Below are 144,179 nucleotides of genomic sequence, written 5' to 3' on the forward strand. Positions count from 1 at the left end.
GATAGATAGATAGATAGATAGATAGATGTGCATGTATGCTTATGCCTGCACAGAAATAATAAACAAAGCAAATGTAAGGTGCTGGTGCTGACACTAAAATATTCAAAGCTATAAAATGAAAATGTCACATACATGTTAATACTGTTCTAAAAAAATATCTATCCTTTATTAATCAGATATGTTGCTTTCTTTTTAAATGCAGTAGTTAATTGGACCACAAACATCCATCGCCTTTAAGCAGACCTGGTTGCCCTTAGCTAAAGAAAAGGTAGTTAAATATGTAATGTTTAAAAAAACAAAAAACAAATCCAGTTCTTGTTGCTGAAAATAGGCAAAGAAGATTAAAATTGTTAAAACCTCTACACATATTGAATTTGTTTGCCTTTTATTAAATACGGGAAACCAAAAAAACCTTGTTTTAAAAAACTGCTGTTTTAGTTTAATGTTGAGCACTTAAAAGATAAAAAAGCTTTACATCTTTTAATAATGAAAAAAAAATCTAATTCTTGTGGTTGTGAGCGCTTAAGACTTGATGATTTGATCAAGATGCAGAACATTACCAAACTGGAGTTGTTTAGGAAAAAAACTAAACGACTGCACCACACCACAGGATGAATCTATTGTCTCTTGTCGCTAAAAGGTTTATGCATAAGGCAACTAAAAGTGTGAGTAGTATTACTGTCCATTACAGCATTAGTTTTATCTGTAGGTTTGGCTCTGATAACTCATTCAGTATCAAAGTGATGTTGAATTATGAGTGGCGGGGCGGCTTCTCGATCTTCCTGTCTCATTCACTAAGGCCCGCCCTTACCTGGTTCGTAAATTCGGCAGCAAAGGAAGAAAACAATTATCAGAGAGAAACACTTGGAATACACATCTATTTAATTACAATTGGAATTTTAAGAAGAGACTCGCACTTACAACTTTATCCTAAAGCCCCATGTAGTAGAACACAAAGTCCACCCTCCTGTGTCGGCTGCATGCGCGTGTCTGTGGAACCGCCCTAGCGCTCATCTATTCATAGGCCGGCCCCTCACTGAGTGATGTCGGTGGGGCTGCATACACACTCATTTCTATCTATGCTTATCTTCTCACAAGCAAAACAGATCCACATTCCAGTGTCAAATAAGGAGTTGGCTTCTTGATACATTTTACCAGATGTTTCTAGGAGTCTCCTAACATTGAAGAACATTGAAGAACAATAAAAAAAACTTTTAAACCATAAACCTTCTTGAAGGTTACCCACCATAAAACCTCCTGTGACTCTTACTTGCCCTGTATCCCACAAGAAGGTTGAGTGAATTTATAGCCTTGAGTGACCCTGCAGACTCCATACTATGTAGACTCCAGGCCACAAAGTTTAACAGTAATTAAATCTTAGTTAACTCTTGCTGCATTAAGAAAAATAAATGATTAATACAAATACAATAACTGATCATATATTTCCATAACATGAGCCTCACAGTAACCATGTCCAAATTTTAGGCTTCCCCCTCATAAAGTGGTCACCTGATCAGAGAGTAAATGCTCTGCGCGACAAAGGGCTTTATGAATTATGCAGAAGAAGCGAGGCAGATGCATGGCTTTGACAAGAAGCTCAGACAAGGCTGCAGCAAGCGCAAGACATCCACATTCCTCATTGCTCTGCATTAAGTCTCAAACTGACTGCTACTTTATCTGGAAATAGAACAAGCAACAGAATGAAGCCGGAGGATTTCTGACTCCGTTGTGCCCATCACGAAGCAGCTATATGGTCAGCAACTCACAGCTCGTTGCACACTCCGTGCCTGTATTAATAAGTCAGATTTTCAGCGTGTCAGCCCACATCTCCAGAAACTGCTGTAAGCCACATGATGGACATCGGCAGTCTGTGTATTAAGACTAGGAGTGCATTTAGGTTCAACGCTTGATTCAAAGGAGAGTGATTCATCAGTGTGTCAGTGCGAGGTGAAGTGTGTTTCTTTTAACAAGGACCAACTCTGTGTTTTTCCTCCAGTGTCAAAACCACAGCCTATTAAAGCTGGGAGATACTTCCTGAAATATTATTTGATGCTATTTTTGCATTTGCCTCCATTTGCCTTTTACTATGCTGCTGACCAATGGTACCGCCAGGAATTGTGTGCCCCATGACAAAAACTCTGTTGCTCTTATTTTACTGACTGACTGCAACTAAACACCTTCACTGTCAGGAGCATGAAAACCAGAACAAACCATTTCATGCAGATACAGGGGGGTGTTTGGTAGCTACAGACGTTTACTTTGCCCCAGTGCCTCTGCTGCTGGTACATAAGAGTTCCCTAACTGAGGAAAAACAAAGTATATTTCTATTCTCTTCAATTCTATTCACGTATACATTCCTTTTTGTCCAGTCCAGAGGTGACACTGATGTGTTCAAGTCAATGTGAGTTGACATCTATAGTCAGTGTTGTCCCTGTTTTAAACCAAGTTCACGACTAGGGCTGTCAAAATAATCAAGATTTAAAAATTGTAACTATAAAAACATACTGATTTGCGTCAATATCGGCATAAACTGACCCGTTCATTTCCTCAACTTGACACACTGACTTCGACTGCAATGCTGCAACAATTGAGGCACCTTGCAGCCACTCATCTCAACAATGACCTGCTGAGTCTTAACCTCTAAAAGGTCGAGTACAGCCAGAAAAACACGAGACCCTCTTTAGTGACAAGACAGCACAAAAGTGTTGCTCAGAGAAGGAGGAAGTGTTTTTCAGAGAGCCCTTTTTAAGGGCATGCTTACCAGCGCTACATGCTACGCTAACGGTAGCATGTAACCTGTCGCTGCAACAGTGAATAAACTTCCTAAACAACAAGCTAACGCTAGCTGTTATTAGCTTGGTGGACAGCTTGGTGGCGGGGTTCTGTCGGTCTATCAGCGACGCCTTCAACCTGCGCAGCGGCACCACACAACGCAGGAAAATATCAATCTGACGGCTCATTCAGCTAATAAACTGTCAAGTAATGAAACAAACAAGTGCAACTCCCTCCATTACTCCTCCATCTAACGGTAAAGACATTGGTTGCATGTTTCTGTTCCTGCATAGAATTGACCCCCTACTTCTTTGCTCTAAAAAAGCAATAATGTTCAGTTTGTCATTTATAAATATATATATTTTTTGCACTTAACCATAAAACACTCTTTGCCTTCAAAAAATTTCTCCACGGCATTGGGCCTAGGTCTTGCGATAAGGGGGAGTAGGTGGGCGTGAGTAAAACTTCAGTGAATAAAAGATCCAAACTAAAGCAAAAGAAAGAGAAAACTTCCAACTCCAACTCATCATGACCCACAGTGTGTCTGTGTTGACCTTTCATGGTCAGGATTTGTATAGCCCGAGGTTCAGGACACACATTCATGTTACATCCTGCAAATGTTTGTCAGTCGTATTAAATCTTTGCCAAAAAGCACAGAATGTGTCATCCAGGCCAAAATCTTGTTTCCCTGGATACGTTATTTTCTGCTTTCTAAAATAAAATCTGAAGTGTAAAATAAATCCTGATTTTTCCTTTTTCTTCTAGCCCAGCAACAATTCCAAACATACAGCCAAGGCCACAATAGATCGGTCTAGATCAAAGCATATTGATGTATTAGAATGGCCCAGACAAACTCCAGATATAAAGCCAATAGTTCACACACTCCATCCAATGTCACTGTGCTTGTTCAATTTCCCACTACTTTTGTGTTGGTCTGTCCCAATAAATTACATTTAAGTCTGTGGCTGTAATGTGAAAAAAACATCTCAATGGGGTATGATTATTTTTGCAAGGGTCTGCACATATAAACATACCAATGTTCATTTGCCTTCTATAAACACAAAAGACATTGTATTTATTACCTTAGCAGTAAAAGATAAACACATAGGCAGTTTTAAAGAAAATCTGGAATGATCCCTTATCCTTGACAAGAATTTGATACATCTAAAAGCTGAAGAGGTATCACATGTACCTTTTTGCAGAATTATTTTTGTATCTTATTAAAATGTGTAAAGGATTTCTTGGTGTCTTCCAGTCCTCTATCTGCCTTTTGAGTATTGAATAATTTGAACTCTCAGTGCAACATATATTGACTGTGAGGAAAACATGTTTTTTAAGATGTGATCCATGTGAAACTTTAATTTCCCTTATTACTCACATCCTCCCACCTCCTTCGTTAAGTGTCCTACCATCCTACCAAGTGAGGTGTTCTACTTCACCATGTGGGCGTTTTACAGATAGTCTCAGCGGCTCTGGGTGCTAATCTTGATCTGTCTATTACAGAAACTGTGCCCCTTGGCTCTAATTGCTCACTAATTCTAATTCAAATGCCTTTTGTAGTTTTGCTTCTGAAGATTCTTTGTGAATTGTGTGCCATTTGTGTTACATTAGTTGTTTGCATGATCATATAAATAGTATATAGAAATAATGTATTCTAGGTTTTTGTTATGCTTCAAAAGAGACATGAAAAGTGTTTTAAAGTTAGCCACTTAAAAGCAAAAGCATAAAATATACTTAGCCTGATAGACGTAAATTAAAAAACAATTGTACTAACTTGATTTTATTTGCAACATATTGAAAAAAACAACAACATCCAATGTGTTTGACATTTTCCTTCCAACTGACATGAGTTGTGACACTGAGGATAAATAGCATACAGTCATTCAACAGCGATGCAATGGTGAGTGGACAGGTTCAACATGATTGAGTGCGTTGCAATTAAATGTTTGAACCAGCCCAAAAATACCACAGGAATTTCATTTTTCAATTTCCCAAGAGAAAAAAGACAAGCTTTGGCTGACTTGGATATGTAAGCTTCAATTTGAGAATTATCACTCAACTTAAGCGTCCGCCTGTGCAGCCGCCCAAGCAGGTCGATTGTTTACATGCCAAATAGGCAGACAGTTTTGCCTGGAGTTGTCTCGACTAGTTTTATTTTTCAAAGACAAGCAAATGGAGAGGGAAAAACATGAGGTAGAAACAACGAGCATACATCAGGCGAGAACACGCTTGTGTCATACAGGTATGAACTTACATGTTGACAGATATGAAGATTTTGTTATTTTCGCACAACACAGCAGTTGTACAACACTGGACATATATTACACGAGTCAGCTATGCAAGTATGCATTATGAGCGCAATATATAAGTAACTGAGCAAGAGAAACATGGCCCCTCAACCTGAACATATTCATAAACATTTCAGCTGCGCCATGCTAATGGGCTGTATGCTAATTGATGACAAATAATAGTGTGCCTGTTAAAACTCAAGAATACAAATTCCGATTAATGCACTAAATCCACACATTGTACAAGGGTTTGGACGTAATGGGTTATCACCATTCCATAGTCCCAACTCAGTCATCAGGCGCGTCGTCTTGTCGGCCATGCTGGTGCTCAGAATCAGAATCCAAGTCTCAAGAGTTTTCACTTGATTCTGGAGATCCAGCTCTCGATTCAGGTTTGTAGTAATAATGCGAAATAACCATTACTCCCACTAAATCGTCCAGAATTTCTTTGTATTCAAAAAAGGTTTCTTCTTTCATTTATTCAAATTAACAGCTGGAAAGTTATGGAGTTTTTGGTTCTTCAGCGTGCCGTTGTAGCTGTGTCCCGCTCAATAGACGTCATGTAGCTATGCCTACCAAAATCAGCCCACTTCGACAGTTATTGGCAAAAACTCTTAAAATAAGTCATTTAAGTTTGAGATTAGAGAAATTGTTCCATGGCTTCCCTTTGGCTTGTTTTAGGTACTGCAAAGCCAATACTGCAGATCACTTATTACATCACAGGTACTTCACAAATATTATAGTGCAGTGGACCAATTATCATTATTATGAAACCAATTTGAGATGATCTAAGACATGGTCTAATATCCTGCTTGGAGGAGCCATCAGAACATGAGTACACTGTGATCACTGAGGAATGGACATGGCTAGCAACAATGCTCATGTAGGTTGTGGTGTTAAAATGATTCTCAACTAAAGGTCCCAAAGTGTGCCAAGAAAAATCTCCTCCACATCATTAACTACTGTTTGTTACCATTTGTCAAATTGGTGATGCGAGTCGAGATGGATCCATGCTTTCATGTTGAATATTTCAAACCATCCAAATGGTGTGGTACAAACCAGAATTAATATCCCCTTTGAAGGTCTGTTATAGCTGATTTCAAGTTTTGTTGACCATGTTAGACTCTTTTCCCTTTACCTTTCACATTCCTTCTGAGGCTGTTCTTGTGATGAAAGTGCACCCTATTTCTGCTATATATGTTTTATTGCAGGAGTGACATGGTATCTCATATATAATGTTGCATTTTTTGCTTGGTGGACTTGGTCTTTGTGCTGTACCCGAAGTTGTCTGAGCTTCATGTGTGGTTTGATGATTACGTTGATGTGATTTTCATAGTCCTTTGAATTCTCTCAGTGATACCCCTCATGTATGACAATGTGTCTGTCCCTTTGCTTTCTGTTCTCCCCGGTTTCCTTTTGAATGTTTGTTTAGCTCTTCTCGGTTCTACTTGTTGTCTCTTTTTTATTGCCCATAGTGGGTAGTGGCATCTGGTTAGTGTGTTGTGTATGTAATTTCCTTCTACTTTCTTGTACTTTTTATCTGTTACAAATTATGCTCGTTCATAGAGAGAGAGACTGTTGAGAGTGTATTGGGGTGCTCTGATGTCCAGAGTAGTTGATATTTTTTGTCTAGGAAAACTATGGATTAGTTTATTTCTTCTTGATGTGTGAATTTAATTTGTACTGTATCATCTAAGGTATTGAGATGATCGGCGATCAACTGCGTATGTTCTTAATTTAACTTTTTCCAGGATGTCTTTAGCTTTTCACTTCCATAAGGTTGATCGTCAGTGCTCAGGTGTAGATTTAATCGCTTCTTTTCCAGACCTTCCATGAAAAAACTCCCCATGATGGCCAATGCTGAAACTTCCCTTTTGTCCAGATACGGTGTTTTGGAATTGGAAGTAGGTGGATGTCATGACAAATTGTTGTAATAGGACATCTTTGACGAGTATGGAAGCCTGCTGTCGAAACATGACAGGTATATCTTTAGAGACGGAAAATGTGTGTCTAATAACAAAATCAATTTAAGGATATATATATGTATATATATATATATATATATATATATATATATATATATATATATATATATATATATATATATATATATATATATATATATATATATATATACATATATACATTTTTATTATTATATATACATTTTTATTATTATATATATTTTTTTACAAGTCTTACAAGAGAATGTAGATCTAAATGCTCTCTGCAGATCTAAATGCTCTTTGTAGTTTGTACCTGTGCTGTTTTGTGGATGAGACCAACCACACAGTGCTGGATGCACACAAGACAGACTAAATAATTGGAATTAATAATGGTGTTGTGTATATCCTAGAGAGATTGAAATTGATCACAGAGACCAGAAAGCCCCAAAGCAGCCCTGGAGACAGTGAGATATGCATCTTTTAAAGGGGTCATGACAACAAATCAAGTTTTTTTTGTGGTTTTGGGGCCATAATATGCTCTGTTGTGCACTGATGAGGCCATGTGATATCAGGAGTGGGTGCCCGAAACTCTGCTCATGGGCGGTCAGCTTTGTTTCTTTCAAAAACGGTCAAATGAAGAGTTTATCTTTCAGCGTAATTCATGTTCTCCAATTAGAGCACACCATCAAGCAAAGAGCCTTCAACCCACTTCAGTTTCACCATCTGGATGATGAATCGTACCATCAGGTCAAAGCTTTGGGTCAGCTTGGCCTGGCCTGTCCGACATCGTGCAACACCAATACTTCCACCAGTCACAATACATTGTATGGGCTTGTGACCGAGCGTTGCACCGAGAAGAGAGGTGTGGATGGAGGGGGCAAAGGCGTGTGGGGTCACGCTTGACCAGTTTCCCAAATATGGTTGTGGCCAATCAGAGTGAAGTCAACTAGGTAGAGCCACATATCGTTACCCTATGCAAGCCGTTTACAGAGTGTCGTTATTTTTTCAGGAAATTCTTTGGAGAATGTACATATACCAGCTACATGAAATACAATTTTTTTTGACTATAAGGTGCACTTAAAATCCTTAAATTTTCTCAAAAATTAAAGGTGCACCTTTTAATTTGGTGTGCCTTATATATGATTACCGTTGTGCTTACTGACTGATTTTATGTGGTATAATGCACTCAAAAATCTGTTAAAATGTGTAAATGCGACATTGGTAAGGAACGAAGCTGCTCCACTCAATGGATATTCAGAGCATTACGGTACACTGTGTCACTACCTAATCGGACCCCTGAGCTGTCCATAAGACTGCCTGACTGTAATGTTGCTCACACCTGGAGTAAGTTTTTGTCCATTATGAGTGTTTTAAAAATACATTTATTTTCAAGATGATTTCAAAACTGTTATAGTCAAAATCGCTAAATCTATGCACTGCACGTTCAACTAGATGGGAGAAAGGCGAGGGGAGGCATTGAGGAGCTGTGCGTCCTCTCTGATGGGCCTGTGTCACACACACACTGACTGTTATAGTCAGTGTGTGTGTTTTCTGACAGGTAAAAAGACACAACAATGACTTCTGGAGTAACACACAAAATTAAAAAGAACCATACTTTCGAAAAAGAGAATTTAGGAAAGTTCTCTCGACTTGACTTTAACTGTATAGGTTGACCATCATGCAGAGATGGGTAGTCTCACAACACGTAGGTAACAAGATTACATTGAAGTGTGCATTCTGTAACTACTGGCTACACTTTCCAGCAAAGGAGATAATCTTTAGATAATCTTTTAGATATCTTTGCACCTATTATTTGTTATATATATATATATATATATATATATATATATATATATATATATATATATATATACTTATATATATATACTCTATATATAGATATATATATATATATATATATATATATATATATATATATATATATATATATATATATATATATATCAACATCAGCTAGCTTGTGCTGGATGTTGTTTCACAAATACAGTTTATTTCCCAGCAGGTTTTCAACCTGTCACTCACATTACTTTGCACTGTCATCCTTTATTAGGAGCTTGCCACCACCCCCTTGATTGGTGTCGCCTCCATTTACATCTAATTATAGAGAGATTGGGGTTTTACCTCCAATGCTCCTAGGCTTTAGGACCCCATCTGGTGTGATCCCAATAACATGCATCATTTCCCTTTGTGCCTTGGGGGTTTATTGTTCATAAACAAAGGACCACTCCGCTGGATCCTGAATAAATGGGTGTGAGCAATCACAGCCAACCACAGTTCGGGAAATTCAAATACATGAGATGGAATTTATTTTTCAATCTCCATAAAGGAAGGGAATACCAGCTGTAGCCGTCTCTTGGTATTTGTGGAACCTTGGCCTGATGTGTTTATGTTAATTATTTTTCAGTAATGGCATTTTCGCTCTGGATGCAGGAAGCTGTGCAAACAGAAAGTAAATATGTAAGGCTCTCAATAAAGCAGTGCAAGATCGCCCTTTTGTTTACATTTTACACTGTGTTACAGAGGAGGAATAACAACTATCTTATCTGGTTTAATAAGTACTAACCAATATTAATCAAAATTATGTAGCAATTCTGAGTAACAGCCTCTTCATTTTCTCCGCCAAACCAGAAACTACAACTTTGGTATGATGTTTAGGCTCAATTTGTTTTTATTTCGGTATGATTACTGGCTTTTCATAAAAGGTTTATGTACCTACTAGGTGCCTTCTTCCTGAACCCAATCTTAATATTTTTTATGGATATCTATTATCATTCATATTATTGTCCTGCACAGCTCCCCAAACACCCACTTCCCAGCACAGACACAAAAGCACCCCGCTGTATCATTATGTCCAGAGTTTCAGCCGTGCTGTGAAGGACTAATTCCTTCATCAGTTTCATAGCAAAGGACCACATACCTACACTATGATTGTTCCTTTTATCTGTAGCACCCACAAGAAACTGAGCTAAGTCAGCCATACAATCACACAAACAAACCTAAATACCCTTAATCCATTGTACTGACAGGGGTGGTCAGTACATAATAAAAGTGGCATGGTTAATTATTGAAATTTTAGGTTTAATTCAAATAAGTTTATTTACATGGCTTATATATCATAGGGAAACACATCTAATTATACTTAATTAGGAGCAGCTTGTTGTAGAGATGCACAGCGAATTGGTCTGATGACCAGAATCATATGGTTCTTTTTAGCTTGATTGGCTCTAACCATTCACCAGCATGTCGTAAACTGTTTTTTTCTCTTTTATCAGTAAATACACTAACCGCGCTAAGTGTGATTGTGTCACACTAACAACACCCATCTTCAGTGTGGAGGTTATCACTAAGGAGATTCACAAATATAATTTTTTTCAGTGTGAATGAGGTGTTTGGAATGAAGTCAGAGGAAGAGCAGCTATGTAAGGAACTATTTAAAAATAAACATTTTCTACAACATATATGTATTGATAATTCATTCAGGATGAAGGAAAGCGTGAGAGCAACACCTAGTGCAGATAACTAGAAGGTTAAACAGAGTACAGGAAGATTGTTCTGTTTTATTCTTGAGGCGTTTCAGCTTCTGTCTCTTATGTATCATCCTGGATTTTAAAATCCAGAAATATACCACTGCTTCTTCTTTAAGAGTTTTATTTCAACTGTGCCCAAGGTTACAAAATTCAGATCAGTGCACTGGTCCTGAGAAATCTTAGACAAATTGTAAGAGAATTCCTATAGAACTATAGCTCTTTTTCTAGGCAGTTAATATCATAAATCCTTCATCTGCTTCTTGTTATCACCTTGAAGACAGCACTGAAGCAGAGTTATGCCTTGGCTGATGTGGAACTCACAATGTTATTGTTTTCCCACCGGACCATATTCTCCCTGAGATGGTGAGATCTTCCTCATTAGTTTGGACATACCATATCTGTGCTACGGAGCCTAAGAGCAGCCAGACATCTCCTTCTCTGAGTAACACATCATCCCTTTCACCTAGTTCAAGTTGAACTGGTAATGAACAAAAGAGGGATGAAAACAAGTCCATCCATCATTTTATATAACCTTCAGTTACTACGATAGCTAAAATGACTGGTTAAACTTATGAAGGAACCAATACCTTGGAAATGCAAGAATTTAGTGAAGATTATTTGTTTTTAAAAGGCTAATAAATTGTTATTTCTGGCACAGTGTTGTTGATAAATGCATGTAATTGCTGGTTGTTAAGTACTGCTTCAAAATATTTCAGTCTGTATTTTTGCTCTTTTTGGGTCTTGTCCCGGAGACTGAATGGCCAGTCTTTCTGCATGGTTGAATGATTGATATGCATCTGACCTTGAACTAATTGGATAAATTATTTAAATGAAGCAGGCGCTCTTCAGTTTAACCAACGAAAGGCAACTGAGTCTACCTTACACCCCAGTCTTTTGGTGCTATGATGGCTTGTATTTAAAGCTCAAATATGTAGCAGATGCAGAAAAATAAAAGGAAGTTTCATTGCCTCTGCAAAAAAATGCTGTCTTTTTTCTGTTTTGTGTGTCTATATTTGAATGTGGTCAGGAAAAGGTTTTATATTTTAATCCCTATCCACTGGCAGTAAGATTCTTCTTCCATCCATCAGGGATGGAGGTTGAAGTGATTTCTTGTGGTGCATGCAGAGACTGTAGGAGGGGGATGGACATCACCATGATGCGGGGTATACAGCCAGGGGGAGAGTAGACCCAAGGGACAGGCATCCACTGTGCTGTAAACCATAATGGCTCGATAACTGCCGGATTTCTCATTTTCACTCTTCTCAGGCAATATCTCATCTACTACTATGACAGTCCCACTGGGACCCACACGGTGCAGGACAGCCAACTCAGCACTGGGGGAGGGGATGGAGAGTCCAGTTAGGTGGTAATTTGGAGGGAGTTACAGAGAGTAGTAATGAATTTAATTGACAGATTACTTAAAAAAAATATGGTCCAACCTATTGTCCATTTGGAGGAATTTCTCTCATTGATCCTTATATCTCCACATCTTTCACTTTGATTCTTTCCTCACAACCAGCTTTAGTTTAACAGCCAAGCGTCTCAAAGCCTTTCCACTTCCATGGAGGTCTGCTTAATCCAAACCAGATCACTGCCTGCAGCAGATTGACTTTACCTGATACAGAATAAATCAAATATTTCCAATTGCAAACTTTATCCTAAACAGAACTGCAGTAAAACACAGCACTTGGAAGATAGCTTTCCTCCAATTGAATACTAAAGTTTGTTTTATTCTAAAATTAGAAGAACCATAATTGTACTTTTTTTTGGTTTGTGAATTCTGTGAAGGGCTGAGCATTTTCCTGGCAGACAGAACAATATTAAACTGGCGGATATGTTTATGCTTTAACGGTGATGGCATGAATCATTTGTTTTCAGGTTTGCTATGTTTTGTACATGTGCATCCTCACCGACAACCTAGATAGACATAGCAGTAAACTTCAACTTAGCTGGTCCATTTGTAAGGAGGTCATTTCAGTTCATTCTGGCCCAAAGTGAAGAGGGCACTGGACCCTTCCCCAAATTTCTCAGCGGTCACTATGGCATCACATCTACCCTCTGGCATGTTTTATAATAGCACAAAGTGGCCTCAGCAGTTTCACTGTGTAAGAGGATGTATGGTTTTGTTAATAATCAGCAAGTCTACCCAATCTGTATGTGATTGGGAACTGCCAATCAAAGACCCAGTATCTTGGTATAGTATTCCTTCCCCTCAACAGCTTCTGCATTACGATGTCCAGCATTTCATCCTTGCCCTTGTTTGATCTCCTCGTTGCAACCATGTTTCTGTGCCCTGAATTCTTCCATCTTGACTTGCCCAAATTGAACGGCCACCTTGGTTCTGATCTCTGGACACCAATCTATTTCTGCATCCGGTCCGCTGAGTTTTGCCTAGTGCTTTATTAAGTTCTCTTTCTGCTTTACAGTGTATGGCCCCTCCCTGTCATCTGTCTAAGCCTCTGGATTCTGCATTTGCCAGCTTCCCTACATCCCAGTGACATCTATTCCCAGGCCGGACCCTTCCCAGTTTCCTTCATGTACATTGTGGAGGCTGAAGTGCAGAAGTTCACTCACCCTAAAAATGATTTAATTCTGAAAGGATTCCTGAGGAGGACGAACACCTGGAGGAGCACTTCTCTCGGATCAACAGCCTGTTACTGATCCAGAAACAGTTACACTGCAAGAAGGGAACTAAAAGTAAGTAAAATCTTAAGATTTAAAAATTCAGATTTAAAATAGATTTAAATAACACTATTTGCCAATGGAATGAATATTTTCACCCCTAAAATAAGATAATTAGATATCCTCCACTTGAAATAAGATAGAGAAGAATTGTTCCTTTTTTGAGTGCAAAAATATTATTCCGATGACAAATAGTCTTATTTACCTGCAGCATATAACACAGTTCATCACTCTATTCCATTAGAGCGCCTGGAAAAACTGAGTCGGCCTCTCTGGTACAGCACTCCACTGGTTTAAATCCTACTTAAAGGACAGGGACTTTTTTGTATCAGTAGGTAACTTTACATCAAAGACAACAAAAATCACATGTGGGGTTCCCCAAGGCTCCATCCTGGGTCCCCTCCTCTTCAATATCTACATGCTCCCTCTAGCTCATATAATAAAAAATAACAACATCAGCTACCATAACTATGCAGACGACACACAGCTTTACATCACCATGTCACCAGGTGACTATGAACCAGTTCAAGCACTGAGTAAATGCCTAGAAGAAATCAATGCCTGGATGTGTCAAAACTTTCTTCAATTGAATAAAAACAAAACTGAAGTAATAATATTTGGACAAGATTATTTTCAAGAGTTAGCACACAGCTTCAGCTGCTTCAGCTAAAAACCACTGATCAGGCCCGAAATCTGGGTGTAGTGATGGACTCAGACCTGAACCTTCAAAAGCACCTAAAGACAATTACAAGGTTGGCTTTCTATCACCTGAAGAACATTTCCAGGATTAAAGGACTAATGCCTCAGTAAGATCTGGAAAAACTAATCCATGCATTTATTTTTAGTCAAATAGATTACTGCAACGGTGTTTTCACAGGTCTGCCTAAAAAGTGGATCAGACAGCTGCAGCTGATCCAGAACGCTGCTGCCCGCGTCCTCACTAAGACTAAGAAAGTAGAGCACATCACACCAGTTCTAAAGTCCTTACACTGGCTCCCTGTATATCAGAGAATAGACTTTAAAATATTTCTGTTAGTCTATAAATCCCTAAATGGCTTAGCACCTAAATACATCACAGACTTGTTATCAGTGTATCAACCCTCCAGACCACTCAGGTCTTCAGGCTCCAGCCTAATCTGAATACCTAGAACCAGAACTAAACACGGAGAAGTAGCATTGAGTTCCTATGCTCCACGGATCTCGAGTAAACTCCCAGAAGACTGTAAATGTGCAGAAACCCTGAGTTCCTTTAAATCAAGGTTAACACCTATGTGTTTAGAGCAACTTATCACTGTTAATGCTCAAATCAAACTGTTGTAGATAACTGAAACTTGATCCGATTAAGTTTGTAGTCCAACTTATCTTGACCTGCTGCTATTATTCCACTCCAATGTACTTCCCTCTGTTTCTTTTCTTTTTTATGTCCTGTTTATGTACAACACTTTAAATTGTCTTGTTACTGAAATTAACTTGCCTTCCCTTGTTACTCATTTTCTCTCTCCTCTCTCTTTTAGTGGTTCTTCAAACACCATGAGTTTTAAAATATTGGATACAGTAATGTTTGTGAAGTATTGGGCTCCGCTGCTGTGAGACTCCGTACAATCTTATTGACAAACAGAGTATGAACTCACGGTAATTTGATTACATTAGCAAACAGTTATTGTATCCCATATAGTCCTTTGTGCTAATGATATTGAATGCACTGATATTGCAATAATATTGTATTCAGAATATTTTATGCTGACCAAATGTGAGAGAGTTCAGTGGCTGTGAAAACTGCAGCAAGAGAATCTATCTTACCGAGATCTTACATCAGAACATTTTATTTCCTAACGGAACAGCTCGGTGAGCTTTGATTTACCTTCAGAGGCATATTTCTAGTAAAACAACTCATGTGTAGTCCCCCTCTGCTGTGGCCAAGCTTTGTCTTTGTCTGCTGTGTGATATTACATGTGCTCCTGTATCAGTAGCCATGTGTCATTGACTCTCTTGCTTTTCTTCCACCCTCTGTGTCCTTAGTCGGCAAAATTCTTTCATCACTCTTTTCTCCCTTGCCTGGGTCAGGTTTATGGCTAAGAAACGCTAAGGAATGGGAATGGATGGAGAGATGAACTGTAGATAAAGGTAGAAGATGGATAGAGGGATGGAGAAAGGAAGGATTCAAGAGGCAAAACAAGCATTGAATACAAATGAGCTGACACACATAATGCTCGCCCTCCCTCCCTCGGTTTCCCTCTCTCTCTCTCTCTGCTCTCAGCCACTGTCTCCCTCGCACGCTGTTTCTTCCCTCTCACACACGTTCTTGCACTCTCTGCTTCTGCCTGGCGTCCTCTCGCCGGATCAATGGAGCACAGGGGGTGATTTCAGTCCCTTGATTTATTAGTCATCCCTGGTTGTTGGAACAAGCCAATTAGGAGCATTCTGAGTGTCTGCAAGCGCGCGTGGACGATCCTGAGACAGGAACGATACTGCTGCTGCTGTCTCTGGCTGCTCCCTTACGCGTTACTGTGGACCAGGAGGAGGCAGGGAGAAGAAGGTTGCAGGGTGGTGGGGGGCTTGGAAGAAGAGGAGAAGGAAGTACCGAGGGACAGACTACCGGGTGGACAATTTGACGCTACTTTGGCATCATTTGTTCTGTCATGGCCAGGACATAGGAATCCACAGCAGACATCAGCTTTGCTGCAAGCTATCCAAGGTAAGTAGGCAGGGTATGATGAATGAAATGACAGATGGCAGGTTTTCCTCTCCTCTGATTGCAGAGATGGGTTGAGGAATCTGCCTGCCTGAGGTGCTGTGAGAAAACAGTTTTGGTTCTTTTTTTTTTTTTTTTTTCTCATAAAAGGTCTTCGTCTGCACAGTAAAGGATCTCTTGCTTGCATTTTTCCCAGAGTCTCTCCAAGTGTGCCCCTCAGTGTGTCTTAGGGTTGCCTCCCGGGGGTATTCTGTGGTATTCCCCAAAGAGAAACCCCAATTATACAGTGTTGGATTAATCCTGTTATGGTTTATAATCCCTGCTCTGTTCTTTTCATAGGAATATCAGTTTGTCACATAGCCAGAGGGGGAACTATGTTTGTGCTGGGTTTTTGTGACTCAACTTTACAGTCAGGATAGGTGTGTTGCACACCTTCCTAGCTTCAGTGTCCCCATCTGCCCAACAGTATGGCCACAACAATAGAGCCAACACCGACAGGTATGGGACTACAATAACCACAGTGTATGGAATTTGTTTTAACCACAAAAAAACTCAAAAGTAGTCCCATTTGAAGTTTGCCTTAAGCCGTTCAGATGACACAGCCAAGGTATTGAAGAGGAGACTCCAGTCAGATGAGACATTAACTAACGTTATTGGCCTACACACCAAACACCATGAAGCAGAAAAACATATTTTCCTGAAACATCAACCTGAAGACATCCTCTCTATAGTGACTCGTAGTTCCTTAGCATCATGTTTTAGGAATGCTTTTCTTCAGAAAGGATGGGGAAGTTTCAACTAATGCTGAACATCATGCTGGTCTCACCAGCCCCCGCCATGAAACATGGTGGTGGAAACATGATGCTGTGGGTATGCCTTGCCTTTGCAGGGACATTGCGCTCATGAGTAAGCAACATTGATTTGCTTGTTGACCAAGTTTTCCATTGCTTTAATGCATATGCAGTCAATGGTGAGAGCCCCCTGCTTTCTGCTGACAACAGGCAAGACTAGGTTTTGCAATTTCTGCTGAAACGCATTGCATCCCACCCCAGAATCACAGAGGATTTCCTGTTATTTGATTGGCTGGGGTGTGGTTGGAGGAGGAACTTGCCCAGGGATTCGTCATGCAAGAACCACCATTGCTGGGGAATTCTGGGAGAAAAACTGATGAGGCTGTAAAAGACCTGGTACTGGGATCGAACTACACCTTCCACTAAAACAGCGGCGCTAAACCTAAACCCAGAGCTACAGTGGAATGGTTTGCATCAGAGGATATTTGTATGTTAGACCTTAATCTATTCAGAAGTTTGTGGCAAGATTTGGAAATTGTTAAACTCTTCATCCACCCTGAATAAGCATGAGCTATCTTATACAGATGAATGGAACAAATTGCCCCAAATTACATAGTTCTGGATTCATCTTATCACGATTTCTAAAATTAATTTTGTCCTATAAATAGTAATAGATGGCTTCCACGCAGCCACCAATGTAGCGCGATTAAAAATAACCAGTGTACAAAATTAGAAAAATAATATTGACATCATCCTTAGTACAAAAGGCAATTGAAAGGAGGAGATTGGTTCTGAATAGGTGGAATGGTTAAAACCCCTATTTTCATTTGTTTCTTAATAATAATAATAATAATTAGCTTTACACAAAAGAGAACAGCTGAGTAACACTATATTTACCACTGCTGAATCTTTATAAATGCAATTGCAGCACAAATGCATATTGAAGCAGAAAAGGCCACATGATATGCAAGGCCATTTTTTTTTTTTTTTGCAAGGACAAAACTGAGCACGACCCAGACTGTTGTGTCCAATTAGTCAGTGTGTGTGTATATTTCTGCACACATGCATATTTCTGTGTTTTCAATGTCCTGGAGCATGGTGGCAGAGTAGAGGACAGATGGCTGCCCAGGTCTCTACCCTTTGACCGGAGTCCTCGGAGCAGCAGGGCATTCAAATGTCCTGCTAACCCTGATGTTTGGATTTGTGTGTATGTTTGTGAGACAGTCAGCCTCCCCCTCTGTTGTTCCTCTCTCTTCTCACCACCACCATTTTGATTTTCGTTATTGTGATGCTGTGGTTTGTGGAGTGTCTTTGGTTTGGCTCTATTTAATATCTGCCTCTGCTGACAGCTAAACTTAATTTTCTCTGAATGATAGATGGATTATCAGAATAGGCTCTTTGTCACATTTCTCTGCTAATCTAATCAACCCCAGCTGAACTCTTTCCTTTCTTCACATAGTCATTCACATTAACAGAGACCAATCACTTGATTTTATTCTCTGTTATATAGATGCATGTTGGAAAATAAGTGCTGCCATGGAAGCAATGCTTTCCTGCTACCTGGGCATGCTGTGTTTTTTTTTTCCAAACAAGGTTTTAACATTAACAGTTATTCTGTATGCATCCTGTGGGACTTTAAGAGTTACAATTTAAAAGGACAGTGCAGATTTTTTTATGTGGTGAAAAGCTGAAGAGTATTATAATCAATTTGCATCTTATACAAGGTAGATACATTTTGTAAAATCAGTATTGTAGACATTATTTCTTTCAGTTTCAATATTTTTAATTGAGCCGCTGACTTAGAATTCACACCAGATGTCACCAACAACCGAATCAATCCAAGCAAATTGAAAACATGAAGAAAAGGATGTGCAAAATTACATAGAAAGCCAAGGAAGCAGGTAAAATCTATTGATATTTAACAAGCATTCCTGCTGCTCTGTGTGCATCAACATCATTTGATTTTAATTTTAAACAATAAAAAGGTCTCTTGTTGCCAAATACTGCACAGAGTGGTACAACTGGACAGCTTTACAAAGTCTTGATGCAAAACACACTAAATGCAATTTTTCAGTAGATGTCAAAACTACTGGATGATGCAGTAACCAATATTGAAGCAATAATCCATAAATGGAAAGAACATAACTTCACCCTAAGCCAGCCATAGCCGGGTGCCCATCATACAATTTTTGATAGAGCAGTCAAATAAATTAAAGACCCAAGTAGTAGTCACTTTACTTTTTTTTTTTTTTTCACTGTAATTCACTGCAACACACTGCACAACACTCCATGGCTGAACAGAAACTGCAAGCTTAAAATGTGCTGCAGAAGATTTGGACCAGTCTAATGCTAGTTTAGTTCGATGAGGCCAAAACTAACTTCTATGGAGGTAATTTCACACACCGTGTTTGGAGAAAGAATGGTTCTGCACTCCATCCCAAAACTACCATGCCAAATCTGAAGGTTGCAGGGAGGAACACCATGATGCGGGCAGTGTCTTACAGTATGGTACTGACAGACTTACTGTAGCTGAAGGGAGGGTAAATGGAGGAATGGTCCGGGACATTCATGATAAGAAGATAAAACAAGTGTGGATTTCCAAGAGTGACAATTAACCAAAACAAGCAGCCAAGGAAACTCTTAATTGGTTTTAGAAAAAGACAATAAAACTGTTAGAGTGGTCTAGTCAATCACCTGCCATCTAATTCAATTTATTCATATAGTCAATTCACCCCAAATATGGATTCAAAGAGCTTTACAAAAAGAAGTCAATCAGTCCGATTGAACAAACAGATTTCAAGTCAATTACACACTTTCAAAATCTAGATTCCAAATTCCTGAATTATTTATTTTATATTTAGTTTTTAACACATTTTCATGACTGAAGTAGAGTTTGTCAATAATAAGTAGGTTCTATCAGCAATACCTTGACAGGGAGGCATTTAAGAGGCATCCTGATCAGATGCCCAAACCATTTCCTGGAGAGGAAGCGAAACGTCTTCAACTACGGAAATCAAGTCCAGTTGCTTTGTTTTTTACTACTTTTTTTTAACTGACTCCTTTAAATGAGGAGGAGCAGCAACTTCCCTGGCTGAACTCGGAAATCTGTCTTTAATAATGAGCCCTGTCCAGGGAACTCGTTTCAGTTTCTTGTACCTGAGATCTTGTTCTTTTGGTCATTAACAATAGCTCATGGCTAGATATAAGGCTTGAATTTCAGATGAACGGGTAATCTTCGCATGTTTTGCTTAGCTGTTTATTCAGTATGAAAGACTGAAGCAGGGCTTGCGTTACTGTATCCCCCTCTCCATCCTACCGTCGCCTGTAAGGAAGAGCCCAACATACATGAACTCCTCAGCTTGAGGCTGATACTGACCCCTGACCCGAATCGTAATCTTCTGAGCTAATTCTTCAAATAAGGTTGTCAGGATGCGACACGAGGAGGGAGGATCTGCGCCAGCCTCCAGCGTTTTTCCTGTGCTTTGCATTGAAAGCAGTGAACAGATTTTTCCATACTAATTGAGCTGCACACATGCAAAATTAGCCCTTTGGGAGTGCCACCAAAAATACTTCATTCATATCAGCCAAGTTATGTCAGCAGCCTGCATATACATCAGAGGAGTATAACATAAACTTTGATAATCATTTTAGAGAAGTAATGGCAAAATGGCAAATGGCTTGTACTTGTATAGCGCTTTATCAAGTCCAACGCTCCCAAAGTGCTTTACACTACAGTCAGTCATTCATCCATTCACACACACATACACACCCTGAGTATAATCTATAGGCTTAGTGTTCTGCTTATCAGAAATTAATCACTAGGCTCTTTTCTGCTTCATTTAAGGCCACTCGAGCCTTTTCCTCAAGATATAATTACACCTTTGGGAAACCTGCCAACTCATGCTCTCTGATGGGCCAAAGTGTGGGAGAGTTCCTCTGTGCTGCCTCACACCGGGCCAGTGAAATGCAAAGGAACATCTCAATTGTTCTCTTGAGGTGATGAGACAGCAGCCATTTTCCCCTCTGTTTCATCATCTCTTCTACTGTCTCTGTTGGTTTCCTTCACTTGCAGCTTCTGCTTGCTCGCAGTGACAGCTGCGCCCTTCTTTTCTTTTACTTTGGAGGGGGACAAGTATCACAAACACGGCTGTGTCCACAACAGGGCTTAACTCCAACCAGTTAACCATTAAAGCAGTCTTGGTTGGCATGTTGCGATGTTCTGAAAGCTGCTAAGAGCCTGGATTTATGTTTTATTTATCCCCCAGGCTCTTTTTTCCCCCCGGCAGAGAGGGTTTTTAGGAGAAAAGCTCTCCAGCACATAACAGATAGTATTTGTAGTGGTTAGCCTTACAAATTCTGGCAAACAAAAGTGTGACAGCCACGATCACACGGCGCTTGTTGTTGGCAGCCTGTGCTGGTCTTTAATGTGTTTGCATGTGGGATCTTCCGCCTTGCTGAATGTCTAATTTTCTGCAAGTATGAATCAAACACAAAGCACCGAGATATTTGGCAAAACAATTGTCATAGTCATGTGAACTCATTAAAGCTGTTAACATTTGGAAACCTGCATTCACATTTAGCACTGAAGCAACTGAATGTACAGTATCTGCCCGTGCTACATCAGACTGTAATATAGATCTAAAAAGTTTACATTTGAAAAAATATCATCTTTCAATTGGAAATTTATTCAGGCCACTTAATTTGAAGCGCCTTTTGGTTCAATAGCATCATTGAGTCCTCATGAACAGTGTTTGAGCAAACAACCTCTTGATTTTGATAAATCATAACCAAGATAAATGTCATCAACTATCATAGATGGGACGCAGTTATTGAACTGTCACTGTTGGTTTCGGTATGACTGATCACATATGAAATATAACATGAAAACAAGATTTACAGTAATGTGCAATGGGTTAAAATAACCGTTTTTTTTCCTTTGCTAGACATGTTTGAAGTCTGTCCAAGGTTCTCTATAGTTTCTTTCTTTTATTCCAGTCTCATTAAGTCAAACCTCGGCATTATAGACCATGGTGTGCAGCTGGTCTGTAAAAAGACGTGTTGAGGTCAAAAGTATAAGTATGACTACTAAATAATCAATATCTGAAAGACATAACTGGACCTGGGAGATGATTTATCTTTCAGTTGATCATCTACTGTGTATTTACCATGTTTTTTATATTTATTTTGTTTTTTGAATGAGCAAACCATTTATTAATATTGCTGTAATAGTAACATAAAAAAATAAAAATTGGTGAGTTTAAAAAGTGATCGAAGCACAAACTATAAAACTGTAACCTTGATTAGTGTATCTCTGTGAGATTTTTGTTCAATTAAAATTTTTAAGCAAGTATTTTGTTGGATAGTATAATTTTGTAACTTTGTGTGAAATTCTGAATAACGTTAATTTATTTGTGAAGGCCCTTAGAGTTTTTGGTTCCTACTTTCCGTTCCTGAGTAAGCAGTGTTAGAGTAAGACAGAGTGGGTTGACCTGAATGAGCTATATTTGCTGCTGTTTGATGTATGGTGTCCAGCAGTTTGGGTAAAAATAAAGAAGTTGGTAAGAAGCACAACTGTAGCCCACACATGCAACCTCAGAGACTGGAGAAGCTGTAAGACAACAAATAAGGGTTTCAATGGATTTTCATGAAAATGCATTAGGTACACTAAACCTCCTACAGAGTTTAAAATTAAAATGTTAGGAAGAAAAATTATTTTAAAAAAATTATCAGTCTAAAGAAATTAAGGAAAAAGGAATACTAGGCTTTTTAAAAACATATCTGTATCAGCAGGATTGTTTAAAACTCAGTCACTACATAAACCAACAAAAGTGCTTTAAAGGGGACACATCATGCAAAATCCTCATTTTTATATAACTTTTCAAAAGCCTGACAAAACGTACGTACAGGAATACAATTTCTCTTCTTCTCTTTTTAACATTTTATGAACTTAAATGAACAGCTGCCCTCTCCCCTTCTCATAGATAGATAGATAGATAGATAGATAGATAGATAGATAGATAGATAGATAGATAGATAGATGTGCATGTATGCTTATGCCTGCAAAGAAATCATAAGCAAATAGCAGCAATTTCATACAAAACCACACAGTGAGACTTTACTGTGAGACATCCCAAGCTGGTAGTCTGTCTACGTACAATGTTAAATAACAGTCTCCAATGCTTATAGAACCTGTCAGATGAACCTCTAAGTGTGCAAATTTGATATTATCCAGTTTCAGAAGACCTAAAATGTAGCCAGACTTGAATAGATGGTGGTTGAGGAGACTTCTATAGTAAAATAATTAGCTTACAAGCAATAAGGGAAGCAAAAGTAATGTTTTGAAGAGCTGTGGTCCAAAAGTCGTCTGGGGGCTTGCCAAAGATGACAATATGTGGGGTTGGAATTAGAATTTAGTCTAGTACGTCTAAAATTGTTTTAAATAATGTTTGCCAAAATTCTGACTACTTGGGACATGCCCAAAACACGTTGGTAAGATTGCATAGGGTCTGCAAGCATCTACTACATTTCTCATGAAATTTATCTGGATAGAACTTTGAGAGTTTTTCCTTACTATAGGGCAATCTGTGGAAGACTTTAAATTGTATTAGTGGCAAGGCAAAGGCAAGGCAAGGCAAATTTATTTATATATCACAATTCAGTACAGAGACAATGCAAAGTGCTTTACATGATTAAGATATAGGAAAATAAAACAGAATAAAAGCAAGAAGGAATAGAATGTAGAAACAAAAACAAGCATTAAAAACAGTAAAACAGTTTAACTAGAACAGCCAAAGGCAATTCTAAACAAATGTGTTTTTAATCTTGATTTAAAGGAACTCAAGCTATCCGCACTTTTACAGTTTTCTGGAAGTGTGTTCCAGATGAGCGGAGCATAGGAACTAAATGCTGCTTCACCGTGTTTGGTTCGTGTTCCAGTTATGCAGAGCGGGCTGGAGCCAGAAGAAGTTCAGAAGTGAAAGTCTGGCACGAGATGATTGTAGCAAAATTGTTTTTATAGGTTAAAGCATATCGCGCTGCACTGATTCGTCTCCTCCTCCGCTTTCTCTACAGCTGCAGAGAACCTGCTTTGCTACACACACACACACACACACACACACACACACACACACACACACACACACACACACACACACACACACACACACACACACACACACACACACACACACACACACACACACACACACACGCACACTGGTTCAATCAGCAGCCAGTGCACTCCAGAGAGACAATATCAGTGTGTAAAATGCAAAAAAAAACCTAGTCAGTAGATCTGAACTAAATACAGCACCTCCGTCTGCATCTAAAAAGCTGAAATGTCCTTTATCTTTTATTTTTTCCCCCCTTTGGACGTGATTCATGGTTTGTAAATAGTAAAAGAGTTCACAGTCCACCAACTTAGGATTACATGATAAGTCAGTCTTAGGGAAATGTGTGTTTTCTGTGTAAAAGGAAAATGAATGGCTCTGTTTCTAACCTGACCCTAGCCAGATGGATTTCGCTCCGCCTAGCTCCACTCATCCATCTGGAACTGATCCATAGGAATGGTGTTTCAGAAGGCTGAGCCTTATCAAAAATCCTTGCATATGATTGGATAAGCCACCTGTCTGTCATCTTTATCGACGTGCTATTTCAACCACTCACACTGAAGCTAACCCGTGACGCTGATGAGATCGACGCAGGAAAAAAACAAAACTTTTTTTTTTCAAATGTGTTTGCGGCTCTAGTGGCACGCGTTTTATTGACAGTGAGCTGACAGGAAGAGGGTGGAAGACAGGCAGCAATGCGCCGCAGGTCAGAGTCGATTCCGGGCCGACCGTGTCGAGGACTGAAGACCTCCAAATATGGTTTGCGCTAACCGCTAACCGCTCCGCCGCGGGCACGCCCCGGAAAACAAAACTTGCCAAATCCGGTCGGGATTTGGGACTATCAGCTGTTTCCACCAACAAAAGCCTTCAGAGGCGTTCTCTGATGTTCTTTTAATGAAACAATATTAGGTTGATTGGACAACACGGAAGAAATAGCAGCATCAATGTTAACGCTTGCTTCCTGGATGCTAGCCGCCATTGTTGAATCAAAACAGTCTCACGTCACGGTCGCTTCTCCACTACGTCATATCTATGAAACTCCAGCCCTGCGTCTTGATTGGCTGGACAATAAAATTGATTGGAGAAATCACTCTCTATGGGAGATGTCCCAGATGGATGTGAGTGAAGCTAGGCGGAGCTAAGCGGAATGAAATTCAGCAGGCTATGGTCAGGTTACTCTGTTTCATCATTAGTACCAAAATATCAGTCTTTCGGAGCTGTGGCAAAAAAAGTTTATAATTAACTTAAAATGCTGAAAATATCCAGTAAAGATTTTTACATTTGATATCTGGTACTTACAGATATTCCACACAAACATAGTAAACATTTTATAATCACTTTTCAGCCACGACAAACAGATCCCGTTCCGGGTTTCCCACCTCCCTGGAGAGACCTGCCTTTCAGTGGAGGACTGGCACTCCCTACAAGTCTGAATACAGAATCAAAATCAACTCATAGCCTTTATGAACTGACTGCACAGATGAAGTTTGGAGGTGTACTTTCTTGACTAAAAACATTTTAAGCTACTTTTTATGATAAATTGAAGCAGGGGCGATTCTAGGATCTGACCTTTAGGGGTGCTCAGCCCCCAGTGTTGACTGTGATCCCTGGCATTAACAACTGGCTTTCCATTTTTAGTCCAGATGTAAGATTCTTAGAGTTGACTCATTTTTGAGCTAAAGGTCGTCAAACAAGCTACATTATACAGCCATCTAAAAAAGTGACAAAAAGATTGAAATGTTTTCACGCAATAAAACCTTGTGCATTTGTAAAACCTGCATGATGGCAATAGTTAGACTATCTATATTGATAAAAGTGAGAAATAATTTCCCTAAAAACAAAAAACTAACTTAGCTTTCTTAAAATGTAATTTTCTCTGGCTTAACAGAGCAAAACATGGTAGCCCACAAAAACCTTTTGCTGCACAGTGTTTGTCAGCTGGCTGAAAAAAGGGCTGATACTACTACACTTTACTTATTGTCATATTGCTTTGCTTACAAGAGAGACAAATTTAGCAGTTTGGATATATATACCCAGTTGTGGAGAAGCATATATATATATATATGTATATATATATATATATATATATATATATATATATATATATATATATATATATATATATATATATATATATATATATATATATATATATATATATATGCCATTTGATATGCAGTCTCATAAATGACATAAGCCTGCCATATATTATGGCGGTCTCATGTCTTCTATTAAGCAAATTACAGAGCTGCGTTCTGCTTTTTTTATAGCAGAAAATATCTGTGGTCCCATCATGGTCTGACTGTGAAACAAAGATGCATGGGCGTAGGTTTGATTTGAACTTTGGTAGGGACACCTACAAACAAACCTTCCCTGACGTCATTGGTCCAACGCAATATGCATGCTCCTATTTTTTTATGCTTGACTTGAGCGTCAGGGCGCGTTTCGTCTGTCTAAAGAGAAAAGTAGTATATCTTGCTACATTTATACAAATTTTATAACCACGACACACACTAGATGCTGTTTGTTAATGTTTAAAGCATCACAAGATTTGATGAATGTCGAATTGGGACTTTTTTCCATTTGAACTAACAGCATCAGAGACAAACGGTAAATATGTGCCTATTTAACCAAATATAGTCACAATATGTCTGTTGTCTATCCTGTATTTTCTTTTGAAGATATAGAAATGCGCAGATAAACCCCACCCTTATTTTTTTATCTAAGATACTCATCATCATAAAACACAGCAAAATTATTCATTCAAGGGACTGCAAATACATTTTTTGTATTTACTCTGCACTGGAAGTAGAAGTGTCACTGACACTGACAGCATTTCAAATATTAAATTCAAGCAACAAATGTACAACTTGGCTGTAGTTACTTTGTGTAACCCATTTCATGTAATTTATCTTAACATTCCAAACACATTTCTTACATCATATATCTGAAGGGTAGATAACAGCTTCTCCTTACCTACATCTTCTCAGAAAACAAATTATTTCCCTAACAATAGTGAGTTGTCAATGTTTAAATGTGCAGTAAATCTTAATACATAAGGAGCATGGAGGACCCAATACTGTACTTTGAGTAAGTTTGGTGACACCAAAACTGAATTGTTGCATGTCGTTTCATCATTGAGAACAAATTAATATACTAGTACGACTATTAAAGAACAGCAGATTAAAATTTAAGATATGTAAAGGCCTATATTAAATTAAATTTTGCAACCACATCAACAGATTAAATAATTTCTTACTTTTTTGGTGTACCAAATTACCCTCGTAATGATGTAATATTTTATGGGCTAAGCCCCTGATGATGAGAATATCTAGCTCCGCCCCTGGTTTGTACTAATTTACTAATGGACAGTGTGGAAATCTTTGAACAATAAAACCAATGTAAAAAGTGTTTCTCTGTTTTATTTGTCTTTATCCTAATTCTAGACGTAGAAATAGTCCAATGAATAGCACTATTATTTTGTGGAATCCTAATCATGCTATTATAACTAAGCAAAAGTCTAAACAAAAAATAGTAGTTGTTTAGGCGGCATCTTGTGTTTTTATACTGTATATTGCGTAAATTAAATTACACCTGCTATTTATACCTGAACTGCCTCGAAGAGTCGACAATAAATGAAAGCAATAATAGCAACGAAATATTGGTAAAGGGGAAACCCTCACCTTTTCTTTTTCAGACGGCTGTGGCTAACAATCAGAATTTTTAATAGCCTTCAGTCTTTGTTTTTCCATCTTTCCAGCAGTCTTCAGAACTCCTGCCTGGCACAGAATATTAAGTTTTATAAAAGAGATTAGGTTTTTGTTGATAAAATGTATTATACTTCAGAATTAAAGGCTATTTTGAAATGCTAACGTTGGTTACTTACATTCTCAAGTTCAACAAATTAAAAACACTCTCTCCTGCTTCTGTTCAGAACTGCACTCAGCAGCTTTCCCCTATTTTAGTGCAGATAATATTTAGTTTCTGAACTGGGACTAGTTTCGTAGCCTAGTGTTAATTGTGGTAACGGCAGTATCCCAGTATGAATCAAAACTTAAATCTCGCGCTCCAAGCACGCACGAACATGCACGCATACACACGCACTAGAAAACAGCCAATCAGGAAGAGTGAAGGTGGAATTTAAGGCAGCAAAACCAATGAGAGTGGAGTTAAAGAGCACACAGCACAGTCTGGTGTGCTACAGATTTAAAGGGACAGGAAAGAAAAAGCAGGCGCACAGCAGCGTTGAAATGACACCGCGGGAACGCCGAGCGCTTCAAATGGAGGAGCTCTGGGCGAACCTGTGCATGTACGCACGTCTGGCAGAGCCGAACCGACACGTAGGGATACTCTGAATCAGTCATTTTTTAGGGGTGCTGAGCTAAGATTTAGGGGGGCTTGACCACCCCTAAAAATGGCCTAAATATGCCATTAACTGAAGGTATAAAATCAATAGGTTTGTAAACTCACCATTTCCCTACTGCTCTATACTCCCCCGTGTGGTGGTCAGTTTAGCCTTGCTGCACACAACCCCCGCCCCTTAAGCAAAATCCCGGACTTGTTGAAAAGTCCTTACCTCAGACCAGGACCTTTTTTCAATGAAAGTAAAGCCTGAGGAAAGTGAAATCCCCCATGGTGGGCTTTTGAAATCCCAAGACTTTTGACGTCTCATTGAAAAGAACCCAAAGACAATCTTCCCTTTGTCACTGCATTAAACAGGGCAAAGCTTCTCTTTTGAACACTTCTTTGGCATTGTAATCTCTACAGTCCCTGTTTTTCTTCTTGTAAAGACTTGCATTTCAAATAGGTATCAACCAATTATTAAGCTACTTACATGTGACAAGCTCATTTGATCCCCCTTGAGCTGTTTTAGTTATTGTTTGATACAATCTTTAAGTAGTTTTCAGTTTTCTTCAAAGTCATTCTGGGATTGTTTTCCATTGTATAACATTTGAGATAATTTTGCTTTTATAGTTAAAGTATGATTGATTTTACTTCTTCAGAGATTAATGCCCTATAACCAGCAGATACAGCACTTCTGCCATAGTTCTTTAATATGGGAGAACTGTTCATCAATTGTTCTTTTCACAGAGTGAACAATTTCACTGCAAACACACTAGTTTTATTATAATGATTCAGTTGCACAGAAACAGCAGCATGTCGTAACTGTTTGACATTGGTTTTCTATTGCTCTGCAAAACCTACTGGTACTTAATTTCCCATATAGAAGTAGAATTTCTACCAAAAATAGTCACCGCAAAACAAATTAAGTAGGTCCTCTGGACAGGTTCTTCTTTGTTGAAACGTTCCATGTCTTCTCCAAGAAACTTCTTCTGTCTGAGAAGTTTAAGGTAAACTCATCAGTGCCTTTGCATAGTGGCTCAACGAGTTAATTGTGACAATCAAATAGGACCATCAGGCTGTAATCATAAGTGCTCTGGTGGTCACTTGTTGTTCCCAGAGGAACTCTGTGTCCTGTTCTCATCTTTCACCTGATTTCCCCTTTGGAGAGAGAGCTCTGATTGGCTTGTACATTCACCTGAACTACTCTTTTTGCTTTAGTTTAAGGAAACTGAAGGCTGGGCTTGGTCAAAGGAACAGAAAGGGATGGCGCTGGAGGAGAAGCCCGGTGTGAAGAGCAGCAGCTCTATTGTTCCCTGCTTCTTGTTTGTAGAGGTAAGCAGCATTATGTATTTTTCATACCAGAACGGATGAAATCCTGAATATGTACCATGCAGATCATCTTAACGTTATCATATCAATTGTCCATCACCTGTTTCTATGGGCTCTCACCTATTCCCAGCAGGAGTGTTTCTTCAGTGAGAATCTGAGATTTTACACTCTTTCTGACCGTGCAGCTTCTTCTTTTTTACAGCCATTTCCTCCTTCCACATTTTGTGCCATATCTTCTGTGGTGAATATTTCAGGCTGAAGAGAGGAGTTCAAAGACAGCTTGGTAAACCTTTGTGTCATTGCTGACGTTCTCACTAGTGGATCACACATCCTACACTGTTCCCGCACCAGCAGCATCTCAGGATGTGTAAAAGGGCTACAGTTGTTCCACGCCATGTTGAGAGCTTTTCATCTCATTTGCAAACTGAATGATTCATTCAGCTAATAGGTAAACAACAGACCCAGTAGCATTCAAATTTTGTTCTTGGTTGAATATGGCCTCTTGATTTGGAGGCTTGTCATATGGACAACCCCAAAAGTCAGTGTATGTGGTAGACTGAGCGTGTTCGGACTCAAGCACCACTGCATCCCTCTTCTATTTTGCTCTTTGTCATACAGATGATTCAGAGGCCAGATAAAGTCCCTGAGCGCTCTCTATCTGAGATGAAATGAGGCCTGAGTTTTTTTTGGAATAGGGCAGAGGGAACAATCCAAAACTCTTCTAGTCTCAATGTGCTAACTATCAGCTGTGTAGCCAAGATGCATCATCCATTCAATGTGGACATGCAATACACAGAGATTTGTGTCATATTTACCAATCTGTGATTTTTCTTAAGGTTTCTGTCAAAACAAATTTCAGTTAATCTAATTTCTCTGTAAGATCAGTGGTTAGGCATTTAAATTACATTTTCACAAGCGTTCTTGCAATAAGTGATTATATTAGAAAAGAAGGGATGTTACCTCAATGTATGTGAGAGGAATTGCTGTGAAATAGGGTTTCGCTGTTTTAATTATTTAATTAGTTAACTTTTCAAACTGTCCTTAGCATCATATATAAGAGATTTGCATATTTAGTAGTATGGAAAGATCAGGCTCTGGTGTCGGCCTTGTCTAAATGACAGTGGGTGTGTTGAAGCAAGTGTATGATGGCATTTTCAACTCTAACTCCATGGCAATAAGCAAACTGCAGGGGGGTCCTGATAGCTGCTTGTTTGCTCACTCTGGTGGGACAATAGGAGTCTCTCTAGGACCTTCATGATATGCAATGTCAAGGCAATAGTTCTAAAATCACTGGAGACTGTTGGCCTTCAAGCAGCTGGGGTAGACATTCAACCTTATTCCGGTTCAGTCTCTCCACTTGCCCCTTCACTTGACTTTTGGAGACAGAAAAGTGGAAGAGGGAGGCAAAGGGAACAGCACCATCTTCTGATTTGGTCACGAGCAAACATGCAGGAGGGTCCTGGCTGAGGTGGAAGATAAAACATCTGGGGTGTGACATGGAAGTCAAAGTGGGTGTGATATCTGTTTGGCTGTGGGCCGAAGAGGAGGATGTTGAGCCTTTTCTGAACAGAACTCGTTAAATAATACGTTCAGGTCTTTTTCTCTGTTCAGACTTCCATCTGTCTGATCCTCCTTTTTCTTGAAGCCTGTGATCTTCTTCATCTCTGACCAAAACAATTGTTCTGCTGGAGCTTGCTCTCAAGCATCTTCTTGTACACTTCCTTGCTGTATCTTATCTTGACTTTAAGTTGCGTATGTATACTCCTCAGTAATTCCCTGTCTTCCCTCCTGAAAGTTTTTTTTCATTGAGCAGTTCCTTCAGGTCACTGGTGATCCAGGATTTATTGTTGGGGAAGTATCTCACTGTTCTGGTAGGGATAGTTATCGACATAGAAGTTTATATAGTCAGTCACACACTCAGTTATGGCCACACTACATGTGGGTGGCACAGTGCATGCCCTTAAGGGCTTCTTAGACTTCTTCTGACCATCTTCTCACAGTTCACTGAAGGTTGCCTTTTAAAAAAGGCTTGTATTCTGAGCAGATAAAATAAAGATTGTGATCTGATTTGCCAAGAGGAGATCTTGCTTTTGATGTGTATGAGTCATTTCCATTTGCATAAAACAAATCCAGAGTTTTATTTTCTCTAGTAGAGCAGGTGACAAACGTTGGAAGTATAAAGTTGCATTCACATTGGCACCACAATGTCACCACTTTTGTTTGCTGTTGATTGCCTGACATTATCACCGGCCAGTTGCACAGCAGGCAACAGCAATTGCACAGTGGGGGACAAGTCAGAAACACAGTAGTACAATGGCGCTATCCAGTGACGCTTTCACTAAACTGCCTCTCCAGTCTCCTCACTCACTTTTTTGCAGACTTGTCTGAGTAGTAATAATTGGTTGAGTCATACAGCTCAGGCCGACCGCAGACCACCACTCTCAGTTTTTCTTCCATTTTGAATGAAAACTGCTTTGTCTTCGCTGCAGTCCTTTAACCTGACAACAGCCAGATGCATGTCTCGCTCCACCTAGCTCCACTCACATACATCTGGGACATCGCCCGTTGAAAGTGATTTTCTCCAACCAAAAACCATCACTTTGCATCACGTCGCTTTGCATTACATCACTCCTGTGTGGCACCTGTGCATAGGGATATCATGTAAATATGTTGTTCGGCTTGCCACATTCATGCTCAATGTGAATGCACCTTAACAGAAACTGAGGCATGATTTATATCACCAGATATTGCCACAAACACATTAGGACGTTGCATCTGTCTCTTAGTTGATGACGTTACATGCAGGCATGTTGGCAAAAGCTGATGGCGGAAAGTAGACTGTGACATGTCCTGGATGACACCATCTGTTGTTCATAAGCACCATCATTCCACCACCTTTACTATTGCCACTCTTCTTCAAATCTGTCTGGTCAGAAAGCCTGACAGAGAGACACTGGAGTCGGCGTGCAGCCATGTCAACTTTCCTCCTTGTAACAATTTAGTATTTGTTAGAAGCATAAATTCTGCAAATCAGGCAAAAAAATTTAATAAAAAAATGGAAAGTACAAACATATATTTAAATAAAACTGAATTTCAGCAATATTTGATTCAAAGTTAGAAGGTTTAAGACCTATTTGTAGCCTCCTTCTATATAGATATTGTGTTTTGTACTTAAAGTGAACAAATCTTTCAAAATCCACTTTCTTATCCCTTAAAATATTTTGTTGTGTACTTTGGGTCTTTAGGAGTGAAGAAAAGCTGATGTTTTGTCTGTCCAGGTATTATGTGTAAACTTATATTCTGTTTTGGGTCATATAGTTCAAGCCATTGTGTTCTCCTTACTCTCTATTACATTTTGAACAATTATATCAAAGTTTTTGCTGTGGAATGGCTGAACAAGGTCATGGACTTTCGATTTACTAATTTTGTGGCACCGTCACTTTTGTTTTTTTGCTGCAATTTTGTAGTCCAAGCTCAAGGATGCCAAAGCTACAAGTAAGTGGTAGGCGTAATTAACCCACTCAATTCATTACACCGTCCCCCAGCACACTACAAAAACGGCCGAACAGGTTGAAGTGGAGCTCCTCTTTAGATTTGAAAAGACAGCACCAATATGAGTTGGTCTCAGATGTTTCACAGTACACGAGGAAAATATGGGCCGTGGGGCTACAATAAGCAGGTATTCAGACAAAAGCATTGCAGTTCTACTTTATAAAGAACACAATTTACCATTAAAAACAGCAGCAGATGCAGTGTGAACAACATTGCAATAGATTTGGGCTAAGGCACAGAAAAAAGTTAGTGATGGCCTCTCAAAACAACGAGCTAACAAGCTAATGGTGGTTAACCTCAACAGAACGCAGAACAGAGGGGCAAGATGGCGGACTGAGTGAGACAATAGGCTAGTACAGGACTCTCAACTCTCACGCATTGACTGTGTGACACACACATTTCATTGACTTCACACGCAACACATGACATTTCTTACGCATAAAAATAACAAAGCCCATATGGGCTGTGGATGATCCGTTCACAACTCTGTCCATCCAGAACTCAGTCTAATCCCCGCCTTCTGTGGAGCTGTTTCAGCTTCTTTCACAGCTTGTGGCCACCAGTAATTCCTACTGCAGTTTGTGTTAACAGAGCAGCAGGAAGAGCGATCAGAGTTATAAATAATTTTGGTCTTAACCAGTGGTGAAAGTCAGCTGGTACCGTCTGGTACTGTGTACGCAGGAAGGAAAGGGGGAGAGTGGCTGCCAGATGAAGCCTTCATTCAGAACCAAGGCAGGAGTCAGTCATGGCTGCACGTTGGATCAGAAAATAGTTATGCTAACCAGATGCAGTCTAAAATGCCATTTAGTCTGTTTTATAAGTTTTGTTTTTATTAATTCAGCATTTTTTAAATACCATATTTTCCCGACTATAAGTCGCTCCGGAGTACAAGTCGCACCAGCCATTAACTGCATAATAAAGAAGAAAAAAACATATATAAGTCACATTGGAGTATAAGTCGCATTGTTGGGGGAAATTTATTTGATAATATACAACATCAAGAACAGACATGTCATCTTGAAAGGCAATTTTAAATAAAAATAGAACAGAGGCAACAACAGGCTGAATAATTGTACCAGTGTTTCCCACAGCGCTATCTTGGCGAGGCAGCCGCTTGGCCAAACTCACGCTACCGCCTCGCCAACATTCCAAAAAAAAAAAACTAAGTCGATATGCTTGCATGTTTATTTGATGGTAACAGCCGTTTTTTTGTTGTTGATTTCGCGTGTGCATAACAGGCGCTCCGCCAAGCTCCTTACTGCTCCTCTCCTCTCCCTTCCCTCAGACACAGGTGCATTTAAAAAAAAATCTGCCCACCTCACCGCTTTAAACTGGTATCATCACATATAAATTATGCTGATACCAGACGTTACCAAAAAAAGTGTTGTTTTTTTCTACAGTCACTTAGGAACCAGTGAGACGCAGAGCTTGAAAAGCTGCACCTATACTCATCAATTCCGGGGTTGCAATGCATAAAAAGTGCTATATTTCCTATAGAATTCCCCATTTAAGACTATTAGTGGGCTAAAGGCGAGGCAGAAAGTCATTATTCCGTCCACTCCGACCACAAACAAAACGCGCTCAAAGAACAACTTCAACCTCAGCCTTCGGCTTGCGTAATTATGCACCAGAGCGCCCTGCGCCATAAAGGAGATCTGTCTGGTCAGCGCGGAGACTGAGATGAGAAACCTGTCGCTGTGAAAGGTAATGATGATGGTTATAAACTGTGACAGGGTGTAAGTGTATGGAGCTGAAAAGAGGGAAACATAAGCAGCAGGATCATGCATAAAGACGCAGCATGAACCCCTGTGTGCTTTAAGTGTTGCAGCTGAGGGGAAAATGTCAGACCATATAGGCTTGATGAAACTCAGCCTGTTTCACCAATGAGGATATAGATCTGCACTGATAAACAAACCCATAGATTAAAGTGTAACAGTGTAATAATACAGCCAATAACTTAAAACTACTTTATTCAATTCAGTATTATTTGAACAATTGTGTTTTTTTTCTGTTTTAACCCACTACTGAACAATAGCGTGTTAACACTTCCCTTTCACTTTTTAAAAAAAGTAATACATGTCTACTTCCATGTCTGGTCGGATAAAAACTAGACTGAGTTGACTGGACCGGCTCTTCCAGGGTCCAGTCAGCTCTGCCCCCAACCACGCCCCCCAGCCATGCCCTGAGCTCCGCCCCGCCCCCGAAAATGAGCATAATCTCACTCTTAACTTTTGATAAAAGTGGAGAGGACAGAATAAGCAGCTTATCACATAAATTCAGTCACACAATGTAAACATCCAACAGAAGGTTTGACAAACTCCTTCTGGCGTAAAATATCAGTATTAAACCTACTTCTAATGAACTTTTTAGGCTACAGTATAGATTTTCTAGATCTAGAAAAGGATGGCAGTTTTTGCTACTTTTTGTTGCTCCCTCCTGTGGGTAATTGGTCTGGGCCGGTCCTCGCAGGACACGTTGGAGCACTTGAGATGTGAAGCTGGAAAAGTCCTCATTGTGTCCCACCCAGGCTTCAGGCCTTTGGCTTGTCCGGTCTGCACAGAGGGATCTAACAGGTATGGAGTCAAAGCTGAGTGGCATGCTGGGAGCCGTAGTAAGAGCTGTGTTGCATGCTGGAAGCTGTGATCAGGCTGCCATGATGCCATAACAATATTATTTATTGTAAAAATAATTAAATACAACTGTTATACACAACTGAGTCAAACATAGCTGAGCCAAAAGGCGAAGCTCTCGATTTACCGGTCGATCTACGTTCCTACCCTCATCTATGGTCACGAGCTTTGGGTCGTGACCGAAAGAACGAGATCCCGGATACAAGCGACTGAAATGAGTTTTCTCCGTAGTGTGTCTGGGCTCTCCCTTAGAGATAGGGTGAGGAGCTCAGTCATCAGGGGAGGACTCAGAGTAGAGCTGCTGCTCCTCCACGTCGAGAGGAGCCAGTTGAGGTGGCTCGGGCATCTGGTCAGGATGCCTCCTAGACGCCTCCCTGGTGAGGTGTTCCGGGCACGTCCCACCGGGAGGAGGCCCAGAGGGAGACCCAGGACACGCTGGAGGGACTATGTCTCCCGGCTGGCCTGGGAACGCCTTGGGATTCCTCCTGAGGAGCTGGCCCAAGTGGCCGGGGGGAGGGACGTCTGGGCCTCCCTACTGAAGCTGCTACCCCCGCGACCCGACCCCGGATAGGCGGAAGAAGACGGACGGACGGACGGACTGTTATACACAACTGTTCTTGTGCTTATAGTGGCACCATTACAGCCGTTTGTTTGGTTAACGCAGGAAATTAAGAGTTTGACTTTTTAATTCAGGGGTGTCAAACTCATTTTGGTTGAGGGGCCGCATTCAGCTTAATCTGATCTCAAGAGGGCCACACGAGTAAACTCATTGCAAGATTAAATAGAACTAATAAAAGTGGACTTGTTGTTAATTTTTATATTAAATGAATTTCACTTTTACACAATATATTACAGGGATGGGCAACTTCCATGAAAAAAAGGGCCACTTTTTTTTCAGCACGACCATTGGAGGGCCATATGACCACGCACTTCAAATAATTGGATATGAAAGACGCTACAAATTATTCTCAATAAGAACAAATTTTAGATGAATTTATATCTGTATGTTTACTGCACCAACATATAACTATTTTCTGCATATAAATGCATTTTAATATGTCCTTAAGCAAAAGACAAACCGTTTTGTTTAAAAAAAAATTGCAAAAAAGGAATTTAAACTCCATATCAATGCATTCAGGAGCATTGGTGATTTCAAATTTACAAGGAAAGAGGCATAAAACGGCACATAACTTAACTCAAACAATAATGTGTCTATCCAGAAACAGTGTGGGCTTTCTTACAGTACTGAATGCTCTATAATTGTATTTCTGTTACTTTTTGATTATGCACATCTGTTAGCTTTTTATTCTGAAAAATCTAATGTCCCATGCTCCTGAATACACCATAGCTTTCTGACGCTCACGAATGCATTACACTGGTCGGTGAACGCAGTGCTGCACATCTTCTGCTTAAGACAAAGCTTTGCAGTTTCAAAACTCGGCTCTCACGGTTTATGTTGTGTGTGAATGACAATAGACCAAAAAAAAAATTCCACATGTCTATACTTCTTCCCATTTAGTCTGAAAAATGTGACTTTCTTGGTCAAGTTTTCCCTTTATTCCACTGCTAGTGGCCAGGGCTCTTGACTTTCTTCCTCGCTGTTGCAAAGCGGCCCATGCCCGCTATTGTTTGGGTACGGCCCCCTATCGGTCAAAAGTATAATTAAATTTTTTAATTTTATTAATTATTAAATTATTATTGATCTATTCGCGGGCCGCACTGAGTGATGATGAGGGCCGTGTGCGGCCCCCGGGCCGCCAGTTGCCCATCCCTGATATATTATGAATAACCTCAGCGTTTTTAAGAAAAGTATGTGCAATTTCAACAATACTTTTACTCAGTTAAACATTTACTTGTGCATTATGCATAAGAACTGATAACAGTGATTGTACAATGTTGAAAAATATTTATTCACATTTTTTAAAAACAGTCCTGCATGACAAAATACATCAAACAGATAAAAATTAAGAAATTATTTAAATTTTTCCACACCTGAAGCTTAATCTGCTAATTAAAACACAGGCCCCTCGTGGACAATATAGGAACTGCATATTTTCAAATGAATGAAGTACATGTTTTTTTCAATAATTGTTTTATCATTCTCTTCCTTTTATCTTGTCCACTTGTGAAAGTCAAATCTGATGAGCTCTTTGTGGCATCTTATTGCCACATTGCCAGACAGGACACTGTCACTTTTTTTTTTTTTTTAATAATGATAATGCATTTAGACACAGGGCCGGACTAAATTGTTCGGCGGGCCGGATGCGGCCCGCGGGCCGTATCTTTGACACCCCTGTTTTAATTAATCCTGTTTTTATGTAGACATAAGATGTCTTAAACTCAACTTGCATTTCTAACCAACTTTGAGTTTTAAACAAATTTGATCTGACTTACGTCATTTTAAAGTACTTAACCCAATTTCTGTGTTCCATATGGAGCAGCTGAGAACAGATAGTTGCACCACCCGAGTCAGTACACACCTCTGAAAACACTGGTTGCTTTGGTTACAATGTAAAAATTGTAAAAGTTCTTTTATTAGGCTACTTTGCCAAATGCCACCCACACATCAGTGCTCAGGTCTTAGCCAGTTCATCTTTTTACTCTACATAGATGTGTGTGTTTGTATGTGTTTGAGAGACAGAGTATTCCTGTCTGTATGCACAAGGTTAAAAAAGTAGTGAGCAACCAGGGCCAAAGAAAGAAAAGCAGCTGCTGTAACCTATAATGTAGAACTGTAAACAAGGAAATGTTTTCTTTAAAGCCAGTAAAAGACTCACGTCAGTAACTGCATTTACTATCTAAAGGCTATTTATCAGCTAAATTACATAAGTTGTGAAGGCAATTTATTAACGGCGGGAGAGTGAGACAGTCCTGTGTAATGTGTTGAATTTCTGACCATGTATAAGTAGATTTGAATGTACATTTGTAGTTAAAGGATTACCTTTTGTTTAGATTTTTATTTTTTATTTTTGAACAGTGTCAGTGTAATGTCACAGCCTGTGGCTGTTTGTGTATTTCTGCTCTGCTGCATTGTGGATGACGTCACGCTGCTTTCTCAGCTCAGCCCCTGTAATCAGGTCTGAGTTTCTACACCTGCAGCAGCGCTAATTACTAAGAGTTGCTGCACCTGCTGAGGTCATTCTTTATACCAGTGTCTCACTGTTTGTAGCTGTCAGATTTTCCAAAGCCACCAGGTTGAATAGACCTTCCAGTGTTCTTTTACTGCCTTCCTGAGATTGACCCAGATTGCTCTGCGGACTTCTGCCTGTTTGCTAGTGATGGTGAGATGAGGCCTCATGAGGCATTGAACCACTGGAGCCAATTGCCTCAGGAATCGGTTCATTACTCTATGCTTCATTTGCACATGAAACCACCTACTGCCCAAATGCACAATCACAGTCAGAAAAAAATGATGAAGATTGCCTATATTTTTATCCTTTAGAGCCCTTTGGAATTACCATTAATAATTTATACCCATTAATGTATCTTATTATTATCGCGTGTATATTAAAATATCGCACAATGACTGACACGATGAGGTCGAACAAGCAACACGCTAATTGCAAGACAAACTCCCTAACTCCCGGACCACTGTCGCCCCTTGAGAAGACAGCATGTCAAAAATGAATCTTGCACACATCCAACTGCTGCTGTAGTTGTTAAAATGGCAATGTGTTTGGTTAGATGGAGAAAACAGGGCTGCGGATGTTCAATTAAGAAATTGAAACTGTAAGAAATTGAAATTTGTTACCTAATGAGGATTTTCTTTTCCGCATTATAAGGGAATACTAATAGGATAGACATCAGCCATTATCTGTGTTGTATTGTGTTCCCATCACACTATTGTGTGTCTTCTTTTCATTTCATTGGCATAGGAAGACATGAACCACAGGAAAACAACAAATATCATACACAGTTTGATCACTGCAGAAACCAGGCTGCCACTGATCTTTCTTTGAACAAGCTAAAAAGAGTTGCTGCATGAGCACAGCAGCTCACATCGCAGGCGCAGCTTGCACCGCAGCTTGTGCACGCCATGTATACTAGACGTGCAGGGCCAACACAGAATCAATGCAACTGCTACACAAATGTCAGAGTGATGTCACAAAGGTGTCAAACTTCTGTCCTCCAGGACTTATGTCCTGCAACCTTTAGAAATTCCCAAAGTCCAGTACAGCTGAAACATGTAATTAGGCCATTAGCAGCAATCAGTAGAAGCTGTGTGTATGAGAAGGTGATTAAATCATGTGATCAGGTGTGTTGGAGTTTGGACACATTCAAAAGTTGCAGGACACCAGACCTTGAGGACTTGAGTTCGATATATCTGCCTTATGCTATGCGATTCCTCTACACTGTTAAAGATAATCATCTAGCAGAGCTTGAAAATTAAAGTGAAACTGATGACTTGTCTTGCTTTATGAATTTGTTTCACTATTAATCATGCAACCAATCAATAAAATTCAAAAACACTTGTTGGTGTAACTCATGTCATGGGGTTTCGTCAGTTGCTATAGATAGTGAATGGCTGCAGGCAAGAAGGATCTCCTGTACTGGTTTGTCTTACAGTTGATCTGGAGAAGTCTCTGACTGAAGACAACAGAGTGTTGTCCATGATGTTCTTGATTTTATGAAGAATCCTTTGCAAAGTAATGTCGAGAGGTTCTAGAAGGGCCACCAAAACAGAGCCGGCCTTCTTGTTGAATGTCTTAAAGACGGTTGCTCTGATGCTGCAACCCCAACAGACCAGAGATCACGCTCTCCACGACAGACTTATAGAAGATCTGCATTATGTTGCCACAAACCCTGAAGGACCTAAGCTTCCTCAGGAAGTATAATCTGCTCTGTCCCTTCTTCTAGGTAGCTTCACAGTCCCATTACTTGTCTGGGTAAACACTGAGGTATTTATACTCCTCCACCACCTCCACTTCTTTTCCCAGTATGGTAATCGTGTTGGTCCTTTTCCTATTTTTCCTGACATCTACAACCTTCTCCTTTGTTTTATCCACATTCAGAATGAGATGTTTGTTTCCACACAATGTCACAAAGCAGTCCACCAGCTCCCTGCACTAAGCTTCGCGTCCATCCAACGACTGCAGAATCATCTGAGTATTTCTACAGATGACAGTAGTCTGTCTTGTATTGGACGTATGAGATGTAAAGAGTGAAAAGGAACGGTGAGAGTACAGTACCCTGTGGTGCTCCTGTGCTGCTGACTACCTGGTTAGACACACAACCATTCAATTTCACAAACTGGGGTCTGTTTGTCAGGTAGTCTCTGATTCAGGCGACTGTTGAGGTCTCCACCTGAGGGTCCTGCAGTGTATGACAAGCAAATCAGGTTGAATTGTAATTTATGCACCCGAGAAATCAAAGAACATGATACTCGCTGTGCTCTCTACATTGTCTGAATGAAATCGGGTTTGTTGAAGCAGGTGTATGATGACATCTTCAACTCCAACTCCATGGCGATAAGCAAGCTACAGGGGATCCTGATAGCTGCTTGATTGCTTACTCAGTTGAGCCAACAGGAGTCAACCCTGGAACCTTCTACTTGGTCAGACTAAGGTTGAAGAGATGCTGTAGAACCCCAGAGAGCTGTTCTACACAGGCCTTCAGAACTCTGGGGCAGACACACTTCTAGACCTGGAGTTTTATTTCAGTTCAGTGACTCCAGCTGCCCCTTCACTTGCCTTCTAGAAACAGAAAAGTGGAAGTGGGATGCAAAGGGAGAAGCCCCGGCTTCTGCTGAGAACAAACATGTAGAAGCAGAAGGGTCCATGGCTGAGGCAGAAGATAAAACTTGCCTCCATAACATAGTGCAGCAAGTGTAGAGCGCGCTGTCTCCGCTTCTTTAACCAACGTCTTTTCTTTTTGTTATGTTTTATCTCGGTTAAAATCAGTCCACAAACTGTTGTCATTATTCTCCCCAATCATTCATGTTTATTTACTCTGAACTCACGTTTGACCTTGAGAGGATTTGCAAGATTTCTCGTCTGATATCTGAATGATCTTAAGCGAAATCTGTTCATATGTGCTGTTTTGTGCTTGTCGTCTGACCGGACCCCACACACTGTACAGACAAACATTTATTTTCTAAAATTTTTTATAGTTACGCGTGGTGTCTCTAGGGCTTTGAAAATTGTCTGACAATTTTAAAATCCTGCCCTGTGAACCTGCCTTAGGGGCTTCCTCGGCTTCCTATGACCATTTTCTCATAGTTCTCTTTAATGCAGGTAGCCGTTGAAAAAGAAGGTTGTATTCTGAGCAGAGAAAAACCAGACTGTGATCTGATTTGCCAAGAGGAGATCTTGCCTTAGAGATGCATGAGTCTTTGACATTTGTATAAAACAAATCCAGAGTTTTGTGTTCTCTTGTGGAGCAGGTGACAAACTGTTGAAAAGTTAGAAGTGTAGCAGAGAGTGAGACATGTTTAAAATCACCAGATATTGCCAGAAGCATTTGGATGTTGTGTCTGTAGCTTATCCTCAACTGAGCTGATGACATCACATGCGGTGTCAGCAACAGTTGATGGTGGAATGAAGACTGTTGCCAAAACAAGACTGGTGAACTCTCTGGATAAATAATACAGGTAAACTCACTGCTAACACTTAAATATCCAGGCTGCAAAGACAAAACTTCACAGTGACATGTCCTGGGTGACACCATCTGTTGTTCACCAGCACCGCCAATCCACCGTCTTCTCTCTTTCCGCTCTTCTTTAAATCTATGTCTGCTCGTATGGTCAGAAAGCCTGGCTGAGAGATGCTGGAGTCGGGAATATGATTCTGCAGCCGTGTTTCAGTGAAACACATAATACTGCATTCCAAATATTCTGGCTGGGTCTGGCTTAGAGTTTCTCATTGATCTCACATTGCCGATGATAATCGATGAAAGAGCTGGCTTAAATTTTCTCCTTCTCTCTCTTCTTCTGGCTCCTGTTCTGCATCCTCGGCACCTCCTTTTCAGCTCATCTGGGATTTGGGGATATAGTTGAAGTATTATTTTAGCTTTTGAGATATTAATCAGCTGCTGCCGGTTGTAGTAATCCATCTAGTTTCTATGGTTATGCATCATTACAAAACCCTAACAAAAGTCCTTCAAGCTGCACAGCATCCAACACCAGTCTAGAGAAAACATCTAAAAGAATCCCATTTTGATCCACAAAAAATGAGGAATGGAAGTTTCTTAAAAGATTCGCAAAATAAAAACAACAGAGCTACTCCAACGTGCAGCCACCTTGAGCAGCGTAATTCTAGAATTCAGAGTCAATGCCCTATGGACAGGGGTACTTTTATTAGTTTCTCCTCTCAGACAATCACTAGATTCTCAAATACAAAAAGAAAAGATGGCAGAGAATTCAGGAGTATCTGGTCGTAAAGCAGAAGGCAAGGCAAGTTTATTTATATAGCACTTTTCAGTAACAAGACAATTCTAAGTGCTGTACATTAACATAAAACATTACAGGGGGAAATATTACATAGGAAATGAAAAACATTACAATAACAAAGGAATAAGCTAAGTAAATCTTTGACTAGAATTGTTTCATACATAACAAATATATACAAATCATAGAATCACAGTACTTAATTGTTCCAATTCATAAGAAAAAAACATAAAATTCTGTCCAACTTGTCCAAAGCTACAACTAGAATAACTTATTTTGTTTTATCGTTTTGCTGGAACAAGCCTTGTCACTAACATTTCAAAGCTTAATTATCTCTATTCATATATTACCAAAAGAAAAGCATTGCATTATGCCAAGTAAATCCTTGAATAAGCTTCTTTAGTTTCACTTGAACAAGTTTCATCAATAAAAATTCAAAGCTCAATTGTTTCTATTCATAGAACTTAGGGTCTCTGATCTGATCTTTCTGAGCTACAACTGATGTAGGATGCAAGCAGAGTAAAGGAAAAAAGCACAGCTTTTTTTGTTTTAGCATAATCATGTGGGTTTGCAGATGTTAGTGTAGGTCTGTGAACTGTGGCAGATAGCCCTCACAGCCATAGTCATTGAGGATGATGGGACGTTATCAGGCAGTTTACATAAAACATCCAGAAAAAAATAAGATAATCTGCCTTTCAAGGGCGATGGGCAGGCCAGATTCTGATAAAAACATTAGTTTTGGGCAGGCAGACTCTTGTTTTGCTGTCTCCCTTAGAGTCTCACTAGTTCTTCTCAATAGTGATTCCAAAGAGTAAAACTTGTGGTCATTCTGCCAAAGCCAGGGTTCTAACTTCTCCGAGATCTATTCCATTCTGCCAGCAAGTTCAGAAATCGCAGTTGACCTGCAGTTCTGCTCTCACAACATTTCAGTCTGAGTGTTGGTAGCAGACGTATCCCTCACATAGTTCAGGCAGCCATAACCTGGGCCACAACAGTTGCTGATGTTTTCAGAATTTTTCGATACTACAGGTAACCGAAATCATAAAACATAAATCATCATAAATCCAATTTTGAAAACATTTTCAAAATCCTCGACCGACAAAATTGACAGACACATGATCCTCCTCCAAGGAGTCCACCGTGTGTCCAGCTGCAAATATCCCACCGGGGCACAGGGGCTCCCCTTCACCCAATCTTCTCATTGAGAAAATTTGATCATTTGCGTTGAGAGTCCAACTGACCAGATCCATAATTTACAATTTGGAGAATATGTAAAAAGAGGCTCCAAAAAGACTGATAGAAGCAAAAGCAGGGCATATACGGGGGATGATAGGGGAAAGGAGAGGAGAGGAGATAGAAAAGTGTCCGCCCTCACTGAGAAGAGACAGATTTCAAGGTTCAATCAATTATGGTAAACTGTTCAGGTTGTGAGGCACCGAAGAAACCCCAGGCCATCAGTCTACCAGCACTATGTTTGACTGTGAGGTTCTTTGTCATGCTGCGACAGTTTTACATCAGATGTAGTGAGACACAAACCTGCCAAAAACTTTGTCTTCACAGATCACATTATACTATACCAAATGTCTTGGGGAATAATTTTGTTTTTGTTTTGTGTCCAAGTGTGAGATGTATTCTGTGTTCATGTTGATCAGCTTTAGATATTGTTCTTTTTGTAACCTCTTGGATGAGTTAGGATCACGCTCTTGCAGTTATTTTGGCAGCCCTCGCAAAGACACTTGCTAAGATCCATTACTGTCCATGTTTGATCCAGTAGTGCTTAATGGCTCTCACGGTCATTCACCAGAGCCAACATTTGATAGACATGGCTTTTTAAACCCTTTCCAGCGTGATAGATATCAATTACTTTGTCTTTCCTCTGTTTTTAAATTTCTTTAGATTGGGACATGATGCTTTTGTTTTAGAGCTTGGTTAGCCTACTTCATGTTGTCAGACAGGTTATGTTTTAATTTCTTAACTTGGCCGGTCTAGTATTGATGAGGTCTGGGTGTGGCTTGTGTAACTGAATTAAAAATGTGGTGAATCAAAATTCAGCAATTAATTAAAAAGGGGGACAATTATGTTTTCACACAGAGCCAGGATGGTTTCGATAGTTTTTTTTTCCACTTAGTATATAAAATTATGATTTGAAAACAGTTTCTTTATGTTTACATAATTTTTGTATGATATTAAGATTTTGCTTGATCTGAAAGAGACGAGCGACGAATGCATTATTAAGGAGTGGAGCTGAGTTATGACAGGCCTGCAGCGAGTAAAGGTGTGACTCTGCCGATTAAACACGTCCCTCCACACTCTGAGCTCTCAGCAAGTGCGGGGTGACAGGGATCCATAACAAGAAAGAAGGATACAGGCTCTTTTATTCAGCCCAGCACTTCTCATCAGCAGTTACCATGGAAACCAATCAGCCAGACTCTCTTTCTTCTGACTCCTTTCATCCTCTCTGCCCTAATCACAAGTCACAACCTTTTCTGTCGGTTCAACCCACTCAGCCATCTTGTTGTAGTGGTCCGCTCTGTCCTCTCCATTTTGCTGTGTCGTAACCAATTTTTCAGCGGGAGTCCCTCCCTGCGAGCATTTCTGTTTAAGCTGGAATTTTAGGATATATTCCAGTTATTCACCACCTCATCAATATTCTCTATCAAATTGTATTCATGTTGCTTCAACACTTGTCTTTAACTATGTATAAATCTGAATCATATTCCAAATCTATAAAAAACATTATATGAATAAAATCTAATGTAATCGGATATGTTTAATTCGAGATATATAGAGAATGACTCTCGTATACACACCCCTGTTAAATTGTCACACTTTCTGATGTAACAAATGAGACCATGGTAAATCTTTTCGAAAAATGTTCCGTATGATGTGACACCTATCCTAACCTGGTTGCACTAGAGTGTACATCTTTAAACTAAAACTTTCTCTAACCACCATTTGCTTAAGCTTGAGCATTCAGTCCATTTTTAGAAGCAGTCTATTGGCATCAAACAGTCTGACCGAGCAAAATTTGCCTACATCTGGTCCGTGGGAGAATCTCTTGTGTAGAGCCCTCTTCAGGCAAACCTGCAGCTTGTCTAGTAGTTTTAGTTCTGGACTTTGCTAGCGCATTCAAAAATTTTTGTTTTTCCAATGAAGTCATTGTGATGTGGATTTGATTTTCACTATGCTTGAACTCACTGGGATGCAGAAAAATCCAACTAATCTTCCCTTTTAGCTTTCTAGCAGACATCTGAAGGTTTAGCTTGTCTAAACTGACTGGTATTTGGGACTCTACAGAACCTCATCCAACTTGATCAGAACATCAGTTCTAGCTTAAGAAAAGCAAAAGCAGATATGATTGTGTGTTGATGACTTGTTAACAGAATGTTGTTCTGTACTTGTAATTTTCAAGAAAGGGTTTGAAGAAAGAAAAAGATGGCAGCTAACTTTGAAACAGCCTTAACACAAGGGTCAGGGTAAAAGTTAAGGAAACTACTAAATGAAATCTTGTCTACACGGACATTAAAATATTATGTATGTATTATACATACTTTTGCTAGAAATGTCATCAAAATGCATATAAATGTAGATGCTTTCTTTGAATGTTGAGTTTTCAATATAAATTATAGGGAATGGCAGCTATGATCTTTTTTTTTTTTACTGTGAGAAACTTGATAGTCATGTGACCATGTTGCAAATCAAACTACATAAATAGGTAAAATAAAAAGTAGGACTGACAAATATTGAGGAGCCAAATTGTGAAAATAATGTTTCCCATTGTGGACCAATGTGGCTATTACATGGTGTTCACTGAGACTGGGTTGACAAAAAAAAAATCACATTTCGGGTTCCCCAAGTTTCCATCTTGGGGCCCCTCCTATTTCTAGCATATACATGCTCCCACCAGCTCTGATTATAACAAACAACCAAAACTACACAGTCCGGCCAGTCAGGCTTAAAATCGGGGTTTAGTGATGGACTCAGACCTGAAACTTCAGAGACACATAAATACAACTACAAAGTCTACCTTCTATCACCTGAAGAGCATTTCCGGGATTTAAGGACTAATGTCCCAGCGGGATCTCGAAAAATTCATCAATGCATAGACCACTAAGGTTTTCTGGTTGAAATTTACTCCGTATCCCCAAACATGGCGAAGTAGCATCAGTTTTATGCTCCACAAATCTGGAACAAACTTCCACAGAAATGCAATCACTATCATCATCATTATCAAACATCTGTAGTACTGTAGAAATATTTTTTTTTCGCTTTATCACGCCATGTAGTCTTTAAATCTGTTTTTTATGTGTTTTCTTTTCTAATGGTTTTATCATGTAAAGCACTTTGAATTATTTTGTTCCTGAACAGTGCTATACTGTCTTGTCTTGTAAGCTAGGTATTTATGCAAAGGATGCAAATGAAAAAATGGCAGAAAAATCCTTCTGGGAGAGCTGAACTTTATTTCAGGTTCATTAGATTGACCCATTCATATGTGAGGTTAACCAGATTGAATGCTAAATGAAACCAAGCATGTTTCTACAAATGTTTTTACTTTAACGGTGTACACTCTTTTGCAGCATGATTTTAGGACCTTTTAATTTTCTTTTTTTTCAAACTAATAATTCTTAGTTGAATTGCGCAGTTGTAAGGCTGAGTCTGGCCCTGGCCCTGGCAGAGAAAGCTAATTTCAGCTGCTTCTAGCAAAGATGGTATTCTTTTGAGCTTCATCTATCTCTCATGGTCATAGCTGAGGGTCAGGATGTAGAAGGACAAGTTAAATGAGTGTTTGGGCTCATGTATTCACCACATTTCACCTGAAGCAGAAACACGGCAGTCACTCCTTCTACAGAATAACTTCAGAGGTACCCCAGAGGGTTTACTGAAGACTCTGGAGAGAGGGCCTGGGTGAAGGGAACTTGCCGGCAAGCACGTAGTGGTAAAGCCTTAGCGTCTGAGGCTCAGAATTAAAAAGCAGTAGGAATCATGATCCACTTGGGCCCAGAACATTCATGGAGTGGAGGCCTAAGTATACCCCTGTCTACTGTTAGAAGTCATGATCTGTTGGTATTTAGGTGTTGATATTCATCGGTCTTTATTTTGATAATTTCTTTTGAGGTCTTGCCCTACTTAGCTTTTACCTCTGTTTATTATAATTAGTAAGGTGTTGCCATATAGGTTAATTTCTTTAGGCTCTTTATTGTTTGTTGTACTCCATTAGTGCTTTATTTTGTGCTACCTGTGATCCATTTTTGATTGTTCCCTGTTAGATTTGTGCTTGACATTTTCCCTAGGGTTTCTTGTTCAGCTCTGATTCATGTTTGTCTTTTCTATCCTCTGCTTTGCTCTCAGCTCTCCATATCTCTCCTATTTATTGCTCTTCCTTCTCTTCCTCTGTTGAATTTCATTCCCTCTTATTGGTTCCTCTGTTCGACTCCCCCCCCCCCCCCCGTGCTTCAGTATATATTCTTACCAGTTTCTGTTACTCTTCGCTGTATCCTCCTGTTACTGTGCCTGTTGTCTTCTCATGTTGTTGTTCAGTTCTCAGTCCATGCTCTAATCACTATTTTTCTTGTGCCAGCCAGTTGGCTTTTTTTCAGTACATCACTTCTGAATTACCATGCTGCTCCCAAGAGCCTTTCTGCATATGGGCCCAACTCTATCGTCACAAATTGTGATACTAAGCATTTATTTGACTTTCTGGACATGGTCCCAGTCCTCCCTGAATGGAAAAGAAGATGCCCAACTGCCTTTCCTTTAGTAATTTGTAATTTGTATGATTTAAATACAAATTAAACCCTTAGGTTATGATTCCAGCAAAGACTGAACATAATGCAAGCTTTGATGTGTGTCACCCTTCACATAAACTAACTGTCTCATAACTCTCATTGTTAAAGCATTATACAGTCTGCGCCCCCAAGCATAATAATTTGGCAATGGAAAAATACATAAACACAAAACAGAAACATTTAGGCACAACAAGGTTAAAAAGGAGGGATACTGGAGACATGTTTGAAAATGATTGAATGATTCATCAAGACTGTTTATTATCTAGGGCTGGATGCATTACCTGATCAAATTCAGATGCAGATTTTGGTTTGGTTTTTGAAAAATTCTCTACACACATAAATATTCTCTTGGTGCAGATCACTCATCCATCTCCGTTGGGTTAGCTTGGGTGCAAACATCTCTTTTCCTGTTTAAACCACCAGTGGGCAACCATTATTCCTCCCTCATTTCACTAGAGGGTCTGTCCTTAAAAAGCAACAAAAGAAAGAGAAGTTGTATTTTTTTGGCATTACTCTAATCTCATCAAAAGAAAGCTTTAACATGTTTTAGGTTATGAATGCTCTTTCTAGCAGGGGAAAATTGTTCATCAGTATGATGTTGCTTTTGTTTTCTTTCCTTATAATATTACTGGCATTTGTACAGGTTTTCCTGAAACCTTAACTGGGGAAAAAATTGTAAATCTCCACTGAGTGGCGCTGTTGTAACATGGCAGAAAAACCACAGTGCTGCAAATTACATTCAAAGCTCTGGAAATTGTGAACTTTAAACGTGTGTGTGTGTGTGTGTGTGTGTGTGTGTGTGTGTGTGTGTGTGTGTGTGTGTGTGTTCTTGTACTTGCAGCTAAGTGAGAAAACGTTTTACTCATTTCACTAGTAAAATGAGAACTTTACTTTAAGTGAGGACTGGAGATCTTTAACAAGGATGTGTGTGTGTTTGTGTTTTCCAAAAATATTTGTTTCTTTTGGACATTTCACATTTTGTCACGTTACAATTGCGAACTTCAAGTATTACCTGATTTAAAGTGAGAAGGAATTGCTACATGGTTTCCACAACTTCTTAATCAGAAAATCAGAAAAGTGTGACGTGTTTGTGTTTTCAGACCCCCTGAAATCCACACTGTGTAGAAACACGTGTTGCAGCAATTACAGCTACAAAGATTTTTGTACCATGCCTCAATCAGCTTTTTAGACTGAGAGACGGATATTTTTTACTATATTTTCCGCCTCTGAAAATGTAACATTTTGAAACATGAACATGCTTTGATCTAGACATTTCTGTTGTGGCTCTGGTTGTATGTTTAAGGTTGCTGTCCAAATTATAGACTAACTTCCTCCATGGACTTTTACAGTCTTTGGTGTTTTTCAACATCTGCCTGTATTTTACTCCGTCCATCTTCCCATCAACTCTGACCAGCTTCCCAGTCTCTTGTGAAAAGTAGAATCCCTGCAGCATGATGTTACTGTTGTAAAATGCACTACTGGAACCCAATCAATATCGTATACAGTTTATCGAATAGTTGGCAATTAACGTGGTTGAAATAGAATGGCTATATGTTTCAATAACCCTCAGAGTGAAAGAAAAAAAACATGTGAGTAGTAATCATATTATTATTACAACAGTGTCTTGTATCAGTTTAGATCCCATATGTAAAGGTTTTTAATGTGTTCCAAGATGCAAGACCAATAATCACTAGTAAGTGATTGATGAGAATCAAATGTGGGTGTATATGACATCAAAAGATATTTTTCAGTGCAGCAAAATACCAACTAGAGGGGATATTATGAAAGATAATTTTATAAAGTTTTCCAAAACAGGGTCTATAGTGCTTCTGGGCTAATTTTTGTCATGGTGTTTTTAGACAAAGCAACAGAGAACATTTGGATGCAGAGAGGTAGAGACAGGCAGACAGCGACAAGGAGGAAAATAAGTTGATGTTAATCAGAATCCACTTTATTCACCAAGTTTGTGGGCGCAAAAAAGGAATTTGACCTCTGATTCTAACCCATGCGTTGTGTTAAAAACTGAGCTACAATCTATGACAGAAACAATACACAATTCAGGGAAAAATGGTAAGAACAGGGGCAGTAGGTACAGGAGAGTTTTATCTATTTAATACATATTTTTAATAAACAATAAAAATACATAAATAAATAATAATAATACAAATTTTCCCCAGCAGACTAGCTACTTACCCTGACTATAAAATGTAAATGTAAATAGAGACTGGCTCTGTGTCAGCTCTATTTAGCCATAAGCACTCTGTAGCGCCGACCTGAAAGTAGAAGTCTGAATAACCTCTAGCTAGGATGAAATGAGTGGACAGCTATTTTAGCTACCCTTTTACAGGCCCTGGACCTCTACAGGTCGTGAATGGATGGAAGGTCAGTTCTGATGACCCCCACCCCAGCTTTAACTGTTCATAGCAGTTTGGACCTGTCAAGCTTTGTGGATGAACTGAACCACACAGAGATGGATGAACACAAGACAGAATGCATGATGGCAGTGTAGAAGATGATCAGTAGCTCCTGAGGAAGGTTGCGCTTCTTAAATTGGAAGTACAATATCTGCTGGGCCTTCTTTCGGATTGTGTCAGTCAGTCAGAAAGTGGTTCCTAGGAACTGGAGGTGATCCACACTAGAAACAGTGTCATTGAGGATAGCGAGGGGGGTTCTCCTGAAGTCTACTGTCATCTCCGCTGCCTTCAAGGGTTTTGGTCCATGTGGTTCTGGTTCTTAAGCTGGGTGAGCTTCTGGTGGAGGATGTCAGGGTTGATTGTGTTAAAGACCGAGCTGAAGTCTGCAAACAGGATTCCAGTGAATGTACCTCGATGGTTAAGGGGTGGCGCAGGAACAACATGCATGGGAAAACCCAACATATTCAGTAAATATCTGTTAAAACAATTGTGTGCAATTCTTTAATTTTGGTTGTGCAAATTAGTCAATGACTTGAAAGTGCAGTATGCTATAAAAAGATCCATGTGCATGTTCCAAGTGGTTCAGGTAAGGTGCATGTGTACTTGTCCAGTAATGAACCGGGACTTCATTACATTTTCACAATCCAAACCACAGGTTTGGATGTTTTCAACTTCTGCTTGTAGGTTAGAATAAGGTGGAGCAGACAATGGTCGGAGGGTCCAAGCCCTGCATGAGGGGCAGCACATATGTGTCTAAAACAGTGTAACAGTGTTCCTGTGTGGTTCTTTTTTTTCCCTCTGGTCGGCAATTAGCATGCTATTTGTATCTGGGTAGCTCATTGGATAGGTTTGCGCCGTTAAAATCATCCAGAATGATTATGAGAGTCAGGATGTTTTTTTATCCATGTCTGTTATCAGGTCAGCAAGCTCTCTTTCTGCCTCAGTTGGGCAGGTGGGGGGGATAGGCTCTGACCGGAATAGACGAGGAGAGCTCCCTCAGTGAATAAAAGGGTTTAGAGGTAATAGAGAGTGACTCTAGGTGAGGACAGCATGATTTCTGTAGCAGTGTAACATATGAGCACCAGTCTTCGTTGACATGAAGAAAATCTCACATCCTTTTGTCCCCCCACCCCACCCCGAGAGCTCCATGCCGAGCTCAGCACAACACAGCTGGAACCCCGGCAGGGGTGGATCACTGTCTGGGAGATGACCGCCCAGCCAAGTCTGGGTGAAGCAGAATGTGGCAGATCTGCAGAATTCTGAGCTTTTTTTGTAAGTAGAAACAACTGTTACTCCATTTGGATCACCAGGGAGCGAACATTTGCCATGTGTATGGATGGAAGCGGAGCACATAGGGTTCCCAACTGTCTCACCTTTAAATGGTTTATATGGTTTGACCTAGTATACCACGATAGTCTAAGTTTTCATATTGTAATAATCATATTTTTTGCTCTTAACCAAAAATAACCCTATGCCTTCTTAATATGTTGCAGCAGCATCAAAAATGGCATCAAGTGTATTGATTAGAAATTTTAGTATCGGCTGTCCTCCATCTCCTGGCCAGTGACCATTGGAGATAGATATGGGCATCCAACCAAAAGGAGTAATCAGGGATGTAGTGCCATGGACAGACAAGTGATTAAGAACCTAATGATCCCTTAGGCAGAGCTCCATTGCCCCCTGGGGAAGATGGGCAGACCATCCAAAAAGTCTACCAGTGCTTACGCACTCTGCCAACCTGGCCTTTTTGATAGAGGGGACAGACAGACATGGCAGCCCACTTGAATTTTGGGCACTGCTTATCATCCAGCTGACACCATCGCTGCAGCGGAGCATGGTCATAACAGCATCATGCTGTGGGGATGTTTTTCTGTGGCAAGGACTTTGCAAAGGTGCGGCGAGTTTTTATTTCTAGCTAATTTTCTAACATGTCAAACATCCCTCCATCCATCCATTTTCCTACATTCTTATCCCTGTTGGGGTCATGAGGGGTGCTGGTGCCTATCTCAAGCTGTCAATGGGCGAGAGGTGGGGTACACCCTTTAATTTATTTTTTAATTCTTATAAATATAAATACTTTCCAGATGCACTTGATATGCTTCCTGAGAGATCTTTCCGGGAAGTGAATTCTTCTTCCTAATGCCGTTCACTCATTCCAACTCAGTTGCCTTAAACACCTCTCTTTTCACTGTCTTCTCCTCCTGGTACAGGCACCATTAGCCCTTCACTTCCTGCTCCCACCTTCCTACCATTCACTTCTCAGTTTCACAGTCTACAGCTCCTCCGAATGGAGAACAATAAATCACTAATGATGCTTTACAGATGATTTGTTCATTTTTAATTTGTAAGCGCAAGGCAATTTAGAAGAGTATTCTCTAATAGAGCGGTTTGCTATCATTCGAGCAAGACAGAAGTGAATCTGTAAAGAGTGAGACCACCAACACTCCATCATCATTAATCCCACTTCAGTGTGGTCTATGAGCTCGCTTTGATTACATTAGACAGGATCGGGGTTGAGGGAACAGTGTTTGCACATTGCTAGAAGTTGCTGAATGACTTCAAAGCTGTAACACATGTAAAAAGAATCGGTGCACCGGTTTGACTGAAAGTTTGAATCATTAGTGAGAAATTCGCAAGACAACCTTTACATATAAAAAAATCTGTTTTGTATAGCTTTTCATAAATCTGCAGGACAATTGCTAATAGCTTTTGAATAATTCTATGGGAACAACATGCCTGTAGTCAGACATGCGCACGGTTACATGGGAAAAAGAAAACACCCCTTTTGCTTCCATACTAACTGACCATCAGCTGGTGGGACCACCACTATAACAACAGGGGTTTCCACTCTGGAGCATATAGGTGTGTATTAACACAGCATCATGAAAGAAAGCTATCAGCAACGACCATACCCGAGCAGCCGTTGTTGCCTGTCAGTCTGCAACGTGTTAAAAGCCCACTTCCTGAAAATGTGGAGTTTTTTTGATTCTGCTGACAGAATTCTAACAAGTGGAGACCGTTTAGGACAGCTGCCAGTTTTCCCAGTGCTTGACGTTCAGCAGTTTCAACACAAGGCGAACGTACGCGACGCTAAGAGACAAAAACACAACCGCTCCGCCTCGGACTCTAGGGGCCTCAACATGTTTAATGTTGAAGGTCATAACAGTGCAGGGAGAAAAAGACCAAACAAGTATGGCTGGTTTAGAGTTGAGGCAGAAGGCCTTTTCCTCGAATGTGCTACAGCTTAGAAAACTTTCATCTGAATGAGTCCCAAAACTCCTGGAGCAATTTCTTCCAGAAAGACAAGACCAAGGTGAAGCTGTTCGCTGATAATTGAAAGCGTGATCTATCGTAGAACCTAAGCGAAGCACGTCAGCGCAAACACTTTCACACCATCGGTCAAACGTGGTGGAGGAAGGCTGATGGTAAGGGTTTGTTTTTCAGCCATAAGGGCTTGGGCAGGCATAAAGTCAACTTCTCTTCTTCTCTGCATGCAAAAGTAATCAAAAAGAGTCAAATGCATGGCACGTAGTCTGACAGTTAAAGCTTGGCACACATCAGGTAATCAATGCAAGAGTGAACTCATACCCAGGAGCAACTAGCTCAGCCGATTCCTTGTTCCCCCTGAAGCAAAGTGTACCCACAGCATGACGCGCCACCACTATACCAATAAATACATAACATGAAGTTTGAGCTCATTTGTAAAAAAAGGCTGGTTACAAGCTTAATTAGCGTCCTAATCATAGTTGTAATGGCCATCTTGTTTCCTTGGAGGTGAATCTGTAATCAATGCAATGTCTGTTAATAATTTTACTTTCATGCCTATCAAGAAGCATTTCCTGTGTTTTAAAAAAATAAAAGTAAACATACTAAAAATGGGCAAAACCGGCACTGACAACCTTTGATATTTAAGCCTTTAAACAAAATACCCCAATCACAGAATCTGTCACAACACATGTGGGTTTCTGTTTTATTCCTGATTGTTGGTCGTTTTCTAACAAAAGCGGAGGACAAAAAGCAGAGACATGCGAGTAGGAGTTTTCAGTGTGGGTGGTGGCGGTGGTTGTAGAGCTCCTGGTGAAGTGCTGGGCGGTGGGATGTTTGTGGCTTTAAAGCTGGTTAGGGAAACAGACTCAAACTCACACCAACCCTTAGAAGATCATGGTTTCCCAATCTCTACTGTGATTTTATTTGCAGCTTGTAGGAGCGGAGGCTTGACAAGCCGGTTCAAAGATTTATTGTGTTTTAGTGTGTAGAAGATCTACCCTAACGATAAGTTTGTTATGGCAGAACAGAAACGCCAGCTCATGGTTCTTGCAAATTTACATTTATTTAATACTCTTTTGTTTTCTGTTTTTTTTTTACTCACCTTTCAACCTTACCTCTTGGTTTTCCTTCCTTTACAACCCTCCACCCTGCTCCATCAACTTAGTTACATCCCGCTGCAGTATTGCCATGCAGGCCAGGTGCAGTGTAGCATGTGTTGAAAGCGGGCTCCTTAATGGAGAGCGAGTTTCTGACGGAGGACCCCTGAGCTTTTCCGTCCTTCCGCCCCAGACCTTTCATCCATAAAACACAAAAGCACTCTTTCAGGCAACGTGGTTCTAACAGCGCCCTGGGAAATCAGCAGATGACCAGAGTAGTTGCAGACTGATATTTTCAGTTTAAGATTTGGATGCAGCTTTTAATGCTTAAATATTCTAAATGGATCTACAGCACAGAGTGGGAAGAGGGTGCTGTGTTCCCAGCTGGAAAAGTGAAAAACCTCCTTTTTGAGTTATGATAAGATCTTTGCAGTTCACATTTCTCACTATTCTTAGTGTGAGTGTGTATTTTTGGTAGCAAGGTAACATGGCACACACATACTCACACACCATGAAAAGGAAGCATAGGAACAAATTAGCTGGTGTTCAAAACTAAAATTAATCATTCTTCTGACCTCTAATTCACAAGCTTTAGTTAATCTGTTGTTAACGAGACTTTGTTATAATAAAAACAAAATGACAGACTATCATCGGTCAGTATTTTCTGTCACGATCCCAGTAAATATGATTTATTGTGGCTAAGGGAGAGACATGCTTTTGTTATTATGAATAATATCCAGCTTGGTCACAAAGCAGAGATCACAAAGCTTATGCTGCAACGTGCTTATTTTCGGCGCAGCTTGACCAGTTGAAGGTTTTATTTGTGGCTGTGCCATATTTTGAGTCTTTTTCAAAATGAGCAAGTCTTTGTAGCTCCAAACCTCAACAGAGTCATTTGTTTTTTTCTAAATAAGAAGTGATTTAAAGTGGAAGCAGAGAAAGTCAGAAGAAAGCCACACGATTATCTACTGTATGGCCTATAACTTTGTTATAGGTCATACAGTAGAAAATTTCAGCTCTTTCATTTGGTAGCTTTATGTAAATGTTACAGTTAAGGTTTGCCATTTCTTAATTTTGACTATTTTTATTTGTTTGTGTAAAATAAGATAAATTAAGATAAATAATATAACTATCTAGTAGGGGTGTATGGTCCATTTTTTTTCTTGAAATCCAAAAACAGGCCTATGTCACTACACATTGATAAAAAAAAGATGCACTGATGCCTTGATTTTCTGGGTATCATGTTGATCTTCACAGGTTGGATGTGAGGAGGGCGTCTCAGACACAGACAATAACATTCTGACAAGTGTGAGACTAGAAGACAGTCCTCAGTCTTCTTTGTGTTTGGCGTCGGCTTTTGACAGCTCCCAACTTAAGCTGCCCCACTGTGACCTATCATCTTGACAAGTTTCCCTTTTTTTATTGATCTGCCCCTCCTTCTCTGTCCTTAAATATGTTGTAGAGATATGAGATCCCGAGAATGAATTTTCTATTCTCTCAGTGGATGCTCCTTTTTTTAATGCAGTGGAGTGAGAAATGTTGGAAAATGCTTGGTGCAGAGGGAAGGAGAGCGTGAAGGCATGCTTATTGATGGGCAGGGTAGAGCGCTGGCAGGCGTGTGAACAAACTGCTGTCACCTGCGACTTAGGTAACAAGTACTGGAGGATGTGAACAATCCCCACTGGAGAATCTGAAAAATGTGTGCTTTTACTGCATAAGCTCCTTCTAACTCATCGTTTTTCCACACTTCTGAAGCACAAAAAATGAAACGGAGGGCCTTTCAGTTTCAAAAGTACTCTGCTTAAACCTTTTCATAGTTTAACATTGTACAGTCATAATATTCAGAGCATTTTATTAATGACTATACGTCAGAGACTAGCAATTTTTTTTACATACATTTAAAGTAGAAAGAAAATAATGCTTAGTCTCCATAAACTGTTACAAAAAATATCTTAAAAGTGTGATGTAAATTTCTATTCAATATCCACTGGTCAGTACTTTTATTTTTGCAGGACTGTATTTAGCTCTATCCATCTTACTGTCAATTTGACCAGCTTCACTGTCCCTGCCGAAGAAAAGCATCCCTAAAGCATGATGCTACCACCACTGTGTGTTACAATGGGAATGGTGAGTTCAGGGTGATGTCTGACGCTAGTTTTCCAAAACATTCGGCGTAATTGCATGCAAGCCACTATGTGCAAGTTTGTTTTCATCTGTGCAGAGAGCCTTCTTCTGAATGTTTGTTGTGGTCCCTACATGCCTTGTGGCAAACTGAGAGCAGGAGATCTTGTCGCTCTCTTTTAACAAAGGCTTTCTTTCAACAATGATGAGACGGACAAATTGAAAACTGGGGGACATATTGGATTTTAAGTTGGATAATGTGCTTTTCTTAAGAAAATAGATCCTATATTTCATTTGTGCCAAATTCGGTTCTCTGAAATTATTCTGAGATTGAATTACAACCTGAGAAAACTACGTAGGTGACATCTGGGGGCAATTGGTGACCCTGGATATATGGGAGATTGATACAAATGCATACCATACTTCTCAAGATTTTATTTTTTAAAAAATGGGACTTGATAAAGAGTCTAACTTTGCTTCCACTTTTCAGCTATGGGCTGCTTTTTGTACATCTAACACATCAACTTTCCAGACATACAAATTGACTTACTTTCACATCTTAATGCTTTAGTGTAAACAACAATAAAGTGAAAAGACAAAGACACAATTTCGATGACGACTCTAAAGAAAAAGCGATTGTTCCATTGCCTAGTTGCAGATCAGTTGATCAAGAGGGAAGAAATGTGAACTTTGCAGGATCACCATTTGAGACCTCCTGCAGAAGCACATTCTTGGCTCTTCGTCCTCATCCCGGCAGTGGGAGGCCATAGTAACCACAGCCAAGCCTTGGGCAGATTTTGAAGTGTCGCCATGAGGATTAGGGGTGTTTTCTTGTTTAAGCAAATCACAACGGTGACTCAGAGGCCATCACAATATGCTGGGTGAATGCAGGGGAGGAGCACCGCTCTGTCTCACAGGAAAACAAGGGAAAGCTTTATGAGTCACAAAACGAATACTCCTCATCGCTCGCAGAGCAAGCCCACCAAAAAGCTTCTACAAGGCACAGGAACGTGTACGTAAACTGAATGATAAGGCAAACTGCAGTTAGAATTTGTTGTCTAGAAAGCATACAGTGAGGTAAACACTAACCCTGCAAAAAATACTCCAGAGGTAAACATGAATGGATTTATGCAGGGATGCTTAAACACAGAAGCTCCTCAGTCATTTCTTCACCATGACAACCACGGATTTCAAAGCACATCCCTCTCAAGGGAAGCAATGATGAGGGAGGGTTTGATGCTAATATAAAAAAAAAAAACAATAAGGAATAGAAGTTAATAATAAACACACCAGTCCCCATGTGTGCAAGCATCTACACTGGTTAATATTTGTCCAGACATGCAGGAAATGTGTAAATGAATGTCTGTTGCAGCCATCTGTAAAACAACACGCATACATATGATCTTAAGAAAGCACGAAGGGCTCAGATCTTTTATTTACTCGTTCAATATCAAGTTTCTAAGAAAGTGGTCATGCTTTTATAAATTTGACTCAGGGAAGGTTTAAATCTGAGCTAAAAAAAAAAAAAAGATTAAAACTTCCCTGAAAATATTTTTCTGATTTGAACTCAAGAGGAAAAGGCTACAGCTTGTTCTGCCAGAGTGTGTGGCATAACATCTTTGCTTAGTAGATTAAATATTGATCAAAATGCCAATCACACATTTTTGACGAGTCTTTCTTTTCACCAAGCTGGAATGGTGAAAAAATGGTTGCTGGAGGTTTTGCCTCTGTATGGACCAGATTAGATATACTTGGTTTTTTTAGTCGTTTTTTCATGAAAATACACCATTAAAACTCAAGTCCAATGGCAAAATCTGTTCATATTAAATGAGCCAATTAGAACTTTAGTCTGCCATATATGACTACTTTATTGCTAATTCATTGGCTTATGGACCCGTTTTTACTTCAGAACATTAACTCATACCATACACTAAAAATATGGCTAACATCTATATTATAGTATATTTTATACTGAGCTGTAGTATATTGTATTTTGGTAGACTTTAATTGGTATTTCTTATTAGAAAATATGTAAGTTCAACTGCTAAAATACTTAAATAAATGACTCGAATTCCAACCAGTTTTTGAAACATACTAAATCAGATAATTTCTAAAATTCTAATTAATTAAGATAATTTTTGCCCGTTTAGTCCCAAATAGACGCAAACAAACCAAAAAAAAAAGAATACTTGTGTTTAAGTGACCTCATGTCCAGTAAGGTGGCCTATAAATAGTTTCCCTGGCCACCACAGTGTAAGGACCGGCTCAGGATTAAGATGCTCTGACTGGCCCCAGCACTAGCATTGTAAGCGAGTTAAACTCGATACAAACTTACATCCTCACTCCAACACCAAAATTTTGTCAAGTAAAGGTTTTCTGGAAGTTCTTGATATTTACAGAGTTCATATATTGATTCACAATTATTCACATTAACAAATCAGCCTTTTCAAGCCTGTTGTCTGCTGAAAACCAGATGAACAACGAAGCTAACAGCTGACTGAGTCAACATCTTCAGTCAAATTCTATTTAAAATGCTGAGGTAGAGTTTGTTACCAAAGTAATGTAGTTAATGTTTTTAGAACTGAAATATTATTGATCATTTGAGTACAAACTAATATGCTTGATTACGCTTTTTAGGATTTTAATGGCTAATATTTGTTAACATTCAAAATGTGTTTTGTGGTCGATTTGGAATTTTATTTTAATTTCCCTTTCTGTAGTTTTTCAGTTTTCAATGCAATTTGGAATTCCAAGATATTCCCCTCTTCTTCCCCAATAAAATCCAGGATGGCCTCCAGCTCCGCCTCAACCCCTAACAGGACGAATGCGCTGTTGAAAGTGGATGCAATTTGAAGTTTGGTTTGGTTTAGGCTGGTGTTGTCAAAAGTTACTCTTCACGGGCTAATCTAGTAAATGGCTAATTTGCATGTTTGTGCAGAGCTTGAGTCCACACTGATGAGCTCATGTAGTCGTTTGAATCTGATGTGTATAAAAGCGGAAACACATCTAAAATATGCAGGACAGCAGACAGCCCTTGATGACTGGAGTTGGGGCCTTAAAACTACTTGTTTAGGTTTCTTCAAAGTCCTTCTTTTGTCTCCGAAGATCATGACTGGAAAAGTATTACGGAGCCTTGTTCGTCTTACTTTTTGCAATATTGCAGATAATATTTTTAAGAAGTTAAATCTGAAACCTTGTTTTTTTTTTTGTCCAATTCCAACAGTTCTGGAGTTGCTTTGTAAGCTTTAGAACCTATTTTCACTATTTGTTTGGCTTAATTTAGATAGAGGGTTTTCCATGTTTGCTGTATACTCTACATGGTTTGTGTCACTGTGGAATTTGACTTCTACAAACTGCTGCGCTGGATTTTATCTGGGGTGGGGGGGTTCAACGAAAAGGCGACGTTGTGGCTGTTTGTGGTTGTTATTTGACAGAAGGTGAAAAATTGAAAGAAGTGCAACCACTTTATCCCTGCACTGCGTGTCCTTATTGAAATAGTGGGAAAGTTATATTTTGAGCAAATAGTTTTTAATATTGTGTGATTGGTATAGAGCGCTGGTAGTTTTCTGATGCCAAATTTTGGGCATTGTGTCGTTTACCACGTTTTCAAAAGCAAACGTGCCTCACACTGCATGCTCTACCCAGAAACTCAGTCGTGCCGATGGAAGTATTTTAGGAACACTTTAGCAGAGACATCAGCGGATGGTTTGAAGCACGTGTCTGCGGAAACATACTTCGCTTCCCGGCGCACATGCTCATGCCACACATATTTATGTGTTCAGCGCACACAAACACACACACTGTTTCTCCAAATACACCCACAGCTCAACTGTAGTAGGTTCCATGAGTGCCAGCAGCATAAAGGCTGCTCCCCCTTCCTCTCTCTCCCACCTCCCTTCTTCTCTGTCCATATCACTCCATCGCTGTCTTGTTTTCCTGCTTGTGCTGTTTGCAGGGCTTTTTCTGCAGCTGAGCCCCCTTTTTTGATGTTTTCTTCTGGTCAGCTTTCTTTCATTCCATGGAGAGAAAGGACATCCTTCTTTTTCTCCCTTTCTGTCTCGGATCCAAGCACAGAACCTCTCACTCCGCCTCTCTCTGGGTCCGTTTTTCCTATGCATCTTCTCCCCGTAACTGAGGGAACCAGGGACTCGGTTCTCCCCTCCTCTGATCCCAATCCTCCTCCTCCTCCTCTGCCTCTTCTGCTTCGCCTCTCATTCTCTCACTTCCTAACGCCGGGATAATGTTCTATTTCCAGCTGGTGATCATGGCTGGGACAGTGCTGCTGGCTTACTACTTTGAATACACGGACACCTTCCCCGTGCACATCCAGGGCTTCTTCTGCTATGACAAGAGCTTCTCCAAACCCTACCCTGGTCCGGAGGAGAGCAGCAAAATCCCTCCGGTGCTCATCTACTCGCTCATCACAGCCATCCCTACCCTCACGGTAAGAGTTGGATCTATTAACTTAAACAGGGGGTTGCAAAAGTGTATGCTAAGTAGCAAAGTATGCCAAAAAAAAGAATTTTTTAAAAGCAAAGTTAAAGTTGCAGGAATATAAGAGATTGCCCGTCTGTATTTTATTAGATTTTTTTTTTCCTGTGTTGTGAGTCACGGAACAAATTATTTCCTGCTCTGTGGATACTCGGAGCAGATCGGCGGGATGCGAGGAGGTCACCCTCTCCATCCTTGAGAGGGAAGCGTGTGTGTCGACGAGTGTGTGTGTGCGCGCGCAGAGGAGGAACTAAAACAACAGTCAGCGCTGACCACACAGAGATGTAATGAGAAGAGGCAGACAGGTCATTAGAGGAAGACACGGAGGAACTAACATTAGAGGAAGCAAGTGAGAGAACGAGCGCAGAAGTGTGAGTGAAGATGGAGTGAAAGTGACAGCGAGCAGATGCTGGCTAAAAAAAAAACTGTGTTGGAAGGGGAAAAAAAGACCCAAAAATAACAAAGTACCCGAGTTATAATAAAAAGAGAATAGCTGTTACTTGCAGTGCCTTCTGAAACTATTTACATCTCCTTGACTTTCTGATGTTTCACCACAAACTTCAACGTATTTTATTAGCATATAATGTGACAGACCAACATAAATTAGCACATACTTATAATGTGAATGGAAAGTGACATGTTTTTCTACATGTTTCATAAATAATTATCAAGCATGATGAGCTTTTGTTTACAGCCCTCATGAGTTAATACTTTGTAACGTCATCTCTTGCTACAGCTGGATGTTTTGGGACGTGTCTCTGCTGGCTATTCACAGAAATTCTCGTCCATCTTTTTGGACTAAATAACTGAAGCTCAGGCAGATTGGATAGAGAGTATCCGTGAACAGCAATTTTCAAGTCTTGCCACAGATTATTTACTGACTTTAGATCAGGGCTTTATCTGATCCATTCAAACATACGATCATGATATCATAAACACTTTGTTTGGAGTTCCTGCTGTACATCTAGAGGTTGTTGTCTTCCTGGAAGGTAAACTTCCACACAAGTCCCAAGTCCTTTGTAGCCTTTTCCATGTTTTCTTCCAGGATTGTCCTGTATTTAAGCTCTATCCATCACATCTGTCCAGTCTCTCTTTACCTCCTGAAGAAAAGTCCCACAGCTCAATGCTGCCATCATCAGAGCACCTTCTTCCACATGTTGCCTGTGTCCCCTCTAAGGCTTGCAGCAAACTTTTAACAGGACTTTTTGGCTTTTTTCTCCCCCAAGCTATAGCTTCTTTGGCACTTTTTCATTAAAAAGTCAAATTTGGGGAGTGCACAACTATAGTTGTCCTCTTGAGCTGTGGCTGCTTGCAGCCCCTCTCAAGTTTCTAGAGGCCTATTGAATACTTCTCTAAATGAATGCTCTCCTTTACTGACCTGTCAAATGATTCTACCTGCATCTTGTTCTTCCACTGCTCTGACCTCTGAAGCCTTCACAGAACAGGGAGACATACAAAAAGATTCAATTGCACAAAAGGGAGATTATTCATTAATAGTGTATTTTCTGAAGGCAATGAAATGCTCTGGATTTCATGTGAGGCTACCAGAATAAAGACGACTGGACAAAAATGCAATCCACACTTTTTAGACATTAGACATCTAAATTTGTTTATAACAATATAGGATTTTTTTTACGTTGTGTTGGTTGAACAAATTATTCCCCAACAAATACGTACAAAATTGCAGTTGCAAAGAGGCAAAATGTGGAAGACTCAATGGGATATAAATACTTTTGCAGGGCACTGCCTGTGCTTGCTCTGTCCCTGTCTTGCATGTGTGCGTTGCTGCGTGTTCAGCTGCTAAACCCCTTATGAGACGGTAAGCAGTGATCCTGAATTGCAGATCACCTTGCTCCGAGCACAGACCCCGAGCTGAACCGCTTACATCCTGTGTGCTGCGAACAACACAAAACACCACAGACAGACACGGCCTCAATACAAAGCAGAGAGATAACCGGATTACACATAAACACAGCGTGGACTTATTGCAAAGGAAACAATACCTTAGAGCTGGATCACAGAACAAACACTGTTGATGCTCGTAAGCAATGTGCATTAAAAGCCCCCTTGTGAGGGAAAAGCTACTATTTGTGATATAACAGTGTTTACGAGTGTGGAGAGAAAAGAACTCTTCTTTAATGGGTGAAGTAGAGAGGGAGGTGAGGAGACTTGGAATGTCCCAATCAGGATTTTATGTCTCTGATAATAACCCAAGCTATCTCAGAATAGGTATTTGAAGATATAGAGACCTAGCCTGGTACCTGGGTCGACTTTCATCTTGCAATCGGAAGGTTCTGGGTTCGACTCCATACTGTATATTGATTTGCCCCTGAGCAAGACACGGTACAAAAACAACAGGCATCAAGAGTTGACTGAGTGGTACAGGTTCAGAGCCATACCAAGAAAGTCTGGGTTTTTGTGATTGTTAAACTTCACGTCAGTTATCAACCAAAATTAATTAGAATTGAAAAAAAATCTAACTAAGATAGATTATTTACAATTTGGTTCCTAGTCAAATTATCATGTCAATATATGGGGATTGGGAACTGAACCATACATACGTAAAAACACATTTAAAAAAAACATAAAAATTAGCAGTATTAGCCCAGTCTTATTCCAGGCATGCAAAAGGTGCAAAAAAATCAAAATGAAAAAAAAGTATATTAATGCCTAAAATCTGTGAGATGAAAACTTTTTGTGTTGCCTACTGTTTTGTAATGAGCAGTATACACATGATGACAAACCCCAGTCATGTATTTTTAATTTCCAGATTTAGCAACGTATTTTTAATGCTTAGGTCTAATTGGCTGTAGGTACAGTGAAGCAGAAAAATTATAAATAACTAAATATAAAACAAAATAAATAACAAAATAAATAAAAAATGTAGTATAAAAGCCAGATTCAGGACTAACTTATTACACTAAGTACTTTTCATCCCCAATTATCACTTACCATCTTTCTGCAAGATTTGATTAGCAAAAATGCCAAATTTTAAAATGTTGTTTTTGTGACAAATGTCCTAATATTTCCAGAATTATACATTATGTAATTATTTATTTTAAGACATCAGACTTCTTTGACACATCTATCTCTTTCATCTCAGTAAAAACTTAGAAATTATAGCACAGAGTGGCCATTTTGCAGATGCCCACTCTTGCTTTCTAAAATAGGAACCACAACAGTAGAGACATTCTTTTTACCTGCATCACTTTGTGCTGACTCTTTCCGATAAACTTCAAACACAAACTAGCAACGAAGAGAACAATATCTAAGGTAATGAACCATCTACATGATATTTGAGCTGATAAAGGTATACTTTTACCAAAAGCCTGACAAGGTCTCTCTTGGGGGCTTCAGTGAAAGCCTTTGGCCATAATTAGGGATTTGTTTGGTACATAGTGGTCCATCAGGTTCTCACAGCAGGAAATAGCTTTGATAACCCGGTAAGATGTGCTTTACTGTGGCCTCTTGTCTTATTACCTCTCAATGAACCAGACTGGATACTTGGACCTGCAGCATTTACCGTCCTGTTTCTCTGTTCAACAGACCGAAGGGTCTCTACACAAAAGCTGTTTTTATCTGCTGCAGCTGGGGGGTGTTCAGTTGCTCCTCGCTTGTAATTTGTAATGGAACTGTTAGCAGTAAAAGGAGTACTTTGGTTGAACAAGACAGAGTTTCGTTTCGATCGCAAGTTTGTGAAGGAAAACAAAAACATACTGTTGAAACTCTTAAACTAATTATGCTGGGTGATCAAGTCTGAAATGGAGCTTCTACCTGCACCTCTCTCTTTTTTTTCTTTTTGCTTATCTGTGTCAGAATTAAGGGTCTACCTAAAGACATGCTTCTACCCGCTAATACATATATAATCCTTTTCCTAACATTCCTGTATATTCTGTATAATCTGTGCATATAGGGCCCATATTTATTATATTCTGTATAATCTGTGCATATAGCTCCCATATTTATATTTATACACAACATTTTACAGTCACCTACTATTACTTTTTACTTATACATACTTATAAATAACATTTATATCCTGTATAGCACTTCTGGATAGATGCAAACCACATTTCGTTGCTTAGTACTTGTGACAGTGCAATGACAATAAAGTTGAATTCTATTCTATTGTATTCTGGAAAAGAATCGCAATTAAAAGGCTGATCACAAATCAGCCGTTTATTCCACATCTCATCGGACACCAAATAGGAAAAAAAGGTACTTGTTTTTAAGCTGTATCTTTAAGATTTATTCCTTCTACACACATAGATGGGTTTTTATAACAAATATCTTTCCCACATTGTTTTTAAAAATATCGTACACAGGGGACTTTTTTAGGTTTTCATCCACACGAACCTGGACAAATATGCGGACAAATATATATATATTTTTTTTTAAACATGCAAGATGTGTGCTGCAAGACTAAAACCTTTGTCATCAAATCATCATCTTTCAAAACAACCATGACATCCTGTCAGGAAGATGTGATTAACAGTGATATTTAATGGCATTGTGCCTCTGTAATGGATATGAGAGTTTATGTGAAACAGTTGACCTCCAAGTGCTCTTTCTCCTTTGCACATCAACGTGTTGGAGCAGTTTGGTTTGTAAAAACAAACAAGCAAAAAACCATCTGAACCGACATAAAACTCAACACATCTGATAGCATTAATTTTTCCACAACTGCATGGCCAAGTCAATAACAATGGTTGCATATGTGACATCAGCGCTGCACCACTTCCTGCAGACTGTGATGCACGAGACCCCGCAAATTATTTTTTTTTTACCATGTGAACACCAATATTTTGTTTTCCTACATATCTGGCTACGCGTGGACAAAGCCTCGGGGAAGTGTTTTAAAACAAATCAATGGTTAATTAAATCTTTGACTGGAAGCAGTCTTCTCAAGTGTGAAATCTGACTGTGTGCATTCAGATTTCACATACATTTAAAGGTTCTAACTAATCATCATGTAGTTCAAACGCTTCTTAACAGGTAATATAAGATTCGCTTATTTGACATTATTTGAAACATGGCCACAGACAAAACTAGTTCAGGGTCATAAAGAATACATATTTTGAGACACTTAAGAACATCATCCGTAGTAGTAAAGGCTCTTTTTAACTTCATCTAATGTTAGTCTGAAGGTCTTTTCCAAAGGGGTGATCAGGGGTGGTGAAATGTGTTGCTTGGCTGTAAAGGCTCAGATTCCACAAGGGTCATGTCACTACACTGCTGTTTTCATATTCTCAATAAATAAACTTTGTAAGTGTGTAATTCATTATATTTGAGAAAGAAAACTCACATTAACATGTCCATAATTGTTATGGTTTGTAGCATAGAAACCAGTGGTGGACCTTTACTTTGTTTATGAGGTGCAAACAGAGGAGAAAATCTTAGCATCTAAAAATCCAAGAATCTGAGGAGAGTAGGATTCCTGAATGAGTGATAGGGTTGAAGACTGCCAATGAATGGCAGGTGAGAGAAGCTGGAATGTATTAAGTCAGTTCCATTGCAGTTGTTTTGTTGAGTAGGGAAAAATGGGCGTGTTAATAAGGTCTGCATTCAATTTATGGATCTGTGCATGTTGGTTGGCAGCAGAAATGGGTGTCAAATCTAAATTTCATCTGAATGGAATGCTGTACTTATTAACACAGTGGTGTCTTTTGTGCTCTTTAAAGTCAAAATGTCTTCTGTAACATTTTGACTTTAAAGGGTACCTAGTGGAAGGAAAATAGATATAATATGAAAAAAAAAAACATTTATTATACTTTAAATAAACTAAATAGGGGTGGCAGGTTGACATGGCTTTGTGCATCATTTTCTTAACTCAAAATGCTCTTGGGTTTGAACCCTAGCTGAGACCTATATCAGGGAAGTTTGCATAATCTCCCCAAACTTGTGTTGCTTCTCTCCAGGTGCTCTAGTATTCTCCACAGTTCAAAAACATACATTTTAGGTTAGGTGGTCTAACTAAACTGTGTTTACGCCTGAGTGTGCATGGTTGTTCATCCTGTGTTACCCTGTGTTGGACTAATGACCTGTCCAGGGTCCTGAGCACCAAGGATTAAACGGGTAGAAATAATAGATGGGAACCATAAAGGAAAACACAAAATTATCTGAAGAAAATTTCATGACAGTAAAGGAAAACTAAACAGTAATAGCGATGTTTTTCCCTTACTTATACCTCCAGCAATCGGTGACTCTCACATGATCTTGATCCTCTACTACTACTTGACACCACTACTGATCTGTAATTTAACTTCATAAGCCTGAACCCTGCCCGATAATCCAAGACGAACAGACCCTTAAATCCACCAGAGGCTAATTTACTTGGGACGTTGAACTGGGTCAGAGCACATTGGATGCAGTAGTTTGTCTGCTATAACCAGCGCTGACAGGTACTGTGGTGTGTAGCAGCAGCAAAGTGAATCAGAGGTGTAACTCCTGGCAATGGAGCAATATGCTTTGCCATTTGCTGCTGGTTCCAGATGAGCTTTATCTCTTCTGTATGTGGAAGCTGCTAATCTGTTCCTTGTGTTGGGAGCTAAAGTGGCTGCACACAAAAAATAATGATAGTAATACAGAGCTTTGACCTTTTATCTGAGTTCAGGTAAGAGGTTTGGGTGTATTTGTTGCCAAGCAACATGGCTACTGCAAAAGTACCATTGTGTAGAATTTTTTTTATGATCTTCTAAATTTATATAGGACTGAATTTAAGAAGGGGAACACAGTTATTAAAGGGGACATTGTGTTGTTGCTGTTTCATGATTTTGAAATATTTCATAAGTGTTTGCAGAGTCCTCAGGGTCTAACACAGGTCAGTCAGGCAACTCGGGATCCAAACATTTAATTAAAACCATCAGTCACATTTTAAAGCTTCCTCGCGTAGAGCTTGTCACCGTGTTACTACTGAAACAGAGAAGGAGGCTGGTCTTGTCTTTTTACTCAGGTTTTTTTAGGCACAGTCTTTGTTATGGATGCATATAAAGAGAAAGAGTAAAATGTCTGTGGCAGCTCCTATCACAATAATTATATTTCATGAATGAAAGAACAAAAGAACAATTTTATCCATTGATGTTGCTTTGTTCGAAGTAAAAACATATCCAAGTTTGGAAAATAACTATAGTGATCCTATGAAGTTTGAATTTCATGAGGGAAATGCGGAGGTTTCCCACCAACCCCAGCTGCAAAATCCAATGTGGCTGCCGTGACTTTAAAACATTGTGTTAGCTGCAGTCATAAACAATTATATTTGCAATTCTGGCAGTTTGTGTCCTATTGAATCTTTCACACACATAGGTGCAGCGTCAATCTGTAAACAGGTTCCTTTCATATTTGAATGCATAAAATGCAGAGACAAACATTGCTATTAGCTTCTAGCGTTAATATTAGTTAGGCTGATCATTAATATCAGCAAATTCCAACATCTACTAGTTTCCTACCCAGCACTAGTCTTAATGTTTGGGTTTGATGGTCTTCAAAAATCCAAGTTATGACTTCAGAAGTAAAAGGAATATGGTTAAAGTAGCTACTTGTCATGAACGGAACTGGTGGACCCAGAATTCGAACCAGACAATGGTGTTTAAGATTAAAGACGGCTTATTAAAGAACAGTTTGTGGTTGTTTAAACCGAGATGACAGACAGGCAGTAATATGAACAGGGCAAGACAGAGCTCATGGTCGATAAACAGTCCTAAGTCAAAACTGGGCAATCAAAAATCCAGAACAGATTCCAAGAGCAGAGTAGGGACAAAGATCCAAGTTCGATACAAGGGCAAGCAAGGTAAACTAACTAGACGAGATCAGGCAGGCTCGGTGGTCAGACAGCAGGTCTGGTTCAGTACACAAGTTAGCAGTCAGAAACAGGCAGGAAGAACAGGTATACAGGTGTCAGGCTGGCTCAGATATCCGGAGGCAAATCGGGTCGGTATCAACAGGGCTATCAGTAAACAAGAACGCTGGATAAAGCCTCCAGAATTGATAAAGACTCCTGAATAGGTATCGGGACGTATTTACTAAAACTGTGTGAAAGTCTATTTTTTTTTTTATTTAACCCTGTGGTAAGCCATGACTAGGATAAGTGTGAATGTGGATGAGTAAATAGGGAATGTTTTTGTTCGCTGCTCTTGTCTCCAACTCAATCAGTTAATTTCAAAGTCCTGATATGATGAGAGTTTTTTAGATAGGAAGATCTATAAAATAATGTGGGTCTAATTCCTGCTCCCTCCTGTTACCTATTGGTAGGCGCAAGTTGCCTACAGATCTGATACTGAATTGCTGTATGAAAGCATGATTGGGTGAATGTATCTTTAATCTGAGGAACTTTTAGTGGTCAGTAGGATTCCAAAAAAGCACTATAAAAATTACCATAATGCTTTTTAATATAAAACGCTTAATAAATATGTTTACTAATGAATAAGAAAGCTTCAAATAATATACAAATTCTAACATAATATGAAAAGTTTTTTAAAAGCCAGTGACTCTCACAAGTCTCAAAAAAACAACTTTAATGTGTATTGACGAACTGAAACTGTTTCTCATAGGGATGCTATTCATCCACCTCAGAAGAAGAGATGGTGCATAAAATTGAGTAAAATGAGAACTAAATCAGATTTTAGCAATATTTTGGTTTCCTCATCAAATTCTAAATAATTTTTTGGCTTTATTGCCAAAATAGCGTGAAAAGGTCCATTTTAATAAAAAAAAAAAAGGTCTCTGTTAGAGATACGAATGGCAGGTTCTACCCTTTGGAACGACGTGCAGTCCGTTTCTCTTCAGCACCACGCCCAAGAACATGCAGAGGAGAAGCCCAGCTTGGCAGAAGTTGTGTCACAGGCCTTTTATGAAAGTAATTGTCTCTATAGCATACCAGATTCGGCTAAGGCTAAGGATGTGGTCGACAGCTTAAGATGATTGCTTGCTGAGGGAGAATTTGATATCAGACAATGGGAGAGCAATTTGCCATGAGTCATAGAGCACCTCCCAAAGGTCCACCTGCAGTGAACTTTGGTTGTCACGAAACAGTACTGACCTCCAGGAACCCACTCTTGGCATGCAGTGGAACTGCCTTACTGACATGCTGGGTTACAAGCACCGCACTACTGACACCCAGATTCCAGCGCTGAGAAACCTTTACAGGATCCTGGCCAGCCAGTATGACCTATAAGGGTTCATTGTGCCATTCACTACCAGAGCTGATATCCTTATACAGGATCTATGGAAACAACATATGGCATGGGATGAACCTATCGGCCCTCAGCATATACGAGATCAACGGGCTGCATGGGAGGCAGAGCTCCCCATCCTTCAGCAGGTGCAGTTTTCCAGACCCTTTGTGCCAGCCAGTGCAGACACCCCTTCAGTGACCAAGGAGCTTCATGTTCTCTGTGATGCGTCAGAGAGGGCATATGGGTCGGTTGCCTATCTGCGGACCATGACTCATGATGGGAAGGTCCATGTGGCTCTCATCCTAGCCAGGTCCCATGTAGCACCAAAGAAATGCCTCTCAATGCCTCGTCTAGAGCTCAGTGCTGCATTGACTGGATCCCAGCTGGTCAAACTTATACAGGATGAACTGAGCCTCCCAATCTGTCAAGTTGTCTGCTGGTCAGATTCTACCACAGTGCTGCATTGGCTAAACTCAGAATCCTGCCGCTACAAGGTCTTTGTTGGGACACGTGTGGCTGAAATCCAGAATCTCACTGAAGGGGCTACCTGGAGGTATACTGACTCACATCATAACCCAGATGATCACATCACTAGAGGTCTGACACTAACTGCATTAGTTCACCTAAGCCAGTGGAGGTTAGGACCTGATTTCTTGATTGAAGCTCCCGACCATTGGCCAGTCATGCCAAGTACTGGAGCAGAGTTAAGGAAAGGAGCATTTATTGGCTCAGCTTCTGTAGTATTAAACACACGGCTACCAGACCCAAAGCAATTCCACACCTGGAAGGAGCTCATCAAGGCTGCTGTGCAGTCCCTTCATGGGGCGGCTGCCCCTAATTCAAACATTGGGTTGGATGCTTCAGACTATGCGGTTGCTGAGAGAGTACTTATAGCCCAGGCTCAGCTCGACTCATTCGCACGAGCGGTAAAGGCACTTAGAACTAAACACTCCCTTCCATCTGACAGTTGCCTATGTTCCCTGGCTCCTGAGTATGAAGAGGCCACGGGACTCCTTAGAGTTGGAGGGCGGCTTCGGTGAGCTGTGGATTTGGAGGAGGGGACAATTCATCCAATTGTTCTTGATCTCGAGACTGTGACGAGAGGCTTCATCACCTTGGTGCAGAGTGAGTTCTGGCTAAACTTCACAGACTTTACTGGATTCTTCGGGGTCACGAAGCTATCCGTAAACATCAGCACAAGTGTCATGAGAGCCAGTTTTGGCGAGCCAAGCCACAAGCGCCACAGATGGCTGACCTTCCTCCTTCCCGACTGCCTGTATATAAGCCTCCCTTTTACTCCACAAGAACAGACTGCTTTGGTCCATTCTCAGTCAAGGTCCGACGGACTCAAGAGAAGAGATGGGGCATCCTTTATAAGTGCATGACCACCAGATGTGTGCATTTAGAACTCCTCGAAAGCCTGGACACAGATTCCTTCTTGCTCTCCCTGCGCCACTTAATAGCACGTAGGGGTAGATCATTTGAGGTTCTCTGTGATAATGGAACAAACTTCACAGGAGGAAATCGAGAATTAGCAGAGGCCTTTGAAGCTATAGTTTCTTGCCTGCAGGAGCAATTAGCAGAGCAGAGGATCAGATTGCAACTTAATCCACCTTCTGCTCCACATTTTGGAGGCACCTGAGAAAGAGAAGTCAAGTCAGTGAAAACAGCTCTTAGAGTAGTCCTACGAGAGCAGTCAGTGACAGAGCCAGTCCTGCGGACTCTACTGATTGAGGTGGAAGGAATTCTTAATTCCTAGCCATTGGGCTATGTGCCAACAGATGTCTCAGGTCCCGATCCCATAACACCCAATATGCTACTCATGGGACGCAGGGATTCATCTCTTCCACAGGCCTTATATGGCAGAGAGGAATTGCTTGGGAAGCGACGGTGAAGACACAGCCAGGTGTTGGCCGACAACTTTTGGGATTCCTTCATCAGACACTACTTTCCAGGAATTGGGGATAAATATTTATGTATTTCCTGCTGTTTTCGTAAGATATTATGATTGCTAGCGCCTTTTAGCATTATATGCTAATGCTAATTTGGTTAATACTGCAGCTGCTTATAATTGCTGTAGTTGAAGTTGTGTGACTTGTGTTGTTGCTACTGATCCAGCAGTGATTGTATGGAGCTTGCTGGGGTTCTGATTGATTGTTTGTTTGTTTGCTATTGTTTAGTGAAAGTCCTAATTAGGCTTATAGGCACTTTGCTATGTTTGTTTCTTTCACAGACCACACTCATACCATGAGCCCCAACATAACAACGTAACATGTGTTTCACATGTAATTCTGCCACTCAGCCTGTTATGGACCCTGTTCCATGTTTGGACTTATATTAAAGTTACCGTTGTTGATCTCCAGTCTCCTGATTCTCTAATCGGAATCTACCATTCATGGTGTCACTTCAACCAGCATCCCTATACTAATTCAGATGTAGGAGTGTTTGCTACAGTCTCATATATTTCAATCTGGGTTTTGAATCTAAAATGTCTGATGTATCAAATAAAGACATGGAATGGAGTTCACCATTTAAAAAAAGGTGTAGTGAACAATAGATTTACATTTTTAAACCTGCATCTCTGTAAACAACGCGATATTTGAGACAGTGCCTTTGTCAGGATCCTGTGTTGTGTTTCTGTTGATTGGACTCACCTGTGTTTAATTATCCCCGTTGTGTGTGCACGTATATAAGTTGCCTCTGTTTGTTTCCCCATCGTCGGGTCATTCTGTGATCACCCTCTGCGTCCTCCTGAGTTTTCCCGCGCTGTTACTGCCGCCAGAGATCTTGTGAGTTTTGCTTTCATTAAATATCTTTTGTTTAACCCCATGCGCCTGCCGCTGCCTCGTTGCCGCCTAGGTCCTCGCCTCCGCAATCCTGACAGTAATGACCCGACCAAGAGAGGGCCAGGCAACGGGGCTGGAAATAATCGGGCTGTTTAATCAGCTCTGGAGACAGAAGGAGAAGGTCTCCGCGCCGTGCTGGGCTAACGCCTCGCAAACTTCCCGCGGGGGTCAGCCACCGGCGCGGGGCAGGCATGAAGGACGGCGAAGAAGAGGAAATCCCGCGTCGTGTCAGGCTGACGCCCCGCATTCCTCCCGCGAGGGTCAGCCACCGTCGCCGACTCATCTTTTTGCTTCCCTTCACTGCCGCCCAACAACCTTCACCCCGGCTCCGAGGAATCCGACCGCACCTCCTCCGCCCGGCAAGCAGCAGCCTCTCATCGGCTGGTCTGCGGGGAAAGCAGGGGCGTATAAAGGAAATTTCAGGATGGTGCCCAGGCCCCTGCAACAGCCCCAGTCCAGCCACTCTGAAATGGATAATTGGGATGACCAGCCTCCTCTAGTTCCACGCTGTCCTAGAGCGCCTCACGTGGAGGAATCCAGTCTGTGGGACTTCTTCTATGGAGACAGAGATGATCTGTTCCCCAGCTGGACCGTTCCTGCTGCGCACGCCACGGCCAAAGCCTGCGTGGGTGCGCACATGCCTTCACCGGCCAGACCTAGGACTCCTGCTGCGCACGCCACGGCCAAAGCCTGCTTGGGTGCGCATTTACCTTCATCGACCTTCGCCTCTGCTGCTGTCTCCACCGCTGCCTCACCACCAGCAGCGGTCTCCGCATCGCAGTTTGGTTTCCCCCGGCGCAGATGCCGGGCTCGCCGGCACAGAACCTCCCTCGAGGCCCAGCCAGACATGTTCGTCTCCAAGTTCTCTGCTCCGCCGGCCGCAGAAGACAGCCCAGTCCCGCCGGCTGCCAAAGTAAGCGCAAACCCTCTGGCTGACGCTGAAGATCCCGCTGCACACGCCACGGCCCAAGCCTGCGTGGGTGTGCACGTACCAGTACAGCCGGCCGAAGAAAGCTCAGTACAGCCGGCCATCCAAGGTCCTGCTCCGCCCGCCACGGCCAAAGCCTGCAAGGGTGTGCATGTTCCCCCGCCGCCGGCCTTCGCTGACGTCCCGCCGCCGCCGGCCTTCGCTGACGTCCCGCCGCCGCCGGCCTTCGCTGACGTCCCGCCGCCGCCGGCCTTCGCTGACGTCCCGCCGCCGCCGGCCTTCGCTGACGTCCCGCCGCCGCCGGCCTGTGCTGTTTTCCCGCCACAGTCCGAGGCCGACGCTCTCAAGTCCCGGGAGGGGTTCCAGGGGGATCCGCCTCCCTTCCACGACGCTCCCGAGTTCTGCGAGGCGGTCCAGGGGGACCCGCCTCCCTTCCACGACGCTCCCGAGTTCTGCGAGGCGGTCCAGGGGGACCCGCCTCCCTTCCACGACGCTCCCGAGTTCTGCGAGGCGGTCCAGGGGGACCCGCCTCCCTTCCACGACGCTCCCCAGTTCTGCGAGGCGGTCCAGGGGGACCCGCCTCCCTTCCACGACGCTCCCCAGTTCTGCGAGGCGGTCCAGGGGGACCCGCCTCCCTTCCACGACGCTCCCCAGTTCTGCGAGGCGGTCCAGGGGGACCCGCCTCCCTTCCACGACGCTCCCCAGTCCGGCGAGGCGGTCCAGGGGGACCCGCCTCCAGTCATCGCTCCCCAGTCCGGCGAGGCGGTCCAGGGGGACCCGCCTCCAGTCATCGCTCCCCAGTCCGGCGAGGCGGTCCAGGGGGACCCGCCTCCAGTCATCGCTCCCCAGTCCGGCGAGGCGGTCCAGGGGGACCCGCCTCCAGTCATCGCTCCCCAGTCCGGCGAGGCGGTCCAGGGGGACCCGCCTCCAGTCATCGCTCCCCAGTCCGGCGAGGCGGTCCAGGGGGACCCGCCTCCAGTCATCGCTCCCCAGTCCGGCGAGGCGGTCCAGGGGGACCCGCCTCCAGTCATCGCTCCCCAGTCCGGCGAGGCGGTCCAGGGGGACCCGCCTCCAGTCATCGCTCCCCAGTCCGGCGAGGCGGTCCAGGGGGACCCGCCTCCAGTCATCGCTCCCCAGTCCGGCGAGGCGGTCCAGGGGGACCCGCCTCCAGTCATCGCTCCCCAGTCCGGCGAGGCGGTCCAGGGGGACCCGCCTCCAGTCATCGCTCCCCAGTCCGGCGAGGCGGTCCAGGGGGACCCGCCTCCAGTCATCGCTCCCCAGTCCGGCGAGGCGGTCCAGGGGGACCCGCCTCCAGTCATCGCTCCCCAGTCCGGCGAGGCGGTCCAGGGGGACCCGCCTCCAGTCATCGCTCCCCAGTCCGGCGAGGCGGTCCAGGGGGACCCGCCTCCAGTCATCGCTCCCCAGTCCGGCGAGGCGGTCCAGGGGGACCCGCCTCCAGTCATCGCTCCCCAGTCCGGCGAGGCGGTCCAGGGGGACCCGCCTCCAGTCATCGCTCCCCAGTCCGGCGAGGCGGTCCAGGGGGACCCGCCTCCAGTCATCGCTCCCCAGTCCGGCGAGGCGGTCCAGGGGGACCCGCCTCCAGTCATCGCTCCCCAGTCCGGCGAGGCGGTCCAGGGGGACCCGCCTCCAGTCATCGCTCCCCAGTCCGGCGAGGCGGTCCAGGGGGACCCGCCTCCAGTCATCGCTCCCCAGTCCGGCGAGGGTCCTGCTCTGGAACTCCACGTCTGGCAGACCGGGATGAAGCTCCGTCACCAACCGCCTGAGACCCTGCTTCGCCGAGGTCGCCCTCCGCGACGCCCGCCGAGGACCCTGCTGCTTCGCCGCCGCCGAGGTCGCCCTCCGCGACGCCCGCCGAGGACCCTGCTGCTCCCAAGCTACCGTTTTGAGCCACCTGAACTCTTTATTGGACTCTAGCCCGCCGTCCTAGACCCCCTCCACCCGCCCTGGCCGGGTTGTTTTCCCTTTTCTGATTGGACACTAGTGGGCGTCTGGGATCCGCCCTTAAGGGGGGGGGTAATGTCAGGATCCTGTGTTGTGTTTCTGTTGATTGGACTCACCTGTGTTTAATTATCCCCGTTGTGTGTGCACGTATATAAGTTGCCTCTGTTTGTTTCCCCATCGTCGGGTCATTCTGTGATCACCCTCTGCGTCCTCCTGAGTTTTCCCGCGCTGTTACTGCCGCCAGAGATCTTGTGAGTTTTGCTTTCATTAAATATCTTTTGTTTAACCCCATGCGCCTGCCGCTGCCTCGTTGCCGCCTAGGTCCTCGCCTCCGCAATCCTGACAGCCTTTTTGACACCACAATAGTAAAGATGAAGATATCAGCCATGACCAGGAGAATCAAACACATAATATCACCACAAACTTATCAATACAACTGTCAAACATGGTAATTTGAATTTGTTTAGCATTCACTGGGCAATGGCACTGCCCTGTCATTCGTTTGGCCAAAAAGTATTCTGGAAGCGAAAGCAATCATGCGATCAACAAATGTAATCAGTTTTTGCTGGGTTTTGTTTTTCTAACATAGGTTTAATCTTTGTTCTCCATTATCTATCTTATGATTCCCATGCCTACTCTTTGTTTAATTTAAAACCAGCACTGTCTCTTTCTGTTGCAGACAGATGGTAGGGTACGCTTTATGGCTGAGGAAAGGTAGAACAAAAGGCTCTGTGACACCAGCAGTCGTGGAATCATGGGGGAAACATTTGCAGGTTGAACTTACTGTGTGAATGGTTTGAAGCATCCAGAAAAGAGAAAGGACAATTTAATGGCAAGTAAACGTGCAGGGAGAGGAGAGGTGACATTAATGGATGGCAAAATTAGCTATATTAAAGTAATATGAAAAGTTGAATTCATAGAAAAAATCCTGTTATTATCCTGCACATTAAAGAGGCTCTATCTTTGCAGCTAATATCCATAAAATTGATAAGTTTCCACTGCCTGCGATGTTTCTCAGCCTGCTACATAGTAAGAGCTCCCATAAAACTGCTCATGAAGATAATGAAGATGGCATTGGATTACATTCCTGCTGACACCTTCTCTGCCACCTTAACCAGCATATCCCTTCTTCTGTGGTGTAGAGGACGGGAAATACAATAGAGTTAGTCTACAAAGTAGGCAGCTGGCATTAGGGTGGTTCTGAAATCATATCTGAATCCAGGCTCAATACCCCTACACCTTAAGTTACATGTTCTCACAGGCACACCCAGCCAAATCTGTTGGATTTGAACCAATTCACTCATGCAAGTTCTATGTAATCAATTATGAAGCTAGGATGACAGCCAAAATAAAAGGAGATAAACATAGCAAGTGAGTAATAAACTAGATAAACTGAAAACGTGTTCTGTGACATCTCATCAGGATTAGCTTTATTGGCCAAGGTTGTGCATTATATATAAATATATAGACTTTAGAGGAAATAAAATAAAAGATGAAGGAAACAATTGTTTTTTTTTATTTAAAAAATGAGGGGAAAAAGGCTGTTTGTGATGGTGCAGATATACTTATTTTGTTTCACGACTGTACAAGAGAAGGGTGTCCCTGTTCTCATTTATGGTTTAGGATTTTAAAGCAATTTTAAAGCATAAATAAAAAGACTGGAAGTACTTTCTAAGTATGGTGAGTCAGTGCTTAGAGGAACTGACCTTATTTACTAAAAGAATAGTGAGCCTGCATGGTTCGAGGTTTGATGGTTACGTACTGAACCTGCACTCACCTGCACTTTAGGGGGGTTACACAGTGTGACAGGAGACCTGCTGTAAGAACACGTTAGTAGTTAATACAGAATGCAACCATGGCTTATTCAAAAGGTTGGATAGGATATTGGGTCTGATATGGCCTTATTTTCTTCTCATGGTGTAAAGTGAAGTGCTGCAACACATCGAACGAATGACAGATGGTGATAAAGGTGATTTATTTGTTAATATGGTGATGGTGGAACTAATTGAGTTTACATTTTAGTAGAGAGAGTGTAATTCTTGCTCCAGCCCCACTTGCTGCTACACTTTGTTGCTCCAATGGTTGATTAAAGGTACTACACTTTGCCCTCAGCTACAAGGCAGACAACTTGAAAATATTTGCAGTTGTGACAGGCATTGATTATTTAGGTCATGTGACCTAAAGCTACAGTTGACAAGCAGCCAAATGCAGGCTCGCCAGATTACTTTATGAGCTAACTCCAACTCAATATAGGAGAACAGCAAAAAGGAAAAAATATTCTATTCAATAGGCACCTAAAAAGTACTATGAAATGTCACAGGTTTTTATTTATTATTTTTGGTTTTATTCTTTATATCAGGTGTAAGAATAATGAGTTGCTGTCTTACGGTTTTAAATAAAGGCAATCAGATCATATTACATTTTATGCTGTATTTCTGTATTATCCTGTTTTTATATCTGGCCAGAGGTCAGTCACTCGACGTTTTAAGTCAAAGTATCACTGTAAAACGTTGACTACAAACAATATACCACGACAGAATTTAAGGAAAACTGAAAAAGAACTGCAAAAAAGTAGCGATGGAACCAGCCTCAAAAGTCCATCCAATTTAACCGGTTAAATATAGTGAGAGAAAGAGAAGGGCATGTGCAACCTACTTTCCCCTTGCAGTACTGAACAAACACTGGAGGGTAAGGAAGGAAAAAAAAGACAATAATTGGAAAAGGAGAGATCAGTGATGCTGCAGCACAATAATGAGGAGGCTGTATTTCTGCAATGTGGAATAGAGATCAGGGTTAAGATACAAACATGTGTTTGGTGTCTGGGCGGATTTTCAATGATAACAGCTGTTGGGATGTACTGTTTCACCTTGTTCAATGGAACAAAGGCTTCACTTCATCTCTATGTGATAGTGTGATATCTTGTCAAGTCTGGGTTTCTTTGTGCCTTAGATGCAGCTCTAATGTGTGAAAATATTATATAACAAAGGTAATGCTGTTTGGATATCTGCATTGAGTGCTCTTTTATTCATAAATGAGATCCCTCAGTATTTTTTAGTAATCTTGTTTTATCTTTTTGTTCCATCCTTTATCAGCAGCACCTCCTCTGTAGAACTGCTTTTCTCTTGTCTGTATCCACTCTGCTTAGCTAACAGGCTCCTCTTAGCACACATTAAAAATCTTGGTGAAAGGTCCAACTGGGTCCAAGTAAGTGATGATTAAGAATCAATAATCTTTATTGTCGCTATGTGTTACCATGATTAAAGTTTTGATGGGCCAGACACCGATTCAGGATGCATACAGATTACATATAACACGCAGACACAACAAGACATAATGTTTCCACACCTTTGTTTTTCTTTTCTATGAAATCAGTTAGTTGCACTGACCAACAACGCTTCCTGAAAAGCTTGAGTGATATACTCAGACCAGCGCATTAGCTCCATATTTGTGCAACATTCTGCATTGCAGAGAATGAGGCCACTGTAGATGATGAAAAATAATGGAATGTTAGTGACAGCGAGGCATCTCTGTGTACTTTACACATGAATAAGCTCCCCAATCTTCCCCAAGCGTGCAGAGCAGTGCTACTTTGAAATGGGTCTAAAGACAACAGCGCAGATTAGTTTCATTAGATTAAATACTCTAAGTATGTCACCAAAATGGTTTTCTGCTTAATCAGGCAATGATTTTTGGAAGGAGCTCTGATTTCAAAATGTTTGATCCTTTTTGTGCTCGTTTGCAGGATTATCCAAAATCTGCCAGAATGAAATATATGAAATTCAAGGGAAAAATTAAAAGGATCACTGTTTAAAGTGTCAACATCTGTTGTTGGAGTTAGTAGGTTTAAGTTCGCCCACTGCAAAATATGATCAAACTGATGACTCTCTGTAATCAGCCTTAAGGCTTGGGGTCAGCTTGATCTGCTTCTGCATTATAGCTTAGCTCTAGTTCAATAAATAATGACTCAGGGTGAGACGTCATGTGTCGTTGTTGTTCATCCGTAAACCCTTGGAGCTGAAAGCCGTGCTTACATCATAACTATGCTCTGTTTTATTTATGTGGGTGCTTGGAAATAATCAACGACAAACAACAGCCTTGTTCCCAAAATGGCTGCACAAACCCCACTACTGGCAGGTTTTTAGAACCCTCTAAGGATTCACCCCAAAACAACAAAAACCTCTCTAAAACCTACACACAAATGAAGTCAGACAAAAGTCAACAAAATGTTTTTCCATGGTTGTTTTGTAAAATACTCCAAAAGTCACTGGAGTCATGCTATATGCGCAATTATGACATCAATGGTGCAGAAATTAAGTGTTTATGCTTGTGTTTTTAGAAGCTGGTTCCCCGTCAGGCTCAACAAGCTGTACATTGTTATGAAAGCAATTTCAAAGGGGAATCGCCGGAAGTGCCAGAATCAGCATCAGAGCTGATAAAGTTGAGCTTTATGCATGAGAAGGTGGGACATCCGGGATATGATTGGATCTGGAGAGAGCATGGGTTGACAAAATTTATCAAAATAGGTGTCAGTCAAAACAAGCTAACACTAAAATAGCTAACGCTATTGAGATGGAAGCCATTTTGGCTAAATTGTGTTAATATTTTTAAAGGGATTCACGATTAGTTGTAACAATAAACTTTTGTTGAGAAATATCTATTTTATATGTAAAAACGATACAGTAAAAGACAGTAGTTTTTATAAATTCAAATAACAAACTGTCACACAGACATCGCCATGTTGTTCACGCAACAATGCATTCTGAGTAAATGACATATAACAGGTCCTTTAACGCTAGCTCTGTCCAGCCAAAACAGGAATGAGTAACATTAATCCTTTCCAGTTTGAACTGGAGCACGTTGAAATTGATGCCAATAATAATAATAATATTAATAATAATTATACAATGAATGTCATGTACCGCTCATAGGACTGGGTGATCCCGGCGAGTCGTGCTCTGTGTCCAGTATCAGGTTCAATAACACTTGCTTAGGATCTGGTCTTCGATCTTGTGTCGGGTGTGTGATTTCACATTCAGTACCGGCAGCGGTGGCGGTACCTTCGTATTCAGCAGTACTTCCAGCGCTGCCTGTCTCTGATGTTTCTTCCAGTGTCTTTCGCTCACAAGGCGGTGGGTTTAGGCGCTTTATGGATAAAAATAGTTGTCTCGGCAGCTAGTTTTAGCTTGTGAGGGTAACGTCCACCTGTTAGCTCCTTTATCAATTTTGTTTGTAGAAATGACTCAAAGTCTTCCCATTGCACTTTTTTTCATGAGCGAAGCGATGAAAACTCACCTCTGCTTTTTCTGTTGTTTTTTTTTTTTTTTTAAATTACAGCAACAGTGTCTAAATCTATACCAGTCAAACACAATACAATAAACAATACGGATCACTCTGTAGGTTCCGGTCCAGTAGAACCCATAGATATTATAAACATAGACACCTCACTACATACTGGAGCAAATCCTGGACTGCTGCCATCTTGGATGGGTCTCCTAGTCTAGGCTGTCATAGAAGCTGATGGGAATAAATGTAGAGGGAGCTACTTTGCCTGTGTTTTCTGCAGTTTACGATTGCATTAACCTGTTAATTACTGAAAGTAAATCATGCGGTGCAGGTCAACGTTTTGGGCCGAGATTGGTTCTGAAGATGTATTTTTATGCAATGAGAACATTGCAGATCCCCAACCCATGGACCATAATATCTTGCTTATTAATTTGTTATCTCTGTATTTCACAAACTAAGGCTGAATCACATTGCCAAATTAAGAAACCTGGACTTAACTAGTGCCATTACATTTGAGAAACTGTGGAAATTCTTATTTTTCAAGGGTCTTAAACTCCAGCTCTACTTGCAAGCAGGGTGTAAGACATTGGAATAACCTGGAAAGTTTAATGAACACTTTTCCAGGCCTTTAAAAAAAACTGTGTGTATGCATGTGTGCATTCAAAGCGGGCAAAAATTGAAGACATTATTGCTGGTGTGTAGAGAAGGCTCAAGATTATATGTGAGTGAGAAAAAATCTAAATGAAAAATCAAACCTGTTTCTTTATTAAAATGTATTAATTTATTAATATGTAATAAAACATTTTTTTTGTTTAAGGGCTTAAAACAAAGTATACCAGCATGAAATCATGTATTTATTTATATATAATATACCATATCTGTTTTTGTAAAAGAGCATAAAACAACATATTTCAACATGAAATTTTTTTCTATGTTTGACAGCGTCTCATAACCACATCTCTGCTTTTTGTAACAAACCCGTTAGGTAAAGTTGTGCTGAAATAAATTAGTATTCCAAAACTACCAAGGTGGGTCAGACATCTAAGGGAAGAAAATCAGTTCAAATAAGTATTGTTTGATCAAATTGTCACAGATCCCTGACCTGTACATCCCTGCTGTAGTCACAGATGTATTAGATAATGCTGTCATCTGTCCTTTTCCTTTATGCATTTAGATTTTGATTGTTTCTTCCATGCCTAAACTAGAATGACCAGAGTCAAATATTGGTGAAGAGTCACACAGAAACAGTCATTGTGTCTTTGCTTTACTGCGCTGTCACAGTAACTGATTTGGCCTTTACAGCTTTATTCACATATTTCCTGATAATTATGATGCCCAGCTTCCCAAACTAAGGAAAAATATATTTGGAAAGGTAACTAAGCTGCCAGTGTTTTACAACCTCATGCATATTCACACAAAGTATTAATATAAAACATTTTCTAGCTCTGTATTATATGTGGCCTAATAAGATTTGTCCGTCTGAATTAATGCATTCTTATTGAATACACAGTGACACAAACGGCTCCTAATTATTCACACACAGAGCAAAGGAGCAACATCTTTGCAGCTATAATTGGGTTCTATAGTCCTGATGCTGTTCTTACATGCATGATGAGCAAATTTAGCTTCATGTCTGTGGCTATTGTTTTGTTCCTTTCCAGTCCAACAGAGTTGGCACACCCATGGCCAGCAACACCCAAGCAGGTTACTCCTCCTACTCTTTTCTCTATGAGCCATTTCAGTATGCTTAGACATGTTCCTATTTATACTTTTCCCGACCTTGTAGCCCTTGCATGTTCTGAAATAACAAATTAGTGACAGACTCATAAGAAAATGTTGCAGGGAGGTCGACAGAGAGAATCTAACAGCAGAAGAGAGATAATTTCAAGCTTTTTCCTCAAACAAGACTACATGATTCATATGGATGCAACAGACACATGAATAATTCATCCTGCTGCAGTTCTGCAAGCATCATTCCTTCTAGAAAAGATGGCATACAAGAAGCTCTCATGGCTCACTTCAAAAGAAATAAAAGCAACATCCCTTAATGATTTGCTGCCATTCATTATGAACACCACTGGTGTAATTTACAAGGTGTAATTTAGCTTCATCTAAAATGTGGGGAAACTACTGAAGGAAGACTTGAAAATTCTAGTTTCTCATTTTTTCCCCCCCAAAACTTTATCAAATACATATTAGATCTACAATGGATCTAAAATTTGGTAAAACGTTTGGCAAAACACACTTATTAAGGTATGAGTAGGTTTTGCTAATTTTTATAAATGGTTATCTCTGCAATGAAGAGAAATAAAGAAACACACAATGGTAAGTACATTGGCAGATGGAATGGTGCCACTGCAGTAAAGGGGGCTCTGCTCTGGTGCATTGTGCTGAAGACAGAGCTGAGACAAAAACAAAGCTCTTAATTTACCAGTACATCTACGTTCCAACCCTCACCTATGGTCATGAGGTATGGATCATGACCGAAAATACAAGATCCTGGATACCAGCTGCCAAAATGAGCCACCTCCGGAGGGTAGCCAGCCTCAGCCTTAGAGATAGGGTGAGGAGCTCTGTTAGCCTGGAGGACCTCAAAGGCAAGGCAAGCTAAATGTATTTGTAGAGCACATTTCAGTACAAAGACAACACAGAGTGCTCAAAGGAGAGCTGCTGCTTCAGGATCAGGATGCCCCCGTGGACACCTCCCTCTACATTTTATTATTTTGCTATATCTTAATCATGTAAAGCACTTTGTATTGTCTTGTACTGAATTGTGCTATATAAATAAATTTGCCTTGCCTTGCCTTGCCTTTGGAGGGGTTTGGCAAGAGACCCTGGGGAAGACCCAGAACTCACTGGAGGGACTATATATCCTGCCTGGTCTGGGAACACCTTGGGGTCCTCCAGAATGAGCTGGAAGACATCGCTGGGGAGAGGGTCGCTGGGTTTCTCTCTTGGACCTGTTGCCCCTGTGACCTGATCTTGGATAAGCAGAAGTGGATGGATGGATGGATGGATGGATGGCTGGATGGCTGGATGGCTGGATGGATGGATGGATGGACGAAATGTCTGGTGAAGCCTCCTGGCGGTGACTTTAGCCACACATCCAGTCAGTATTATGTGCTCTGCTGCTATTGAGCATTACTGTGTGACATTAGCGCTTTAAAGAAATCTGCGAGAAATGGTAAAGAATAACGACCTAAATAAATAATTGTACATGTAACAAAAAGCTAAAATAGAAATACAAATAATGTTTGTGTTATTTTATTTGTAAGGATATTTCTTCCATAGCCATGGCAAGAATGACAAATACTTTAAAGCACAAAATCGCAGACTTTTGACCACTGTGAAATTATTTTTGTTGGTTGAATATCTGGGCTCTTTTATTATGTCTTGTCAGCAACAGGGCCGGCTAATAGCTCTTGGTGCATGTAACTTTTTTCCTCTTTCATTAAAAGCTGAAATCAGGGGCATTTACAGCTTTTGCCAGGGACAGGTCGATCCGGAAACTGGGGATGTCTGGTCACCCTGCCGTGGCCAATCAGTGAACAGCAGTTAGTTACTTCACATCGCCTCTCAGCCCTATTTAGCTCTGATCGCCCCTACTCCTGAGCACGGCCGAAAAAACCCACACCGGTGCTGAAAAAAAATTGTATTTGAAATGATCAAAAGCAGGCAGAGCCAAGAAGAACCGGGCCGAATGGAGCCGGTGTAACGTGATGGCTGTATTGATTTTAAAATCCCAATCACTGTTGCTATGGACCAACATACCTGTAATTATAGATTCACTTTCAGAAATTCTAGGTGACAGAAAAGGCTGCCAGAGGGCTGATAGTGCTAATGAGTTTCTGTAAAGACCTGTCTCGTTATCCATGCTTTGCCACTTTATCCAGGTTGAATGTTCGGCATCACTCGTCCATCCGTTACGGCGAAGTGTTATTTGATATTTTGTGGGGGGTTTTCAGGTTCAGAACCACTGCAGAGCAGCAGTCCCCATGGCAACAGCACCTATTCTGTCTTTTAATTGCTTCAGAAATGCTCCCAGTATGATGATGCCCCTTGTATATCTGCCTTGCAGCTACTGATTTAAACCCCCTCAGCTTTGATTTCATGCTCATGTTAGTGCTTAGAGTGTTGCCATGGAACACCCAGTGGGGTGTTGTTGTTTTAATTGGATAAACCATTCGACTGGACATGCACTTCACAGCACTGTTGCTTTCGCCAGGTCCCTGCAGGCTGCTAACACTTTTGACTTGGCTGGGCCCAGATGAAAAAGCCGCGAAGCACAGGACTTGACTAGAAACCCGATCGTTCTCCTCATTTTGCTCTAACCATCCTTCTGCTTCCTTCATTTCCTTCTGCCCTCACTCCACAGGCATGTGTAGTGGCTCACTCACAGCCAGAGTCAGGCATAAATGGGGAAAGAATGAATAAGTGTGCAGAAAGAGCGAGGCTGATGGAACACGATCAGTGATAAAGTGGGTGCCACTACAGTCGCAGCGGGACATGCATATTGTCAGAATGATTTTACAGGTGAGGCGTATCTGTATTGTGGAAAGCCATTCATTACTGCGAGCCAGGTTTTGGTAAAAGATATTTGAGGGCTGTTGCCCCTCATGCTTATGAGCCTCACAGCTTCGTCCCATTAAGAAACCACCAGTCTATAAAGGCAGCACTGTTCTGACACGTACAAAGTAAAATGAATTGCTTCACATCACTTTATGTTAGAGGCTTATTTCAAACAGATCAATGAACACCAAGACTCAAAAAAAGAGCTTGGATCTGATTACAGGTTAAAGTCAAGATGGCTAGTTGCAAGCTTCGGCACATATTGTTTTATTATGTGTAAGGCCTTATTCTTTATAATCTGCTACATTGCAATCTGTCTACCACGCGACACAACAATTCATCTATCTTGTTAGACGAGATAATAATTGATATTCAGTTCCACATAACAGCATAGCAGGGTTTAGGAATATTTGGGATTGGGTAAGTAATCATCCTTTTTTTGATCTCATAAATATAGTAAAGCTTTCTCAAATCTGCAATAGGCATTAAATTTTCCCATTTTGGGTTTGATAAGTTTAATTATTTAGAAATGTGATTAGCAATTTATCAAATGCTGTCAGGAGTCCCTGAAAACAGTGAAATAGCCCCTTAGTTTGACACCACCAATAGAAAGATTCTAAGCAGATAAGAGGCACTGTTACCAAATCACATGATTATTATTGTGCTTAAAAATCAGCTGTATTTATATTTTTATTTTCCGTCACTTAGCCACCATTGCTTTCTTTTACAGATGACCTAAAAAGCTTCCGCACAAGTGATTTAAAAGTGGTGGAGGGTTATTTTATGCTAACGTGAACTGGTGTTGACAGCCAGCCCGTCAAGAAGTCATCAGTGGGTAGCGCTGTTGCCATGCAGCAAGAAGTTCCTGGGTTCAAGTCCCACCCTTGCCCTGGGTCTTTCTGCGTGGGGTTTGCATGTTCTCCCTGTGCATGCGTGGGTTCTCTCCGGGTACTCCGGCTTCCTCCCACAGTCCGAAAACATGACATGACTAATTTCTCCTTAGGTGTGTGCGAGAATGGTTGTTTGTCCTGTTTGTCTCTGTCCAGGGTGAACCCCGCCTCTCACCCATTGAAAGCTGGAGACAGGCACCAGCACCACTTGTGACCCCACAAGGGATAGACGTGTTAGAAAATGGATGGATGGATGTTTTATTCCAGTGGTCTTACTGAAGACATAATAGGAATTTATTAATTTGGTTTAAAAATGGTGGGTTGGTTGTGACATTGTTATAGTACATATGATTGTATGACATGTGCTCTTTAAATAAAGTCTGATTGATTGATTGATTGATTGATTGATTGATTGATTGATTGATTGATTGATTGATTGATTGAGAAGAAAGTGCAAAAAAAGCAAAAAAAAAAACAAACAATAAAAATACCTCTGTCAATAGTGGACATGTTTCAAATTCCATAATGTAGCATCATAATTTCAGTATACCAAATCGGGTGTAACAACATATTAAGCTCATGAGACAAGACAATACATGACCATACCCAGATGAGATGAGACAATAATTGGGTGATTACTAAATGATCTGCTTTTTTCGTTCCCACACTTAGAGTAAATGCTTTACAAATCACAAATTGTGTTATAAAGAATCTGTGATAGTCGTATAACTTTCCAGTTAAGTTTGTCTAGTCGATATAATAATATTCAGAATTTTCTACTATCAAAATAAGCATTAAAAATAAATTTTTGATTTAGCTAACCAGTATTGATCAAATTTAGTCCACACTCCTAAAACCATTAAACAGTCCTTTAGTTTAGCACTGCTGGGAGTCTATGAAGCAAATGAAACATTATGCTTCATAAGCATCTCGTTGTAGGCAAGTTGCTGAATTCTAACAAATCATTATCATGTCTGTCACTTTGTAATTTTTTCTTTTATTTAACCTGGTGAACAATAGAGTTAGTCTTTTTTTTTTTTTTTTAAAGAAGCCCAGTTCGCATGTTAACAAGATGTCCAGTTGCACAAAAATTATCCAACATATCAATGTTGCAACTGTGTAAACGACAAGGCTGAAAGAAAGAAAAATAAATGCAGAATTACTGTAGAGAGGACACAGTATAAAAAAGTGTATGACAAAAAAGACCTTTTATGTTTAAAAGTAAAACTCAAAGTACATATTTCCCAACATAATGATTCATTCAAAATAAACAAAGAAATGTCATGCAGTGGCCTGTTTTGGTCCACCTTCTGCGTCAAGACAGTGCAACGAAGAAACAGGTACACCGAAAAACAATCTAAAGAATGTTACGCATTGCTTTGTTTTTCTTGTGCACACAGATCCTTTTTGGAGAGCTTTGTGCATTCTTCACCAAGGCGGAGGGAACGCAGGAGAAGACCATAGTCACTGCAGACTGCTGCTACTTCAACCCTTTGGTCAGACGAATTGTACGCTTCTTAGGTGAGGATGCTGTATTTATCCTCTGCAATCCACACAAACATATCCATCATGATATATTGCTTGCAAAAACTACTTTCATGCAAGTCCCTTCAAAATACCCTTACTGGACTGTAGCACTAGCCAAAAACACTTATTCTTTGCAGGCGGTATCCTGGAATCGCAGGAAATATGATCTCAACAGCGGTTTGCCTCAAAAACAGTTGTGCCTGAATATCTGTCAGTAAATGTCAGTCAAAGTGGTGTGGACGGTCTATGACAAAGTGATCCTATTTGGCTATCTTAGAAGTTTGCGAAGTTTTAGGGTGTATTCACACCTGCCACGTTTGGTCCTCTTTAAACGGACCAGAGTTTGTTTCCCCCGTTTGTCTGGACCTGTTGTGCAGGTGTGAAAACACTCAAGCCAACACTGGTCCGGACCAAACAACCAGACCAAGATCCACTTTTTGAGGTGGTCTCGGTCCACTTCCAAATGGACTCTGAAGTGGTTCACTTCTGATGCGAATGCAAAATGGCCTCGATCCGACCCAACTACAGAAAATATATGTTTCTTTGGACTTAACAAGCCAACACACCAGTACCATTGTACCAGTTGCTTGACTGTGGTGCTTACAAATTACAAATGTAATCAAAATTACAAATCTTGACACTCTCAGTGATTTAGCAGCTGGTAATAAAAGCACAAATATGCAAAACAGCAGCAGAATACACTAAATACCATTTGCTGAACCATAAACTATTTTTATTCAGGCGTATTGATAGCTAAAATATATAAGTGGACGTTACACAAAATCCCTTAAATTTTCTCACATTTAAACCTTTATAAGAGGCTTTTTTCTTTATCCACCAGCATGCATGGCAAGACAGGACGCAGTTTTTGAGCAACCGTTATCTTCCTGTGAAAGCTATATTATGTTTCAGCCAGGCTTGAGGATGAACGAAAAACTTAAAGAAACATATCAGGGCATCATCAAAGATAAGGCTGCAACACTTCAGTTTGTCATCCAGTCCTTGTACATGAAGCTGTTAATTGGACGATTAAAAAAAATGGGCTGAGGTTTTGAAGGAAGAAGATTCAGGATCCCTGCAGGCAGTCTTTCATGAATATTAAGCAGCTTGCAAGTTTGCATCTTGAGCTGAATCAGCTGAGGTGACGACTCCTGTGAAAATTTCACACCTTGGCTGGTAATAAAGTGTGAGAGCTATTTTGAGGCTCAATCCACACATCTCAAAGCATGTGTATAAGACTAGATACTAATCTCAAACATTTGACATGCCTTTGTTTATTCTCCCGTATTCCAAGATACAATCTTTAACATCGTATTACCTCGTCCACTAACGTTCCCTACTGTTACTTGTGCTCCTCTTGTACCCAGGTGTGTATGCCTTCGGCTTATTCACCACTGCCATTTTTGCCAATGCCGGCCAGGTGGTGACAGGAAACCAGACACCTCATTTCCTGTCTGCCTGCCGACCAAACTACACAGCGTTAGGCTGCCAATCAACCATGCAGTACATCACAGAGCGCCGCGCCTGCACAGGCAACCCGCTGATTGTCATGTCTGCGCGTAAATCCTTCCCATCTAAGGATGCAGCGCTCAGCGTGTACTCTGCGGTGTACACTGTGGTAGGTCGGACCATGCTGCTATTTGTAACCACTCTTAGAAATGTTTTTGTTCATTCTCAGTTTTTCTGGTGTGCCTTTGTTAAGAAAAAAAAGTCTAATTTCCTTGTTAATTGAAAATTCTGTTAATAGATCAAGGATTAGACGTGGAAGACCAATGTCTGATGCCGTCTTCCTGCTGTTATACTAAGATGTATATGTCTGTGAGTTCCTTCTGTTTGTTGTGATCTTCTGTGCTTTCCTTTTTTGCATGGCTACGTACAGATGTATGTGACGTTGGTGTTTAAAACCAAGGGCACCCGGCTCACCAAACCCACCATCAGCCTCACTCTGCTGTGCCTAGCCATGCTGGTGGGAGTGGTGAAGGTCGCCGAGTACCGCAACCACTGGGCCGATGTGCTGGCCGGATTCTTCACCGGTGGATCCATCTCTGTGTTCTTGGTAAGCATTATAGTCTATATGCATTCATACTCCTTCAAATTTTCTCATGGTGAACTCACAAACACAGTTTTTAAATGCTTTCAAAATGGGTTTTTATTTCATAGGGACGTTATGTGACGGACCAGTGCAAAAATGTAGTAACTGTTATGAAACAATTGTAGTATTAGTCATGAGCTGGATTTTTTTTTTTACGTTAGACTAGCCAAGGAGAGCATTAATTAGACAACTAGCCAGGAGGCCCATGGTGACTTTGGAGGAACTGCAGAGATCAACAGCTCAGGTGGAAGATTTTGTTGTCGGGATAACTATTAGCTGTACACCCCACAACTCTGTCCATTGTAGAAGAGTGGCAATTAGAAAGATATTTTTTAAAATAAAAAAATCTTGCTTGCAGTTTGACACAGGCCATGTAAGAGCTATGTTGGAAAAGAAGCTGTGCTCTAGCAAGGAGACATAAGCTGTCAGTTGAAGTCTTAACCCCATTTAGGGTGTTTACGATTGATATTGAACAATACCAATTGTAAGTGACACTTGAGTGACCGATGATTTTAACCATTGAGGCCACGTTCAATGTGTTATTGACATTTCAAAACAAATGAATGAATAATAAAATGAGTGCAAGGAAGCTGCACTTTATTAAAATGTGCAGGGTTTCTGATTTTCCGCCACATAATGACATCTACTTTGATAGGAATTTCCTATGAATACTTTTAAAAAATCATCCAAATGTTGTGAAAAGCAGCCCTAATTTAACAGTATATTAGGAATTTATCAGTCAGGGTTATTAGTTATTTTTCCTTTTTGATTAATCACCTGGATTAATCATTAATTTTGACATCACTGTTTGCGGTATATAGACAACTATATGAGGGTAATTGTTAATTACCCTAAGCTTGCCCTGAACACACAAATATAGTTGTCCAGGTCTGTTATCTTACATCTGTTGCCCTCATAGATTCCTGCATCTTAGCTTTGATGTAACGGTACATTTACATTGCACTAAAGATAATAAAAAACTTGCCTCTGAAGATTGACTTTTTAACGCTTAGTAGTGCACATATATGGTTCTTTAATATATTTGCATTGTACTAAATGGGCAATAATGTGGGTAAAACAAGTAGTCCATGGCAAATATTTCAACATTAACATCTTGACATATATGTGTAAGCCTCTGTGGTGTGGGAGGTCTAAGCTTTTGTCCTTAATTGTATTGTTTTTCTTAAATTGCTTTTACTTTTGTACTTTAAGTAGTTTTGAAACCAGCACTTTTATACTTTTACTTTAGTAAAAACTTTCGGTTGATACTTCAACTTCTACAGATACCCTAGTATCTATACTTCTACCTGAGTAACAACTGAATAATTTTGACACCTCTATGTGTGTTTATTTGAGGATTGTTAAACTTGATTTTGTATTAGGATCCATCACAAAACTAGGGAGTTGAATTTGCATTCTCTAGGCCACAGCCTTTCATTTGCTGATTTTCTGGAGCTTTTACTCAAATTGCAACAAAGGCGCTGTTGCACTATGACACTCATTAATTTGTGTAGCAGAAGCTATGATGCTCAGCAGTGGTTTTTATCTGCAGGCTTCATCTTTTGCTGAAGTTAAAGTAAAATTTGGTTGGAAGTTGCTTTTTAAGGTTGGCTTTGACATATATTTAGTTTCAATTAAGCCACAAACCCACCAACTACTCTTATGTTTGTCAAGGTGAATGTACTGTAGCTGTCTTTTGTGTTTTAGCCTCGTTGCTTGCTTGTGCTTTACTGGTTTATGAATGTATTTAGTAACTGTTCTGAAAAAGTAACGGTGAGATCATTCAGTGTTACATCACAAATACCCTCTTTATTCTGATAAAGACAATAACAATGAGATTTTGCATGCTTAAAAATTATTTAAACAAGAATCTACTACAATAGGTTTTTGTTTTTAAGTAGAGCATTTTAAGATGACTCTCTGAAGATGTTTAGCTCTGAGGAAGCAGCTCAGTCGCATTTAAGAGATATTTTCCATTTATGACTTTTCTTTTCTCCCTCTCTCCATTGTCAGGTGACCTGTGTCATTAACAACTTCCAACAGTTTCAGCCAAGCCCTCCTCAGCTGCGACCTCAACGTCCTGAATCTATGTTGGGCATGCCCATGGTGACACTGCCCTGTGTGGAAAGTCCACTTGAAAAGTTAAGTGGCACTCAGGTAAGGGTGGATGTAAAGTCCAACCGTGTCCACCAAATAGCTGAGACTAATACCCCTTGTCTCTTAACTGAAACTGTTATCTTCCTTTTTTCTTGCTGTCTAACAAAATGAGCATGCATGCAGCCCATTGCCACAGCTGAACCACCCAAGTGAATCCTTTAAATCTTTGCGCACTTAACACGCAAGCTAAAAATAATAATTTAACTTTATTGATCTCACAATGGAGAAATTCACTTCTGCATCTTAACCCATCCCCTTGGGGAGCAGTGGGCTGTCACTGTGCGGCGCAATGGTCTTGCTCAGGGACCCAGAATGGCAGCTTGTGGGAGTTGAACTCAGAAACTCTGGGACTGTAGCTCTGTGCTCTAACCACTAGGCCAGCACTCCCCTTGTCAAATGTAAGATGTCAAGGACTTCTGTCATGTGAATGACGACAAAGTATGAATCATATATTGGTAGCTTATATCTTTCCCAGTGAATGAAGGGTTAGAGAAAGACCTTGCAAATCCATTGAAACACTCCAGGTACAGTCTAGTTTGGACTGGCATGGATTGATCACCGTTTAGCCATCATCTAAGAAATTAAAGAGCGTGGCAAAACTGCAAACCCACCGAGATATGGCCGTCAACTAAACTTACACTCCTTGCCAGATATGCGTTTATCACAGAAGCAGCAAAGAGGACCACTAGTAACTGAAGAAGCTGCAGAGATCCACTGGACATCCAATATCTGTGCACTCCACAACTCTAGCCTTAATGAAAGAGAGACAAGAACCCCTTTTCCATTGAAACCCCTGGAATTCAAAGCCCCAGGATTTGGTTTACCTGGATAAATGAAAGCCTGGGGCTTTTAAGTAGGCTTGTTTCCATTGCAGCGGGTCATTTATTTCATACAACCAGTGCTTTGCCGTTTATGATCGGCCAGCAGCACGAAAACATGTTACCTGCACACAGTTTGATGACCAAAACACAATTCGTAATCCACATACATTAAATTATGGAAAATCAGTTCATAACTGTTTAAACAATTCAATTTATGATCTAGAGACAGGAAGATGCATTCACGGAATGGAAGCCAGCGCAGTTAACATGGGATTGCGCAATCCCAGGGGAGGCCAAGCTCGCTGTGGCCTCACCGGCTTCGCTATCAAGCGCCACCAAGGATTTACATGAAAAATAGCAAAAAGTCTGCGATTTTAAAGAAAATATGATCAAAAATGAGGAAATTAGATAAAAATAAATACTTATTACAAATGACTGAGTGAATCACAATTTATATTATGTTATCATTATATATTTTCTTTCTTTCCATGATGACAAGTGAGTCCTGGCCTCACTTGCCTTCCCTGACTGCACGTCACTGATGGCTACTAGCTAACCCAGTAAATGATCTTCAGACAAAATCCGCAGGAAACCCAAAAAAACGGGGAAGATAGAGATTAGAGGAGAAGGAAGGAAAAGAGATTGAAGCTCAACAATAACTTTCAAAATAGTAGCCTTGAGCCATCGACACAGGTGTCCCGCAGAAAATATTGATAAGATCCAGAATAATAACCTTCAACCGTTGGTGTGGTTGTCTTATGTGGTAGGAAAATCAAATAGTAACTGACTTCCCAGACTTATTGAATAAGGAAATGGTGAAGTGGTCAGGTTCCAGCACTTTATGGAGAAACAGAGCTTACATAGATGAAAATAATCGCACCTAAGAGTCCCACTGCAACCTTCGTCTGCCCTGTTTCCGTCCGGGCCCCCGTTATCGCCACTTACTAATACCTGACAGCAGCCTTGCAATGAGACAAATAAAGACAGTCATGTCCTGGACATTTATTATCTTGCTCAGTAAAATACGCAAGCATTGGCCTTGGCAATCAGTAGATAGTACAGCTGATATGCAGTTCTCGTGTCTCCAGGGCTCACATGTTTGAAGTGGCAACTTCAAACTAGTGACTTTAGGATAATAATCAAATAACATCTTACAGAAATCAAACACAGTCAACAACTTATCACCAGAATTCAGTCACTGCATGTAAGCGTTCAACAGACAGACCAACAAAGTCCTTCTGGAGTAAAACATTGGCAATAAAACCTACTTCTAAATAAACCTCTGCCCAGGCAAGTATCAATTACTATATGAGAGATAAAATGATTGCTTCCCTTGTGGTGCTCCCACAGACGGGAGAATGGGTTTTGTGGTAGTGGCTCATTACCACGTCTTGCCATTGCAGTAGTGGTCTTTGTGACCTGCTTGGCCGAAGCAGAAAAGACGTTGCCTCGTCTCTTGACTGAAAAGGGGGGACTTCTTTGTGTCTCCTCAAGTTGTGCGCTTCAACTTAATTGATTACAGTCTGGACTGCTCTTTGTCAATCCTATGACAAAAAGGTAAAGGTGATGTTCAGCTTTTGTCCAGCAAAAATGTCGACCACCAGCTCACCGCATGTTCAAACATTAGGGAACTCTGCTGAGATGATAGGGTCCACTCCGTTACAGTGAAAACTGTAGGAAGGGACCGTGTCTTGTCTGAACTGCTGTTTTCAAGCCATGTGGCATGCTGGGAGCCATAGTCAGAGTGGCCATATTATTGCATAAGTGTAAACGTAAAAAACACTTTATGTTCACTTTTAAAAAACCTGGGGCTTTTACATGCAATGGAAAAGTGCCTAAGAAGAAAGTAATTGAATAAGGAAAGCCATAGCAATTTCTGTTTGCAATTTACCATAAGCCATAACATTTATTTGGCCTATATGCACAGTTTCCCCTACTGTATTGTTGTGCTATTACAGACTGTTTGAAGTTATTTAATGTTTGATAAATAACTATCTGTCTTTTAGGTAGTGTCCAGTGAATATAAGCCCAAGGGCTGATATTGGGACAATAGTTGAAAGGAATGATTTGAACACTGGCATTCTTTTAACAGCGAACTCTGCACACATTTAGAATAAATAGGTCACAACTTCTCTTCAAGTTCAATAATTTATTAACAGAAGTAAAATGAACATCCAGAGAACATCACTGTAGAATTATATTTCAATCAAAAATTCCTCTATACTGGGCTAAAACCAAAGTTCTTGTTAAAGAATGTGGAATGAGATTAAATTATCTTAATTAATTCAGAACAACATTTGGTATGTGTTTCAACCCATTCACAATGCAAATCCTGAGTTAAACAAACATTAATTGACAAAATAACACTTTAAAGAATGCTTTCCTCAGTAAAAATCTGTTTCTAAAAACTTTAGAACGCTTGATTTTATCAATGTGATTATACCTCCAGAAAGCTAGGGGTCGCTGTAGCAATCAGTAGCTAAACTTGGTTAATACTAAAGTTATACAAAACACCATTACCATACCTCTCAACTTTTGACGATTGTTGAGAGTGAGATTGTTGAGGGGAGGGGGGGGGGGGGGGGGGGGGTGCTGTCGGTCGATTCAGGGGGGGGGGGGTGTGCTGTCGGTCCATTGAAGACGGTCCCTATTTTACACGGTCTTTGCTTTCAATTCACAATTTGTTATAACACATCACGACTTACCATTTAATTCGCACACAACACGGACCGTCCAAGTCTTTCACTTTGGATGAGGGAAACTGCTTTGCGCGGCGGCGGTCCTTGCAGCTGTGTTACCTCTACTACTGGACGTGCGGAAACCATTGTACCGCAAATTGGTTCCGCCATGACGCGAAGCGTCCGTACGCGTGCGTTTCAAGAGTGAGATTTTCGTAGTAAGATTGAGATTTTCAAAGTAATGCGTGTGAGCGTGTGCAATTGATGAAATGCGTGTGTCACACGGTCAATGCGTGAGAGTTGAGAGCTATGACCATTACACTGACATTAATATTCCAAATTCCATATAGACATTAATATTCCATATTAATGTGGTAATAATGCCCGTAGCACTATCGAATGATGGTGGAGCCAGACTAAACAAATATTATGTTTGAAACGAACCGTAGCTACGCTGTGTGTTATTCGGGAAGCTAATAGCATTTATGCTAGCGGATATTTGGCACTAATTTTAAAAAGCTTCGGCTTTATTTTGACCTAATGAGCGGACCAGATAACACAAACATTTAATATCCCATCAATGTATAAAACCCTTATGGAGATAACATTTGTTATAACCGTAAAAACACACTTGAATTACATCAGCATGGCATGGTTCCGAAGAAGTTTGCGGGAGCTATCTTGTGAGATCCACATGTTTCAAAAACACCTAGAGTCAGCTTCCTGCAACAGCTGGGGGGGACACAAGGCGGGTTTCAGCATAGACGGATTCTTTACTCCGGCATCTGGTTATGCAGAAGCTAGACTGCAGACTTAGCTTCAATTCAGCCGGCAGTTCTCCAAACCCAGTCAGATCCTCCACTCCGCAATGGACGAGTTCCCCCCTATGTCGCTCCAGGAGCAATGGGACTGAGGACGTTTGTCTGTCGGCAGCTTGGATTTATAGCAACGGCACCCTGCTGAGGGGGGCAGTTCTTGGTGCCTGTAAAAGTCTGAAATTCCTTTACTTACAACCACTTCTGATTTTTCCTCATAGCTTGATGGCACAACAGTATTATAGGCCTTGCAGGCTGCCAGGCATTCCTTGCACTTCTGCCATCCTAAGTGTCATTTGCTTTATTCTAAATATACTTTTTACACACCGGTAACAATGATACCAAAGATAAGATTGTATGTAGTATGGTTGTCAAAATGATGCCTCAGTATATTCGATGTTAAAAAATAACTATTCAAAAATACAGATTTGTATCAAAATATATAATTGACCCATTTACATCTGCCCAAATTGTCGCACTTGTTCTGGCAGCAGTGCACAGTGACACTAAGTGTCTTCTCCCTGCAGCCAGTGACGTGACCCAAGTAATGAGCTGCTGGTGGAAGTCTTTTAAAGTATTCCAACATGTGGAGAACAGTCAGAAGATACACAATAAACACAAATTAGTTTTCCTAGGCAGACAGACAAGAAAAACGAAATGCTAAATGGTGCCACATGATAGGCTTAAAGTAATGGTAAATTACCTGCACTTGTATAATATTTGATCAAGTGCTAAGGACCCCCAACACGCTTTACACTAGATTCAGTCATTCACATGCTGACAGTGGTAAGCTACCTCGAACAATCTGACAGAAGCGAGGCTGCCTTACAATTGACTCTGTGATCACTGCCAGCATGCAAAGACAGCGACTGAGACGGTCGAAGAAGGAGATCAAGCCAGCATCCCGCTGGTTACAGGACGAACTCCCTAACTCCTAAGCCACTGTTACCCCAGTCACTACTACAGTATGATACAGATGTTTGAGAGCAATATAAAAAGATCAGTAAAGCTCCTGTGTCTGCAATAGTGTAGTGTTAAACAGAAGCTAATGCTAGCTGTTATTAGCTTGATGGACACGGACAGCCCCATGACCGGGTTCTGTTGGTGTTAGCTCTTCCTTCGAGCTGTGAGGTATTGCACCATGCAACGCTTCGTTCTGCTCTACACAATGCTCCATTCTGCTGAGGTACGGATCAACGCAAGAAAATCAGCTGACAGGTTAGCAGAATAATGAATAGTGAAACAACAAAACAACAAACATGTATGTTGGGCCAATGATGGATGGAATAACATTGATAACAATGATGAATGTTATTTATAATGCACTTTAAAGGTCATTGTTACAACTTTTTCATCAATACGATTCATCAAAATGATATCAAGAATAATGCACCCACAGAACATCTAGAGTGGTGGAGAATAAAAGTATACATTTTACAGAAAAATAAATATATATAGTATAGAAATGATTGTTTTACAAATTTTAACAACTCCTAATTGTATAAATATTTCCTTCTGGTTACGATGCCAGCATAGACATGAAAGGATTCTGCACCAATAGAAATAGTAGGTTGAAGTCACACGAGACGATGCTACTACATTCTTGTATTAGCTCTGTGATAGCGCTGAGAAATGGCTTCTTCTCAGCGTCACATTTCTCAGATTTCAAGCTGACCAAAAAAGAAGCAAAATGAGGGTTCACCCTCACTGGTCAAGTTCTTGAGCGTTGGTGCCGACCTAAGGAAGCAAAGACGCTCAGAAGCCACACAGTGGTTGTCCCTTTCCTTCTGGACAGGTAAGTTGAATGTTTCCTAATACTAACCAAAAGGACCTAGCAACCGGCTAGAAAATAGTACTACTGAAGTTTGGAACGAGAACGGACGAGCGCGAGTTCAACACCTACTAGCAGTGAGGAGTTAAACTTGTAGCTATCTCCTTTAAGTGTTTCAAAGTTCTACAAAAAATAACATAACTTAAATTTGAAAGAGCATATATCAATCATCTCTAATTCATCTCTAAACTTCTGTATTTACCACCACCTAACTCTTCACAACAGCCGCCTGACCGAAAATATTGCAAACCAAGGTTGGCCCATAATAACTTAATACAACATAACTGTGCTTCCAACAGAGCCTGTAAAGGAACATTGGAACATACTATTATAATTTCTGACAGTCCAAATATTGTCACATGCACACAGACTCTTGCGGGGTTTGGTCCCAAGCATATTATCTGCATATTTTTGAAGACACACACGCAACAAAGTTTGTACCCGCTGCTCTGTTTATTTTACACACCCTGGTACCTGGTATGAAGATCAGCTTTGCACATGCTATTTTTTTGCCAATCTTTTCAAACATTTAAATCTTTTGAAAATCATGCCCAATGTGTATTGCAGAAAAAACAGACTTTGAATCTCCCTGAACACAAAATCCTCAGTGCTTAAAATGGTGGTGGCATCATTACCATGTGAGGATAAGACTTAGGTTCAATTTCCCAAAGGACTACAATACTTAATGCACTGCAAGATCTGGAAGAGGATGATTTAGATCATAATACTACATGTTAGAATGGCTTAATCAAAATCTAGACCTAAACCTTTAACAGAGTGTGTGGCAGGACTTGTCAATAGTTGTTCACAGATGCTTTCCATTACATCTGACTGAGCTGGAGGTATTTTGTAAAGAAGAATGGGCAAAAGGTCGGGTTGAGTCTCTAGACTAGAAAGTAGAGCACGGTTGTAAACTCATATGAAATTTCCTCAAAATAAAGAAAAGTTTGAATTTGTAGGCTGCTAAAATGTTAAAAAGTTAAAGCAACAGAAATACGTTTGTAATACATTGTATGTTTTCTGTAAAATAAGGCAGAGGATGCATCATATTCCAAGTTTAGTCCTTGTGTTACTGCCAGGTTGGAGAGCAAGATCTCTTCAGTGTGAGTCACTGGTTTGTCTGAAACACTCAGGATACATTTGATTGGGAGGGAAAGCGGTTGGCCCGCCGAGGCTAAAAGGGAGTAACAGTAGTCGACCTGATTGCCCCTAAAGTTTTATCCTCTTCTAAAAAGTGCTGCATATCCTAAAGCGATTCTCACTGGGGTGCTGTCCAAGTAGTTCTGTGGAATGTCTTTCGTCCTCTGTGGTCTGTCTTCGTCACTAACCCTCACCTGACTGGTTCTTTTCCTCTGTCTCCCACTTTGTCTTTTCCCTCTCAATCTTTCACTCCCCTCCAGCATCCTACACTCTCTGCTCCCTCTCCACCGTTCAATGCCTACATACAGCCATTCTAACCAAACCTGAACCCTTTTGTCACAGTCATCCCTTACTATCTCTGTCTTATTTCTGTTCGTACATACTTTCTCCATCCATTCCTCCTAAACAATCAGTTCATCCTTCACATTGCACTGGATTATTCTTCTCTCCAACCCCCCCTTCTCCTCTTCACCTCTTTCTTCCTCCTCCCACAACCCTACCTCTCTCTCCTTCTCACTCCTCTCTCTACCCCTGCAGACTCAGCGGGAATCTCCGTTCACAGAGATCACATGACCATCAGCCCTATCGGTTCCCCGCCACCCCCGATGTCCTCGTACCGTCTCGCTCCATTTCCAGCGAAGTCTAGACCAGCCGGAGCAGCACTCGCCACACTGCGCGGCCCATGGAGCGGGTCGGAACACGTTGCACCGCTCCTATTCCACACAGGTGTAGGCCTTGTAGACATCACCCTGTTGACATCCTTAACTGCCGGGGAACCGATAGGCAAATGTTTTAGACTCTTATTTTTTTTCTTAAAATACTGTGAACAATCAACTGAGAGTCACCTAGCTCTCTCCAATAATAAAATTTTGTGTTATTTTGTATTAAGTCAATCACAAATAATTTTTCCTGCAGCTGGAAAACATCAAACTGTGACTTCAGAGATTTTCCACATTTTTTTGTACCAATCAGTTCATATTTGTGAAAACGGGGCGGGATGTGACTATTAAAAGGTGGCGGTGAACTCCCAAGACTATGCTTGGAGGTGTGCCGCCAGGAGGTTGCCTCGTTGGACCAAAGACGCTCGCTGCAGGAAATGTTTCAAACTGAGATTTACCTTTTGAATATACCTTTTTACCAAGCCATGCAATCAAAAACTCTCATACACGTACTTTTTCTTGCTTCTTCTTTCTCATCGAACACACCACTGACGTTTGGGAAGCCCGCTCTACGCTGCATGGGGTCCGCCCTGATCAAAGCACACATTTAATTTCTCAGCAGAAGCAACAGACAAAAGCAAACAGGACAAAAGTGCAGAGACTTCCAGCTGTCTCTCTTCTTTAGAGCTTTTTTTTCTCCACTCTGAGATGAGTGAAGTTTTACCAAATTCTAACGTTGAATGCAAACATGTGCAAAATAAAGGCGAGGTCCTGACCGCAGCCAAATAAATGGTTTCACTTAAAGGAGCCAGGATTTGATGTTTGTTTATTTAAGCATACCCACTGGATTTGGAACATCATTGTCCCAGGAAAAGGAGGTACTATTTTCTTCAGACTGCCCCTGCCATGTAACTATTCTGACTGATCTCAAAGACTTTATCTTCACTGATCTGTATATATTACGTAGAGGCCATGAGCGCCACATGTGGTGAGACAGTTTTGCTGAATTTGATTTGCACACTTTCTTCACTCTAGCATTTGCCCCTTGACCCACACTTCATCTCCATTTAGCTTTCCTGCTAGCTACTGTGTCATCATTGTGCTGTGAAATGTTTCCCCCTGCTGGAGGATTTATACATAAACACACAAAGACAAGAACACGTGTTTTTACAGATCAAATCTCTGTCAGCTGTCCTACAGTGCCTTGCAAAAACTTTCATTCTCCTTTAACCTGTTCATATTTTTTTACATTACAGCCTTAAACTCAAACATATTTTATTAGTATTGTTGGTGATAGACGAACACAAAGTAGTACACGACCAAACAAGTGGAAGGAAAACATTTTTTGGACATTTTATACAAATAATAATGTGAAAACTGCATTTGTATCGATCCCCCATTATTATGCAAACTTACAAAGCCATGTCATCGAGCAAGCCAGGCAAGGAGAGCATTAATGAGAGAAACAGCCAAGAAGCCAATAATAACTCTAGAGGAGCTGCAGAGATCTATAGTTGGGAAAAATTGTCGACTTGAGAGCTATTAGTCAGCACATCAGGCCTTTTTGAAAGAGTGGCGAGCAGAACTAAGTTATGAAATAAAGCCATCAAATCAAGTTTTGAAGTTTGCTACAAGCCTTGTAGGCGAAACAGCAAACATGTAGAAGAAGGTGCCCTGGATAGATGAGACCAAAATGTAGCTTTCTGGCTCTTATGCAAAACTATGTTAGTAAAAGAACTGATGCTGCATTTCTCTTTTTTATTTATTATTTTATTATGTTTAGGATAATAATAATAATACACTGATAAATTCCAATTCAAATCACATTGAACACATTATCCCTTTTGTGAATCCTTGTGGTGGTAGCATCATGTTGTGGTCATCCATAAAGCATGTCAAAACGACACAGTCAATGTCCAGACCAAAATCAACTTTAGAATTTAAAGATTTTCTAGTGGTTAGAGTATATCCCGAAAAGGCTTGAGCCTTTAACTGCAGTGCAATGGTTGGTTCTAGAAAGTATTAACTCAGGGGGGCTAAATACAAACGCACTAAGATTTTTATTTGGAAAATGTTGAAAACCAAATAGAATTCCTTCCTTCCCAATGAAATACATTACAAATTGTGGTTGTAATGTGACAAAATGGGCAGGAGTTCAAGGGATTTGAATACTTTTGCAAGTCACTGTATTTTAAAGCACACAAATGTACAAATAAACACAGCAACCTTAGGTGTTACCTTACCTTGTTCCTCTACATCCAACATCCAACTCTTCTTTGTATGATACTGTAAATAGGGAAATTTTTGTATTTGGCAGCCTAATTTTTACAAATTTCACTTGATGCTGAATTTGGGTAAAAGCGTGTTGTTTCTGTTTTGACGGAGAACATGGGGTCTGGTGTTTCTGAATTACTCCTATCAACAACAAATAGGTGGAGAAATACTCAACAGCTCATACCTAGCGGTATGCGTCTCATTTGAGTTTCTGTGTGATGTTATACAATCCTGGGAAAAGCCTAAGTACACCCTTGCAACTTCCATAGGACCTAAAAGTGAACGTAGCAGCTAGTTGCTGCCAGTTAAATGCACTTGATTAACGGATCATCAACAGGTGTATCCACCTATAGTAGCAGATCTGGCACTGTGCTTTTCGGAGGAATCATCAACAAGTAGAACACATTAAAGTGGAATATCTTCCCCGGAGTGGATGTTGATGCAGTTTCAGTGTGTATTCCCCTTCAACATGTTGTTCTAAGCCTGTACTCTGAGATTTAGAAAAGGCAGCCAATGTGTCCAAATTCAACATGCTACATCACCCAGAAGAAGAAAACAGAGCAATTTGCCATATTTTGTTTGCCCTTCCCATTTCCTGCTTTGAGTCCTACTCTCTCATTAGACAGGTTTTTAAATAGCTTCATTCCCCATTTGGGCATTTTCTGGATGTTATTTTTAAACACCTCACTGATTCTAAAAATAGCTAACTTTAAAATTGATCCCTCAGTAACAACATCCCCACTGAAAAGTGGTTGTTAGCCTGACTTGGTTAGTTTTACATGGATCATTTATTGTTTGAAAAAATAGGATTTAAATGGAGGACCGATCATGCTAAAAATCTGGACTTCTATCTTAAGTAACAAGTAATTTATTTGACATTTCGTTTTTATTGAAATTATATAATAAAACAACTATGCGTTTCTCTTGGTTGGAGCAGGGGTGGGGAATCCAGGTTCGGAAAGTGAAAATCCAGTCCAGAGATTTGTTCTAACCATTTGCATTTCCAGCTCCACAGCAGAGACAGGGACTAGAATCCACTGGTTAAGTGAACAGGATGAAAAGAAAACAAAAAAAAAACAGGCAGGGTTTTTACTTTCCTAAAGCCGGATTCCTCACCTCTGGCCCAGAGACCAGCAACTTACTTTAGAAGGAGAGAATCAAACAATACTCAGTAGAAAAGCAGCACCCGAGGCATCCCTCCATGCACAAGCAGCATATACATACCCAACTGTCAAGAACAGCAATGAAAGGTGCTGATTTTGATTTGTTTTGCAGCAGCAGGACATGGAAACCTTGCAATGATCGAGTCGAACATAAAATCCTCTGTATACCAAAGAATACTCTGGTCAAGCATAAGACTGATGAACTCATACTAATACGAAGTCAGAGCTTTTGCTGATAAGAGCCTTTCTGCAAGCAAGTAAATCATGGGGTGTACTTGGTTTTATCCATGATGGTATCAACAATCATGGAAACTTTCTTATTTCATGACTGTTAACTGCAAACCTTTTCAGTTATAAAGTCCAATTTTAGATTCTTATCAACTGTTTTCTTTAAGTTGTTAATTATGAAAACTGATGAAAGAGATGTTCATATTTCATCGCTTTAACGTTTACAAGTGTCACGCAGTGAGCGATGAACATTTCAGTTAGAGGGTTCAGTGTGAATGTAAAACTGTTCTTCAGTGAGCCACAGCCTGAGCATTTGCTCTGTCTGGAAAGAAATGCGCATGATTGTTGGAAACTCCTGCCAGATGAGTGTATCCAAAATGCTCGTCCTAGCTTGAGTTCATAAGAAACAAAAGATTTCTAATTCAGTTTTCTCGCTTTTCAGCTGTATGTACAGTAAGTCTTTCAATGGATAACTCAACCTTAAGCAAGGCAAACTTTCCAGGCTCCATCACTCTCCCAATATCGACTTGTTTGTCTGAGCTGAAATGAAAAACTAATCCTTTAAGTCCAGATGTGAAGTTTGGTCAGATGTACCACATTTCCTCCATTTTTTTTTTTTTTTTTTTTTTTTCCTGTGCCATGCCCCACTGAAGCAGAAATGCCTTAAAATAATCTCCACAGAGACACAGAATGACTTTCTAGGTGGCTATGTTGTGATGTTCTGCTTCCTCGTGTAAGCTACTCCGCTGTGGAGCATCCCGGCAGATCTTTCAGATGCACTCGCTCCCGCTCAGTGTTCACTATGTGAGAACTGTGTTAGCACCGCTAAAGAGGTTCAAACGAATCAACCCCAGAAGTCAAACGGCCCTAATGAAGATGCAGATTTTTCTTTTGTTCAGCTGTCAGACGCGCAGCTCTGCTTCCCCGCAAATTCTTCAGGAAACTTGTTAGAAATCAAAGAACAAACACAGCGAGGCTGACTGATATGTGAACAAAAAGCACCTGTCTCCTTCAGATCCGCAGCTCTGAGGGACAACCACGTTTCCTTTGATCCTGTTGCTGCCAACCCTCTGTTTTGTAATGATTTCTGTGAAGAGAACAATAAATGGATATTGCAATAAGAAAACGCCGCCTGAGTCAGTCTGCAGCGTTTGTTTTGTGATTTATGGACTTAGCTGTCTGTCTCTCCATGCAGGTATTCATCATGGTGGGGATCGTTACGTCTGGATGCGCTGTCTTATAATGAGGGGAGATATCAACACTGCTGATCATTCAACATAATGGAAAAGGGTTTGCTCTGTTACAGATTTGTTCTGGTTTAGCTTCTTTTTATTTATTGTTTGGTCGCATTTAGATGTTTTTGATTAGTGGTTTGGAAATTTAAGCTTCGGAGGCCCAAAATAACACAAGAGACTCATGACTATTGGTTGAATATGCTACCACATATTAGGAAAATTTACCACCTAACTGCATGTTCGTTTATTCTGGAATTTAAGGATGCATATTGATATTAATAATTCACAGAGAGAGAATTCAAAGTTAATCAAAATGTATTAAAAGAGTTGAATAGTACAAAACATGTATCGATACATGGACCTTCCTCGCTTCCATTAACAGCTGGGACCTCGAGCGAAGAAGATTCTGATTTGTCCTGATTTACACAATGTTATATAGTATTTCTGTGGAGTTATCTACACCCTGAAGGTGGGGTGTGAGCAGCACCAGAGCCTGCCCACATCCTGCAGTGTTGCTGTCCCCCTCTTTGTCTGCTTATTTCTTGAAGATTTACACCCACGTCTTTTCCTCATTGGGAGTTATAGCTATCTTAAACTTCATGAAAACAGTGTCTCTGTAGTAACAACATTCCTTAAAACACTCCCATTTTACTAATTTAACCTATACCATGTCATGAGTGAACACTCTGTGCTTCTACAAAAACTTAAATTTCTCAGCATGGAGCAATTACACACTGTTCTGACAAAAGAGACTTCGTCAGAAGCCAGTATAATGCTTTTATCGGCTTCTAAGGATTGTTTTTCTGTCACTTTCAAGACTTTAAGCACAGACATGCTTTCCTTTATAATTTTTGTTATCTAATCTATCATGTCGATTCATGACTCCAAGTTTAATAACCACTGTTTTAGATCTACAAACTAATTTTGCTATGACACAAATATAACCTGAATAATTACAAAAAGCATTTTACAAATGATGATTTAATTTATTAATGAAAAAAGATAGCTATAACCAACAAGACCCAAAATGAAATATTGGTGGAACTCCCTTCCAAACCATGAATTATCAGTAATTAACCACATTGTTTGGAGAACTGCGTTCAATTTCACTAGCCACACCTAGCCATGTAGATTGAAGAAATCATTTAAATAGAACCTGTCTGGCAACATAAAGTAGGCTAAAAGATCTTGTAAAAGAACACATGATGTCCCAGTGTAAAGAAATGTGAGATCAGATGAGAAACAAAGTCTTTGATATTGGCCGGTCTTCATAAGAGTTAGAAAGCTATTTCCAAGGCTTTTGGACTCCAGGGAACCACGGTGAAAGCTGTTATCCACAAACGGAGGAAACATGGAACCGTGGTTCGACTCATGAAACGACTCACCTAGAAGGTCACAAACAAACCCAGAACACCATCTAAATCACTCCAGGCCTCCCTTGTCTCAGAGATCATTGATTTAACAAGTAGAAAGAGATTGAGCAAAAGCAGCATCGGTGGAAAAGTTCCAAGATGAATGCTGCTGTCTAGAAAAACCACAAAGACCTGCGTCACGTGGTCCAAAAAGCGTCTTGATGATACCCGAGGCATTAGGGTAAATATTATGCACTGATGGGACAAACGTGGAACTTTTTGAATGGTATGCGTCCCGTTAAATCTGGGATAAAACTAGCACAAGATTTAAGAATAAAACTTCATAGTAGCAGTTAAACGTGGTGGTGGTGGTGGTAGTGTGATGATTCAGGATGACTCGCCATGTTGATGGAACCATGAAATCTGTTCTCTAGCAGAAAATGCTGTGGGAAAATGTCTGGCCATCAGTCGGTGACATTTAGCTCAGGCACGCTGGGGTTATGCAGCAAAAAATCAGCTTTTAAATTCAATTGAGATGCTGTTTTATTTTTCTTGAATGAAACTTTCCATATTTATAGAAAATTAGGAAAGGACCTGTACTTTGGAGCTTACTGACAAAATTAAAGAACTTAACAAAACAAAATCTTATATCTTTAGTGCCATTCCTGTGGAAGGTCTTTGCAAATATAGCATGAAAAAAAACACAACAAAATGCTGCAACTTGTCTTTTTTTTTAAGTGTATATTTATAAACACGTCTTTCACATTTTTGACCAGAATTGTGAAGCGGCTCTGGAGCAGCAACAGACACACCACTGACATAGGAGCTGGTCGGCTTGGATAGCTTTTCCCTTTTGTAAGTGGAATTATTATTTGAAAACTGCCATTTGTAGTTACTCAGTTTGTCTTTGTCTGATATTAAAATTTGTTTTTAATGTCAGACAATAAGTGTACCAGAAGCTGAAACAGAATGCTAGTGTTAATAGTACTGATTCTTAAAACCCCAGTGTGGAAGATTTACACCCATCTAGTGCTAAATTAATTACAAACAGCCTCGCCGATAAACACGTAATTACTGCTACAGAAACCCGATGTCAACATGTATGTCCTCCAGACCTGTACCAAGTACCAGTACCAGTACCAAGCTACTGCTAACAGGTCAAGCTATGGTCATCATGTCAAATGGTTGAGCGGGAGACAAAGACAAAGAAACTAGCCATCTTTGCCAGGAGGACAGAGTAGTTGCTGGACTACACTGCCCTGCTTCTAACATAACGCCAAAATGAACTTCACTGTTATATTGAATTAACTTATCTGTCTAGCAGAAAGCAGTCAACCTCTGCATCTGTTTTGAAGCCCCGCCCCTCATGAATTGTCTCCAGCTGGTATTAATAGCTTTGATTCCTGTCATTTATTTCCTTTTCTTTTCTTTTCTTTACTTTCTCTTGCCGCTAGCTGGGCAAAAAGTGTGGATGATCCTTTATTTCAACGAAAAATGTCAAGTAGAATGATCTACAATCGGCTTTGCTTGTTTTTAAACTAACAAGTTTGTCCCCTTTCAGCTACTGTAATCAGAAAATGGTGACGCAACATGGCGTAAGGATTTATTCGAACATTCGAACATGAACATGATACAAATATAAAAATAAAATAGTGCACAGTAACAAGAAGTGCATAAGAAAGAAGAGAAAATACAGATTTTTGTTTCAGTTAACATATCAGCGCACCCATGTTCCATTGGGTGCGCTGCCACCTTTGTAATTATAAACTACTCATTCTATGCTATGAGAAAGCTTTCATTTTTGATGTGATTGTTATTAGTTTTTGGCATAATATGTATTAAGATAAGCAAAACTTGATTTTTGCTGATAAAAAGGCAAATTAGTGACATGCTGTCCACTTAAGTCTGACAACAAATTCCTGAAGGTTAGGTTCTAAAACATTTTTTTCTAACTGTTCTCAAACAGGTTCTTAACTTGTTACGATTTATCCCACAAAACTGAACAGTGAGATATGAACTGTGTCAGAATAAAAATGCGTACAGGGGTTGACATTCAGACTCTTAACACATCAGCATTGGTAAAAAGGTTCAAACAGTGACTCCCACTCCTGCACATATTACGGAGGAACCATGTGGATGAGAGGCTGCTGGTCTCCTTTAAGCAGACCACCAGGGTGCTGGTGTACTGCTTCGTTGTGGTTCTCCACCTGCTCTGCTGTTGACAGGAGGGCTCTGCAGAAAGGATCATACCGTGCCTTCTGCCACAGCTGGAGGATATGACCTGCTACTGCTGCTGCAATAGGGCTCTGAGGATCACTAAGGACGGTACCCACCCTGGACATCACGTGTTCAACTGTCTTCCTTCTGGCATGAAACAATATCCCCATGTGATCTGTTTGGCCTTATTTGAAGTGCAATATCCTCATTATACAGCAATGTGGCTCAATATTGTTGAGCCCTATACACAAGTTACTAGTTTTATACATATATTCATTTTGTGTGTGTATGTGTGTGTATAGATATTATTGGTATTTATTTTCAAACCTGTTGTTTAATTGTGTTGTTTTCTAAACCTTACTCAGCATTGTGCCGGTACCCGAGAAAAAAGACCCATCACTCCTCAATGACATCTCACATCATGAGGGTCTCAGAGAGACTCCTGTTGGGCCACCTGAGTAAGCGAACAAGCAGCTACCAGGACCCCCTGCAGTTTGCTTATCATGGTTGTAGTTCTCCACATTAACAGGACCGTCATCGTGGAGATGGAGCTGAAGATGCCAACATACACCTGCTTCAAGAAATCCGCTGTCACCTGGACAAAGCAGGCAGCACCGTGAGGATCATCATCCTTGATTCCTCCAGCACATTCAACACAATTCATTCTGATTCGCTGCGACAGAAACCCCGGAACACTCAGGTGGAAGCCTCAACAATCGCTTGGATCAGAGACTGCCTGACAAGCAGACTGAAGGGTTGCGTATCAACCAGGTAGTCAGCGTTGCGGGGGCCCCACAGGGGACCGTACTCTCACCATTCCTTTTCAAACCAAATGCTTCCAATGCAGGACGTACGCCTGTCATCTGCAGAAATATCCAAATGACTCTGCAGTCGTGGGGTGCATCAGAGATGGACAAGAAGCTGAGCACAGGGAACTGGTGGTCCACATTGAGGGTTGCTGTGGAAATAATCATCTCATCTTCAATGTGCATAAAACAAATGAAATGATAGAACATTTCAGTAGAAACAGGTCAAACACTATTTCCATCAATGGAGAAGAAGTGGAGGTGGAGGAGGAGTATGAACACCTCTGTACTTATTAGATTCTGAGACACTGCCAAAGGTTGATCACCTTTACCAGCTCTAATTCTCAGTGTGTTCCTGTAAGAACCAGTAACGCTACCCAACTGTTGTTTGTCATGCAGTTGCAGGGGACGTCCACAAGATGGCATTGCATGTCATGCACATCTGTGCACGATGGGAGAGTAAGGGAGAGGCTTCTTTCCACGTCCCTTTATACGTTGTCAAGCTGAGGCATGAAGGGAGAGGAACAATCAGACAGTGGCTGATGAGATTTGCACCTGTGTATGCTGATTAGTGAGAAGACGATTCGTCCTCTTAATGTCACAGATTATATGAGGAATTACATGCAGATAAGTGGCTTTACAACCTTTGCGCTGCATGCCTGATTTGCACTGCGAATACGTTTTTGACTGATTTTATGAATTCATGTCCATGAAACGACTTAAAGATATAAGAAAACGCTTACAGTACAGCTGTCTAATTGCAGCCAGCTCAGTTCTCCAAGATTCGAGTGTGATGCACCTGCAGTCCCTAAAAAAAAAAAAAAGAGAGCACTCTTTCTGACTGAATTTAAACAAGAAGCAAACATCCTAGTCAGAGTACTTGAAAACATGACGTTGTTTTCTGGGTGAAATCCCACCTGCAGCATCTTTCTGCTCCTCGCTTTTTATTTTTTCAAATCTCTGTCCCACTAGTGTGGGCAGCACTACTGCCTTTGTTAGATATTAGGGATTTAAATTCCTCTTTTTTTCCTAGTCTCTGCATTCCAGACGCATCTGCATGGGGAATTTTAGTATGCTATATTTCCAATCACAAAGCCATTGAAGGGTAAATATGAGTTTGAACATCAAACTAAAAGACAATGAGGTTTTAAAGTGCCTTTTTCCATAATTTCCCACTTTATAACATAAAACAATGAAATAATTTCATTCGTATTTTGTGAGACCGACCATCATAGAGGCATGTATAATTGTAAAGTAAAAAGGAAACGATACCTGCAACACAAGCCAAGCATTTGGAAGCAACTATATTTTCTGTTCCCATTGCCTTTGTCAAAAAGTAGTTCTGTGGTATTTCACATTTATTTCCTGCATGGTCAGACTTTACATTTATAGACATGCATTTTATTCAAGTTACCTTTAGAGATACACTGATGTTATCAGGCCATTGAAGAATAAATGCTAACAAAGTAAAGTAGGGGCTTAGTTCTAGGGTCGCAACTTCAGTGTTAAAGTAAAACAATAAATTTCTGTGTCCACACTGTGGATATACTGTTGTTAAGGCCACAGGACCTTTCTTTGCAAAGTCTGGGTGAAGAAAAATGTAAGTATTTTTAAAAAATAGTGAAAGTGTGACTCTTCGTATACCATTTTTGTTTATTTAGGTGCAAAGTATACCAGTGAAGAAATTTTTTTCCAAGTTGGTTTTCCTAGCGTTTTGCCTATGGTGTTGTTTTCAGCTGTTTTTAAAGATTAAAATAGGAAAATCATCAATTTGTTAATAGTGCCCCTTTACTCTGGTACCCCTCAATAAAATCCAGTTAATCCAGTTGCCTTCAGAAGTCACCTAATAAATCACCAAACCCCATGTGTCATTTAATCTCAATATAAATCCAGCTGTTCTGTGAAGGTCCCAGAGGCTTTTTAGAGAACATTAGGGAACAAACAGCATCATGATGAAACGCAGCACACCGGTCACAGACATAGACGGAAATCCCGGTGGGACAAGGGTCTGGAACCCCCCTGGGAAAAAGGATTTGTACCACCCCAATAAATCATTAGAGGAACCCTGGGCCTGGCAGGGTTGGTTGGATGTCACAGCTGGTTCCTGGGGGGGGGCTCGGCTCCATGGCCACGGGGGATCTGTCCCAGGCTCTCTGCTGTCCTCTTGGTGGTTGCATGGTGTCCCAGTGGTGGGCTGCCTGGCCTCTGTCCTTCATGGGGTCGCTGATTTCTGGCTTCTTTGGGTCCTCTCTGCTTGCTTCTGTTTGCTGGAGGGGGGACGGAGGTCCAGCTAGCAGATACAGCAATGTCATCTGAGGAGCAGAAAGGTTGTGTCTATAAGACTTGTCTAGCCAAGCTAAACCCGGCAAATGTATTTGACAGAGTCAAGCGTTTCTGTTGATGGTAGAAAAAAAAATAAACATGTATATATATATATATATATATATATATATATATATATATATATATATATGCCCTGCAACAGACTGGTGACCTGTCCCCAGGGTGTACCCCACCTCTCGCCCATTGACAGCTGGAGATAGGCACCAGCACCCCTCACGACCCCAACAGGGATAAGATGATATATATATATAGATATAGATAGATATAGATATAGATATATATAGATATAGATATTTCTAAGATATTTAAGCTTTTAAGTAATAAGTTCTTAAAAACTCATAATGTTTTGAGATCAGTTTGAAAAGGGAGGGGAGCAGCCTAGCATTGCCAGCTGCTGAGCGCTGTTGATACTGAGAGGAAAGAAAGGAGAGAGCAGAGCAAGCGACAGAAGGTAGAGAAAGAAAGAAAAATCACACAAATTTGGTGGGGCAAGTTACTGTAATCCAATCACAAAATTTGGATCCTTGTAAATATTTTTTTCTCATTTATTGTATGCCCTATCTCTCACTACTTTTAAGCTACGGCCTTTTCAACATCATGAAATGAAAATGGAATATTTTCCAGATTAATCCTGGCATTTTAAATTTAAAATTTAAATCACGGTACTTACCTACTTTCCAGGTTTATCTGTTATTTGGTCCTTCATAATGATCAGAATTAAATTCTGTTTGGCATATATCAGCTTTAATTCAGGTAATGTGTGCTGCTTGTGTCCTACTGTGTGTGTGTGTGTGTGTGTGTGTGTGTGTGTGTGTGTGTGTGTGTGTGTGTTCTTTATTAGCCAAGTGTGTCAGTAAAAATGGTAGAAAAAAGAAAAATTGACATCCTATCATTTTTCACTGCAATAAAACACCAAGTAAGTAGAGAGAGACCCTGTATCATGAAAGACAATTTGATACAATCTTCCCAAAAGGGGCTGAAGTGCTTATTGGATCGTTTCATCGTGGTTTTATTGGATAATATTTCTTAAGGTTTTGATTTTAAAAAATCCTCTTTCATTTGGACATGTAAATAAGTGCAGGTGCTGGTCATATAATTTGAATATATATGATTCTTTTCAAAAGTGAAACCTGTATATTATATTAATTCATTACACACATACTGATATACTTCAAATGTTCATTTATGTTCATTTTGATGATTATAACAGAACTAATGAAAACCCCAAAATAAGTATCTCAGAAAATTAGAATATTACTTAAGATCAATACAACAAAAGGATTTCCAGGAATGTTGGCCAGCTGAAAAGTATGAACATGTCCAGCCCTACTACTTAGCTGGGGCTCCTTTTCCCTGGATTACTGCAGCATTGCGGCGTGGCATGGAGTCCATCAGTCTGTGGCGCTGCTCAGGTTGCTCTGATAGTGGCCTTCAGCTCTTCTGCATTGTTAGGTCTGGTGTATCACATCTTCCTCTTCACAATGACCCATAGATATTTTCTATGTGGTTAAGGTCAGGCGAGTTTGCTGGCCAACTAAAAACAGGGTCACCATGGTCCTTAAACCTGGTACTGGTAGCTTTGGCTCTGTGTGCAGGTACCAAGTCCTGCTGGAAAATGAAATCTGCATCTCCATAAAGTTGGTCAGCAGCAGGGAGCATGAAGAGCTCTAAAACTTCCTGGTAGACGGCTGCGTTGACCTTTGACCTCAGAAAACACAGTGGACCAACAGCAGCAGATGACCTGGCTCCCCAAACCATCACTGACTGCAAACTTTCCACTGGACCTGATGCAGCGTGGATTCTGTGCCTCTCCTCTCTTCCTCCAGACTCTGGGACCTTGATGTCCAAACCAGAGAACAGAACCGTGGAGCACTCAGCAGCTTCCAGTCCTTTTTGTCTTTAGTTTCTGACGCTGTCTCTGGTTCCAGAGTGGCTGGACACCAGGAATGCAGCAGCTGGAACCATGTCTTATACGTCTGACCGTGGTGGTTCTGAAGCTCTGACTCCAGCTGCAGTCCACTCTTTGTGACTCTCCCCACATTTCTGAACAGGTTCTGTTTCACAATCCTCTCCAGGGTGCGGTCATCCCTGTTGCTTGTTCACTTTTTCTACCCCATCTTCTCCTTCCCTTCTCTACTGATGTGCTTGGACACAGAGCTCAGTGAACAGCCAGCCTCTTTAGCAATGACCTTCTCTGTGACAAAGATTGTCTTTTGGACAACTGTCCAGTCAGCAGACTTCCCCATGAGAACTGGACTGAGAGACAATTTAAAGGCCTTTGCAGGTGTTTCGACTTAATTAGCAGATTAGAGTGCGGCACCAGGTGTCTTCAATATTGGACCTTTTCACAATATTCTAATTTTCTTATACTGAATTTGAAGTTTTCATTAGTTGTCAGTTACAATCCTTAAAAATAAAAGAAATAAACACTGAAAAATATATCAGTCTGTGTGTAATGAATGACTAGAATATACAAGTGTCACTTTTTGGATGGAATTACTGAAAAAAATATATATATTATATTATATTATATTATAATTGTATAACTAGGAACTGTGATGACAGTATTTTTGCTGTTGTGTTGAGATGTGTTTGGGTAGAATTATTTAAAAACAATTACTCAAGGAGACAGACTTCTAGCTTGTGTTGAGAGACACCACAAAAAATCGTTGTTTGACTTAGTGGGGTTATTCACTGAAGTATTTATTTTGAGCTTTATATTGACGTAAAGGAGTTGTAGCAAAGATAAGATCACTGCTGTTTATTTAATGACAACAAAAATCTATGAATACAAACAAAACTGAAAGTTAAACCATCTCCATCATGGTTCTCAAAGGTCCTTTTATAGTGGAAAACTACAACCATATTTGATGCACATTGCTTCTAATTAGTCTGGATTGGTCCTGCAAATTGAACACATTAAAAAAAATTAAATATGGGATAGAGGACTAATAAGGGACAATATGATAATTTAAGATTACAATTAATATGATTATTAAAGAAATTTTGTAATTCAATTTCAACCGAATTAATGACCAGTTATTCAATATACTGTATACAGCACTGAAAAGACATAGAGAGGCTTCATTGTCATTTAACTGCACGTTCACAATGAACATTTGAGCAAATATTTGCTGCAATGATATGAGTAAAAATCAGAAGAGAAAAGATAAGCAATAGAAATATAAGTATCTGCCATTTTTCAGAAATGTAGCAGCAAACCAAAAAGATGTTTTATTTGTACAGAAACGTTATGCATAAAACCATTTGAGTAGTGCAAGTACATGGTGCTGTTGCAACAATGAACGGACCATATGATGATTTAGATAATATGTAGAAGAAACGGAAACTAAAACATTGTGACGTTTGTCAGGAATGTCGTGGCAAACCAAAACAAACCAAACGTGGTGGGGGTGGGAGGGGTCTTTTATGGTTGTCTGAGCCCTGGTCAGGCACTGTCTGCCAGCAGTGTAATGGACGGAGGGAAGCGCTGTCCCAATGATTCGCTCCACTGTCCTCACCAATCTCGCCACACATTTCCATTCTGAGGCATTGCAGGCCCCAAACCAGACAATGCAGCTGCTCAGTACGCTCTCTGTTGTGCAGATGCTGCTGTGCTCTCTTCACGAGAGCAGATATGCGGGTCAAAGTCTCTGTTATATGCACCCCAGGAGTTGCTGACTCGCTCCACCGTAGCGACGTTGATAAGGAGGGGTGTGTGATTTGGCCGATTTTTCCTGAAGTCAACAACAGGATCAAATGTCACACCAGTCCACCAGGTGTTTCACCTCCTGCCTGTAGGCCAGTTGGTTGTAGTCCCTGATGAGACCCACCGCTGTCGTGTCGTCCGCATTCTGGATGATGTGATTTGTACTGAATCTGGCACATTTACAACTGCAGATTTTACAACGGTAGATTTCTGTCTACCTTTAGCATGTTCCCCATGTTACTTTGTCCATCATAAGTGACAAAGAACCAATATTCTGCCTTGGAGAATAAGCAAAAAATGGCCACCTCAGGGTTGAGATTGCAGGAAACAACCAACTGGATGTAAGGGAATAAAAGGAAAAGTGTAGTATAAGATTATTTTTGAGGGATTCAATGAGTGAACCCAGAAACGTTTCGGAGGTATTTTTCAATCACTTCCTCTCTGAGGATGTTTCAAAGGTTCTATTCCCATGTGTCTTTGAAAAGGGATGATATGATTTTGTTCGGTGAAGTATATACCCTCCAGACTGTATGTAAAATGATTACGTGCACCACTGCTAAGTTGAACAATATGAGCCTAAGTGGTCGAATTTAGTATTCCGAATGGTTTTTACCAAACAATGTTTGATATAGTATCACATTTGACACGTGGCTATCTCTTTTATGTTTATATATTTGTTCAGTTTTATCTGGTTTGAGATAATGTGACATTAGCTATGGTACATTATTTGCAGACATAGTTTGTCACAATATGTATTGTTTGATGATCAAAACCTTTTAAAGCTTGTCACTTTTAACATGAGTTGATAATTTGCTGTGAGATCTGAGGTACCCGTGGTTTTTAAAGATGATAAATGAATACATAAAGAATACCCAGCACCCGATCCAGTGAATTCTGATTGGCTGTTTGTGCCTTCTCCGTTAGAGACAAATAACACTGCACATCACTCTGAGCACACCATCCCCACTGTGAAGCATGGTGGAGCAGCATCATGCTGCAGGGATGTTCTTCACAAGGGACAAAGAAGGGTGGCTATAGTAGACAAGATAAATGAAGGAGCTAAATACAGGGCAATTTTAGTCCAGACCTTAATCCAGCTGTGAATCTGTAGAAAGTTTGTCAAGGCTCCCCCCAAAAGAATTGCAGTTTTAAATGCAGCAAATGTGGATTTAAGTTTTGAGTAGTTAAACACCACATTTTTTGAAGCTATATATATATATATATATATATATATATATATATATATATATATATATATATATATATAGACCATGCATCATTTCCTTCCACTTCACATATGCACTCCTTTGTGTTGGCATTGCTACACTGCTTGCGACTTTGTTGTGAGAAAAGTGGAAAAAACTGACTGGGTGTGAATAGTTTTGTCAGGCATTGTATGCCGCCATTTTGCAGCAGCCAGATTCAGCAGGATTTTTTTTTTTTTTTTTTTTTTTGAGAGGAGAGCTACCAGGAAAATGAGACATCTGCTTTGTCTGTAGTCAAGGACACATCGCTTGAAAAAGAAATCACAAGTTTAATGAGTTGAAAATTTTCCATTGATGTCACTTAAAAATTCTATGAAGATCTGGCCATTATATATAAAGAGGTTTCTCCCTTTCGTTAGTTATTTTGTTTAGTCTTTCTGTTTTAAGATTTCCCTTCCTCTTAATCACCTTTTTGAATGTACAAATAATTGCACTCTGCTCTCCTCCCAGATAAAGCGGTGTAAATTTTCCTTCTGTTAGTTGTGTCATAATGTCAGATATTTCCTTCTAAACTCCTGGAACAGGCATTAAACCACTTCACCCTGAGCGCTGACGTGATTTTATGGAAAAGAAATGAAGCTGCGTTGTTCTGAATCTGAATCAGGTGAATATGGAGAGAGGGATTAAAGCACTGCAAGGCATTTTTCATTTTAAAATTGCTTCAGTGAGAGGGCTGAGTGTGCCTCTACAAGCTGTTTCTAATACTCATATAATGAAGGGGAAATGAACTGAAATGTCATTTTCTTCATTAAAATTGAACTACAAAATGAGTTTCATTATTTAATAGCCCCCCCTCCTATGTGCCTCACTATAGGACTGGACTACAATTGCATCTCTTTTACAATAATTATTTCAGGAGCATATTGATTTCCTTTGTGGTCGGTTCATTTTAAATCTTACATTATCTTAACCATGATGTATGCGCCCGTTCCTGCGCTAGCTCTTTCCCTCTCCTTTCATTTTTGCACTTGTCTCAGAGAACCCCCAGACAACCATTCCAAACAATGAGGCATTCCCGTCCCGGCTCTCCCTTTCAGTCTTGCCCTGTGTTGCCACCGGCTTGTATGGATGCGGAGCCCGCTTCTAAAAGCAGGAGCCCCGGTTTTCCCTCGACGGGTCAGAGGTGAGGTGGAGTCAGCCGAGGTGCTCCACTGAGGAAGTTGCACATGTCATCATCGCGGTTAAGTGGACTGAAGGCGGAGAGACAAGCTGGATGAGTCATGGTGAAACAGGCAGAGGAAGGGGAAGCATATTGTGTGTGTGTGTGTGTGTGTGTGTGTGTGTGTGTGTGTGTGTGTGTGTGTGTGTGTGTGTGTGTGTGTGTGTGTGTGTGGGTGCATCCGTGCGTGTGTGCGGGCACCCGCATGAGAGAGGAAGATGCTGATATTGAATTAGTATACAATGCTCTGTAAGCTACAGAGCAGATGCAGAGATAACTTATTAGTTCTCTGCTCTTCGCCTTAGCACCTATTGTTATTCTGTGTTTTCCCTTCATAATGAAAGCAACGCCCAGAGGCACCGGGGACTCCACATATCATACGGTGTCTTGCTAAAGTATTCATACCCCTTGAAGTTGTTCGCATTGCAACCATCGACTGTAAGGTATTTTATTGGAATATCATGCGACAGACAAGCATGATGTTGGCATTGTGAAGTCAAGGAAAGGGGATAGCTGGTAGAGCCACCTGTTTGTGGCAAAAAAAAAAGCACTTTGCACATCCCAAGACTGGAATTTCTTCCCCTAATTCTTTAGATTTAGGGTAGACTTTGACTGGACCATTCTTACACGTGAATATGCTTTCATCCACACCATTCCGTTACGGCTCTGGCTGGACATTTAGGGTCACATTATGGTGTTCTGCTGGAAGGGGAACCCTCTCCTCATTCAAAATAATTTTTTTGCAGCCTCCTATTGGCTTTCTTTCACTGCTCTCCTGTATTTAGCTCCGTCCATCTTCTTACCCTCTCCGACCAGCTTCCCTGTCCCTGCTGAAGAAAAACATCCTCATAGCATGATGCTGTCACCGTTATATTCCCCTTTGGGGATGTCGTGAGTGGTTTCCAGTGTGAGGCCAAGAAATAAAATTTTGGTCTGAAGAGCATCTTTTTATTTTACAAAGGTTTGCTGTGTCCTCTGCATGGATTGTGGTAAACTCAACCAACAGGGCTTCTTTTTGGCTTTCTGTGGTTGTGTTCTTATAGAGACGGATGAGAGTCGTTTTCACAACATAGTCCCGTGATAAACCTGCAAAGACAATCCTCTCTATAAGCCGCTTTTGGCCATTCGGAAATCACCAATCAACTGATGTCCGCGCACGGGGAGCTTTCAAAAATTAAGCCAGTATTCTACAACCAAAGGAAGTCTAGAGTGAAACTCAGTGTTAGACCTGAAATTGCTATTGGTGAACCCCCATTCGAAAGGGTTCAACACATTGGTGCAATGTGACACCTTATCAGTTTTGTCATAAATAATCACTGCTACTGAAGAAACTACCATTGGCTGGTGTCCTGGAATCTGTTTTATTACCATGTAATGTAGAAAGGATTCCTGGATCAACGTGTGCTTCTGTGCTTGTTTGTCTCTCTTATTGTGTCTCTGCTCTGTCTTCTCTAAACCCCAGTGGGTCGAGGCAGATGACCGTTCATACTGAGCCTGGTTCGGCTGGAGGTTTTTCCTTCCCGTTAATGGGGAGTTTTTCTTCCCACTGTCGCTTCATGCTTGCTCAGTATGAGGGATTGCTGCAAAGCCATGGACAATGCAGACAACTCTCCCTGTGGCTCTACGCTTCTTCAGGAGGAGTGAATGCTGCTTGTCAAGACTTGATGCAACCTGCTGGATTTCCTTAGAAAAGAAACTTTTTGACCAATCTGTGTGATTTGATTGAATTTGACTTTGGAAAGTACCTAGAGAGGACATGTATCAAGATTTGCCGCTATATAAATAAAATTTAATTGAATAGAATTTTGTTTCTAGAAACTCTGATTTTGGTCTCATCTGACCAGAGTCTCATACTTCACATTTTGTTCTTTCACCTGCAGGGCTGTGACTAAATGTAAAGAGGAACTCTTTCAGCATTCTTTCAGCTATTCAGCAGTCTTGCTACACTAGAGGCTACATTTGTGGAGGTCATAACTAATAGTTTTCCCATCAACAAATTCTCCTGCCTCAGCTGTGGATCTCTGCATCAGCCATGGGCTTCTTTAGCTATATCTTCCCAGTCAGTTTTGGTCAGGGGTCGGCAACCTGCGGCTCCAAGGCCACATGTGGCTCTTTTTCCCATCCGCAGAGGCTCCTAATGTTTTTGGCCAGCAATAATAAAATGAAACTGTGCGGTTTTGTGGCACATAAAGGCGATTAAAAGATTTCCTTTGATTATCTGCAAAGAATTAATCAAAATTGAAATGCGGTGATGGTAAACGTAATACTGGCTTTGTTGCTTGCAATTTAGCTTTTTTGTCTTTTGGCTGCAAACAATTATTGTTTCTCTTTTTCTGCAAATTTGGACTTAGTTTTCACTCTCCTATTCTAAAAGTTTGATGTGTTTTTTTATTTTAATATAAATATATATTTGTGTGATTGTGGTTCTAAGTTTTACCATATATTAGGTATTTAATTGAATAATCCAAACCTATTTAATGTAAAAAATAAATAAAAAGAAATCAACTTATTTATCAGCATTTATGTATTTGTTCTAAAGGACTAATACAATGCTGTTTCACAGATTGTGTGGTTTTTGTGGCTCTAGGCTGTCAATAGAGAGGCAAGAAGCCCGGATACTGGGATGGATGCATCTGTGTAGCATGCTGGCTAGAGCCAAACCCAGCAGAGAACAGACGATGGGTAGAGTGAGACACACAGTTTGATCTAGTAACACTCAAAGCGCTAAACACTGATTCGGAAAGCAGTCAATGTTACAAAAAAGGACCGCGTTGTGATGTGCCATTTGGGCACATCACAACGCGGTCTGCTTTCAGCAGCTCCAACAACCTGTAGCCTCATTTAATATCTAACAGCCGTAAACACAACTGGGAAGGCAGACTGAATAGAATTACAGCACCAGAGGAGAAGGGAGGCTGACGATTCGAAGGTATCAGACTGGTGGCATGAAAGGAACAACCTCTGAGTGGACAACAGGTGGGTGGGTCTTCCTTTTAAAGCCAATCCCTGTGCTCACCTGACCACTACTAATTAGATACTTTGGCTCTTTGAACTGAACAGGTTGCTGACCCCTGGTTCAGGTGGGCGGTCATATTTTTGAAGGTTAGTGTTATGAACCTGTTTTGAACCTCTCCACAACTTTCTCCACGACCTGTTTGCTGTGCTCCTCGGTCTTCATGATGTTGTCTAACAAACCTCTGAAGCCTCCCCAGACAGCTGGACTTAATATATGTATCTATTTCTCTACTAGTTATTCGACTTCTGAGGGCAAAACAGTCATTTTCCTTCCCATTCACAATTCTGCTCCGCTCTGTGTTGGTCCCTCCCATAAGATCCCAATAAAATACACAGAATATTGTAACATGAGAAAATGTTCAAAGGATATGTACTGTGGACACACCAGCTGTCAGCTCGGTATTAATGCAGTTAAATCATAATTGTTCAGGCAGAACCACGGGCTCCTACAATGAAATTAGACAAAACTGTGAGCTATTGATTTTATGTTCTGTGCAGACGGTGTGAAATAAATGGAAAGCCTTAATACAACGCTGGACAAGGACAAGAACCCTAACTTATGAGCTTGAATCTGCCCCCCACACCCACCCCTCAACCCCGAACATCACTGGCAATTACTGATGCCCTCTGAAAACTCAGGAGGATTCAATCAGGCAAAGTTGAGACTCATATCCAGCGATGAGCAGAGGTTAATTAGCATACTTGGCTTTAACCAAGCGTGCAGGATGCTGAAAGGTTGAGGGATAATGTTTGTTTAGATACACGGTTGCAGCGGCTACAGATAATGTCTTCATTAAGTATTGATGCGCTCACACACCAGGCTGATAGCCCCTCCACGTCGACACCTTTCTCCTCCGCTCATTCTGTCCCCCTACCACCGCACCCACCCCCTACACCCTCCAGCCAGCCCGCATGGTCCTACACTCCTCCCCCCGCTTCGCTTCTCCCTCCTCTGTGTATTTCCCTCTCCATATTTCTTTCTCCTTCTTTTTCTCTTTTGCTTGAACATAAGCACTAGGTACACACTGAACTCCCATCCCCCCCCCCCTTCTCCCTCCGCGTACACACCACCAGCCCTTCACTCCTTGCATTATCTTTCCCGGAAATTGCATTTCCAGCACAGCCAGGGCCCCATTATGAAGAGGGAGCAACATGCTGTAACCTTTTTAAAAAGCCATTAGTGATGCACCTGCCCCGCCCCCCTGCCTCTCCCACAACCCCCCCACTCTACCCCTCTAAACCCTCGCAAACCCCTTGCAATTCATACGTACACCTCCCACCCCACCCCACCCCACCCCCATTCCCCCTTGCTTCACCCTTCCTGACCCCTCCCCGTTCTCGTGGCAGCTGTAATGTTATTAGGCCGTTTGTGCAGCCATTACTCGGCCAGCTCCCCGCTCCCCCAGCTGAACACGGAGCAGATGCAGAGGGAGCAGCGCGGGGCAAATGGGTGCAGTGATAAGTGTGCAGAGGCTGAGGTGTAAAGGAGGGTCTAGAGTGAGGGGACGGATGGATAAGAGCAGGAATAGACGTGAACAACCACAGATGCAGCAAAGAAAGAGAGAGGAGACCAAGGGAGCACAATCAATAATGGTAAACAATGAACAGTCCATCTCTCAATCTCCCCCACCCCCCATCTCCTCTGGCCTCTTATCTAAACATAAACTATAGAAAAAGCCCCGAGCATCACGCAAATATGCAAACAGACAGTCGATACGCAGTCAGAAGCAGGGAGCTCTATTGTTGTTGCGTTGTCGCATACATGTTGCAGCTGTGGGCCACACCGGCTGCATTATCGCGCTATTAGGATGCAGAGGCAAGCCAAGGAGGGCTGTAAAGAGAGAAGCAAAGTGCCAGGGAGCTCTGAGAGAAGCCAGGCACACAGACAAACACTAAATCCAATTGCATTGGCAAGTTCCAGGAAGTGGATAGAGAGAGAGATAGAGGAGGTGTGGGGGGGGGGGGGGAACCAATGCTTCTCCTCTCGTATTCTTCCTCTGCACAGCTCAGAGCGGAGTCTGCAGCGGCTGCAGCTTAACTGTACCGAACGAGGCTAAAGCAATACATGCTAACACTGTCAGCCCGATGGAGGTGTCGCACTACATCGAGGCACCACCCGGGAGGACGCAAGTCCGTGAAAATAGCCCTTGCATATCTCGCAACACTTTATTAAAATCTCTCTCTGTCTTGCACACACAGGGGATGTTCATTAGAGTAATTATCAGCAGCATGATGACGCTATAAACGGTCTCTCTTAATGTGATCGCATGCTTGGCAACGTTTTGACCAAACCCCAGGAGATGCCGAAGTAGCTTTAAATGATGGCTGGAGCTGGGAGTGAGGTTTGTAATCTGCCTTCCATACATGTCCCCGGTGTTTACTGGATGGCAACGCGACTTGATTCACTCCACTGTAAGTCACTGAGGGCTGCTTCCTTCGCTGCCCATAAAGCCTATATTAACAACTGTACTCCCAAAGCTACATGTGAAACTGCTATTCTTTCCTATCTATTGTGATTCTTTCCCGATGTTCTGCCACTTTAATTTTTCTATTCTTTACTCGTTCATGTCCCTTCATGTCGACGGACATGTTTAACCCAAACAAAAGGATCTCTAAGGGATACATTGTATGCTACCTGCATAAATGCAAGAACGGACATAACGAAAACCAGATGAACATAAAGAGAAAGTTGGATTAACATTTAAAAAAAAAAAACACTGGTCACAACAACCAGTTGCAGTCACCTCATTAGTACATAGAGTCCACTTGTATATAATGTTGTTTCAAAATAAATCCAGCTCCCAGAGATTGCTTGGAGAGCATTAGTGAACAAACGGCATTATGAAGACCAAGGAACCCACCTGACAGGTGTGGGATAAAATTGAAAATGTAAAGAGCATCACAACTGCTGTCTGGGCAAGACATGGCGTGAGGATGGCACCAATCACAAAAATCTCTATCCCATATTTGCTCATGCAGAACTGCAGAGATCCATAGATCAGGTGAGAGAACCTGTCAACAGAACAAGTGTTATAAATCTGTCCCTTTTGGAATTGGGGTAAGAAGAATATATTTGTTGAAAGAGAACCACAAGAAGTTTCCTTTGCAGTTTGCCACAAGACAGGAGAGGCCACAGCAAACATGTGGCAGGAGGAGGTCTAGACGGGTGAGACCAAGACGTTGTGTTGTTGAAAAATGACACTGCAGTCACCGCTGTCAAAATGGTGGCTGCATCAGGCTGTGGGAATAGTGTTCTTCACCAGGGACAGAAACTGGTTGATGGGAAAGTGGCTGGAGCTATAAATACAGGGAACGCCAGGAAGAGAACCTGTTAGAAGCTGAAAAAGACTTGAAACTTGGGCCAGGATTCAACAACTCTAAGCATATATACAGCATGTTCGTGTGTTTAAATGGCCTAATGTCAAGACCTAATTCAAAGTAGAAACAAGGGACATTTGAGCTTTTATGAGCTAACTTTCGGTAAGGGCTACAGTACACGGCCACCACTTGACCTGACATGGATGCCAGGGTTTTTAGAGAATTATCAACACTCTTAAACAGCCACAGCTAACTGGTAGAGGTTCAAATCCCACAAAAGCTCTCATGAGATGAAGGCTTTTGGTTTCTTGCAAATTATCACCACCTACATTTATCACTCACCTGATTGCAGCTGCTCCTGCTTGACTCCGCTCAAACACTCTTGATTCTTCAGGTTGATTGCATCATTAACCATCTCGTAGAGTATTGCTAATGTTAAAGAAACCAATCACCACCCAGAAGTTGACTCCTAAAGACTAAAACCCATGGGGGGAAAAAAAAACTTTACATAATTTCAAATTGGAAGGAAAATGTTGCATTGTTTCTCATATGTTCTACAAATAGTAAAAAAAAGTCTTGAGTCTCTACTTTGTAGAACTACCTTCTACCACAGTTAAAGCTGCTACTCTTTGGGGAGTTGTCTTCACCAGCTTTGCAGATCTGGAGAAGGAAATTGTTACCTATTCCTCTCTAGCTCAAGCGTAGAAAGAGAGATTGCTTATTCAAAATCACTCTCAGGTCTTGCTATAAAAAAAAAAGGTCGCCACTAGCAAATAGCTGTAGCTTTTTGCGTAAAGGACCAGCAGCCGTGTATCGCTTGCCTGAGTAGGGATGCTAAGTTAGAAGAAGAAGGTATCACAAAAAAATCATTTGACTCAGGGCATCGGACTCCTGCTTGGGTGACCAGGTTAGTAAGACTAGGTTAGTCGGATGTTGCCCCTGTTTCCTGGGGGGCTTCTACTACTTGGCCTCTGGGGCCCTGTCCTGAGCTCTGCCATCCTCTGGGTGGGTGCGTGGTGTCCATGTGGAGGGCTCCCTGGGTGTTGAACCCTCACTGTTCCCTTCTCATCCCTGGAGGGTGGATGTCTGTGGCCCTCTGCACCCATCATGGAGAACAATTGATGTAAGCACTAATGCACTGTATTTCCATATTTTTGCTGCTGGTATTTCCTGAGTGTGTGTGCGTGTGTGTGTGTGTGTGTGTGTGTGTGGGGGGGGGGGGTATTGTTTTCAAATTTCCAGTAGTGTAGAAAGATACATTGCCTGACTTCTCTTGACCTAAGCTGAGCTGATATGTGTATTTTGAACATGTCAAAGTAAATTCCAAAAATCTTGGAGATTTCAAGATGTCGTTTGGAGAAATTCAAGAACTACTGTGCTATTCTTGGTCCTTGTTGAATGTTGTTCCAGGTTCTTTTGTAACCTGGATCAGTCACCGATGTGTTGTTAGAGTATTCTGGGAGGATGTATGCTTGTAGCCTACATAATGTTGTCAGACAGGTTCTGTTTAAGTCGTACCTGGATTCCACAAGTCTAGCATTAATCAATTGAGTTGCTTCATTTTTTTGTTAGTGTTGTCTCTTTGCAGGTGTTCGTGGTTGCCTTTGCTGTTTCACCATGGAGGCCGTAGGAGGATTTTTTTTTTTTGCAACAGCTGGTTGTCGGGTTTTGTCGTTTTTGTCTATGTATTTTCTTTGTGTTTGCTGTCCTTTCTCTCTTTCTCTTACCCTGTCCTAGTTACTCCTCTTCCCTTCTTTTACGCCTTAAATGGCTAGGTTTCCCCTCAGTGTCCTGATTTTATTCTTTCATCCTCCCACTCAACTTGCTCCGGGATTCTAAAAAGTGTTGCCCTTCTGAGGTATAAATCCTCTCAACCTAAAACGGACCCATGGATAAACAGGAGCATCTACAGATAACGTTGCAGTCAAGCCGAACGCAAACCGAAGAAGGACAAACTACATGTGTCCATGGAAATATTAAGACACTGTCCCAAGGATTATCAGAGCTACTAAAGAGGCCAAATTGCTGCACCTGTCTAACATGATTGCAAATAACATAATAAAGTATTGGGTTTTATTCAATTCAATTAACCCTGCCTCAAATGCATGCAATTCAGATATGATTGATGTTATGACTGCCTCATGTGAAAATGTTCTTAACTTTTTGTAGGTAAAGTGCATCTGTAAGTCAAGTCACTGGCACAACAATGAAAACCCACAATATGCCTTTAGGACATTGTCCCTCGCAGAGTGCTTCAATCTGTTTTAACACAGTTTGCCTAACTCTTCTCTTTTTTTATATAAATACATGTTTTTTTGTTTTTGTTTTTGTTATGTTTTTTACATGTCTTTCTTTAGGAGTCTTCCATGCTGTGTTCTAACATACCCCGTTAAGACCTCTACTCAAAAAGCTGAGTGTGGACCCCTCTGTGCTTTTCAATTTTAGACTTTTATCTCATCTGCCTTTTCATTCCAAAATCTTAACTGTAGTCCTTTTTTAGAAACTACTTTTATTTTTTAAATGATTCAGTCTGGTTTTAAATCCCATCACAGCACTAAGACTGCACTCTTAAAAGTCCACAATGATACGGTGTGGTTTCTGGATGCCCAATTGTCCATGGGCTGTTTGACTTCATAGCAGTGTTTGGTATTGTAGACCATTTAGTCCACCTGTGACGTTTAGGTTACAATGTTGGAATTTGAAGCACAACACTTTAATGGTTTGCCTCAAATTTGACAGAGAGATCTTCTTCTGTAACGATTGGTGACCTGACTTCTTTGACTGCCCCTGTTTCTTGTGCCATCCCACAAGGCTCTGTCCTTGGTCCCTGAATCTTTTCTCTTTACATGATACCAATTGGATCAATCAACCTGTCCTTTCAGTACTCTGAAAGGACAGGTTGATTGATTTGGTATACAAATATGTCTACCAGTAAATCCTGACAGGCATGAAGCAACTACTTTTTTGTCTGTATCTCAGATATGAGGAGGTGGCTGGCTCAAAATGATTTACATTTCAATGAGGACAAAGATGAATATATTGTGTTTGGGAACAGTACAGCAGCTAGCCTTCTTTCCTCTTTCAGCCGTTCCCCTACCTTGAGAAATCTCGTTGTGGTCTCTGACTCAAATTTTGAATTTGACAAACAAATAAACAATGTGGTTGGGACTAGCTTTGTTTACTTGGCCAAATGTTTTTTAACTTTTGCAATGCTGCAATTGCAACACTTTAGAATAAACCCCCAGCCAAATTAAAACTTATTCCTGACCTGGCCCTCTGCAAGTCAAGATTGAAGACATATCTAATTAGGATGGCATTTAAAACCGAGTAGTGCAACACATTTTATGTGGATTTTTTTAACATTTCACTCCTTGTAAGTTTTTATTTTACTTAACTCACTGTAGAGCACTTTAGTTAACCTTGTGGTTATTGTAAAGAGCTACACAAATTATTATTATTATTATTATTATTATTATTATTATTATTATTATTATTATTAGTAGTAGTAGTAGTAGTAGTAGTAGTAGTAGTAGTAGTAGTAGTAGTAGTATATAATATTATTATATTATATTATTATATTATATTATATTATTATTTATTGTCATGTTTTTCAACAGTTTGTACATAAGAACAGCAATCAAATAAATCATGAAGTGTTGGGCATCAAGTGAGGATTGAGAGGTATAAACTTTCCCATGGTAAACCAAACATGTTTGGCATAACTTAGGCAGAACACTATTCTGCGTGCCATGAAGTTGGCACGCAGAGGCAGAAGATAAAGGATGGACGGTTTCTGAAAATTGCAGTTTGCTATGTAGCTCTTTAGTCTGTGCCACAGATGCCCCAAAATCCTAACTTGCATCACCTGAGGAAAGTAACTACATGGCTAAAATATTGTGCTATTTTGGAACAGTGATGCAATTTGTAACATGTTATAATTTAATGCTATAATTTCAAGAGGGCAAACCTCTTTTAGCCCATGCAAAGACATAATCAATTCAGAAGCTTTGGGCCAATCACCTCCTCTAACATTTTCATTCATTTTACTTAAAGTGCTTCAGAGAAAAACACAGTCCTGCAGGTTGTGTATTTTAGTAAAGGCAGCATGTCATGTACATCTTGACTAGCTCTGTAAAACAAAGTGAAAAGTGTAGGAGTAGTAAAATCGTGTAAGGCACACTGAGGTAATGTATACAATGGAACATAGTAAATCTACAGCCAGGGGCTGATTTCCTTTTTTTTTCCTTCCTCCTAATTCCATACAGACTCTGCCTTTTTCTAAAACTAGCTTTAGCAGACAAAATTGTGCCTATTCTGTCTGAACCATACTCGAGTTACTAATGATATTTAACATACGTCTCCATCTTTTATTCTAAACCTTTCTCTTTTCCATGTTGCTTACGTTCTAACACTAACCTCATCCTCTCTTCTCCTCTCCCTCTGTCTCTCCAGACACTGACACCAAATCCCACAACAGACGCCCTGCTGATCGATATCATGACATCATCAGGCGTGGACATAATCAGTGGGGCTGTGGGCGAGGTGCTGACCCGAGACACACACACACACACACACACATTCTCACAAATAACACCCATACCGCAGGGACTGAGCCAGGCTGAGCTACCTCACATCTTTTCCCAGCATGTATAATCCTTGCCTGCCTGCCAAAGCCACACTGCTTCTGCTGTAGTAAATCTGACCAATGACAGGCTCAGGACCTTTTTCACACACACACACACACACACACACACACACGCACATCAACTCATGGATACAATGCGAACTCATAACACGATGAAGACATTTCTCTTGAGTGAGCTGTTGAGAGGGGGAACAGGCTGATATGTGTAAGCACATTCGAGACAAGACAAAGCGCTGCACTCTGAGACTGCTGCTGTCATATTTGCTCATTCTAACTTACCAGGATGAATGAAATGCAGGTAGCATAATCTAATTGGGTTTAATCATGCTTCCAATGTCACTGTACACTTGGTCCATCTGTGAACAAAGGCCTTTCTGCCCACCTGACTGACTGACTGACTGACTGACTGACTGACTGACAGACCTGCTTATTGTCCGACCAGGCCTGAACAATACACGTACCACACTTTTATGTCAGCGCTGCTTGTCTAAAGCTGTCAGCGGCTTCGCAGGCAGCCGCGAGGCTGCAGTCTGAAGGTGGACAGCCAGGATCAAAGAGCCGAGGAGGAGTCAATATCCATAAAACTGCAAACACCTCCCAGTCTGCTCAAGACAGCTGCAAATGGGAAAATCGGTCAGTGTTTACGGCTGTTGCCTCTGCGGTGCATTTTGGCCGTTGTAGACAGGCAGACGGACTGATCAAGGCAGACAGGAAAGATTGTGGGTGGGAAAAGGATGCCGCGGTTCAACTTGTGAATCTCCTGTCATGGAGGAACATCTGTAAAATGTTGCAAATGCCGGTAAAAATGTCTATCACCAAACGTTGCCCCTGGTTCTTTTACTTGCGTTGAACAATTGTATTTTCAGGAAGTGAAAGAACAAAGCTACAGTCTAACGAAAGACTCGGTCTGTCAAGCGCGACCACGTTATTGAAAAAAAAAAAACTTGCTTAATGTGACCTTAGTCATGTCAATGCAACAAAAGAATGGCTGTTGTTGGAAAATTAATTACAAAATGTTCACAGACGTCATTATCTAGAGTGAAAATAACAGGAAACAGCAGAAGAATGCAGCCCTGACAACACTGATTCCCAATAGGAATAAAGACATTCATCTACAAATGAAAGATTAACAGCGGAAAAGATACCTAGACATTGTGCACATAATCTAATTTGCATCATTTTCAGACTGAACATGCGGTCATGTTAAAAAGAAAGTGCACCCTTTGTAATTTGTAAAGGTTCATGTTCATAACATTTATCAATAAACCTTGCACCGTTGGTTGTAAAACAAGTCCGAATAATCCTCAGTCCACCACCATGCTTGATAGTTAGTGTAAGGTGTTGATGTGTGTGTTATTGTTTTCAAATTTCCATTGCCAAACATATTCAGGGGTGTAGAAAGACACATTGCCTGACTTCTCTTGTCCTAAGCTAAGTGGATATGTGTATTTTGAACATGTCAAAATAAATTCCAAAAATCTTGGAGATTTCAAGATGTTGTTTGGAGAAATTTAAGAACTACTGTGCTATTCTTGGTCCTTGCTGAATGTTGTTTGAGGTTCTTTTGTTACCTGGATCAGTCGCCGTTGCGCTGTCAGAGTATTCTGGGAGGATGATTTGTCACTTTTTGAGCTCTTGTGGCCTACATCATGTTGTCAGACAGGTTCTGTTTAAGTCATTTCTAGATTCTACAAGTCTAGCATTAATCAGGCTTGGTTATGGCAAAAAATAAGATAATAATCATCACAGCAAATGCATGCTTTAACCACTAGCCAATATATTTTTACATATCAACATACCAGTTAGGTGTTGATGGCTTTTTTCCATTACTAATACAACAGTGCTTTGAACACTGCTCGTTGTCTTTACTCTGATTGTCTTTGCTTGATACTACAATTTGTTTAACATTAAAATTTGGGCTGGTGAATAAAAGAGAATTATGGAAAATATTATGGCAAGCTGCACTCCACCAAACTCTACATAACATGTTTTCTGTGTTTGTATATGTGTAATGTTTGATAAATTATGTAACAATGTTGTAGCAAAAGCTCTAGAGAAATGCGTGTTTCAAAGTAAAAAAATTCAAAGTCATTGCCAATGTCATTTTCCAAAGATGTTTCCCGACATGTGATGGAGCATAATGTAAAAAAAAGCATTGAAGAAGAAATTATGCCCAACGTTAAATCACAGTGATGATTACCTTCTCATCCCCTTTTTCTTCCCCCTCAAGTCCTTCCTGCTTTCCTAACAATGTAATCTTAAAATAGTCACAGTGAAATAATTTGAATATACTCGGACTATAATTTATTTCTAAACCAACCCTGAACAAAATTTCATACTGTGTTTTTAAAAGCTCTTTCACTACTTGCAGGAAAGGGAATTGCTTGATGTAATATTCATTCATTTCCAAAGCTATTTACAGTGCAGAAAATATAAAGTGTACCACAGCTCATTTGAAATTAGATTCAAATACATTTCTGTCGACCGGCAAATGTATTCATTACATTTCTGTGTTTGTCATGTTTTTAAGACCACATTTCCACATGTCTGAGAGCATAGGTACCACTTGGACTTGGTGGACAACGCAGACATGGTCATGCGAAATGTTTACTTGTCACCTCCTTGGTTTTGATTTGATGAGGTGCCTTTCCTATGTTGAAATCACTGGTCATGTTGAGGCATACTGATTGGTTACATCAGCACCAGCCTCAGCATACTTCAGATGGTTGGACTGTCCGTATTGGGATTCAAATTACCAGTGGTTTGGTTTAGGGACTAACGTAGTTTAAAGGGCAAGCATTCAAGTGATTTAAGAAAAATGAAAAATAAAAGGGAGATACAATTGACTTTCCCACTTAATGTTTTCACTTTTGATCGCTGACATTTGCCAATTTTGTGATGAAAACCTGTTGTTTTGGGGGTTTTTCATAGCAAGGATTCATGGTGATATGATGTCAACATGTGAGAAGTAAATACTGTCCTGTTGGGATGCAGTATTCATTTCTCTCACAGTTTTCTCTATTAAACTTGCTTTCTCAGTGTAAGTTTTGACACCAAAAAATTCAAATGCAAACCAGGTTTTGAAAAGTAGCATACAAATCTCCTGCACCTGTGGGTGCATGCTCTAAAATGTATAAAGTCTAAGGATTACTTACCACAAAACAAGATCACACAATCCAGAAATGTGTCAATTAGATTTTGCGTGTTAGGCTATTTAGCTGCAAGCTACACCATAGACATTACATAGGTAGATGCCCCATGGAGGTGCGTTGCATATTGGAGCTACCCTTTCAGCATGTCAGCCATCTTGTATGGGTCTCTGCATTTATGTGTACTGGGGAAGCTGTTTGCCCGACTAAATTAAATCATAACTCCCCAAATTTGTTCCTGATTTTCAAACGGTTCGGTTTGTTACAAATGGCAAAGATGTGGTTATGATACAGAACGCTGTCACACATAAAAAAACATGTTTAATGCTCTTTAACATACAGAGGTATGGCATATTAATATATAAATATGTGGTACTGAAATACCTTGTTTAATGACATTTAACAAAGACAGACATATGGTATAGTATATGATTAAATATGTAAATAAATATGTGCTTTCATGCTAAAATACTTTTGCTCTTTTGCTCTTAAACAAAGAGAAATGTGATATCAATAAATGTACTGTATAAATTAATACAATTAATATTTTAATAAAGAAACAAGTTGGAAGGTTCATTTCAATTTATTTAATTTTTCTCACATATGTATAGTCCTGAGTCTCCATGCACCAATTATAATTTTTTCATATATTTGTGTGCTGTGCATGCATGCACACATGCATGCACAGCATGTTCTTTTAAATTTCCAGGTCATTCCAGTGTCTGCTTGCAACTATGGCCGGCACTTAAGACCCTTGAAAAAAAAAACAGTTTTCTATAGCTTCTCCCTTGTGTTTGTCTCTCCAAGGTACGTAATATGGCAAGGTGTTGCAGCCTTAGTTTGTGAAATACAGAGATAACAAATTAACAAGCATAAAATGATGGTCCATCTGTTTCTGCAAAATTCTGACCAAGTAAAAACACATCTTGAGAACCAATCTTAGCCCAAAATGGTGATCTGCGCCGCATGATCTACTTTCAGCAATTATCTCCAATTACTGCAACTATAAGCTGCAGAAAAAAACAGGCAAAGTTGCTCCCTCTGTGTTTACTCCCGTTGGTCCCTATGCCAGCCTAGAGTAGGAGAGACCCACCCAATATGGCGGTGATGCAGGATGCGCCACAGCACATAATGAGCTGTCTACGTATATAATGTCTATGGCTACTCCTGCTAACTAGCTAAAATAAGTAGATTAGCATAAATCAACCTCAATATTCGACCTAGCTTACAGCTTTAAAATGCCGGCTCTATCAAGATAAATCTAGATTTGTTTTGGTTTAAAAAATGGGAAAATATTACATATAAAATAAGTTATTTATGAGGGTAATTTAACGGTTAAATGTTATTTCTTTTTTTTCTTTTACCTAAATTATTGCTGCTATTTAAAGGTAAGTTTCAGTAAAGAACAAAGCATCTCCTAACTTAGTCTTATGTAGAGATAAACACCTTCCTTGTTCCACTTTTCCTAAAGTGACTTTCTGTTCCGTTTTCTGTTGATAGGTTCTTCTGTGAATGCTGCTTCTTCACCTGATCTCCATTTTTATAATTTTCTGAATAGTAAATACAATATTTCACCCTGTGTGTTTCATGTGAATGAAAATAACATTTCAGTCCAAGTTTAGCTAGTCTGTGTAGTTCAATTTTCATGCTTGCTGGGAAAAAAAAAGAAAATGCTGTTTTGTGCCTTCCAAAAAAAGAATAAAGGTTTCATGAATCTCTAACTGTACTTTAAATATCAACTGCTCAATGTAGATCAATGAAGTTTAGGTCTACCTCATCTAAGTACACTGTATTTTGGTGTAGAGAGGATAAAACCCACCCCTCTGTAGACTGGTTCCCCAGACAGGTGAGCCATTTGGCCCCTATTTAAAGCCACCAATGCCTCTGTTAACATGCATTCAGCTATTTATTGAACAAATAAGTTGCTTGAAGTCTACGTTTTCAACAAAGCTTCAAGCTGAGCAAACTGACAGTTGCTGTCTAGAAATGACAAGCTGCTTTTGACAGTCCGGTGTTACATATATACCAGGAAGGATCATGACCTGTTAACAACGTATTACTTGGTGGAAGCATGAAATGTGTTAAAATTACATGTCAGCACCAAGAATAGAAATAAGCTTCTCCTCCAGAATAACGATTACTGCTGCAGGAGACAGAGGCGCTATCAATTCAATAAAAAAAAAGAAGCTTTTCCGACAACAGTAAAAGCAGCAAAAAAGTTAGATTTAGACAGTGTTCTCGGCCCAAACCTAAAATTATAATCAGTTTTAACCACGTGTTTTCCTAAATTGCCATTTTAATGCCCCTAGTGAGAATGGAAAGTATTGACAGTCAGGGTAACACTAATTAAGAGGGGCATAGCTTAGCTGAGGCTGCCCGGCTCCAGTATGTGGGATACGTCATGCTCAAAGCTTCTGGTCAAAGTGAATGAATCTCTCACCCGCTGCATGCTGCCAGTCCAGATGAGGCCAAGCAGCAGCAGTGGAGGGAAAGCAGCAGGGGTGTATCGCACCTCTATGCAAAGTTGACTCCATGAGCTCCCCATGTGTCCTGACATGTACAGTAGGATGTAATGTTGCCTTTGACTTTAACCTCCCATGGCACTTGAGGCCTGGGGCAAATTTCTATTCTCAACTCACCTCCTTTTCTGAGGCTGGCCTCTCCGTTTTCCTATCCTGGCCCCGCTTGCTGCCATCTCTTAGTCCTGTAGTTGAGAGAGGAAGAAACAGGTCTGCTATAGTCCTGTCTTCTGCTCCGATATTGCACATTCAGCCTGTGTGGTGAGTACCAATGCCAGGCTTCCTCAGATGTGTCTTTTCTCTATATCACCCCGAACAGCCTCAGAGGGCCACCAGTCTCGTTAAATGAAATTCCTCAACCTTGCAGGTGGCATTGCGAGGTCTTAAAAGACTAAATCTATAACCTTGTCAGTTCCCTGTCTGTACATGTAGGTTCTCTCAGGAAAAATCTTATTTTGCTAATTCAGATATCCTGGAAAAGAGTATGAGGTTGAGGTGGTGTGAGCATTTGATCAGGATGCCCCTGGGTGCCTCTCTTTGGGGGGGGGGGGGGGGGGGGGGGGGGGTTCCAGGTGCCAATGGGAGGAGACCTGGGGATTACCCAGAATTTGCTGGCTGGATTATATAATCCTTCTGGAATATAGTGGAATATATGATTTTTTTATTCTGGACCTGTGCCCCCTGTGACTCGATCCTGGATAAGCGGAAAACAACGGATGGATGGATGGACGGAAAAGACGGTGAATTACTGTCCATCATCCAAACCAGGGTTGAGGGGCAACGGAAGTTGAAAAGCTGCATTTGTCATCACCTGATGTTTGCAGAATTTGTGTAAAGTTCCCACAAGACATGTTTTATTTTCCTTCAACTCTAATGTGCAGACTCCTTAGGCTTAAGCTTAGCAGGTTATCTAGGACAGAGGTTCCCAACCAAAGGGCCCCAGACTGATACCGGGCTTTGGGTCTATTATTAAGCGCTGTATAAGTTCAGTTCATCTACCATTTACCAGGCTGTAGAGTAAACCATAGTCATTTTCATTGTATAGATGACTAGAGCAGTTCACTGTTAGTTTTGTTTTTTGTTTTTTTTGGTAGTTTCTTTGAAAAACCGGAACATCCCTGTTCTGTTCTTCTGTTGGTGCTGTGAACATTGTGTGATCAAAGGGAGCAGCATGTGAGCCGTCAAGGACAACGGCGCGTGTGGGCTGTTGCTAACCCGCAACCTGCAGAGATCCAGCTGATTCCATGAAAGATTTAGGGGGGGAATACAAAAATTTGGACACAGGTATTTGAGGTTCTGCTTAAGTGTTGGTGCTCGTGAAGTGCTGAAGTGAAGCTAAGACTTGAAATGTTCTCTTTCACAAATTTATTTTAGTTTCATATTGGATTTTGACTGATGAAATTAGATGATAAAATTATGAAGATTAATTAATTAAATTAATTAATGTATAATAAATTTAAATAATAAGAGTGACAATTAATGCTTCACTGAAAGTCCTTTTACGTTGTTGTTTTTTTTGAGCAGGTACTTTTTTTTTAGTAATCGGGTATCAGCTCATTTCTGTATTCATTTTAAATACAGTTTAAATCCTAAGGAGCAAAAAAATAATAAATCACCTCTTTTCTTCTTTTAACATATAATGTAGATCCTTCCCTGAAAAAAAAAAAAACAATTAAGGAGTTATGGTACTGATTGATAAATGACCACCAAAATGGTCAAATGTGGTTGAACTGCTACAGGTGCAGCCCATTTCACCAGGGGGGTTCTCCTCCCTGCATGGATGTGTGCATTCGGAGCCAATTGAGCCTGACTTTCCGTCCCTGTGACCCCCACCACCACAGTGCAACCAAACCCACCTCCTCCTCCTCCTCTTCACACACACACACACCCTCCCTTTCCCTAGCAGGTGGCGCCACTGGCAGAGGGGCAGAGAGACGGCTTTGATTGCTAAGCCACTGGGCTCAGTGCATATTCAAACTAGGGCCTTTTGTTTGTGTTGCTGCGAGGCCCAAGTCAGACTTACATGCAGAGAATACAAATCAGACCTTTGACAGGAGCAGTTAACCTGCTGCTAAATATAGCTGCCCTGGGTCTGAGAGGGATGGAGGGAGCATGGGGGGAGAGGTGGGTGGGGGTGGGGGGGATTGGGGGTAAAGGGAGCTCAGGGTGCAGGCACACGGCGAACAAAGGAGGGAGTACCATATCCTGCAATAAAGTGAATGTGGTGGCAAAAGCACGCACATATCTGCAGAGCCGTGCGCTAAACATATGCAAAGCCCGCTCAATGTGTATGTTGAAGAGCGGCATATGAGAGAGAATAAATAAAAAAAATATAAGACACGGAGAGATTTACAGTGGGTATCACAGTGGGGAGAGTGGCAAATGAAAGATAGGGAGAGTCTGTTTAATAAAGCAGCGATCTTGAGGGAGCGAGGGAGAAAAAAGGAGAGGGAATGAGAAATGTGCTCATACCACGGGGATCTGAGCAGACTGCAAAAGAGGGAGGGAGAGACAGAGGCAAGACGGAGAGAAGAAATTAGAGAGGCAAAGCGCAAAAAACAGCCAGGCGACGGGACAGGGGCAGGATTTACAACTCAGCTGTCCTGTCTGAGTTCTTCCCACAGTCTGTCATGACTTCAGGTAGCAAGACACCACTGTGCTGGTCTCATTTCAGTTCAGGGGGGCAGAGGAGTGACCTCAGAAGTTGGAACCAACAAAAGAAGCTATATTAAACATCCTCTTCCAGTGGCTTGCCTGCACTGTGTGCATAATGAAAATCTTTGAGTGATTGACAGGCACCTTGCAGCAGTATTATGTAATATTGAGGCTGTATAAGCTGCAGAGGTGAAGATAGTGACATTTAGTGTGTGTGTGTGTGTGTGTGTGTGTGTGTGTGTGTGTGTGTGTGTGTGTGTGTGTGTGTGTGCGTGCGTGTGCGTTTTAACTCAGTCCTTACAGAGTCAGTGTGCCTTCTGTGTCAGCCCAGTAAAATCCTGCATCCTGATACTTCAGGGCAAATAACAAAACTGTGATCAATGGTGGTGCAGTCCCTCAATGTGGCCACCTTATTGGCTAGACTGAGCCTTTACAGTGCCCTGCAAGCAATGTTCATACCTTTTAAAAGTTAGAACCATGAACTTCAATGCATTTTAGTGGGATTTTATGTGACTGTTCATAACCGTGGAGAACAGGGAAGATGATAAATGTTTTTTTTTTTCTATATAAAAATCTCAAAAACATAAGTTTACTGGCTCCCTGAAACACAATTGCGGTTGTGGCTGCAAGTTTAGGGTAACCGTTCTGTTAGAATAAGGGTTGGCAACCTTTCCAGTCCAAAAGAGCCATTTTCACCCACAGTCCTCGGCACTGAAACTCATTTAGAGCTGCAAATGTCACATGAACTTTTTAAAATAAGACATCTTAGAATTTTTTGATAAATATCTATTACAGGAAATATGTTGTCAATTTAAAGAACCAACGTCGGTTTTGTCTTTTTTTTGTTGTTGTTGTTTTAGATTTTAAAATGATCATTTTAAAAAAACGTTTGCAAAAAGAAGATGGATACATGTTTTCCATTGGGATGTTGATATTTCTGGGGAAAAAGTCACATCATTTCCAACCAAATGTCAAGAAATATAGTTCTAAAAAAAAAAAAATTACACCAGTACATTTAATGCAACTCTGTTGTGGAAATTAAATGCAAATTTTCTGTAAAAACTGCTGCAACCTGTATTTGTTATTACATCTATCTTTAAAACAACAGTTGGTCCTTCCTCATTTTTAGCCTATGTTATTAAGAACCGTTGTTGTGGGTCAAAAGAGCACCATGCAGCTCCGGAACCGCAGGCTGGAGGCCCCTGCGCTAGAAGATGAGCCTTCGCTCCTTTCTATGAAGGATTCTCCCCCAGGATTGTCATGTATTTAGCTCCATCCATCTTCCCATAAACTCTGATCAGTCCCTGCTGAAGAAAAGCATCCCCACCAACATGTTTCACCATGGAAACGCTGTGTCTAGTTTTCCACAACACATATAGTGCAATGCATGGAGGCCAGAATAGTTGAGTGTTGCTCTCATTTGTCCAGAGCACCTTCTTCCACATGTTAGTTGTGTCCTGTGCTTTGCTTGAGACACGCTGCAAGTGGGCCACCTTATGGCTTTCACCCAACATGGGCGGTCTCCCTACAACTCTTCCACAAAGGCTAGATTTAGTTGTCCAATCAATAGATTCTGCCACCTGAGCTGTGGATCTCTGCATCTCCTCCAGAGTTGCCCAGGGCCTCTTATCTGTTTCTCTGAATTAATGCTCACCTTGCCCAGCTGGTCACTTTAGGCTGTACCATAATCTTTCCATGTTTGGATGATGGCTTGATTAGAATTGTTTAATCAGCTCAAATTGTGAAATATAGTTTTGGAAACTAACCCTGCCTTAAACTTCTCCACAACTTTCTCCCTGACCTGCCTGCCGTGATCCCTGGCCTTCATGACGCTGTTTGATCTGTAATGTTCCCGTAACACACCTCTGAGACCTTCACAGAACAGCTGGATTTATACAGAAGACAAAAATGGGTCTGAATTTTTTATTTTTTTTTCCCGCAAGGCGCTGTATTCAATAATGGAACAGCAGCACCACTTCCCCACCCTCCCATCTCACCGCTACTCCCACTTCCATTCCTGCTTCTGGAAGTACACTATACCTCTGCTCTTACCGCTGCCCGGGGAGCTGAGCTGTGTAATCCCTCAGCGGATAAGGCGAGGTTTGGTGGAGATTTGGGAAGCACAGATCCTGCTGAAGCTGCCAGTCCGCTTGCTGGGGGAAATTCAATGGCAGCAAATCCCATGGGATTGGATTAGGATGGATACGGAGCCAGTCACTGAGAAGTCGCAGTCAGGGAGCCGCGATGCACTCTGTGGGCCACAGTGTACACTCGCACATACAAACACACACACACACACACATTGACAAACTCAAACAATCGACCTTGTCATATTATCATTGTTAGGACTTGATGTTATTCATAGCAAACTACTTGTAATAACCTTAACCATGTCAGCTGAAGGCTTAAGCCTGAGTTACAGTGCATGGCAAAAGTATTCATGCCCCTTGAGCTTTTTCCCATTTTGTGACAATAAAAGCACAAAATTCAATGCATGTTGTTGCGATTTTACTAAACATGCTACGCATGTACGTTGACATGAACTTAGGGCTGGACGATAATTCAATAACGATATATATCGATCGATAGACGTATGTCGATGATAGAAAAAAAGGATCAATAAAAAGTTCAACAGAATAACAGTTTTCCTTCCTTTTGTATTCTAGCCATGTAGATTAATATAGCATTACATCCTCCCAACCAATCACAAACGCAGACCCAGGCTCCGCCACCTTCAAAGAGTTCAGAGAGGGCGCATCTTTTTTTCTTTTTTAAAAACTTACGGTTTTGGTAAAAAGTTGGTTAAATAAAGGGTTGAGTTTAATTCAGTGTTTGTGTGTATCTGTATCTAAAATGTGTCGCTAAGCAACAGGATAAAGTGGTCAGGGCTGCACTTAAAACATATATTTTGAATTTGTTGATAATTTTTGACATTGATCAATATGATTTCTATTTTTTTTATATATATATATCGTCCAGCTCTATGTGAACTGGTAACTGGCTCGTTGTAACTGTGGAGGAGCTGCACAAATCCACTGCTCAGGTGAGAGAATATGCCATCAGGAGATATTTGTCCTGCACTTTAAAAATCAGACCATTCATGGGAGAGTGGCAGGAAGAAAGCGAGCATTGAGAAGAAGCTTTAAAAAGATTGTGTTTGTGGGGTTTTTTTTCTCTCAAACCATAAACGGGACACAGAAGACATGTGGCGCTTTGATCACATTAGCCCAAACTTGAACTTTGGTCTTATTGGCATTACACCATGGGCATCATTTTGACATTCTCAAGGTGAAACAAGGTGGTGGCAGCATCACGCTGTGGAGACGCTTATATTCAGCAGGACCTGGGAAGCTTGTGATATTTTAATGGAAAACCAATGGAGCCTGGAGTCAGCTGAGGTGGTTTGGGCATCTGACCAGGATGCCCCCTGGGAGCCTCCCTTTCGGGGTTTTCTGGGCACGACCCTCTAAAGGAAACCCTTTGGAAGACTAGAATTTTCTAGAGAGACTATACATCTTGTCCGGCCTGGGAACGGAGCTGGACTTTGGTCTAGGATCAGCGGACGACTATGGATGGATGAACAGGCAGACGGACAGATGGATGGATGAATGGGGCTTAATATCCTGAAACCCTGAAGGATAACCTGCAAGAGGCTGAAAAACACTTGCAATCAGAGTGGATGTTTAACGTCTAGAAGGTTACTGACCCTAAACATGCAGCTATAGAACTACAGTGGAACTGTCTAGATCAAAGCATATTTACGCATTCAAATGACTCAAAGTCCAGACCTAAGACCTACTGGGAATCCCTGGCAAGACTTGATAGTAGTCACAGTGTGAATGCTAGGGTATTACATTTAAAAAAGAAAAAGCATTTATTTTTCTTTCCACTTTCCCACAATTATGTGTTACTTTGCAATTTTGCTGTCCATAAGGTCTCAGTGCATTTTTAGTTAGTAGTTACAACACAGCATAAGTCATGGGGTGTGAACATTGCAAGGCCCTTTAACTAAACTAAACAACGAAGCAAGTCTTGACAAAGAAAAAGAGGATAGAATTTGTGGAATTTATCATTTCACCCACAACAAAATCTAACAGAGAGAAAGAAAAAGGACCTTCACCTGCATAACAGCAGATCCCATCATGTGCTTCTGATGAAAAAGACTATTTATACCAAATAAAATTGAAACAGGGAGGGAAGGGCAAGATGGACCTAAAAAATTACGATTCCCTTTTGTTTTCTTTTTCAAGCAATGGACGCGGCCTCCGGAGTTAATCAGATAGAATGTCGATCACTCCGGCTAGAATTTAAATGCACGACCATCTGTAATTTTGAAAAGTTAATTAGCCTGACGTGCAACGCGGTCATGTTCGGGGCAAACGGCTCCAAATCAGAGTTCTCCATGCAGGCAGCCTGCCACCGCCTAATGAGTGTCTCCCGGTGTGCAGGTTTATCATCTGAACACTTTGGTGAAGGTTACATTTGAATAATTTCCAAGCCTCAGTTAGAGATATTGTTTAATGTGCGCATTGTATCCTAATGGAATTAAGACCAGATGACAAACGAGGAACACTGGAGATATATGCATTCTGCCATTCAAAGTCTGGGAATCTCTAGTCCGTTGAAGCCCTATTTACTATCACTGGCTACACTACAAAAAGGATCGTGGGGGGTATCAAATATCGTCCTTTAAAATTAAGTAGCAGCTACGTTAGATTATATTAATGTGCATAATATATCAGTATCCTAATAAATCTCTCAAAATCTCTCTCTGAAGGATAAGTTGTTTCCCCTTCTCATTAAATCTAATTTTATTTACTATTACTTTAATTATTACACCACCCAGATACTCTAATTAACATAATAAAGGAATGTATTTAAATCGCCTAATAATTTAATTAAGACAAAAGGAAGACTGATACAAATCAGACAAAGCAAAAATGGTGGCACTGACTCTACAGACCACTGCCTCAGCTAAGCAGGGGAGTGATTTTAATGAGCAACCGAATGTGCACCATATTATCAAAGCTATTCCTAAGGTTTGGCTTTACAAAGCTCTATCCTCAGAAGTATAAAAAAGGGGGTTTCACAGCCGTTTTTATCTTCTTCTTCTTCTTTGCTTGCAATACCTAATGTTAGCTGTATGCCGAGGCTTTTGAAATGACAAAAATAAGCAAGAATGAATTTGAAGTTTCGGAATCTCCTTAGATCCGTCGGCTTCTCATTCCAGAATTGCCTTTATAGAAGACAAAAGACTGTGTTTGATTTGTGGCCTGGAATCAAGCTATTGGCTCACCTAGAGAACTAACTTAGGCTACGGTTCACGCGGCTCCCGCAGACTCGTTTCTGGCTCAGCTGACAAAGGTATCTCAGTACAACAGCTCTCATCCCAGCTGAAAAGGTTAATTAGTCTGGGAGGCTGTTAGTTCTGGTTTAGCTTGCTGGATGTCCTGGGTGGTTCCTCACTTTGGATTTGGAAGTGACATGATGAGAGAACAAAATGCTATTAAAGAAAG

General features: G+C 40.8%; 1 protein-coding gene across 6 annotated transcripts; it reads left to right on the top strand.

Moving 5' to 3' along the window:
• Positions 1 to 15,698: 15,698 nt before the first annotated feature.
• Positions 15,699 to 106,406, top strand: plppr2a (phospholipid phosphatase related 2a). Of its 6 annotated transcripts, none has more exons than XM_036148460.1 (8): positions 15,699 to 15,931; positions 29,391 to 29,504; positions 62,008 to 62,196; positions 89,292 to 89,412; positions 90,786 to 91,036; positions 91,298 to 91,474; positions 93,524 to 93,651; positions 101,490 to 106,406. In XM_036148460.1, exons 2-8 carry the CDS (start codon positions 29,436 to 29,438, stop codon positions 101,596 to 101,598), a joined length of 1,044 nt encoding a protein of 347 aa, XP_036004353.1. In that variant the 5' UTR covers positions 15,699 to 15,931; positions 29,391 to 29,435; the 3' UTR covers positions 101,599 to 106,406. The 6 variants fall into 6 exon arrangements, with proteins under 6 accessions (XP_036004353.1, XP_021174872.2, XP_036004349.1 ...); XM_021319197.2 differs by having other exon boundaries at positions 93,524 to 93,667; positions 101,213 to 101,578; XM_036148456.1 differs by having other exon boundaries at positions 15,848 to 15,931; positions 93,524 to 93,667; positions 101,490 to 101,611.
• The last annotated feature ends 37,773 nt before the right edge of the window (positions 106,407 to 144,179 follow it).

Source organism: Fundulus heteroclitus, chromosome 16, assembly GCF_011125445.2.
Source record: "Fundulus heteroclitus isolate FHET01 chromosome 16, MU-UCD_Fhet_4.1, whole genome shotgun sequence".
NCBI lineage: Eukaryota > Metazoa > Chordata > Actinopteri > Cyprinodontiformes > Fundulidae > Fundulus > Fundulus heteroclitus.

Coding starts and splice junctions, on each gene's coding strand:
- plppr2a (XM_036148460.1), top strand. CDS start 29,436: ATGGCGCTGGAGGAGAAGCCCGGTGTGAAGAGCAGCAGCTCTATTGTT. Junction 29,505..62,007: donor CCTGCTTCTTGTTTGTAGAG/GTAAGCAGCATT, acceptor TTCTATTTCCAG/CTGGTGATCATGGCTGGGAC. Junction 91,037..91,297: donor ACTCTGCGGTGTACACTGTG/GTAGGTCGGACC, acceptor GGCTACGTACAG/ATGTATGTGACGTTGGTGTT.